Here is a 144,179-nt window from a genome sequence, read left to right on the forward strand (position 1 = left end):
ACCCTCGGAGCTGACTGCTTTGCCTGAGGCTGCATATGTTCTTTCCCTCTGTCAGCCCATCTACTGGTGCTACTATTTCATGTTTTTAACTCACCTGTCCTGTATTTTCCTTCTGCAGGAAGGCAGTGCTCAGATTGGCCTCCCTGTGCCTAAATACTTGTCTACAGTGAGTTCAGGGGCAGAGCAAAGTGGAGCTGTGGCGCCCATGACAGGCACAGTAGAAAAGGTAATTATAACAACATGGGTGGGATCTGAATTTTCCAATATATTCAAATTTATTCTGCCAGAAATAGTGCTTCTGTACTGCCAGGAAAGTACTGCCATGCTTCTGTACTGGGGCCAGAAATGTCAGCTGTGTGACTTCTGATTGGAGAAAGCTTTGTTTACTCTGAATTTTCAGCAGTCACCCAGGGCTTTTTAAGGCTTCCATTCTTTCTCTAGAGCTCTGAAAGATCTGAACTACTGCTACTGCTTAACTAATTTTTTCTTCATCTTAATTACTTCCCAAGTCAAAGCTCCCTCAAGCATTACAGACTGTTTGATTCATTTCATCAAACAAAAGAGTGAGATGCACTTGAAAGAAAAGAAATACTCAGAAATGCCTCTTCTGTTGAGCTGTGAATTTATTTTTCTTTAGCTCAGCAGGTCTTGTGTATTTTCTGTACAGTGACAAAGTTTCAACAGAAAGAGATTTTCTGGAGAGTTCAGTGGTTGAAGGATTCAACCACTAATAAAAAGGCATGAGAGATCGAGTTCATGGAATATGGATCTCTGACATCCTGAATGAACACTCCTAATCAGAGTAATTGTTGAAAAAGGTGATGGCTCCTGCTGTCTTCTTTCTGGATGTTGTTTTAAAGATGTTAGGGACTAGCTCCAGAAAGAGGTTGTGCACTTTTCTCAAAATAGAATTGCTGAAGCCCAGAAAGGGTAGAATATACATGATCTCTTCTAGTGTTTCTTCTTTGATAAGTGAATGGCTTCCTGGTCATCCTGTCATCTGCTACTGACCCTCTTTCTTTAGGCTCTGCCTTCCCCTGAAGAGATCTATCTAGAACTGTTCCCTGTCTAGACAACTCAAATACCCAGACCAACAACAATAAAGATTCATATGAGGCTGTTTTGCAAAACCTTTCTCCCTCTGTGCATTGTGTTAGTCAAGATCCAGTTGATTTTGAATGGTACAGACATAAATTACTTTTCCCCCCCAATTTTCTCCTGAATTGCAGGTGTTTGTGAAGGCAGGGGATAAGGTTCAAATTGGAGACCCTCTAATGGTTATGATAGCTATGAAAATGGAGGTAAGTGACATATAAACTTTTAATTACTGAGAAAATAAAAATCTGCTCAAAATATAATATTTTTTTGTTTCATTATTGAAGTTGAGTGTAGAGTGCAGCTTGCAGATGTCAGTATCACTTTATCTGCTGTCACATCAGTGTTGTGTCTGACTAGATTTCAGAGGATTATATTTGCTGTTATTTTACTAACAAATTAATGATTATATAATCCATGTTATTCTGCAGCTGTTTTAACATGCATTTGGGTGGTGGTGTCAGGCCTTCTGTCCCCTCGTCTCCTTTGATTTTTCCAGCACAAACTTTTCCTGTCTTGGATCCAGTTTCCCTGGTTGTGATCCAGGCACATGAATGTCTGCTGGTAGTTCAGGCAGAGATTTAGCTAATGGGGACTTTGTAAATATGCACAGGATTCTTCTTGTGTATAATTCTTTCACTACTATTATTATTGTTATTATTATTATTATTATTATTATTATTATTATTATTTACATCAAGTTTTATGAGGAGCACACTAAAGATTCTGTGTAATTATTCACACAGCATTCAGAAGACTGGAATTTTGGCCATTTTACCTTGTCACAGTGCTTGACTGTGGCTCAGACTACTTGAATTACAGTTTCTGTAGCCTGGTTTGATTTGACTATTGGTTTAAAATAAACCTCAGTTTGTGGCAGCAAAACTAACACTTTTGAGAAAATCTGCCTTTCTCTTATCATGTTCTTTTTTAATTACACTCAAATAATATTAAATAAAACTGTGTGCACTAAAAAAAAACCTACACACAAAATTCTTCTCATTTGGATGCTAAATGTGTTTGTACCTCTCCACCTGATATCCAGACTGACATTATCTGAGTTACCTTTTTTAAGTGCTATTTAAATATAAAATGTAAAAATTAAAAAGCAAATTATTATTTAAAGAGTCCTTAGATGTGAGGATTTAATATCTGATCTGAAATGTTTTGATGCTAGACTAACCCTATGTAAAAAACCACCAAGAAACAAAGCCACAATATTGAACTAACCTGGTACAATGACTGGCAGACCAGTTGGGGGTTGGTGTGTAAGCATGCTGTTCCTTTACTGTCATTAGCTGTATTTGTGTTTCATCTGCATTTTGCCAAATATCTGCCCACTAAAGACCCCTCCTGGCCAGAAAACAGAAATATCTAGTAAATCTGCACATTTCTTTTAAGGGAACAAATCTGCTCTCTGATTAACATTTTGGATTAAAACTGTATTATTTCTGTTTGGTATTTATTACAACAACAGAAAGTATTAGTAAAGTAAAATAATAGTCAGCTGTTCATACTGATTATAATGCATATGATGATGATGATAATTCATATAAATGCATTATACAGCATTTTTCTCCCCAGTATACTTATCAAATATCCATGAGAGAATAAAACTTGAAAATGGACTAGGATAATGTTTAAAAGGTTTAAAATAAAAGATGTCAGAGGAAGGAATTAAGTGTGTTCAGTTCTAATTGGACCAAGAAGTAATACTAGCATTTGCTGGAGAGAGAGACAGGGGAGGGAACCCCTGAGTTGTCTGCTGTTCACTCTGACTTTGTTTCTGTGCAGCACACCATAAGGGCTCCCAAGGCAGGAGTGATTAAAAAGGTCAATTTCCAAGAAGGTGCCCAGGCTAACAGACATGCTCCACTCGTTGAATTCATGGATGAAGAGGCAGAGTCAAAATAAAATTTAAGGAAGGTGCATTTTATTATTTCTACTTCGCTGATTTTCTCCCAGAAGAAGATTTCTTCATGTTTTCAGCAAACTGTTTTGTATAAATGGGGGATTGTTTTCCTCTGCACTTCCTGCATAGTTTGACTGTAAATTATGCTGACTTCACTGAAATTTGGGTATCACTATACTGTAATTGTATTTATAACCTGTGGACCTATATGATTGTTGTCCAGGGGTGGTTTTCCTGTGGAAAGGCATTAGACTGGAAGAAAATGTGGAACTCTGAAAGGATCAGAGAGGACTGTAAGGTACAGAGAGGTTGGGTTCTTCTGCCTACTTATTCACAGCTGCCTTTTTTCCCTTAAATATGCGGGGATTGATTTAAAGGAAGTCTGAAAGACAGTTGTTCTATTTTCTGGCAAAATTCCTGTTTGTGGCTTATGTTTTTGCCTTAATAGGGAATTTAGGATTGTTGCTTAGCCCAGAATCCCTCTCAGTCATTTCTGGTGCATCTATTTTTCTTGTTTACCTCAATGAGTTGTGAAAATTTGCATTTCAAAATTATTTTAATATACCTCAAAATATCTGATACAAAGCATTTTTCAAATACATTTGCTACAGTAATCAAAGTTAAAATGTAACTGCTTTCCAAAAAATACCATTTGAACTTTAAACATGAAGAAGTAGCATAGAAATATAAGCTTATTTAATACTTAATTTGCCAAAATACAATACTGACTTCAAAATCTTCATTACTGTTACCATATTGTTAATGTATTTCTTATTTGCTGTAATGAAGTACACCACAGTCTTTATAACAACATGAAGTGTAGCTAAGAATAATAGATTTTTTTGTATTTTCAGGGTTCAGAAGGGAGAATTGGATATTTCAGATATTCAAAGAATTTGAATTGGAATTTTGGATATTCAAAGAAAAAGAATTCTCAGACTAAACATCCTGATCATTTGCCATAAATTTACTTTAACTTATTTAACCAGCACCTTAGAGAAGAAAGGGAAAGAAAAAATGTTTTAATTGTTGCAAACTTTGAAAGTCTTTTCATCTTTCAGTTAATGGGAAGTTCTGTTACCATATGAAGTTTTGATATGCTAATTTAATTCAATAATCTTTTATGCAGAAAGGAACAATCAGATGCTGCAGTGATCCCAAACCTGTAGTTAAATCTGTGCAAATTAACCCTTACCTGAAATCTCATTTCTGAATCAATATACAGTATCACGGGGAATTCTCTGATCTGCTTTTATAATTGTGCAGCCTTGTCTGCAATGCAGAAAAGATGTGGTAAAAAAGCAATGGCTCTGGATGATCGGTGTATTTAAAGCATATTTTAATACTTTTCAATTTTCCTTCCAGTCCTATGGTCACCTAGCAAAACTCCAGTGATCATCTTGTAGAATATTGCCACAGTCATTTTTCTTTACTGCCAAATAAAAATTAAGCGTAACTTTGAATGTTTGTTTTGATTTTTCTCCATTTTGTTCTTTCCTTGGTTGCTTCTGTTCATGCACTGGATTAGAGGGTTTAAGCAGCTGTTTCTGTATCAGATGATGATGATGATGAGCACAATCTGCAGATCACATTTAGAAGGAAGCAATCCAGACACTCGTGATAGGTTTCACTGCAGGTAAGGTTAGGCACTTGTTTTATCCAGAATTGAATCTCCATATAGAAACATGATCTCAGCCCTGAGGAGACTCAGCAGCTTGGCATTTATTTTTTTCTCTCTCTGTGACACGGCTGTGCTGCACTGAATCTGTACCAAAACATTCAAACTCCCGGCAGGAGGTTCTCTGCCCGCTCTCTCTGCACAGCTTGGCTGCACACAGCCAGTGCAGCAAAACATTCCCTGGGAGCTGACAAAATGTCCTCCCTTAGGGGCCAGGGGAGACAGATAATCTCACCAGTCTTCATTTTCCCTCACTTCTCAAAAATTAGCTGTTAGGTTTTTATCTCTGTAGGTTTCTACTGAGATAGATGTTTCAGATAGTGATGGTTTTGTTTATTTAAGAAAAATCTGTTGCAGAAGTCACTGTCACAGTTGGCACACTTTAAATGTTTTACTGCAGTGTGATTTAATTGAACTTGGAGATGCTCAAAGAATGATTAAAGGTAGGTTGTTCCTATACCAGTATCTTAGTTAAAAAAATATTCATGAACCTTCAGTTTATTACAAATAATTTTTTTATGTTAGGAATGTAAATTGGTAAGAGCCCTAGCATAGTAACATAGCTGTTACTGTTGTTGTCTCTAAAACACTTAATGGCAGACTAAGAGAAAAACTTTAATTTTTTAAAATGCAGTATTTTAGCATTTGAGCTAAAGGGATAATCTCTGCTACTAATTTACTATCAATGTAAATTTTCAGATAGTGCTGTAGTTCTGAAATGACAGTCACAGATGTTACAGGAACAATGAATCTGAACTGATTCTAGTTGTAATGATTTTCTCTTGCTGCCAGAGGAGAGAGGGGGCTGCATTGTGGGATATTTAATTCAGCCACACTTGATGGCCTGCAGGAAAGAATGAAGGTGTTGGTGTTCCTGACTCGGGCTTCTCTGAGACAGGGTCAGGGAGTGACACTGAGCACTGATCAGCTTGGATCAGGAATGGATCACCCTGCCCAGCAGTGTGAGTGGTGCCAGACCACAATGAGAGCCCTGCATAACCTTCAGTGATCTCACTGTGGGTCTCTCCATCTCTCCTGCACTCTCCAGCTGCTGCCACTTCCTGTGGCTTATACCCAGGGAAGCTGTGTGGTGTGGAGTCTCAGTCCATGCTGGACTGGGAATGGGACACAGGGAGCAGGAGAGCAGGACTGTTCTTGTTTCAGCCACTGATTCACTGTGACTTCAGGCAAGTCACTTGGTAGATATTTGCCTGTTTCCTCCTATTTAACGAGGTTGATGGCAATCAAAACACTGCAAAATTTGTGGACACACTGATTTATAAATAATTTTCTCTGCTTGTTGGGAAAGTTGTAATTTCAGATGTAGACTAACTCTACTTGTAAGGGTTTTTTTTTACCCTTTTAAACATCAAATCTCAATACCATAGAGTTACAAAATTTCCAGTGTGTATTGTATGCTTTGTTGTAATGATTGTACCAGCTAATTACCAGGAAACCCAAGCTTCAAGACTTCATGCTGCTTAAAAAAAGAGTACTCAAGTGGTTTTTGGCAGGACCTTTAAAATTAGTCAATGGTAGAGGAAAAAGAAGTTCATCTGGGCACACAACTCTTTTATTAAAGTAACTTGTTGATATGTGCCTTGAAATAGGTACCAGTGAACTGTCGTAGGTATATTCATTGCTATTAATAATGCTTTTCAAGCAGATCAGGAATTATCTGTGTTCTGTTTGTAAAAAGCTCAGCTGTGTTGAGTAAAATGTGTTTACTGAACAATCAATGGCAATTGATTAAGTTCTGAACTACCAGCTTCTTATACATAGTATATTCTCAACACATAGTTCAACTTCTTGTACAGTTATGTTCCAAACAGATTTTTAGACACAAACACCTTGCAGGTAAGTATCACCTAGTACCTCTATAACATTGGGGCATATCCTTCTGCATAAGAATTCTATTTGGAAAGTAATATACAGTACTGAAAGCTGTATTAAAAAAATCAATATTGCAGAAATTGATAATTGAAACCTTGGTATTTATTTTTATGTAATCCAACTGAATTTCTTGGAAGAGAGCCTGGATGCTGAAAGCAATTTTGAAACATTTGATGTTATCTTAAAACCTGTTGATTATACAATGAATTCATAATAAAACAAACATGGATGTTCTGGTTGAATACACCATTTTTTTATTATAGCAGTAATTAATAAAACACATCTGGAGCCCTGCTGGGTTTTAAAATCATAATGGTTTCAGGATTTTAGCTTTAATCTGTGTCCTGGTTTCAGCTGGGAGTTAACTTTCTTCCTAATAGCTGGTCCAGGGCTGTGTTTTGGAGGCAGTGAGAGAATATTGTTGGTAACAAACTGATGTTTTAGTTGTTGCTGAGTCCTGCTTGCTCTGAGTTAAAAGTTTTCCAGTTTCCCATGCTCTGGCAGCAGGCAGGTGTACAAGGAGCTGGGAGGGAGCAGGGCTGGGACAGCTGACCCAACCTGGCCTAAGGGACATTCCATGCCACAGAACACTGTGCCAAGCACAGACTTGGGGGAAGCTGGCTAGGAGCCACTGATTGCTGCTTGGGGACATTCTGGGCATCAGTCAGGCTGCATTGAGCACCTGTAGTGCACATCACCTGAGGGTTTTATTTCTCACTCCCTTTGTTGTCTTTTCATTACAGTTGTAGTATTATTATTTATTATATTTTATTTCAATTATTAAATTGTTCTTACTTCAACCCATGAGTTTTGCCCTTTTATTCCCATCCTCTTCCCCATCCCAGCAGGAAGTGAGGATGAATGAGCAGTTGCCTGGTACCTAATTGCTGGTGGAGTTAAACTGTGACAGACCTTTTAGGAGCCCAATGTGGGGCATGAAGGGTGGAGATAACAACAGATCTGACCAGAGTGTGTAAAACAGATTTGTTACAAGCATTCATTATATTAATGAATTAATTAATTTAATAGTCAGTGGTCACAGTGTTGTTCTCAGAGTTGTTGTGCTTGTTGTCACGTTTGTGTCATGTGATGATGTCCTTGGTGTCCAAGTTGCCTTTGTGCTGTTTATCACCTCTGAGGGCTGGACTAAGCTTGATTCTGTTGTACTTTATTACACTGGCTTATGATATAATAGAATTGGTGGTTGTAAAAGAAAGAAAAAACAATCACAAATGGGTTCTTCCAGGAAAACTGCTTCTCCAGTGGGTAGTTCTCCAGAGGGAAGAGCTGATCTTACTCCCAATCTTATGGAAGAAAAATCCATTTTTACAAGTAGGGCCCAGTACTAGAGGGGCCCTGTCTCCAGCCAGGTGGAGGAGAGGGACAGTCAGGTCAGGTTTGTGGGACTGTGGCACAGCACAATAGACCCACAGGAGTGTAGGCTCTAGCAGATACCTGTGCACAGTGCATCCTAATGCCATCAAGCTATAAAGGGGCAGATCCCATTTTCCTTTGTTCTCCATCCCACTGGATGTGAGCAGCTGTGTGGTACTTAGCTGCCAGTTGGGGTTAAACCATGACAGGCTGTTTTCCTTTGAAGAGTTCTGGTGCCACAGCAAAGCTCCAAAGAGTGGTAAAAAAGGCTGCTGCTGAGAGCTGCATCCCTCTTTGGCCTCTCTGGAAAGGAAGGTGACATCTCCTGGGCTGTCCTGTTCTGCTCACTCACACACAGGGACACTCAGTGATCGATACTGGATGGGATCTGCCACCAAAGACCCCACGCCTGTTCAGTGTCCTGGATGAAGCATCCCAGAAACATCAGACACAGCTCTGCACTACAGAGTTGTAAAATGAGGTAAAATATGAGAATAAACCCATTTAAACCTAGCACTGTTACATATAGATGTGGTTAATGCACGTTTTCCTTGAGGCCTGCCCCACTGTATTGATGCAGGCAGCCAGTCATGTGCATGGAGGTTACAATCAGGACAATATTGATCAATTGACAATAAATCACGAGCCCAAGAATCAGTTTGCTATTACAAGGAGTGGAAAAGGCTGAATGTGTGTAATGTGACAGGAGGCAAAAGCCATCTTACTGCTCCTGCTTTGTACAGCTGCAGTGTGCCTGCCTTCAAGGCAAAAGGCTCTGCCTCCAATATAAGTAACTTATTTTTTTGTATACTAATATCAAAATATGTGCTTTGCATTGGGATGGCTCATTTTTATTATGTTGAACTATTACAGATGGCACATACAGAAAATCACTGGGATAGGAAAATAATTGTGTCTCAGTTTTCTGGATTCTTGAAACCACCTGTAATTCTCTGTAGTGAGAATGGAAAGCTGCTTACAGTTCAAAAGTGTAGGATTTAATCATGAAGCTGTGATGGCACTATGTGGATTACAGCTTGGGAAAGTTTCAAATAATTCTGGTTACAAACATCATACCTTGTATTACAGAAGTTCTGTACTCAAAAAATTTCCATATAAAAAACAACTAGCAATGTCAATTCTTACTGCCCTCCCATTTGCTAACTCATATTACTTAAAATGCCTTGCTTTTAGTATAAGTGTCTCAGTACTTATTGTTTAAAAAAAAAATACAGAAGCCTAGCAGTCTGTTTCCTTTTAGGTGTGCTGGAAAGTCTCAGTTTATTCAGGCCTGCCAGGGTATGGTGGAGTACATGAGAAATTTTCAGATTTTCTTAGGCTCTCTGACCTGATTTTGCTTTGTCACATAAAGCTGTCCTGCTCCCTCCCAGAGATGCTGTCATATCAAAAACTGCTCCTAAGAGTGCCTTGGTCCGAGTGTAGTAACTTGTTGATCTTTTGTGTAATGCAGGAAGGATGAAAAACTTCAAAGAAGCTGAACACCCTTCCCTACAACCCATCAACAACAATCTTCTGATATTGGTGCTGTGTCACTGCAGGTTAAATTGCTCAGACACCTACAGGAGGACTCACACTGTTTACTTCCTCTCTGCTTCTCTGTGCAGAAAAAAACCCGTAATGGGCTGAAAGAGACATTCCAACTGTATCAGCTGAACAGCACAACAGGAGGAGACCATTGGGTCTGCACCTCTGGATGCCTACAGAGTGGCATTAAATCTCCTGGTGCAGGATAGTTCATGGGACTTTGTTCTCTCTTAACCATGGGGTCAGTTTGCAGGCAAAGGGCCATAGCTGTAATCACCCTATGGCTGTTCCACCAGCATATGATGATTTGGTGGTTTCATTTTCTACAGCACAAAGTAGCTGCCAAAAAGATGTGGTTAGAAAGAAATGTCCAGTCCAAGCTGCCCTAGGTTATCGCTACCCTTCATAAAGCTTTGGGCCTCTTCCTCAGAAAGTGCTCTAGGTGGAAGTTCTCAGCTGTGGGATTACACTAAATGGATTCTGCTTTGACCGAACATGAGACTTATTTGTCTGCTCAAGAAGAGAGCTCAGGTCAGTGTAAACAAGCTCAGTGTTATATTCAGTTATGCACTTGACACAGTTGATTTTAAAAAAATAACATCACTGCCTCACTTTCTTCCAGTTCACAGGAGAAGATTAAACATCATTTGCTCACACAACAAAACAAGGCAAGTGTGTCAGCCTTAAAATAAATTAAACAAGTCATCATGTTAAGCTGGTCACAGTGATTATGCTGCATTGCACAATGAAATTTCCTTCTCATCTGTGTCGCTGAGTGCACGTGTCAGGTTCCCAAGCAGCAGAACTGGGTATCCCTGCTCTGACCTGGGGCTCTATCCTGCAGGGAGCTGTACGAAAGGCAACACGTAACAAGCCGAGTTCAGATAACTTACACTTTTAGGTGGCCTCATGCTGCCTCTTGCTTTATAAAGCATCTGGTTTTGTTCAGAAAGGGTGAGGATGAGATTCAGACAGCACACACTTCATGCAAGTGCCCGTCTCCATCTGTAGGCAGGCTCAAACATGAGGATATGGAATTGGAGTGATCTGGCTATGTCCTGAGGAGTGTGCCTGCCTACTGCAGTGAGCTGTGTTTGGAGAAGTAACTCAGTCTAGTCAGACCATGGTGGCCAAGAGCTCTGAGTAAGGTAACCTCAGATTCAGAAATTCAGCCGTATCCCCACAGAAGCACCCTGGAAACAAACACAGAACACTGCAGCTCCCACTAAAATCAGTAACACTAGACTTAAATGGCAGCAGCAAGCCACTCCTTTTCTCAGGTGAAGTTTCACCTTAGGAGTGATCTTGAATTGGAAAAAACCCCACAAGAATGTAGCATGCATGCTGTAAATAGCAGCAATATGCATTTCACATTTTTTAATATATTTCATTATCATATCACTGGATTACCTTTTATCTGCCCTGCTGAGAAGCAGCTAAGTATGATTTTCCATACCTTATACAACAGGAATTCATAATGCAGAGCAATTTAGTAGGTTAAGGAGATCAAACACAAGCCAGTCAAAAAACTAAATACAAATACAGTGTTCCCCCATACACTCAAAAAACCCAGTAAGACCCTGCATTACAAGAAACCTGAAAGATCTATGAGTTTTCAAGAAAAACAATCCACTTAAAAAATCCTCTTTCTCTCCTGAGGAATCTCCTGCATGCACAGCTCATCTCTCAGATTATTGTTACATGTCGCAATAATTTGCTAGGTCTAAACTGTGTCTTCAGCCGGCAGGAGGGCTGTCACAGCACGTTACTGTGATGGCAATTAGCTAACTCAATCAAAGAGATTTCCAGGTTTGGCTTTGCTTCCCCTGCCGTGGTTACATGGACTGGGCTGGTGTGCAGTGTTCATGGCTGTTCACTGGCAAATTTGCATCCATCCCCAATTTCAAAATTATGCTTTTTGGTAGGATTCAAGGTATCCAGGCAACTACTGTCTCCAAGGATAGCTGAACTCAGCTGTATATTCCCACATACTTGATATCAAGTTCTTAATTTTACTGTTTCATACACTGGCAAAACTGGACACTTCACAGGATAGGCCTGATTTTCCTCACCAAATACAACTCCTGACACTCCCACCTAAGCTTTGCTCTGATTTTCTGCAAAGTAAGGAAAAAAAAATTCAGACCCTTTTCTATACAAACACTTACATAAACTGTGGACATCCATGATGAGGAATGGCTTTTTGCAGTCTTAATTTCTGTGGTGTGTGCAATCCTACCAGTCATGTAATGTAAATACAGAAGCTTACTTTAATAGCTCCAAGCTCAGCAGGAGATGAGAGAACAAGATCAGATCTCAAACCTTTGTCCTTCACAACAGCAGTTTGCCACCACTGTGAGTTTTATCAGCAAATATTCTGCTTCCCCAAACTCCCTCGGCTGCCAAAAGCCTGCAGTAGGTAGAATAAGCTTTCCTGGGGAAAAAACAACTGTCTGGAATAGTGGTACAAACCGCGATCTACCCACTGCGGCCCCATTTGCTAGTACAGCTATGCTACTGCAGGAAGAGCTGCATCTGTCCACAGCTACCCGAAGGGGATCACAGCCTGGAGCCGGGAAATCAGGGAAATCTTACAGGTGTGGAGGTGCTCCTCTGTAAAGCTGCTACCCCGAGACTTCAACTTCCCCAGGTCTCCGTAGCTGCTCAGCAAAGGATTTTGCCTCTTTGCGAGTCCGTCCTGGAAAGCCCGGGGGATTTTCCCACCTCGCCGTTCCCCCCGTTCAGGCCCCCGGCCACGGCGGCCGCACCACCCTGGCGCTCACACCGGGCGCTCCAAGTGTCTGACCTTTACATATTGACGAAACAGGAACACACAGAACAGCGGGTCCCGGGGTGAGGAGCCACTGCTACCCCGCACCCCCGCCTGCCCCGCCGCAACCCCTCCGAGCCCACCTCGTAACAGCCTCCAGGAGGCTGGGGGGGACTTTCCCCTCCCTTCCCTGCTCGGGCCGAGCCCCCCTCCCGGTGCTCGCCGCGCCCTCAGCGCCGATCGAGAGGCGCTCGCCGCGGCCTCTCCCGGGGACCGCGGGCCGGGGCCGCCCCCCGTGAGGGCTCCCGGCTCCCCGCACTGCGCATGAGCGGGGGAAGGCGGCGGAAGGGCCCGTGAGGAGCCGGGAGCCGCCGCCGCCGCCGGAGGAAGCGCCACCGCCGCCGCCCTCAGTGTCCGCCCGAGCCGGGAGGGGAGAGGCCCGCACAGCCCCCACCATGGTGAGCGGCCGCCCGGGGCCCCTCTGGGCCCAGCGCGGCGCCTCGGGGCCGGACAGGGGCAGCGCGGCCTGGTCGTGGCGCGCTGGGTGTCCGGGAGCGGCCGAAGGGCCGGTGTCGGGGGCTCCGCAGCCGGGCACGATGTGCTGGCCCGGGAACTGCTTGTCCTCCTGCCGGGCACGGCAGGGCCGGCGTGTGGGGCCCGGGCCGGGGCCGCAGGGCGGGCTGCAGGGGCTGCTCCGGGCAGGGGCCTAAGCGGGGGGCGCGGGGATCCCGCCCAGGCCTCCGACCCGCGGGGCCCCGCCAGGCCCCGCACGGCGGGGAGGGGCTCGCTGGCACCTGGTGTGGGGGTTCAGGCACCTCTGCGAGACAGCGGCGGTGTTGTGGGCAGCTCCGTGCGGTCTGTGCCCTGTGCCTGCAGCAGCACTGAGAGGGAGTGCAAGCGGCTGCCAGGAACCAGTGGCTTCTCGGAGTTTTTCCTCAGGATTTCAGGCATCTCAGGGCCCATTAAGTGCTGTCAGTTCACAGGGAAACTTGGGGGTGTTGATGCTTCTTGAGCTGCAATTATGTTGAAGAATTTGTGGATAATTGTTCTGGGGTCTTGGTCGGTTCTATTCATAGAAGTGTTGTAAAGGAGGGCCTTGCAAAGGTCCTCCTAGTAAAGGTCTTGTAAAGGTTTATCTTGCGTTTTCTCTGTAATCCTGTTCTTATAGCTGAGGATTTGCTGTGGACTCCCAAATCGACTGACTTTCTCCCTTGCTTCTTGTAGGGAGAAACTGCAGTGTTTCGAACAACATTTGCTGGTTTTGCTTGCCTAAACAAAAGAAAAATATATTCCTTCAATTTAATCAAGGGGGCCCTCATTGGTTTCTTGCAGTGTCTTAATGCACTGGAGGGAAGAGTTTATAGTAGTACTTCCAGGCTTTCTCTGTATTCAAATGTTGTAACAGCTTTAGCTACTACACCTGTACAATTTAAAGCAGTACTTTTCTGTAGCAGTGATACAGTGTTAGGCAGGGTGTAGGAGGGAGTCTTAAGATCTACTGGTGTATGCTTATTGGTATAAAGATATTTTATACTTACTGTTAATACTATTCTGACAAGCAGTGTTAAAAACATATTAAAAAATTACAATGTCACCTTTAATTGATGGAGTTATGTTGGCGTAAAAATTTGGTTAGCGAGCATTTAAATTAAGTGGTGTGCAGACCTCTAATAAACTTGTCACTGTGTAACTAATATAATTTTTAATTGAATAGCTTGATGTAGATCTTCGTTTGTATTTTTTTTATGAGAGCTTAAGACTGAAGTCTGAGTAAAGTTCAGACTGTAAAGGTGTCTTACTAATCTGTAATTCTGCAGGTCTGGGACTGTCTCAAATAGTGCTTACACAGTAATGTTACACAACTTTTTATGAAAACTTTTCCATAAAAATCACCTAGAGCTGTCTCACCGTATATCCAATGTAGGCAGGCAAAATAAATACACAGTTGATGAGATAGACAGTTGATGTTTTCCATGTACATATATTAATGGCTGGCTGTGAGATTAGAAATTTAAATTGAACAGTCCTGTAGAAAGTGACATTATAACAGAAATGGTGTGGCCCATTATTCTGTGAATAACTTTTCGTGAAAAACAGCAGAGTTCTGTCTTCTTGGAAACACTTAACTGAAGAACCAGCAGACATATTCTGTGTAGCAATTCTGTACTGCTAGATTGGCATTTATCAGATTGGAGGGAGTATGTGAATACTCCACTTATGGCCCCAAGCAGAGCTGTTAGGCCCTGTGCAGACAACCGTGTTCCAGGTTGTGCTTGTTGACTCCAGCACACAGGTGAAAGGATGACATAGCACTGAAGTGGGACTGAATGACAGGCTGCAGCTTTTAGAAGTAGTAAATACAGGTATGAATGGTTTCCAGTGCCTGGGTGTAGGATTCTGTACCTGTACTTGTGGTATGTTAAAATCCTCTGTTTGGTTAGGGGAAAGGTAGGGAGACTTCACGGAGATCAGAGGATGCCCATCCAGAAACAGGAGATTCGATGTCCTGTTTTTCTGCCCACGTACACAACTGCTCTGGCTCATCCTCCCAGTGGCTGTGGCCAGGTAGCTTGTCCATCACAACAAATGCCATGGCACGGGTTCCTGCAGCTGGGGCCTGGCTCCTAACTGTCCATCCAGCACTGCCAGATTGAGCACTGCTGGCTCTGCCTTAGTCCCACCAGTGTCCATATGCCCAGAGCCTTGTGCCTTCAGGACAGAGGTTTCCTGCCAGTGAACCATCTTTGTGCTATATCTGGAAGGGACACCACCCTGCCAATATTCCTTGGACTGCTGAGGGCACTCAGCCTCTCTTAGTCACTCTTCATTTGAGCTGGCTGAGCAGCACCTGTAGAAGAGCTGTCCTTCACCTTCCTTGTTAGTATTACTGCTTCATCTCATCTGAGGACAAAGGTATGCCCAGGAGTCAAGGCAGAGCAGTAAGCAGCTCCATTTCACTCTGAGCCATCTTCACTATCTGTACAATTCTGAATGATTTAATGAATTAAGAACTGTGTGTGGTAATCGAGGCAAGTGTGTGATTATCTACATCTTTATCCAGAGCCAAGTGCTAGCCTTGTCTCTATTTACATTATCTAATACATTGTCCAGTTTGTGTTCTCTGAAAAATATTTCTGTGCTGATAAATACATAATTTCTTACTGCAAACCTCAGCTGACAGGAAGTTGTAAAATTTAATACTACAAGAATTTCATGTCTGACGCTGACTCCTGTAATGTTAGTGTACTTCATGACATTGTTATGTGGTGTTTAACTCAACAAGCTATCCTGCAAGGCCAGCTGTTTATATGTGTAATCTGTGGTGCATATGCATGTCTGTAGAAGTTTGTTGATATTAAATATCTGAGGTTTGATTGTCCCAGAGTACAACTTTAGATCCTTGGCATTATGCTTTGGACGAAGTAGTCAGAATGCTAGACAAGATGGTGCATGATTTTGTTTCCTTTCCTAGCTTACCAGAGATCCCTTTGAACTAATACTTTAAATCACTTTTAACTACAGCCATGAAAAAAAATATTCAAGATTATGAACTACTCTGAGAACAAGGTGTGAAATTTATTATGTAACTCTTGATATTTTACTCATGTTTTATGGGGCCAATGCAAATATACAGTACGAATAGAGCTTTTGCCCCAGACCAGACTTAAGAATGCTAAACAACTGGCTGCTCTATGTTGTCCTTTTTTATTTGGAAAAGCCCTGATTTTTTGTGTTTCCTTCACCTCCCAGGTTAGCATGAATTACCATTATATCTACAGCAATCTTCTGGGTAGCTGTATATTGACCTTCTGCCTGCATGCAAATTCTGAAATTATTCTATCCACTAAAAGAACATTATAGAGGGTGGAAAGCACCTTTAATTTTATGTTGTGATTTTTCCTTTGGATTTTAGATCTCAGCAGACTTTTGTAAGTATTTTTGTTCTGTTCCACTGCAGCTAAGTGGATTTCACATCCGTTTGAAACAGAAGCTTACAAATGTCCTGACTTTCTTACTTGGTGTGCCCTCTCTTAGAGAAACTGCTGTGGAAAATAAAATGTGGTTGAGGGACTCGTTTGTTTACATTATGTAGAAACTGTGGCTACTTATTTTCATTGTTTTTGTCTTTTTTGTGATTTTTTTTGGTAGTATACCTGTGTGCCATCACTGTTTGTGGGTTAAGATGTAGTTCTGTGTATTTGTAGATTTTTGTTGTAATTAATGCTTTTTTATCAAACAAAATACTCATGATTTTGTCTTTAAGCTTTAGCCATGTGTTTGTTGAATACAGGCAGTAAAGCAGAAATTTTTAGGTGTCTTGTGGTTCCTTTCATGGTCCAAGGTGGGATGATTCAGAAGCAGAACTCCCCTGGCCATTCCTGTGGCATTAAGGGACAGAAGTGGCAGTCGGAACCTCTGTGCATTTCCGAACCTCTGGGATTGAGGTGACATCCCCGGGGTCCTTGGGAAGAGAAGGGATGCTTCCCACAGTCACAGCTCTTGCTGAAGTCTGAATGCTGTCAGTGTAAAGGCCTAGACTTTGTGGAGGTTGATACTATTTTAGAAAAGGCTTTTACCTGTCACATGCATGAGAACTTAACAGGCTTTTCTTTGAGTCCTGCTTGAAACAAAAACACAGATGTCACATCGTTCAAATTCCTTTACTTAGCAGTGAAACTCGCAGGAAACTATCATCTGTAGCAGTATCTGGGAAGGGAAAGGTGCAGAGCAGTTGCTCACTGAGGAGTGGCTGGGTGAATGCCGTCCTTGGGGGCCACAAGGAAATTTGGGCAGCAAAACTCATCGTGTCCTGCTTGTTTCACTGGTGGCTGGATGGAACCTTTGAGCCAAGTCCAAGAACAGGGCTCCAGTAGGGATCCTCAGCTCTCCAGTGAGGCAGTGTGGGACAAAGGTTGGTGCTTTTTCCCTTGAACATTATCCAGGAGAGTGGAGCCCTCATTCGGCTATTAGCTGTCTGCAAAATGCTGATGACCAGTGTGCAGAACTTGTCTTTGAATCTGGGGTGACTAAAAACAGTGCAGAAGGAAAAACAGTGCTGTAGTCAGAGTTGGTAGAGAAGTTATAGCATTTTTTGTTCCTGAGACTAGGAGAAAAAAATATTTGGGAAAATAAAAGTCCAGGTATTTTATTTTTCATTTGTAGTTTTTCACTGAAATATCTGATCAAGGAAAGGATATTGAATTAGAAAATTCAAATTTGATACTTCATCATAAGAGGCAAATCTTCATTTTAAAATCAAAGTTATAGAACCAGATGTTAATTAGAATGAATGTAGTTGCATGCATCTACACAATGTAGCTTTTCATTTGGAGAAGTTATTCTGTGTTTTAAAAATAAGGTTATCTGTCTTGTGACATCCTTATTATGAAAGGTAGCTTGGATACCACACAAACTTGATCAAGGGCTTGCAGAACTGAATTTTTCCTTTTCCTCTTAACCCAAGAAATAAGTGTACAAATTTGTTTCATTTGCTTTCCATTGTTTTTCATTTGTATGTATAGGCAAGACATGTATCTGTTTAATAATCTTCCTTTTTAACCTGTGTTAAAGTTGAGATGTTTTAAGTGGATTGTGTTGCATTACAATGAGTGCAAGTTCAGTGTCAGGTATTCGTTGCCTTATGACTGTGGGATTAAAGGTTATGTGCTGCTCTGTATTGCACTTAAAACAATAATACAATATTAGTGCTCAGTGTCTAGAAATAGCCCTTAAAAGTGCAGAAGGTTTGGAACCTGCTTGAAGATCCTGCTTGAAGCGTGGGTTTTTAATGTGCTGGAAGAAGAGCTATAATAGGATAATAAAAACTCAGCAGTAATTCCATCTTTTGCTGTCCTGTCGTAGACCTGCAAAGAGTGTCCAGTCACTCAGGATGTGGAGTGTCTTATCCACATTGGCAAGGTTCTGCAGAAGTATTCATCAAGTAGAAAAAAAGGCTTTGGCCCTTCACTAAAAATAAACTCCTGTTTTACCAAGAAAAGTATGATTATTCAAGAAAAAGGTTGTGGCTGAACAGTGTGATTTATTGCATCTTATACCTTACTGAATATTGTACTGAGTAACGTAATTAGCTGCTTGATTCTTTGCAATTTTGATCTTCTTTTAAAAAGGTTTTATGGTTTTACTATCAGGGAGCCCCAAGGATAGGAAAATCTCATGTATATATGTAGAATTTAAATTTTATCATAAGAGGCATTTAAGCTGCAAGTTTTTGATCTAACAAATTGCACTCTTACGTGAAAAGATGCAGAACACGCCACCTTTTGTGGTCCTGGGCATCCATGGTAAAGCCTAGTTAAACCTGTTCCTTGACTTTTTGTGGAATGTCACTGCTTTTGGAGTTTACCCTTGCAGGAGCAGGGCAGAACAAAGCCTCCTGAGGTTTTACAGAGTACTCACGATTAAATGGGCTATGCACACTTATGTGTACATGTTTTAAAAAAATCAAAATACTGAAGATTAAAGGCACCAGCTCTGTAAAGGAAAAAAAAGAAAAAAGAAAGGAAAAGCTAAAGTAATTAAGTATGGCTGCCCTATAGTGCAGCTGAGTCTGTGGTGATGCAGCAGTCTGGCTGTGTGGAACTGATTAGAAGCAGCTGGTAATTGATAGAGAAAATTAAATTTGGGATTGTTTCATCTTCATTTGGGATTGTTTCATCTTCATTTGGGATTGTTTCATCTTCATTTGGGATTGTTTCATCTTCATTTGGGATTTCATTCACTGGTTTGTTTTCATATATCTGAGTTTACAATACATTTTAAAATGCTGCAACTAAAATCCATTAGTCATTCCTGAAAGTCATTGCACATGGCTTTGTCAATGTAATTGATTTTTGTGGAAGTGTGAGCTCAGTAGTGCAAGGTGTTGGATGTCTGCTGTGGAGCCAAGCATGGACAGGTGGGTGCACAGGAGCTGCTCTGGTGGCTTTGCCTTTACCTGGAACTGCGTCTGAAAATCTCAGTTTCAGGAATGTGTTTGTAGGTCCAGTGTGACAAACTTGGTCAAGAGATTGAGATAAAGCAGCAACACATAATAGATTTTAAAATGGTATAGCCTAACTAATGTCACTGTTAGAAGTCTGCAGCCTGAGCTAAAAGTTTGGCTTCAGTTAAGTGTTGTAGATACCGAGTGGTTTTGCTTTGGGGGGATTATTTTAAAGGATACTTATGGTAAGGGTATTGTTCTATTTAGTATATTATGTGGGTATCAGTTTAAACCAAATGTGATGCTCTTGTATTTTTTTTTTCAATGGTGTAACAATGAAGCTGGTAACTTAACTATTCTTACAAATAAAAGCATTCACACTCATCAAGCCACAGAAGACTGATCCTGACTTTTAGGACAGATGAATTTGTGTTCTGAAGCATTAGTTCTTTTTTCTAATGATAATGTGATTGAGTGCTAATTATCCTTTGGAATTAAGAGCTCGAGCATGTACTGCTCCTAAATCATTCATGCTTTGGCTGAATTTTATCACATTTTGGGATTTTTTTTGCCCTTCTTCTCCATATTCCCTGAGAAGGAGCTGTTGAAATTACGGTTACAATAATGAACAGAATATACAAGTTTTGGTTTGAATACAAAGTAAACTAAAAATTAAATATTTGTGCCATATAAGAAATCCAGCTCTGACTTAAAATTTTGTCAGAACTTTAATTTATCAAGTTGTAACATTGGGAGTCTTTGCTTTGTCTGTATTTAGTGAACTGTAGAACTATAACTGAATTTGGGTGTAGTGCAGGAGCTGTGATTGCTTTCTCCTGATGAGCAATCAGTTTTGGGTAACTCATACCCTTGAAATCCCGAGTGTGCTTCTCCTCATCAGAAATATCCTTGGGAATCCCTCTCTGCTGATAAGCATCAAGTTTGTGTTCAGTTCTGGGCTAGGCCAGGGCGGATGGCTGGGTCTGGGCAGGAGGCCTGGAATTCCAGAGCTCTCACCTTGGCTGCTCACTCCCCCGCCTGCCTCAGGCACAATTACCTTTTTTTTTTCTTAGCTTTGGTTGCTGCACCTGTGAAATGGAGACAATGCCTCCTCGCAGAAATGTTTTGCAAATTATGTAGGTGGAGCTGAGAACCTTCAAAGTGAAAATTCTCTTTAAAGAAAAAGAAATCTTTAAGGTATTTCAGTGTGTAGGTCCCTGAAATGGATGACCCAGCCTAGTCCCTTGCTGCCATCAAGAGGCACCTCAGGAGATCCTGTTCCAGGTGTGGCCCTGGTCCTGCAGTTCTGGACACCAGGACACCAGCCTGCAGCTCAGTGGTGCTGAACTGTTCAGTGCCTGCTCTGCCCCACCTCTGGAGGGACTCGATCAGATACTTTGATATCCTGATTGTTTGGGAAGATTACAAAGAGAATGATTTAAAAAACATTCAGAGACTGGTTTTTATTTACTCATGTTTTTTTTGTCCAGTAGGCATTTCTAGTTACAGTATTGTCTGTTTTCACTAGAACAAGTTGAAATCATCACAGAAGGATAAAGTGCGTCAGTTTATGGTCTTCACACAATCTAGTGAAAAGACAGCAGTGAGTTGTCTGTCTCAAAATGACTGGAAGTTAGATGTTGCAACAGACAACTTTTTCCAAAATCCTGAACTTTATATACGAGAGAGTGTTAAAGGATCACTGGACAGAAAGAAGTTAGAACAACTATATAACAGATACAAAGGTGAGTACCCTGAATTTTAAGGCTTATTTCCTACTTGTATAATTCTTATTTACAATGTATTGGTGATGCTGTGCTCTTGTGCTCGGAAATCTTAACTGACTCTTCCAGCTTTGTTTTTCTGTACTAACAAGACAAATTAGAAGGGAAATAAGGTAAGTTTATGCTTCACAAGGATTACATGCAGTTACTTTATGTGCTGTGAATGTATCTACATTTATGGGACATTAAGGTCTGAGCTGGAATTGTGTGTATAGTGCGTAATTGTAGTGGTTAACGAGGATTTTAGGTAACTCTCCTGGGGAAGGCACATCACACAGGACTTGATCCTGACAAAGGAAGAGGTTGCATACTAGGGATGGATTCTACCTTGGTTTTTATTCAGCTTGTTCTTATTATCATGTAGTTACAAACAGACTGTAAAAGAAAACAAAGTCTCTGTATCTGTTAGGTAGCCAGTGTTCAACTGATATCCTACCACATAAAGTGGATTCAGTAGAGCAGAACAAATCCTGTGTTTTAGCACTTAATGTAAAAATGAATGCTCTGTTTTCTGTCTGTTTTCCTGTGTTTTATATGTATAATCCAAATACCGTTTTTGTGAAGTCTGTGTTGGCTTGTGTTAGTGGATCTTTGTTAGCGCAGTTGAAATGTGAGCATCTCACTTCCAGACCAGATGTTAATTCCTTTGTGAAAAGAGGAGTTGGCCTGGCTGACTTGGAATCTAAGGGGGCAGCGTAATTTCCCCCTGGAGGTTACTGTATCCAACCTCCTGCATGCTGGAAACCTCATGTGTGCCAGGAAATGCCTAAACCTGCTCTTGGGGTAGCCATGGATGGGCACATTTGGGTGTTGGTACAGCTTGGAAATGAACACTGCAGAATGGCTCCTAATGGAACACAGCTCATCAGTCTGACCAAAGAGGCCAATATTTGAGTGTGCTGGGGGGAGAGAACCACTGTGCTCTGTAGGGAATGAGTCAGAAGATCCTGCATATTATTAGGCAAAAAACAAATGTTTGTGGTGCTTTTGTCTCTCAATGAAAATAACATGAGCTTCATTGTATGGGAGGCTGTATTGCAATAACTGCCTCAATTGTTAAAGCTTAACCATTGGGAGCACTCATTGAACTTTGTTTTGAAAATACTCTTATAAGGGCTGATCCCAAAAATGGCTTCTTGAAAATGTTTCCTTGTCTTAGATATACTTGTTGAACAAATTAGCTCTTTCAAATACCTGTTTTTCTTGATACTTACTTTTATGTCCCAAAGATCCTCAAGATGAAAATAAGATTGGTATAGATGGAATTCAGCAGTTCTGTGATGACCTAGCTCTTGACCCAGCCAGCATCACTGTACTCATCATTGCATGGAAATTCCGGGCTGCAACACAGTGTGAATTTTCAAAGCTGGAATTCATGGATGGAATGACTGAGCTGGGGTAAGTGCTCACTGAGTGTTAGACAGTGTGATCCAGGGTCCTGTTTTGGGGCATTCTCATTCTTGGTGTCCTTTCTGAGACATTTCAGAGCCCAGCATCACTTGTCTGCCTCTGGAATAACGAAGCCCTGCTTGGCTGTGTGAGCATTGTGTGGTGGTTGGCACAAAGCTGCTCTGGCAGGTAGCTCAGGGATGTTGGGCACACCTGGGATTTCTCTGCCTTGTGAGAGTGCAGGAGTCTTTATCACATTTTCCTAAAAAAATTGTGGATTGTAGAAGCTGGTATATCAGGTGTATGTGCAAATGCAATGTGAAGAAATAACAAATAAATGAAATTCTTGTAGAGTTGCAGACTCATTAAAGTGATTTGATGAATTCTGTTTTGATAGTCGTATTGTATTCTACAAATAGTTTATGGATTGTTGATTAACTCATGTTTTTATGGCAAAATGAATAATCAAACAAACAAACAAACGTGCTTTTTAAAATGCAGATGTGACAGCATAGAAAAACTGAAGGCCCAGATTCCTAAAATGGAACAAGAATTAAAAGAGCCAGGAAGATTTAAGGATTTTTATCAATTTACTTTCAACTTTGCAAAGAACCCGGGACAGAAAGGTTTAGGTATGTATTCTAATTCAAAAGCATTTTTCCATAAATATTGGAAATGACTAATTAAAGCAGTAAATGAATGTATTATTGTGATCCAATGAATCTGAAAGATAATTACCCTTGGGATGAAATACATCTCTGTGTTTTGAAAGATAGTTGTCAATTTAAGGTATTCAAATTGATTATTAATAAAGGCTACAGAATTTTATGAGAGAGTTTATTCTTTCACTCAGAGTGAATCCAGTTCTCAGTAAGCACAATGGATTATGGTCATACATTAAAGACATAATTACACCACTTAGAATTTGCAGCACTGAACAGATTAATTGAATTTTTACTTTTAGGATAAATTGAAGCTGTAAAACCATTTTTTGTGTGAGCACATTTGTAAAGTCCCTTGTTACACCATGCTTGCAAATGCCTTAGCAGGATAGAATTGGAATGGTAGACATGGATTCCTTTGTTCTGGGCCTGCTGCCTGCTGGTGCCTACCTACAGAGATTTTCCTCCCTTACCTCACTGAAGGCTTTTTTGTCATTATTTCAGAGTTTACACGCTGAATGTGGCTTTGGTTGGTGTAACAGGTGGAGTAGAAGAATAACTTTAAAAATAATTTCAGCGCACTGCAGTTTGGATGGAATTAAAGGAACAAACTGTATCTCTGTCTATTCAAAACAACAAAAATGAGGGAATAAAAATTTATTTTGAGTGGTGATGTTCAACAGCCCAAATGTACATTCATTTCTCTGTAGTCTGATTTGGCTATTAGCCATAAGTAGCATTTCATGATCCTGTAACTTAAGTTAATTCTGTTTTTTGTAACTTAAGTTACTTCTGGTTTTGAGGAGTAATAAAATATGGGAAGGCTGGTAGGTTCTTCCATGGCAGCTTGTGAATTTGTTTTTCTCAGTAATGAAAATGCTCTAGACTGGACAGCTTTGCATTCCCAGGGTGTGTAAAGATGAGCTTTCTGCTTTAGTTTTACTGGCTTTTATGTACTGACCAACTTTTGGCTTAAAATGAGTGTTGAAAAATAAGTAAATAAGCAAAAACTGTCCTCCTTCAACATCTTGCAGTATCTTGTTTGTTGTTTTCAGTGGATTGTGAATTTTATTGTATCCAAAGGAGCTAAAAGTGCTGCTATACTGTCTGAAAATACTTGTGCATGCTTGTAGACATTTCTGAATCATGCAAATAAATGAATAGGCTGATTCGTATTTCTTGTGGAAAGTCATAGTAAATTTTTTAGGCTGCTACAACAAAGAAAATGTGAACAGCAACTGAATTTTGGGATTAATTTCCCAGGAAAACTGATTCACTTGCTTTATTTCTCATTCATCATAAAGCTTCTTCGTGCAGGTTAAGCTCTAGCAGTGGCAGATAAGTGTAGTTTTCTGATATCCATATAGCATATACATAGATAGGTTTTTTAATTGTTTTTGTTTTTAAGTCTGGATCTGGAAGTGATGTAGAACTGAGCTTAAAGTCTGGATTCTTACCAGCCCTTTTGGTGCTCATAAATACACAGTTCTAGGCATGAATTTAGAACAGGGAAGAATAATTCTGGAAACCCTGGAGCAAAAGAACACTTGGAGAAGTACAGAGCTGCAAAGTAAGTGCTGCTAGTTAGGCAATTAATTTTGGTGTGTCTAAATAACTGCTTGTAGGAACTTGCAAATTGATTTTAATGTATATTGGCCTCTAATCTTGCAAACATTGTGCAGTAGTTCAGGCACAGTTCTGGAAATATATTTCTTCTGCATAATTTCTTACTACTGTGTAAGTACTGTGGGTGTCTGAAAAGTTCTTGTGATATTTGCATCTCATTGGAGAATACCCTGTAGATGGTGTTCATCTCAAACATTGCTTGCTTCTCTTGCTTCTCTCTGGATAAAATTCAAAATGGAGGATGTATTTTGAGGCTCATATATTTGATCCAGGAGGATTTCATTCTCACAGTTACAGAAACCTAAAATTATATCTTTACTTTGCAGTTTTGTTATTTCATATAATTTCTTTTTAAAAATGTAGTTTGTCCCAAGGCATTATGTCATCATGCTTTACATGTTTGGACTTGTACATTGAGCTTGAGGTTGCAGCATCCTGAGATTTAGCTTTTAACAGCCTTTGCTTACCCACAAGAATTAGCTTAAAATTGTATAAAAATGTCAGAATGCACAGTTGGTTTATAGTGATTGTTTACAAACCACTGTAAAATGCAGTGACTTGATGACCTTGCCTTTTTGAATGCACACCATTAATGCAGCACAAGGAAATAAAACTTAGTTTTTTGAGGAAAAAAACTGTTTCCTTGAGGAACTGATCAGCTTCTTCTGAAGTTTGTATCTGTTAAATTTTAGAAAGGCAGTAGTTTAGTTGAAAGGTAAAATACCTGTTTTTGTGCCTGAATCTCCTGTTAAAGAGAGATTTTGAGTCTCTACAGTCTTGAATGAGTTGCCATTTTCAGATACAGCTTCATTTACTGAGGAGTAGTGACTTCTGTCTAATTTGTCTCTGCTTCTTGAGATTCAAACTCACACTTTTGTCTGAAATCAAACCTCTTTGCAGCTGCTGGAAAATCCTTCACAAATTTTATTCTCTACTTTGGTCAGGAGGTATTATAATGTGACTCTGCTGTTTGAGAACTTTTAATATCAGATGCTAAACAATTCAGAACCCCCCATCAGCTCTTACTTTCCCTCCAGCAACGCAGATTTCATACTTGGTGTTGTTTGCTGTTGGTTTCACCTCCAAGATCTACTTCCCTGGGTTCTTTTAAATATTTGGAAATCCTGGGGGAAGGGAGGGAGTGGAGTTCTTGGGTTATTGGTGTGGGGTTTTTTTGTTATTTCCTGAGGTGTGCAGTTGATCCTGTGCCTTCTCCCTGTTCCACAAGGGAATTATTTATAGAAGAAATTTTCTAGACTGCCAAATATATAAGAGCATTTGTTAAAAAGAGGCCACTTACATAGGCAGCCTTTTGGGGTCACTGTGTGATATCCTGTGGCTGAGGACACTGAATTTGGTAATTCACAGTGAGTGGTGTTTGGTGCTGCAGCACTGAGCAGTTCCCTGGTAATTCCTGGAGATCCTGGGCAGAGTTGTCTGTTCCAAATGTCTTTTATGTGCTCACAAGCTCCTGTGTGCCCCTCCTGGTGGTTCAGCCTTTGGCACTCCCAGGGATGGGGGCGCTGGCTCTGTCCTTCCCCTCTGTCCAGACCAGCTGGGGTTTTTTGGGAGCTGCTGCACTCCAGCAGCTCTGACAAGCAGGGGGACACTCTCCAATGTGTCAGGTCAGGCTTCACTCATTCCAAACAAACAGGAATTTAACAGGAATCTTCTTTGGAAGAACAAAAAACCAAAAAAAGCCAGCCCACCACAAAAAGCACCCGATGAACAAAAGGAAAAAAATCCCAAACCAAAATAGCCAAAAACTATCCCAAACCACCAACAAAAAAAAACAAAAACCCAAACAAAAGCAAAAACTCAACCAAAACAACACCACAAACAGATGAACCAGCTATCTTCTGTCTGCTTAGGGACACTACCCAAAGATTCTTTTTCAAAAGGAAATCTTGACTGCAGAAATGAGCACTTGACAAAAGCCTTGTTACAAGGGCAGCACCTGTAATAAAGTTGCTCTAAAAATGAAATCATTAAAAGTTGGTTTTATCTAAATTGTATTTTATATATTAAAAAAAAAAAAAGTCTTAGTACCAAATACTACAAATTTTCTTTTCAAGCCAATAGCATCTTTAACTGAAAATGTTTTGCTGACTTTTTACTATTGTTAGATAGCAAAAGGCATATGAAATGTCCTGGGGGGTTCTGGCTATGTTGGATATTAATATGTGCAATTTTCAGTTCTGTAAAATATAAAATATGTGTGTAACACTTTATTTATGATTGCCTTTTTGTAAAGGATCTGTGAGTATATTTGCTTTAGTTTAATCTTTTCAGACTTATGGGTACATGGTTCATCCTGGTGTTAGATACTTGTAGAGATTATATATTTGATATGTATATCTCTAAAAGTAATATATTTTAATATTACAGATTTAGAAATGGCCATTGCCTACTGGAATTTAGTACTTAATGGAAGATTTAAATTTCTAGACTTGTGGAACAAATTTTTGTTGGTAAGTTTAAACCTTTACATAATCTGGACTGCAGTATTTTCAGAACTTGGAAGATAAACATGTTTAAGTTATTGAGTAGATGAAGTAGACTGTCTTGACCTAAATCCCAGATATTCATAGTGTGTACAAGATAAATATGTTTTGGGAATATGGATGTATTTGAGGCAGTAAAAATGAACATATAATAGGGTTTATTTTTTTTAAATATAAATTTTCCACCTCTCCAAACAGGAACATCATAAAAGATCAATTCCTAAGGATACCTGGAACCTTCTTCTAGACTTTAGTACAATGATAGCAGATGATATGTCTAACTATGACGAGGAAGGTAAACATTGCCATTTTCTCTCATTAATTTTTATGTTTTATATTACATTTATTACTGTGTGTCTGCTTTGGCACGATCTCAGCTCCATTAGAATATTACTGGTGATCTGAAGTCCAATTGGAGCTGCTTTAATGCATGTTATAATCATCTCTGTTACCAATGTTTTAAAAGGAAAGTGCTGAAGCTTCCTTGGAATCCATTTTCTTTTTTTGTTCTGTCTAAGCTCAAACACAAATTCTTTCTTACTGAGACAACCCCAAATTCTTTCTTACTGAGACAAGCTCTGCTATATGTCCATTTAAAACCCACAGATTCTCTGCTGGTGCAGTTCTTGGCTCCTTCATCCAAGTAACTGATCCATGGTTTGTGCAGCTCTATGTAGGGTCCTCTGGTTATTGCATTTCGTAGCTGAGAATGTTTTTAAGTCTGGTTGCTTCAGTTTATGTGAGGCTTGGACGTGTTTTGACATAGAAGTGAAGCTGGCAGCACTCAGAGGCTGCTGAACAGAACTCACTTCCTACCAAATGTATCTCTTGTAAAGCTTTGTATCGATCTTTCCTCTTCCAGTCCCTGTGCAGCCAGGAACAGCTGATTACCCTCAGCCCTTGGCAGCACATCAGTTCAGTCAGGGGGGAAACTAAACTTGTGATACCTCCAGAGCAGAGGGCAGCAAACTTCAACTTTATTTAGTAATTATGGACTGTCCTCATTCATTCCCTTGTCGGTTTTGAGTTAGATTTTGGTCAGTGTTTTGTTTTTGTCTGGAAGATAACCCTTAAAAGTGATGTGTATTAACTGGCTTTAAAGGAAGCAGAAATCTTTATTTGGCTCTTGAATTTCAAGCAGGAAAAGAAATTTTTTTTTTTTTTTTTGCTTCAAACTCTGTCTAGTTGAATACCAGAAAGGAAATAGCTTGTTTGGATATGAAGCTTGTGAAAGAATGCCTTGTTGAACCAAGTTTTTACATTCTGGTGTTTTCCTCTTTTAGGGGCATGGCCAGTTCTTATTGATGACTTTGTGGAATTTGCACGCCCTCAAATTGCTGGGACAAAAAGTACGACAGTGTAGCATTAAAGGACCCTTCTAGAGTGTACATAGTCTGTACAAATACCTGAAATGGAAAATTGCACAGTCAATTTCTGCTGGCTGGACTGAACTGAAGATCAATCCTCACAATATGGCTGAGGGTTGAGACAAACCTTTAAGGATACATCTTGGACCATATCATATTTCATTCTTCTACTGGTGGTTTGGGCTTTTCTTCTAGTCTGGACCACTCTTGCCCGTTAAAATTCCAACACTGTGGATTTCATCATGGATTTATTTTTTGTTGGTGGATCACCCTAGTTTCATCTCCCATAAGTCCTAGAAGCTTTATAATTATTTTGAGGTTTCTGATTTCACATAAAGCACAACGCTGGTCATCATCAGACAACTGTTGTATGGCATCTGAATTATACAGATCAACATCAAAACAATTTTTAAGAGAATCCTTAAATATACACTTGGGGCTAGTTGCAAAGACTGTACTGATAGCACTTCCTGCAAGAGTGATATATTTAAGTGTACTGGGTCCGAGTTTTTTCTTTTCTGGAAAAGTGCAGGTGTCGTCTGAGTTTGAGTCTCTGGTCACAGCAGTGCCAGGAATGGCCAAGGAGCCCCAGGGCTGTTGACTGGGGGTCCCTGGCTGAGGTTTCCTGGTGGCTCAGCTGCTCTGGGGACAGCTGGGGGACGACACAACTCGAGCACTTCCCCCCCGTGGGCCGAGCTGTGTCCTCACAGAACCCAGCGTTCTCTAGGCTACTCTCTGAGAAATCAGATTTCATTACAGTTTTGAAATGCTTGTCTGTCTGTCAAAGAAAGGTTTTTCATTTCTGTGGAAATCAAACACTTGAATATACTGAATTTGTGTCTTAACTGTTTGCTACACAATACAGTATTTTAAATTGAGATATGTGACTTTTATGGCTGAGGTGTGACAAAGGAAATGGCCCTGTTGTACAAGAAGCTGGTGAGATTGTTGTGAATCTGGGTTTTGAAACCATTATCCTGGTAAGTTAAATCTTCATCACTTAGAGGTACTGCCATTATGGATGACACCCTTTTCTAAATTATTTTGCTGAGTTTTCCTTAAATTGACATATCACTGTGGTAGCCAAACACAGAAATTAAGAATAAAGCTTTCCCAAACAAGCACAGATCAGATAGAAAATACTTCACTGGCTTTGTTGTTTAAATTATTTTGTGGATTATCACTACTTCTGTCTTGTTGCATTTGACTAAATCGCTTCCTTTGGATCAAAGCAGGTTTTATCAGATGCAATTCTTTAATAATACAAGAGCTGTTTAGCTGCTTTTATGGTCTTTTACTCCTCACTGAGTTAGTTGTGAAGGGGTTTGATAAATCCTGCTCTGGAAAACAAGCTGGCAAGAACAAGCTGCAGGAGAGGAGACAGACCATACTTACAGGTGAGAAGAGGGGGTTTAAGCCCACACTCTGAATACTGCCCTGTTAAGGCCAGAGTTATTTTTGAGATGAGTCATTGGTACTTGCACTAAACTGTGGCACAATTTTATGCAGATGCTGAAAGTATTTTAGGGAAAAATTGACTATTAAACAGCTAAAATTTTTATTTGTACTCTGTGCAGTTGACCTTAAGGCTGGCTCCCCTTACAGCAGTGCCCTTTTGGCAAATCCAGTTGTGCATTTATTCCAAAAATACAGTTCCTCAAAAACGTTGCAGACTTTCTCCAGCTACTGGAATTGGCTATGCCAAAAACTGTGTGTCTTGCTGCTTTCAGTATTTCCTTTCTCAGTTTTGTGTAAATAAAAATGGGGACTTGAAATTATGGGGGTGGGTGGGGTGGAAAAAAAAAGCTCGACAAGGTTATCTCTGCGTGCTGTTTTCTGTCTTGAGGGTTTTGGTACTGTTTCAGATTGATTAGTTCAAGTATGCTGTGTTTGGAGAGGAGAACTGACTTGCTTTTCATCCCAATGCAGACTTGTCCCTCAAAAAAGTCTGGCATTGGGCAGTGGCAAAATGCCGTGGTGTTTTAGAGACTCTTCCTTTTGAATGCGAGATCTTTCCAACAAAATAGTGTTGTCATCAGTTTGGTACTACATGCTTATAATTACTGTGTAATTATAAAGAAATACATAAAAACTTAGACTAATTATGTTGCAGAAAAGGGTTATTTGTGCTATCATGGCATCTTTAAAGTTTTTCAAAATGACTGAAGTTGAAAGAAATATTAACAGGGTGTTGTTGCAAGGACAAAATGCCTGGTTACAGGGAATATTTTGTACTGAAATGTGCTCGGATGTGGCCATGTGGTTTTTTCCTTCATATATGTGTGGGGTTTTTTTGTTTTTCTGTTTTTGTTTTTTTTTTTTTAAGAATGCAGCCAGTTGCTTACAAGGATTGCTTTAATTCGTAAGTGCTTATGTCTTCAATTTGATGATCTCCCTGCAAATGGATCAATTTAATTTTGCCAAATGTCAAGAAAAAAAAATGAAGGCAAACGTCAAGTTTGTAAACTGTTTTTATACATTAAAATATGTACAAAATTAGAAGTGCCCTGATATAAAACACTTAATCTTGAGATTATATTTAGTAAAAACCCATCATTTGCATATCTCTGTAAGTTCAAAATGTAACTTCTTACAATCCCTCTCATTACCAACAGAGGCAATAAAGCTCCAGTGAAATTGCCATGACTGAGGTTTGTACTGCATTGTTTCAGTGTATTATTTGTAAAGCCTGTTTCTGGAATGTGCTTTTAGGGAGTGGGGAGGGGAGAAGAAAAAGCATGGAATAATATGTGTGTTCTGCATAAAATACAGTTCAGGACAAGTCTTTCTTTTGGGCTGGAAAAAAAAAACCCAAACTAAAACCTGCTCCTGCACCTTGCCTGTTGTTTGTTCCCAATGTTTCCAAGTCCCAGCCCTTGGCACAGCCATGGCCCAGCATGTGAAGGAAGACACCACACACACTGCAGTGCTTCAGATATGCCTCAAGTACAGCAGTAAAGCCACTTTTTTATTATCAACCTGTTAATAAGTAACTTATGACTTGCCTCAAAATTGTTTTACAATGAAATCCGTACTGGGACATCCTTATTTAAGAAAGATATAATTTTTTAAAGAATGCATTTAATAAACTTTTGTCATTCACACTTTTATTTAAACAATGTTGCCCAAAGTCTCTGTAGATTTTATTTGAGGATGGTTAATTGACTGGGTTGGCTTTTAAACAGAAACCAGTGATGCCCTTCAGGTCTCTGAGCTCTCCAGCAGTTAACCACACCATTAAATACTTGATGTAATTAAAATTTCATCTATGAAAAATAGGCCTTACCTTTGTAACTATGGAGCTGGTTTAGTACCAACGTGTAGAAGTATCTGCAGAAATAAACACCAAGAGGTTTTTTTCCTAAAAAATAGGCACCTGTACCTCAGGCCCAAGTCTGACCATTTAAACTGGTAGAGAACTCAACACCCAGCTTCTGAAAGTTCTGGGCCAGCAAAAGCTGCCCAAATGCAATTTGAATGTTTGCATGAAACTGCAACCATTTCTTTTTTACACTCAATTCCGTGGTTTTGGAATGTAACAGTTCAAGCCTTTTACAGTGTTCAAAGGACAACTGGCAGGAGTCTGAGGGATAAATAAAGTTAAGGCGAGGAACCTGAGAGGGTGAGAGACAAGAGGGCTGTAAAAATTGTGTGGGGACAGGCCCAGGTTTGTTTTCTTTATCTTGCTGGTGGCTTCTCTCCAGCCCTGCTCATGACTTCCTGGGCCAGAGTGCAGCAAGCTTGGCTTTGCTGCCTTTTTCTCTATCACTTATATAATTAAAACAATGACTCAGCTAGAAGTGAAAGTTTTATTTAATAAATATAATTTTCATAAACCATTTTCAAAACAACTACTGACCAAGCTGTACAGGGAACAAGCACATGGCCTCGCTGTCAGAGGAGCAAAAATAACATCAGGCAGCCACAGTGTCAGAGGTCCAAAATTCTTTGTATTACTTATTGCTCATTTCCAGTGGGCAATGCCCCTAAGCTCCCTAAAATTAAGGATCAACATCTTTTAAAAGGTACTTCTTGCAGAGATGAGACCGTTACAGTTTTTTTCTTCAAAGAAACAAGCTCAATCCCATTTCAGTGAAAAAACAGGAGTCTAGATTATGATTTGTTATTTTTGTATGCATAAAACCCGAAATCTGTCACAGGGACTGCAAATAGGAATTGTAAAAATATATTCTTTGAGATACAAGTAAGATCCTCCTGCAGCAAGGTGTGCCTCATTTATAACCATTTTCAACTTCGTGCTCCACAGCTCATCTTTTGTCCTGTTGTCAAAATGTAAAAAGGGTCAGAACCTGCTGCTGTTTGATTTCCGTGAAAACTGCTGAGGAGAGACAGATAAAGCCCCAGGCCATGGCGGTGCCTGCCGGGGTCTCTTTCAGGCAAGCCTCGCTCGGTGCCTCCCGGAGCAGCGCGTTCCTGTCCCCGCTGTGCCGAGCGCTCTTCACCCCTCGGGCCCCGGAGGGGCTCAGCCGGAGCCGGGCGGTGACAACAACAACGTCCCCTAAGGAGCAGCAGGCGGCCGGGGCAGCACACACGGCTCCGAGCGAGTCCTGACGGGCCTGGAGCAGCACTGAGCTGAGGGGAGAGAGAAATCCATGGGGAGCAGGAGCCTGGCACGTCCCGCTGCAAAGGCGCCACAGGAGCGGACAGAGCCGCGAGCATCCCCGGCCCTGCTCCTGCTCCAAACAGAGGCGTTCCCAGAGCAGAAACCGAACCGTGCCACTGGAAACAAACTACAGCAGCAAGGGACGTGCAAAACAATCAACAATAAAAATATCTGCAGGAAAAAAATCCCAGCCCAGAGCTGCAAAGGAGAGAGTCTGGCTGGGAAATAATTTAGGAACAGGATAAAGGCTGAAGTAAAGTCCCTGGTGAAAGGTTTGCCCAGCTCTAGGAACGGCTCCTTTAAGCAGTGACATCTGTGTAACAATCTGTGTAAAAAAGCAGTGGCAGTGACAAGGGTGAGTTATTAGAGATTCTACACACACACACACAAAAACCCCAAAAAATGAGAACCTTGAAATAAGGGGTTCAAAAGCACCTTTTGCTTGAGCACTTTTGGACACTTTCACCAAAATCACAAATATTTAGAAGTATAGCAATACCAGATAGAACTATGCAAAATTATTTAGGCTGCAGCTTTGAGACACTTCTAGCACTAGAAAATGGTATTTTATTCCAATATAGGAGTTACACTATAATAATAATAAAAAAAAAAATGTTTGAAAGTATTACCAAATATTTTCAGTAAGAAATTATAGGTGCTTAATATGCATTCTAAATTGCATATGCTTTTCTCAAATCATTTTGAAAACAAAAAAAGTTTTTGGCATTCCTTCCTTTGAAGCTTCTGTTTCCCCTTACCTGCAGTAATCTTAAAAAATACAGAGTATTTTTAAGCAGAATATTTACATTTTAGTTTTTGAAACAATTCAGAACATCCCAAGTTTTTTTTCCACTGCATCCTCTTAAAAGCATGAGTTTGGCAACTACAATTATTTTCCTAAGTAAGAAAACCAAACCCTGTTTTTCCCAGAGGCAGAACTGACCTGCAGAGAACACGATCCCATTCGAGAGTGGCTGTGGAGAAGGTGCTTCCTCAGGGACACTGCACAGTAAAGTGAGTGTACACCACTCTTGCTTTGAACTACAAACATCTACTGCAGGCTTTCATGGATTTCAAAGCTAAAAGGTAAATAATAGAACATTTCCTCCCCATGGCAAAGCCTCCCCCACCCGTTCCCACTTACACTGGGAGGTGAATGCCTGCATTACACTCAATTAGCTGTATTTCTCAGTTTCCCTAATGAAGGACTCTGCATTGTGCTCAGGGCACAGTAAACTGGCTCCTACACTTCAGCTATCAAAGAAATACACAAAGTCTTTCTTCCTTGAACAGGAGCATTTAAAGATTTGTGACATCAACACATAACCTCAATGACTTCCACACAAAGTATTGGTCACACCAAAAAACCTGCCCTTAAGCACACCACATCTATGCTCTTACTCAATGAGACATTACTGACTTAGATTTACTGCAAATAGAAAAATATACCTTGGCCGAGGGATGGATTCTTAAGTCCTTCCTGAATTGTTTAAATGCAAGTTTCTTCGGTAACCTTACAAACACTGGGAAAAGGGAAAGTAGGGGGAAAGGGAGGAGAGGAGATGGAAGGTTTTAAAGAAACACATAATGAGTGCAAATTATTCTTCAAATACACGACTGTGCTGCTTTTGTGCAAATCTACTCAACGCACTGGTGTGGTAAAAGCCAAAATACATCACCTACAGAGCTGGGCCAGTGGAAATGCTTGGAGCAGGGTTTATGGCAAAGGCTCTGCTTCCCCTCACACAATGAACTGGGTCTCAGGGCAGGACACACGAAGCACGTGGATGGATGAGGGCACACGGTCACACACACTGACAGGACAATGCTGAGCCTGACACGGACAAACAAGCACTGCTGAAAAGTGAAACACTGGTTGAGGTATAAAATACAGCTAAACAGCAGATATCTGATTAGAGTAGTAAAATAATTCTGTATTTCCTAGGTATCCATGGCAGCATGAAAACTCCTAGGAGGAGAAACTACTAGGAAGAAAATTACTATTTTAAACCCAGGTTTAATATAGATATGAAATATAAAGGAAGTTAGAGGAGTCAGTGAAATCTAAGTGTATTTTGCTACTAGTGCAGATCTGGAGGGAACTGGATGGATGACAATCAGGTTATTGCCTCTCCAGCTGGATCTAGGTTTTTAGCTCTATGCAGTGGGATTAGTTACATGTTCATACCTGCTGCATGAGAAGACAAAGGCTCAATTTTAGTGTTTCTTCATCCCCTGGGCACTTGCTGGGGGAGTGCACTCTGACATCCTGATAGAGAAATGTGCTAGGAATGCTGAATGAAATACTTATTTAAAAGGAAAGTTTGTTGTATTTTGTTTCTTCTTGTCTTGCAATTTATTTTTAAAGCTTCTTAATGCCCAAACTGATCTTCACCTATAACAGTATGAAAAACCTTACGAATTTAACAACGAAGTTGCAATGACAATTTCTTTCCTAAAGGGATGTTGCCTTGAGCACCGAGATCCTGTAAACTCCACATACCTGCAACCTTCAGGTCTGAGTGATGCTGCCAGGCACTAATGCAAAAAGAAAGCTCCAAGAGGAGAGCTGAAGTAATCCCAGTTAAAGTCATGGGCACGAAAATGAACAGCAGAGCTGTTATACAGTAAGGAACATGTGAAGGATCTGATCCCAGGAAAGCAGGACATGTTCCTTTGCTCACTGAACTTGGGAGAATTTGGGATGACAAGAGAGATAACACTCCCCTGGCAGCAGCCCAGTTACACTCAGCCAGGTTTGCAGCAGCCCAGATTTACAGTTTTTACCCAGAGCTAATTTTAAGATGGATCTTTACACTTTTAACTGTCCGACAGGGCGAATATTCCAGTTATTGATGGGATGTCACTGTTAGAGATGACAAAAGGGGATGTTTGGGAGCAGCAGCACTTTTCCAGTCCCCAGCAATGAACAGCACCATCCTAAGGCACCCTTGCCCACATCCCAGGACAAGCAGGGGGTTCAGCCACCCTGGCTGAGGGAACAGTGAAATGTTGCTGCTCCTCAGCCCCCACCGTGCAGACACGTCTGGGACAGGAGAGGCACCTGCAGGATGCACCACCCAGAGCTCCAACTGTGCAATTTGTTTTTATTGGCATTCTTAGGTATCAAAACATTGCCATCAAGGTCTCAGATCCTTCTGATAGACGAAGATAATTAAGCATTAATTATATCTTCAAAGTACAACATGACCGAATATAAATACATGAAAAAGAACAAAACATGCAAAAATTCCCCAACTTTAAAAGGATTAATAATTCAAAAAATTTATGCTAGTGAGACTTCTCCTCAATCCACAAATTCTTAACAAATTTTTCCATGTCAGGATCCAGAACTGTTAACAAAACACACAGGATATAATAAAAGATGACTAGTTTCTGAATTGTACCTTAGGAGAACAGTGAACTGTTATATCCCTTATTCCAAATTACTGATTTGTCACATTTAAGTGTTTTTCAAAGCAATGGCTAATATGTTGCCACTCATACACCAGCATAAATATTTGAATTGCATTTAACTCTCAAAAATTACTAAACTGATTGCTCATAGAATACAGTAACTGTCCACAGAAGTAACAAAATTGATTTGCAAACTGCAAAGACAGCATCTGCAAAACAGCTCAAAATGAATGTGTGTTTAAAGGGAAGTGTCATCATGAAAAACACAAATTTTAAAAGTTTCACTGTGGAGATTCAAATTGGATCACTCAAATTTGGGAGGAGAAAGATTTCTGTCATTGCCCTAGAGGGACATCTCAAGTATTAAATGTAGGATTCCAATCTGCTCATACAGCAAGAAAAAGGATAAAATGGACAGAGGTAAAAGCATTCCTTAAAAAAAACCCAAAAAACCAACTTATTTAGCAATTTGTAGATATAATTAAAAAAATCCTGGAAGTGACTGCTGTGCAGATTATGGCAGGCCAGACAAGCCCTGCCTGGACTCAGGAGTCCTCTGGGCTTTCCTAGGGCAGCGCTGGACACTGAGCTCGCCTCAGCACCTGCTACAGCTGTGTGAGCACCACAAGGCTTCCACAAGGCATTCAAAAATGTCCCTGTCAGCAAGAGGCTGAGTCCATTGTGGAGAGAGTCAAGATGCTCCTGTCGTTGGCATAGAAGGGATCCGATGAACTCCATGATCTAAAGTAACAATAAAAGAAAAGTTTGGCTGACTGGGAACTTGTACTCTAGAGGTGAGGAGAAAGTCTATGAGAGCAAAAGATAAAAGTGTTACGAGAGCAGGCAAATGTTCCTCTTTAAAGGACTAATCTACTCATTTCATGTAGGTACCTGCAGTTCATTCAGACCTTTGGAAACAGAGGCCAATTCATGCCTGCTCTGTAATTAGCACACAGCTATGGCTATTTCCATCACTGTGAATTAAAACAAGCAGAGGTTTTTATGCCTATTTTGCAGCTGAAGTTTTAACCTCAGGAGGCTGTGAATGCTGCCTGTGTACAGAGGCACCGTGAGGCTGCTCCTGCAGAGCCCTGTGGAGCACACAGCCAACCCTGGAAACCCAGCACAGCCGTGTGCCAGTGGGAAGCTTCCATACTGCCTGAACCTGGGGGAGGCAAAACTACAGCCAGGAACCTATTTCTGTTCTATTTCCCTATTTCCCTTCTGTTACACTTCAGAATGTCAGGGAACCACCCCAGACATCAGAGCTGCTGACTCAAAGGGGTCTCACAATGTCTTTCACTTGAGGACAAATTACTGCTTGGGAAGAAATGCTGTTCTTGGCTGGACAGCATTATAGGGCCATATGGGAAAGCTGAAGAAGTTTAGAAGGCAGGAAACCAAAACACAACGAGCTTATCTTCCAAATTAGGCTCTGTCAGAAATCTGCTGTTTCTTTAGAACTGTTCCATGCAGTGCCTTGACACAAGAACCACTAATGGGAGACCCAACAATTCAGCAATGACTCCTACTGTACAAGTCATGTATGTGATCCAGCATTCTTAATATTTTAGTGACTGACAAGTAGACAGACAATTTAATGGAACATACAGACAAAAATGCATTTTAACATACCACACCACACATTTTATATTCTAACTGGTGAAGGAAGCTATAGAAAATACTTCTCAAATACATTTTACAAGCAGTAAATTAAGCACAAAGAGACTATATTCCTGTGGCCCACTACTCCAAGCATTTGTACGACTTTGATTCATCAAAGTTTTTATCAAAATTTGATACAATGTTTGATTTCATGTTATCATATTTGACAGAATATCATATTTGACAGAATATCAGGAGCAGAGAATACAACACAAGCTGGCTACAGCAACATTATTTAAAACAGTGCTCTTCATTCTACAGCACTTGCACAAACAACATATTCATCAGCATCATTTCAATCAATGAAAATAATTTGCAGCTACCTCCTGGTTGAATACTTAGCTGTTTTATAGAGTACAAATACTCAAAAGATCATCCTGTTGGGGACTGCACAATCTTCTGGAGATTTCAATAAATAACAAAGCAGCTCAAGCTCATGAGCAAAGCCTGAACAATTTTAAAATCACCCAACAGTTTTCTTAATTGTACCTTCAGCATTTCACAACTTGTAACTGGGTCATGTGATTTAAGCAATTAGTAATTTAAAACATGATTACAGACTTTTTCATATTAGCAAAAAAGTGTAAGAGAGAAAATGGTTCCTTGACTTTTAGATCAGGTTTTAAGTGTCAATACTGAGTGGAAGGAGCCGAAATCATTGGAGAAAAGAAATATGACTGACTTTAAAATCTCTTTTCTATTTGTACTGTACATAAATTTAAGTGAAACTAGAAGATTGTTCAGAGCAATTTCAACCAGAGGCAGAAGCAAAACCCACAGAACTTCAAGCCCTTAGTGTAGCACCAAGATAGTTTTGCATATTCATTGAACTTAATCCTAATGTCTGTGTTTTAAGAACTCTAAAATTATTTGGCTAGATGAAACTTCTTCTGAGAACTACATGAGGTAAGCAGAAAAGAAACCTGAGAAAAAGCAGTCTTGAAAAAAGTGTTTAATATTCTGTCAAATACGAGTTAGCTTCAGTAAGTATTTTTAAGTTCTTAAGGAAAAAAAATTTGAATGGAACAAAGAGAAAATTGTAAAACTGCAAATACATTGCAGAAAACAAAACCCAAAATACCTACCTTATAAGACTACAGGTTACTAAGGCAATTGTTAACTAACAATCTGCCCTAATTAGATAACAATAAGTGAAAAGAAGTAGCATGAGAAATTCCTCATTTGGAAAGCACAACTTTACAGAGAAGTGAAAAAAAAAACCCCAAAAAAGTTAGAGCAACCGCTACCAAAATGTTGATTTTTAGATCAATTAAATGCTCACCTTGTAGATTAAAAATTCTATTAAACTGTTTATTTTACACATCATGCCCGCTTTCTACACAGCAAGTTTGAATTAAAAATGTACTTAATTGTAACAGTTCATTTTTCATATGGAATGAAACTTCTTGCATACTCATACCCTAGATTTGTAGAAACATTGAATAAATTTCATAAGCAAGCCAGAAGAGAGAGACTGACTGAAAGCACAGACACCATGTTCAACACAAGAGTTCCAACAGAGATGAGCTACAGACCAGGCAGTACCTAAAGGCAGAACCAGAGCTGACAAAGCTGTCAGGGAAAATTACTCACATGAGATTTGATACCCAGTGAATGATATCACAACCTTTAACTGAAAGAGACAAAGTTCTTCAAATACAAAATGAGTTTCCTTAAAAATGTGTGAAGTTCAGTGTTTTCAGGTTTGCCTTTTGACCAATGAAGGACCGTGATATCATTCAGGGCCAGAGATTACGATGTACAAAAGACTATTTTTATTTCTACCCCCAAATATTTCCATATTTGTTTGCTATCCCGCTTTGTTAAGGAAATGGGGAGATGGCAAATGAGAGGATTCAGTGAGAGCTCCTCTCCCAGTTGGGCTGAGTGCAAGAACCATGCTGCTCCTCAGACATAATCAATTACTCAACGTGCTTCTACCCCACTGACGTTTGTTTCACACGTGGCTTGTGAAGGAAAGATTTATTTTAGCACATACTTTGGAATGGCACACATGATTTTGACAATATACCTTCTGGAACCCAAAAAACATTGAAAATTCTTAGAACCTGAAGACTCTGTTCTGTCAATCACTCTGATTTTAGAAATAGATTATAAAAGTTATACTACAAAAATATTTCATCTTCATATCAATCAATGGCTGAAAGATTTAAAGGCTCTCCTCCTAACAGTGAAACAGATTTAAGGGGTGGGGGGAATGTGAGCCTTTTGTATACCTTCAGGAGTAATGCAAGCTCCAAGGTAAATATTTGGAGGTTGTACATCAAGAACCAAAGGGAAAAGTCTTTCGACTTTACAAACAACTCCTGATTCATGAAGGCAAAATGTAATCATAAAAAGGAGAACAAAAACAGCAGCAAGGCTTGATTTTCTAAAGAGAAGAACGTACAAATCAAGAGAAATTACGATAGATACAACACAAGAGCTTGTAAAGCCAAACTAAACACTTTAACAGAAATCTTTCGAAAATCGTTTTTCCCTTCCCCATCCCAAAAGAAACCACTCAAAAAGAAACAAGAAGCTAATCTTTTAGGATGAAAAAAGTACAATAAAGAGGTGCATTTTCTACTTAGATAAGCAAAACCTGCAGCTGGTTTCTAGACATCTATTGCTGCAGGCTCATCGGGTTCCAGTTTATAGGAGAATCGTCTGCAGCAAAGGCTATTGAGAGAAATGCCACACCTGTTGACCCGGCTTGGGCTACACCTTCCCATTAGTCGTTCCAGCATTCTTCTAACAGATGTGCATGCTGTTTCCCCATCTGAGAAGCAGCACATGGAGTCCAAGCAGTTGATACCTGAACCTGCCTCAGTAAGCTGGAAAGAAAAAAATAGAAAGAAAAAAGAAAAATCAGTATTCACAAATTCTAGCAATGAAGATGCTACCAAAAAACACTTAGGAAAAGCAAGTTTTCTTAAAGCTAGAATGTTGAATATTTTTCAATTTCATAGGTGAACCACAATAATAATATTATTACTCCCTCAGGTCTACATACTCTAAAATTTATTCTTCCTGAGGTTTGAGTGCAGCCTTGTTGAGCGCATGGAAATTGTCTGGCACCACGTCTGCCTAACACTGGAAATGAACTGGTCAGGAATTCCCACCAACAAACCCCACAGCAGAGCACATGCACTTCCAGCTGGGATGCCTTCATTCACCTCTGTGGCCCTGTAACAATTTATACATCTATTTTAAGGGAAATTTATCAAGACAAAACTTTGGGCTGCAGAATACAACACAGCCACCCGATCCCAAGTAATTCTTCCTCAAGTGCACAATGCAATTTCCTAGAATAATTTACATTATATCACTACCACAGATACCCTTGGCTTGGTATGGAACAAAAGCACATTCCTGATTGTGTGACATGGCTTATCCAAAAGCAAACAAGATGTCAGAAAGGTTCAGTCATGTTCATGCCAGCATGAAGAATAATTCAACATTAGCATAATAAACTCCTTCAACAGCTCATGTTTTATAGGTGAGAAAAAAAACGAATTAAAGAAATAAAATGAAAAGAAAGCAGTAACAGATATATGGGTGTAAGTGCCACCAACCAGTGTGCTCCTCCACAGCACTGCTGCATCAACTGCAGCATAACTGGAATCTCCTACTTCTGCAGAGAGACCATCCTAAAATGACTTCAGTAACCATTCCAAAGAGAAATAAAAATGTGAAGTGTGGGGATGCTTTTTAATTTAATTTTAAACTCTCCAGGAGAGCATCCTGTCAAACAAATACTGAACACAGAGGCTGAACTTAAGCATCCATTACCCTCTCCTCACACCAGTGAAAGAAGAATTCTGGGAGGAGGCATCTTAGTCCATGACGGGACACAGCTCACTTAAGACCTTCCCACAACTTTTCACTGCAACATCAAAGGTCAGTGACTGTTGTCTGAAGATTCTGTTTTTGAGCCCCAATTTCTTCCACGCCATCCACAGTTGCCAAACACTGCAAGGAAAGCAAAGAACCTCAAGAGTTCCCTATGGGAATGGTTTACTGTGAGTGGACACCCTCTCTTTCCTAATTCTCCCCAACAGGACACGTTTACAGCGTCACAACAGAAGAACAGCCTACACAACAAAGAAGAGGCAGCTAACAGAGACAAGAGGCTTTTGGAAATAAAAGAGAAAAATCTCAACTGGTAGGACAAGGAGGAACACACGCGGAACTGGTGTTTGTTCCCATGCACCTTTTCCTGTGCCTGCCCCTTCCTCAGCCCTGTGCCACATCCCCCACAGCCCCTCCAGACCTTCCCATCACACCACTCATTGTGATGCTCACAGAACTGCTGCTCAGCAGCTGTTGGAACACACAGGATTCTCTAAAAACTGAGCCCCCTGATCCTGTGGATGCTGCACCTCAGAGGCTGTGGCTGAGTACAGGCAGTAAATGCTTTAACTCACACATCTGGGGGGTCTTTGGGACACAAAAGGAACATTTACTGTGACAATGAACTTCTGTACCTGAAAGGCAGGAGCAGAAGATTTACAGGTGACAGGTCTGGAAGGGGTTCTGGTTTAAAGACAAACAAAACAAAACACACTTCAACAGAGCCTGAGTCCCTGAACACCATGTGATGACTACCACTACTGCAGTGCCACAGAAGATACCAGAATCAGAACTGCACACTTTGCAGCACTGCAGTACCAGCAAATATGACCTTCAGAGCCAGCTCAGACTGTTGTCTCAGAGTTGTGACACAAGAGATTACACAGAGCAGAAGGAATTCCCATGTGGAGGTCAGCAGGCAAACCCCCTGCTGCAGATGGAGTGACCTTCACAGGTGTGGTCACAGCAGTACAAAACTTTAACATTCCTACACTCAGGATTTCAAAGAGAGTATTTAGTTCATCCATTATTCTCAAGCAGACCTTTAAAGTTTCTGCAGAAAGTCACATTACAATGGCTGTATGCTGGATCAGATGAACCAGAGCATTTTTTTCCTTAGAATCTGTTACCCTGAGAGCCAGCAGTCCTGGATATTATCCAAAGAGTGTCAGAAAGAGGAACCAAGAGGAACCCAAAAAGCTTCCAAGGAGCAAATCCTCAGCTCTGGATTTTGGAGGTGTAATGTCTCTTTTTCTGGAGAATCTCCTTTATTCTTCACCAGTAAGATACAAAAAGCTAGGATCATGCTTGAATCACAACTTATGAAAAAATTAGTATCACTTTTTTAAAAAATGGCAAGTGAGACCTTATGTAAGCCTGGAAACAACAATTCTGTTCTGTCAAACAGTTAAGTGTAAAGAAATACTGTAAGAACAATAAGAACAAAAAAAGCCAACTATATTTTATATATAGATATGTTGTTTATCATTGACTGGTGAACATGGATTTTTTTGTATTTACACCCACTACCTGGAAGGAATATGCTAAAGAGTCCCTTTTCTCACTTTTTCTCTGTGGAGGACAATTATGGTCATAGTTTTATAGCAAAGAAAAACCTGGCATGGCAAGGCAGGAAGGCATAATGTTCCCTGGAGACCTGAAACAAACCCTCAGGAAACACAAGGCAGGAGAGACAATGCTTTAAAAAAAATAATGATTATGGAGAAATACCAGATATTATTAATATTTGGGCAGCAAATAAAGTATGTTCATAAGGTAAGATCTGGAATCTCAAGAAACATAATACTTCATATGAGAATGGCCCACTGGATGTAATAAATCAAAAAGCAATTGAGGTGCAGAACTAAAGAATGATTCAGCTTGATAAAGAAAAAAAAAATCAGCATTCTGTGATGCAATTTTTCTTGTAGATACCAAAAATATGGGTATTTTGGAGATGGTTCAATGACTGTCTCTGTATAATATATGTAAATAAATACACACACATTAGGGTACAGTGGGAGTACTACCTAGTGGAGGTAAGAACTGTCGGGCAGGCAAGATGGGTCTAGCAGCTGCCTATTGTCCTCCCCTCTGTGCCTGCTTTCAGCAAAGTCACATGCTGAGCTGACTGAACCCTTATCTTCTTCCATCTGGAAGGACAGAAAAGCAACAGATCTTATAAAGCACCATGCTTGCATTGCTTTAAAACAGTTATCATTGTTACAAGAACTTTCACAGGTCTGGTCTTGAGAGAACAAGGAATATTTACAAGGTCAAGAGGCAATTTTTATTTTTGATAGATCAAATGTGGCTTCTCAGCACCCAACTGTTAAAAGTGTCTGGCTGTTTTGTTCTCTACAGATTACAACAAGAAAACCCCCAAAATTTGGAATCTATCTAAAATTCTTAGTTTTTGGAGTTTTGTTCTTCCCCTTCTAACAGAAAGGATCATTTCAGTCTGTTTGTTGCAGGTAAATAATTGCTGGTTATTCCATATGCCACAAGACAGACATTTCAACCCAAGATTTAATCACACTGAAAAGCTGGGACTTTGAGGAATGGGGAATGCATGTTTAATCCTGTACACCAAGTTAAGAGCACTGCGGGGTATTTTCCTGACTGCAGGTCGCAGCTGCCAACATTCTGATGCCACAGAGATGTTTCAGAAAATTGATATGAGATGGTTATTACTATTGTACAATTAAGTTAAAACTTGTTCCCTACTGTAAATCTCACAATCTTTAACCCTTAATATTCCGTATACCAATCTACAATTAGATTTAAAATTTTTAAATAAAATATATAGGAATATTGACATCTAACAACTTCACTGCCATGATGTTTTCATCATGTCTTTTTCTATTCTTTGTATCAAATGAACCTACAAGTGCCAAATTATTTCATTATTTCCAAATCATTAGACAAAAGTTTCTTCAGGTAAGTAGTATGTGCACTTTTGTGACTGAAGTCAAATCCAAAATGGTACATTCTTCCCTCATTTCCTCATCTTCCTGTGATAGCTTCTGTGGATTAGCCAACAGATCCACACCGAGCTATGCTAACACAATGAACAGGTCTGTAAAGGAAGAGATTACCCTTGACCAAAGTGCAGCACATCAGGGTGTTCTAGCACACCTCACTAGTGGAATTCCTACTTCCACTTGGGCAACTTTCTTGGAAATTACACACTCCTTACAGAAAACATAGGTGGCAAAAGGAACAGAGGCCTGTCTGCTCTCACACACAGCTGGGCTGGGTCAGAGCTGAAAGCTGTAGGGGGGGAATCCTATGGAACAGGAGCTAGAGTTAAAAATACAGACAAGGAATGAAGGCCATAAAGCCAGGGCCTGAAGCCTGGAGACAGCTGAAGAGCAGATCTGGACTGAGATGAAGGGAAAACCAGGCAATAACAGACTCATAGGGCTGGAGGAAGAACAGGGTTTGGCTGTGACAAGGTAAATGCTCCAGAGCCCCAGATACAACACTGTGCACTGACAGCCTTCACAGTAAATAAAACTCTTTCTGTGTCTTACATTTCTCCAGTTCTGGGTACAGTTCATAACACACTGTGCAAAGGTAGAAACTCTGTAAACATAGCTAATCAGTAAGTAGAATTAAAACATCTGTCCAAGCAACTCTTCTGAAACATGGCTTAAAATTTCTGACAGTTCTTAAAAAACACAAGACATGTAGACATACATGCACACAGAACACTTTCTTTACAGATAAAAACATGGAATGACATAAGACTGGGACCCAGTTAGTACCCTAAGATACTTATTTCACACATTCCAAGAGCAGGAGAGGCAGCTGTGGAAGAAAGCAGTGCTCAGCCAGACTCCAGCTAAGCACAACACCTGCACCTGCTGGCACCACCTGATTTCCTCTTCATCCCATGTTCCAAAAGGGACAGTAAAGTTCACAGGCAAGGCTCCAACACGCACACACGAGACTGCAATTCTGACTTACAGGAATCACCTGGACACTTAGGAGATCCCCTCAAAGATCTTAACTGTACATCACCAATGTACTCAATATAAACTTGAACATTTTTTGCACACTGTGAAGCCTACAGAAATAAAAAATTATTGCAATATCACACTTCTCTTTTAATTTGCATTCATAAAGGAAGTCTTCTTTTGATCTCAAGAGAAGAGTAAGCATTTTGGCAGAACAAGGCATAACTCAGTTTAACCTGCAGTTATGCTCCTTTTGAGACATTTAATACATATTTACAAACAACAAAAACCTGCTGAAGTCTGTTCATCAACCTCCATGCATTCTGCAGTCACAAAGGATGCAATCCCTGGGTGGGCATGTACAAATGAGGTGTGACAGGTCAGCTGCTTTACAGCTACATATTCACCAGGCAGCTGTTTTGTTTCATGCTCCTACAGTTTTCCTTGGCTTCTTTGCCTTATTGCTTTGGGAAAACCACAGAAAGCAACTCAAGCTCTATACTCCAAATTAGATTTTATTTAGTATAATGAAGTGAGTGGCTTCTGTCTATCAATTGATTTTCCTTTTCACTGTTTTAGGCAAGGATCCACAGGATAACTTTTGAACTTTATCCAAAGATAGAATAAAGAACTAGAGAAACCTGAATCCTTGTTTGCTGCTTGTTGCACTTTACAAGCTCAACTGCACATTAGAAAGCAGCCAGTGCTTGTACTTCAGGTACTGTCAGATATTCAAGTGTGAAATCTGATTTACAAGAGAATTGGATTTACATAATCATTTTTTACTCATGGACAAAACAGATTTCCCTTTTTTTTTCCCTACTCTTCCCTAAGTTTAATATGAAGAAAACTGCCTCACATTAGCAGGGATTTTCCTGGTTTTAGTATTTTAATGGCTATAGTGCTGCATTCCTTGACAGCTTTATTTTTCTTTGATTATCCAGCTGTTTAACCATTAGGATGTGTTTAGTTTTTGAAATTTTAACAGAATCTTCTGTTCTAAAATCTTTGGTGTAGATATGATGTGACATAACTCACTTTAATAATTCATTCAGAAAACAGAGACTTACATACATTTAGCCAAAGTTTTTAAAAGGTAACTTGATAAACTAAGGTATCTGATAAACTAAGAATTTGAAAAGCTAACTTGTAAAGGCTTTTGCAGAGGAACCTCCCCAGTATGCTGATAAGTTTAACAGCTTTCAAAAGCTATACTGTACTTTGCCTGTTTTAAAGGTATTAAATGCTGAATTCAAAACAAAACAAAATAAAACCAGCCCACCACTATCCCCCTGGGTGTTTGGAAATCCAAGGTGTTGTGTTTCACACTGGGGTCACTAACTCCACAACACAATGACTGCTTCAAGTTTTGCCTTGTAAAGTTGTAGTGGACTCTCAGAGGAAATACAAAACTTTACTCTTTTGGTTAAACAGACAGCAATTAAGTCCCTAAAATATAGGTTGGTTGGTTCTCCTAGGCACCTATTTAAACATTTTTAACAACAAAGTCACCTTGAAAAATATTTAAAAGGAATCAGATCTTTGCATTAATTCTTGCTGTAGGATGTAGAAGTAGGTATTGGTGGAATTGAAAAGATTGAGACATATGAATGCTTAAATCTTACAAAAGAGAACCAGCATTTGACAGCATTTAATGTGCTGAACACAGTATGTTTGAAGAGCTGCAGAATCATGTTTTACCTACACAGACACATGTATGCTTTGATCTTGTTTTGAATAATTTTCTGGGACTTTGTAGCCAAATGCCTTTAAGAATATGTATCTATACACATTGAAAACAAACAACAATCACTTTATAGCTGCACAAAACAGACACAAAAAAGCCTCAGCTGCACAAGGGTATGGATGCACCCAAGCTTCAAACATTTTCTGCTCTTTTGACACAATTGAAAGCAAATTAAAATGGGCAAATAACTTGCAAGAAATTGCTGCCTGAAGTACATGGATCTTCCTGTCACAGCCTTATAAAGCTGAAATTATCCAGCATGCAAAATGCACTGTTAATTTTTATCATAAAGAAACTAAAAGCATTATAACCATGCTAGAAACTATGATTATTTAAAAATGGATGCAAGAACAGCTGATCTTTATTCTGGAAATTGAGCATCATGCTAGGGATGTTTTTTTCCTATTAAAAAAAATAAATAAAAAGCACGTCCAACACATGCTACTTAGGAGAAGCATTTGGCTCAGAAACACAGAGCAAAGGCAAGAAATGACCAAACTGAATGTTTCTGCGCTACAGGTATTGCCCTCTCACCCCACTAATATATATTCATGCCTCTTCCAATCTCTCTCAGCACTGGTTAGTTCACCTTGAGCATGCATAAGAGTTGATGAGGAACTGTCCCTCCTACTCTACCTAATTTTGCTCAGCTGATTCCTTGCCCTGGACAATGGCTGCAGTGCGATGAACTCGTCACTTAAAGCAACTCTGTTGGAGTACATCTACAATTGGACAGAGAAGGGATGGAACATACATGTCAGTAAGTAGCAGCAGTAATTTTCTAAGAGAAAGACACAGGACAACACATTGTTATTTAAGTGGAATACACATCATATACAGAACACAAGCCTCGTACCTTCAAGACAGCTCCTGGGACCATCACAGCCAGTCACTGTTTGGCAGGACCATTCTTAAAGTACCTTTGCTTTCATACTGAGAGAAAAGGCCTACACACTTTTATACCTGTGCTTTACCAGACACCTTTATTCTGTATTGCTTTCTCCCTTCAGTAGTGCTGTGATTTATCTTTACCCAAAGATTTATATTTTGATTCACATTTACCTTACTGTCCAATTCTTCCTGTATGATTCTTTAACAGACCTGTATTGAGAAATTGCCCACAGGCTACATCAGGGCACCTGACCTCAGTGAAACATAAGATGGCTTTTCATTAGGCCAGCAAAAACCCCTTGAAACACAGCAAAACTAAAATAAAATACAGTAACACACATTCACCTTAAGTGCATTAAGGAACATAAAATTAAGCAAGCTCATCCTCTGTAAAAATCAACCCATGCTTGCCTGTCAATTTCTTAATTTTTATTTTCACAAAATAAGATGCTGTATTAGATTTAAATTGCTGTAACAGAACAATATTTACATTTAAAAGCCTATCAAATTTCTCTCTCATATCAGTTAAATTTCTCTGCTCTCTTATGAATAACTTAGCTACATGTAACATCTAACAGATCAGAGGCAAACTCACACTTGATGCTTAAAATCAAGGTTAGGCAGATTCCTACAGATAGAGTGAATTCAGAGCACTAAGTCAGGTAAGTCACACACAAAAAAAATCTGCAAAATTAACACAGTAGAGACAAGCACTTTCAGCTGAGAAATGTGTGTTTTGCTCACTGCTCCTGGGATTAGTTTAGAATTTAAATGATGGCAGACAGAAACAAATAACCTAAATAGCTGCAATTTAAAAACAAGGAACTAGGTCATGTAGCAATTTATCTTGCCATGATAAAAACACAGTAACTATAAACCAAGCCTTTTCTTTCCCCCAATATGAAAATATGCTAATGTTGTCCTACAATTAAAAATGAATAATTAAACATGTTCAGTTTTACAGAGGGTGCACCTACACTATGAAAAATAATTTAAAAGGACAATATACAAAGTTCCATATTTACTCCTTCAATGGCTTCCACAGAATGCATTAGCATCACTCATCACCCTCAGCACTTAGGACTAAGATTTTCTCCAAACACTTCCTATCTGAAAGTTGGTCTCTTCCTCTGCTTGGAAACAGAAAGAAAAATATTTACTAGGAATTTTAAGCACAAATTATGAGGTATGATCATAAAAGAAACATTCTGTCACTTCTTGACAACAAATGTGCTAAGCTGATCATCTGCTCCTCTTCAGTTATATCCACTTCCTCATTGCAAGATCAGGGAATGAAATCCAGTGGAGCTGACTGTCCCATTAAAGCAAGAGTTGGAAAATCTCAACAGATTAAACCGCAAGAAGGGAACAAAGAGGTGCCTTCTTTTTCCAAGAACATTTGTAGCTATGATTTCAGTATCAGACACACAAAGAGAAACCACTGGATGGCCTGAAGAATTTTTGGTCAAATCCCATTTCAGATATCTTGACTTTGCTACATCAGGAATTAAGAATTTGTGGAGAGAAAGAATATTTTGGTAAACAGAGACCTTAGTGCTGACTCTGTCAAGTGCAAAGTAGAAAGCAAATAAGGAAAAAGAAAAATGATAACTAATAGAGATACACAAAGCAAAATCCCCAGTCAGGAATTAAGCTATAGCCACAGGAAAGGTGTTAGATACTCATCAAGATTCCTTCTTAGAAATAAAAAGTCCTTCTCTATCCTTGACTGCACAGCTGTAATGGCATTAAAGTGAACTCAAAAATTCTTTAGAAAGGACTCCTAAAGCAAGAGAATGCAGCAGAAGTGTAATACAGGATGAAGGCAAGAAAATCCGTGTGGCTTTTTAAGTTTTAATTCAAATACTTCAAGAACATGAAAACCCTCAAGAACCACACCAATACTGTGCCAGACAGCAACAGGTGATGTACAGCAAGGAAGGAAAGAGAGTGTTTGATAAATATTGCTACTAGTTTTTGAGGGGAGAAAAAAAGACAGGTAAGTATCATTACCTACAGACACTCTAATCAAAGAAATGCAGTAATGGTGCAACCCAGAGCCTTACCAGGTCTATCTGAAAACTCTTATGAAAGCCAGTGGTTATTCACTTCAGATTTTAGCTATTAAATTTAAAGACAGGAAAAAGCAGCCAATATTCCAGTTTTGGAAAGGGACTAGTGGGATATTTTGGCTAGCAGTAAGCTTGTCAGCATGATGCTGGTCCTAGGCAAATTAAGAGAACGTCTGACACAGATTTTTTTTTTAACACACAAATTAGAAGGATAATATAATTTAAGTAAATCCACGTGCACTTACATCAAAGTAATTACAAGGCTAGATGCTAAAGATACCAGCACTGATGCAGTGCAGTCAGGATTTCTGCAGGCACAGAGCTCAGTGCCACCTGCATTAAGCAATTAGGGAACCACAAAATCGATCTGGCACACAGGTGGACAGAAAGCTGCTAAGAGGTTTCAGACCATTAAGTGTGCATGGGATGTCTCTGTCAGCTGGGTTCTTCATTCACTTTAAATATTTTTGGCCCTATGCTAATTGAGCTCTCATCAATGACCTGAAAGAAACCAACATCACCACCTGCAGATGTGTAGAAAGAAGATGCAGAAGATAACAGGTTACTGATGTATGTTATTCTGTAATCTGAATGTAGCTGGGGACTCATTATTTCCATAGTTGGCATAGAAGTCTGCTGTGCTGTAATATTGTGTCCTCTGGTGAAATCCAAAATTCAAGATGAGGTTGAAGAAGGGTGAAAATTACAGGAGAAACACAAGAATGATGAGAAGATTCTAAAACAACCTTCTTGACTAAGATGCAACTCCAATCTACCTATCAGTGCTAAAATTAACTTGATCACAAAGCTAACTGTGAATAAACAAAAACTGTAATAGAAACCTAGTTTAGCAGAAGGAGTATAAAAAGACAAAATGCTGAAAACTGAAACCAGAGAGACAGTCACTATTAGAACAATAGGTCAGGATAATTTCTCCGTAACTGTCTCTAAAAAGAAGAAAACACTCAGAGATGAGATATTTACCTTAAAAGACAGTCTAATCTCACCAGAATGATTTAAAGGGTTTTTTTTGTAGCCTGTATCAGGCAGAAAGGAGATTCCATTACCACAGCATAACTTTAGACCTTGTCTATCAATCTGTGAAACTGCCACATGGGTAATTAGCTTGAATATAGAATCAACAATTGAATGCATAGCATCAGAAATGACTGAGATTTAAAAAATACTAATTTAAACAATTTTTACTGAAGTAATTTTTAAAATTATTGTTTCCATCATGTTTTACAAACTATTCAGTGCCAATCAGAGCAGTAGCTTCTAATACCTAGACAAAAAGTAAGTTACCATCTATAAAACAGTTTAAAAATGCACAGTATGATCCTTTCATACAGCTGCAAGGTGAGATGCAAAAGACTGAGTGATCCCTTCATAAATAATTCTATTCTTTTTATTACCAATTACTAAACATAAACATTACTGCCTTGTAAAATGGTGTCCTCACTTTTGTTATTTAAAATTAACAAGTGTATTTCAAAATGAGAACACTTTTCTACATTAAACATGACAGCAATGTAAGAGGGTAACGACTGGTCAAGATGGATACAAAAACATAACATTACCTGAGCTTTTTCAGTACTTGTTGGTTGCAGATGTCTGTACAGCACTTTCTTCACAACATCAATAAACAAACAAGCAACTACTATGAGGATTATGGCAAACCAAGCAGAACCACTTGACAACAGTTGAACAAATACAAAGTACATGTCCTGGGTATGTAAAAATGGCCTGAAAAGTTAAAAGAAGTGCAAATTACTAAAAAGAACTTTTAGGATCAAAAGCACTGCACAGGCTGTCTCAAGTGTATCTTATTTTACATCAAGCAGAGAGACTCAGGATGCAGAGTCACAACTGCACCATGTGCATGTGAAGTCCAGCAACCTGTTAGACCTGACCTGCAAGTGAGCTCCAGGGAAAGAGGGTCCTGAACTTTGGAGGAAAAGGTTATGATTTAGTTTTAAATTGTGTTGCAGAGAATCAAACCCTATCTCTCCAGACTCCAAACTACAGGCAAAAATACTTCAGCAGTTTACTGAAGTATCCAAATTTCTGTTGCAATCATTTATCTATTACATAGCACCTCTGGGAACCTATTTACTTCTTAAAAATGCCTTTATAGTTACAGGCTGCCAGAGACAGGTACTGTGTGTCCTTGAGCACAGACCAGCATAGCAGCACTTCTGAAATTTTTCAAAGAATCACCAAAAGCAAGTGGCCAGTCTAGATTTAAAACTTTTTTTTTTTCGCAAACCTGTCACAAAATTCAGAGCTAGACAGTAGAACATAATATTTCAGTGTTTTTTTAGCTTCATTGATATTACATGTGATAAAGGAGGGGGAAGCACTTACCAGATAATTCCCCCATAAAACAAGGAGAATATGAAATAAAAGACAATGGATCCCCAAGTAACAAAATGGTTTATCCATGTCCAGAAGTGAGTTTCTAGTGCCATCTAAAACAGAAATAACTTCAGTGAGCTTCTGTTTTCCACCCACTTCACAGAAAATGATAAATACCAATCAGAACACACTTATGAACTTCCAGCCCAAACACTAAATACTGTTGTAACACACAAAAACTAAAGAAAAATTTTAACCACTCTTGAAACTAAACATAGAAGTCACTTATCTGGAACCTTCAAGAATCAGTAACATTGGAGTAAGTTTTAAATTACTGCTTTATTACACATTTGCCTATACATCCAAACCCAGAGAGTAGACAGTGTGATATCATACCTTCATCGTAACAGTTATAACCATAACGGTGAAGACCAAAGTACCAAATGTCCAGTTCCCAAACATCTAAGAAAATGGCAAGGCAAAAATCATGGAAGAAAAAAAACATCAGTTAAGAGCATTCACAGTAAGTTAGATTCTTCTCAAGTCAGCTACACTAAAGAAATAAGACATAAGCTTGTGACAAGTAATCATCATGGAAAAAAGCAAGGAGGATACAACACAAACTACTAGAAATAATACAGCTTATGATAAGAGCAAAATTAACAACCCACAAATTATCTTTCTTCTTGGTTCAAAACAAATCACCACAAAGGCTAAATGAAATATGAAAAAAAAGGCCAAAACAGTATTATGAAATGATAGGAAAATGAAGATACCAGTTTGATCAATTCATTCTAAGCGTCCAATAGAAAGGAAATACTGGGTGGAAGGTATTCACTTTAAGTGCAAAACCCTTTTGAGTTTAAACACTTCCAGATAATTTTAAACATGCAGCATCAGATGAAGGTTCACTTTTAACCCCAAGCACAATTCTACAATTCAAAAATAATGGTGCCGTTGTATTTTACAAAGAAAATTCTAAGGAAAAGACACTTTGTTTCACGGCTAATAAACACAAAGTTTAGCTCTAATTCTGAAACACTGAAATCTGTTAGTTTTGTATTCTCTTGTGCACAAAAATTTAACTATCAAAACTCTGAACAAGGTCTACAACAATAAAATCTCAGCTCTGACAACCAAGCAGGGATGCTGAGGTTGTATCTATCTACACACATGCTACTCAGGACTGCCATTCTACACCAGGTCCAGCCTGGAATTGGCTGGGGGATCACAGGGAAGATGTTGCTGTTTCACAGCTGTTTTTGCCACTGACAAACTGAACAATGACCAAATCCTCAACTCTGCATTTACTGGTAGCAGACTAAGCAAGCAAGGAAGAAGGTACCACATGCAGACAGGCAACCAGGGTCACCCTAGAGCTGATGTGTCAGTATGGCACAGGGGCACGGAACTGGGATTCACACAGTTGTAGTTCTTGTTGCAGAGCTCTGACAAAAACATCCCAACAGCCTGAGGACAGATCTCACAACTGCTTCTCTCATCTATACACAAGGTAAAAAACTGAAGCAGCCATGAGTCTGGATTTACTGGTAATTTTAATGATCTTTGTGATAACATGTCTTCTTGAAGCCTGAGATTTACTTGCCCACCAACTGTAATGGTTAACAAGTAACGTGCTTCTTGTTAACTGCTGCAATGTTCATCTTCAAAGTAAAATTAAACAACTTCTCCTGAGTGACCTGTGAAAGAAAGTGTCTTTGCTAACACTGCCCTCAATGGTCACAGAGTTAGAATGCAAAACACGAACAGGTTCTTGCCACCATTTTATTTTTGAACACATTTACACTGTGGATGCTGCATCCCTTAATCCTATGAAGTAACAGATACAATATTTTGTATCTCCTCCTCTTCTAAACTCTTACCATTTGCCTGTTAGGTTTCAATATCTGACGACATGCACAGCATGAAAAAGGGGGGAGAAAAAAGAACTAAAAGATCAAGTAGTTGCACAATGTGTTGAGGTAAGCCTAACAAAGCACGAGTATTAACAAAATTATTTACAATCTCCTCTATTCTGCTGTGCTCTGAACTGAGAACTTGGAATGGAAACATGAGGCCTTGCACTAACGCTACCCTGTTCACAGATCTGTACAGGTGATCACTTCTTGAGGACTTAGTAAGAAAGCACTTCAGCAGTGCACAAAATCCTTTTGCCCTTAATCTTGGCTTTTCCAGGCACACATTAAATTTTGCAAGAAACTATGCAATGCAGTTATTTCACTGCAACACAGTTCTACCAGTTCTAATCATCATCTTTTATCAAGCAAAAAGAGGCAGAGTAACTAAAACCCAGAAAAGTCTTAGAATTTATTTGAAGCCATGTCATGTAAGAAGCTAAAGGGCAGCTGTCAATTTTCCAAACCAAACAGTTGTTACTAAATACAAAGGAAGTTTTTTCCTGCCCTGTGGACATTTACTAAGCAATTTTGAAGCGAGGTGCTTTGACAACTGAAGATGGATGCACCACACACACTGATTCATAGTCTAAAATTACCTCATTACAAGAGTCCTGAAGGACTTATACCAGCTCACAAGAATTTCAAATCCCACAGCTTGTAACAAACAACAAGAGAGGACACACTCATGCCTCAGCTGGAAAAAGACATTTTAATCTAAAGCACAACTATTTTAACATTCTTATCAAACACCTGATGATGGAATGGGCACTCCAGGTGGCTGCACCACTCTCTTCACTGCTCCTCATCCGCAGGGACAGACGCTGCCAGCCACCAGCTCTGCCTCTTCTGTTCACTGTCTGTACATCACTGCACTCCTGACTAAACTTCCTGAGCTCACGCCCACTCCCTGGCACCAGGTGACACTGAGAATTCAGCAGGATGCTGCTTTTGTCCCTTGTGCCACAGCTTGCAACTCTGCCAAGCACTATGAGAATTGGCAAGTCCTTCATGCCAGTATTAAGAATGGCGTAATGAGAAGGAAATGTATTTTTCCATTACTACCCACGTTTAACTAGGGAAAAATCAGTATCTAATTGCTCTAAACCAAGTTAACTAACTCAGAACCTGGGGGAATAAGGAAACAGACTTGTAATGGTTTCATTCAAGCTTTAGAGTTTTTTTTGTAAATGGCTCTTCCCGTGAACTTTAACATCTTTAAAACAGAAAGTGTCAAATTAGTGTACAATGATTTCATTAAGTTATGGCCTTAAAAACATTTATTGAATATAAAGCATAATTTAAAAGCAGCTTGCACCACCAAATATAAAAAAATTTAGAGTAATTAAAATAAAATATTTTCAGAAGAAGCTTTAAGACTTTTGTCAACTTTCAGCCTAGCTTTGTAACAGTTACTGAAGAGAAGCCATTGCTTGACATTGCAATTAAGTCCAATTCAAAATGACTTTTCAATGAATAAATATAAATTCTCATTTGCTGACATTATGAAATAGGATTTTGACCAAAAAAAGTTTACAAAATACAACAAAGTTCAAGACAAGCACGATACATTTATTATCTTGAAAGATATGTTCTCCAGGGACATATGCTTTCCCTGCTAATACAATTTCCATGCTAAGAAATGTTACTCTTGAGAGCACACACAAATCCCGACAAAGAATCTTTGATAATTGTAGTTCATAAAAACAACATTCTTTGGACACAGAAGGATTTTTCAAAAAAAGCATTAAGAAAAAATGCCAAAATTACAGTGATAGAATAATACTTATGATATTGTACCTGGCCATTTCCCAGCAGAGAAGTGTCTTCTCCCATTAGAAGATACGAGCCATAAAAGAAAACAAATGCATGAAAGAAGCCCAAGATGGTCCAGTAAAGAAATGGTTTAAACCCCAGATGGGCATTTTTGCTGATGTCTCTGCAGAAATAAAACAGATTTTGTATTTCATACTATCCATAACCATCAGTTGTCCACACTGCAGGACTGCTACTGCTTTGAATAAATGAAACTTTCTAGTGCACCAACACACATTTAACAAATGCTGACATATGAAAAAGATACATAAATCATGGGCAAAAAAAGAACTCTGAGCTCTCATGATTTGGTTCTGCTTTAAGAAGTGGTCACCAATGGCCAGGGTCTTGGGTCAAATTCAGATTTGCACAAACTAGAATTCTGATCCCTGGAGGTGGAACTGCAAGAGGAAGTAAAAGCCAGATCTCCTGAAACTTATCCCTTGCTCTGTTTAAAAGACCTTTACAAAAAGAGAAACATCTGAGACACATCTCTTTTTACAAAAATACCTATTTTTTTCTCCAAAAAGTAGTATGCAGTGCAACATGCTACCACTGGGAGGACATCTAATTCTACAGGAAATCACCCCTCCTCTTAGTAAAAGATTTTTTTGGTGATTCCCCTAACCATGGTGTCCTAGTTTTTCATTCTCTCATTCTCCTGTCTGAGTGGTTTTCACCTCCTACATGTAATGGAGAAGAAGGCTGCCAATCATATAAGCTGACCAAGTGCTCAATGCTCTTCACTTGTAACATGGCTGACATAAAAGGACACTTCTTTTAAAATACTTCTTTCAATTAACTTTTAGGATGAGAACTATGTAGCTTCAACTCTTCCTCATCGAGATAGTTACTAAAAATGCCTAAATTGAAATTAATTATTGTACGAATGCCTAACAGCAAGTTCAGAGTTGTGCAGATGTGCCCCTGTGGGGATTGATGCAGGACATACATACCTGTAGAGCACAGGTTTACTCTGCAATACATGCGGGTGCACATGCTGCTCAAAAAGACTGTAGATGAGGACAGGCAGGGAAGTGAAACAAATATTGTACAAAGTCAGGTATACACTGTCATAGAGCGTCTGCAAAGGAAAGCAAAAAGCATTTTATGCCTTGGAATTTATGAAGATTTATTAGCACACTTAGAGCAGCAATGATTGATGAGTTACGTGAATTTGCTAATTAGGAAAACAACTGCACTCACACAAGAATCCAATAACATCAGCTATCAAATACAGAAAATGAAGCTGGGTATTTGCTAAGTGCAACATCTCTGCCACTCCTTGAGTCACCCTTTCCAGTTTTCTTAATTCTGGACCTCAACTGTTTCACCGACAAGATGTCAGGCATGCAATACTTACTTGTTGTGAAAACAAACAGAAGAACTGATATAAAAATTGTGGTGTAATAAAGCACACATTCTGAAATAGAGAGAAGTGAAGGAAATAGTTAATCCTTAGTACATGTCTCATAGCCCTAGCAGAAATTGCTAACTCTTACAAGCTGGTAAAAATACACAGGGAGATCACAAAGCATTTCATCATTTTACTTGGCAAAATAAAGCAAGATGCTTTGCCTGAGAGGGTATTTTGCTTGTCCTTTGGGACAATGAACCTAAAAAGTATGAACTTAACTGTATGTGCTTGATGAGCACATCTTAACTACAGTAGTCTAAGTACTATTTAAGTAGAAGAAACCTATTCACGTTCCCCTTCAGTTTCTTCTTAAGAATCTCTTTGCAGACTAGATTCCACATTTTATTCGAGAAAGCTGTGCCCTGCTCATGTGAGTTTGCTGCATAGAAGCAAACAAAGCAGAACCCAAAATATAACACAATGCTATTGCCTTTAAATGAAAGAAAACAATTTCAAAAGGAATTTGGGAGCCAAAGCTGAAATCCCAGATAAAATTCAACGAAAGTGAGTTGTGAAAACATGTAAAGTATGTCAAAAACATGAACAAGTAAAAAAAAACCACCAAAAGCACCCCAAACAAACAAACAAAAACCCTGCCTTGAGAAAACAAACACATCAGCCTCTCAGCCTAGAGAAACTCACTGCAGTGAGTATTCAAAGCCTATTTCTAGGTGTAAAGACCAAACAAATTTCACAATTAAACTACTGCATTTGGTTGTAAAATATAAAATAAAAAAGCCCAGAAAACATGTTTAAACAGAGATATTTAACCTGATCCCAACAAAGATCTCAGATCTGAAACAAATTTCTTGCTGGAAAAAAAAAACTCACCTTATAAAAAAAGTACTGTACAAGGGTTGCTATTCTAATATAGTAAAAGTGCCCATGAACAAAAAGCAACTTGGAGAGGAATTTAAACCGTGCTATTGCATAGTCACTGTTTCTTACAGCTTGCCTTCCTTCCTTGCCCATGATTCCTGTAATGTTTGAGAAACAAAATACAAAACAGGTTAAGTATAACAAAACAGAAGTTTAAAAACCCAACAACATTCATCAGAAGCTACAGTTCTGTTTTCCTGCACCTCAACACAGTAAGGACTTCAGCAGCTTTCTGTTGCAAAGGAAGATATTATTCCTCACACTTACAACTAAAAGAAGCTGCTCATCTGCTGCTGATTGAAATAAAGAGGCCCCAATTGCTCGAGACAGAAGGAAGTTACCTATGCCAACATGTGCCTCCTGGATCATGCTCACATCATTAGCACCATCTCCGATTGCCAGCGTTATGGGCTTCTCTGGAGAGGTTTTTAACAGTCGAACCACCTGGAAAAAGAAAATTAAACACTTTTAGATTAGGCAGTCTACCTACAAACCATGTCACCAATTCCCAACTGTCTCGGTTAGCTGCCTAGATACTAGATACTAACTGCTGTAGATATAATTAATATATCCATGAATATCCATGTTTGGGTAAAAAACAGCTATGGAAAATCACATACATACATTAATTCCTTCTTTAGAAAAGCTGCGGGTTTTGGATCACAACCCTGATTTAAATATTATATCTGCCTTGAGCCTATTTTCCTGTTCTTATTTCAGTCTTTTTCAGCCCTTAGTTTGGTGCTTTATCATACAAAACAAAGTCAAGTCAAATAAAATTTAGAACTGAAAATTTACTTATGGAGTAATACAGATTTAGTGCCCTTTAATAACCCAGATTCTTCTTTGTATTCATAATTAATGGAACTAATCCAGGTGAAAGAAGAATTTGAAAAAGCAGATGCATTAGCTAAAAGAGCATATGCTGTTATTAAGGAAAATAGTTTCTTTCTAAAGCAACTTCATTATCACTGAAGGGTATTCTCAACTGACAAAGAAACAAAAGAAGATATGACAGAATAGGGGAAAAAATTATTGATATGCAAGGCCCTAAAATACTCAAAAGAGGAGCAGTGATATCAGATCTTCAATGTAAGTGTCAATAATACTCTAAATACAGAGGAGTTAGTTAGATGAGACTTTTGGTTAAGGAGAATTAGTGATTCATTAACCTCCCACAGACCTCTAGCTTAAGGTAGAACTTCACTAATTCAGTTATAAATGGGCTGCAGGTAAAGATATGAACGCAAATCTCAAGAGGTTTTCCAAAACCAAGAAAGTAAGTATGTATGAAAAAACATTTTCCCCCTCAAGTTCCAGAAACCCCAAAGTGCAAATATCAACAGAGCAACAGCATGAGGTTAAGTAGACACAAAAAAACTGTACTGGAGTAATTGGGTTGTAGCTGGCAGTGTCTGGGCATTGATTCACAGGAGTGGGAATTCACTTCACATGAGGAACACAACAGTGATTAAGCACAGTCCACAGCTCAGAGAAATCCACCTGGTTGTGGGAATACATTCCCTAATTGCAAGCATTAATATTCAAGTTTAAAGGTTCCCCATTCCTAAGGGGTAATTATTTCAAGTACATTTAGCATTAGATCCTAGGAAGCAGCCTTAGAGAGGTAACAAGGCTGCAGGATGTCACCCAGATCAGTCCTCTTGAGATGCCCAAGGCCTGTGTAATTTGGACAGACATACATCTATGTGAAAAGGTCAAGACAAATCCTCTGGCAAATTTTAACAGCAGCCATCAGCAGCAGCTCCAAATGACTGACATGATGATGTTTAAAAAAAGTTTTGAGTCATAAAACATACCAAAATTAGTAGTGAGACAGCTAACCATACATTAACATGTATTATAATTAAAGATGCAGAGATATTAAGCTGAATTCCAGCTTAATCTTGGAATAAGCCTCACAAAACGTTGCCTACAGCAAAAAATAACGTGCAAAACTAGACTAAACTGCCCTGCACTTCCTTCCCTACCCCTCATGTTTTATGGCATTTATCTTGGTGATTTATATACTTCAATGTTTGAAATTAAAAATTCACTGTAATCAAAATTCCATTTTACTGTACATCATGACTCAAGACAGAAAATAATCTCCATTATCTGCTGGTGAGGAGAGGAATTAAGGAAAGCAGTACAAAACATTATAAATCAAGTTAAATGACAAAATAAGAACAAGGACACGACACTGATAAATAACTGTACCTTAAACAGAGAGGATGGCAAAAATTCCAGCTAAAAGAATGTAAAGAGTGGACATATCCAATAGACTGGTTTACTCAGTTTAGCTACAACTGCCTTTCATTTTACTAAAACTACTATACCAGGTGAGCAGTTCTATACTGAAGTGATTCTAAAGACTGCATGAGAACTCTGGAAGGAAGAGTGACCTCCAAACAGGTTACAGTAAAACAGCCTGCCTCTTGAACATGTAATACCTCACAGAGGGGTTTCCTAGTGCTTTAAGATAAAGAGGTATCTTTACATGAAGAGAAAATTTTAAAAGGAAAGAATATAATCCTTCAGAACTTTGCTTTCCGGAGTAAAAAAACAAACCAGAACACAAAATCTGAATGTGAATCTTATCCAACATGTATTTGAGTAGAATTCAGTACATGTGAAGGAAAAATGATATTAGAAGAGAGTATTAAGGCAAACCTTTCCTGGAGACTAGGCCTTAGCTTTCCTTCTCTTTTACTTCTTCCTCAAACTTGGATATTTTTAAAGTATTTCTTCTTACAGGTTCATGAATTTTCAATTTAGTTTTTTTGGTTTGGAGAAGTGACAGAGAAGCCAAGGCAAAAGTGTACAGGAGATGGGAAGAGCTGCTGCCTTACTGAGCACTCGAGGCAGAATAAAGATGAGCTTGGTGGTAGTATTCTGATTTCCCCATCCACTTGCAAACTTTTAAACACACACGTAGAAACTTCTGAGCAAACTACTCTAGATCTGAATTTAACAAGGATTTGGAGGTCACAAAAAGGGTCAGACAAACAAACAAAGCAATTTCAGAAATCCTTGCCTCCACAAAGCATGGTAAAAATACTGCAAAGGAAATCCTGACTATATTCTCACTTACCTTTGCTTTCTGAAGGGGTGCCATGCGACAGCACAACACTGCAGAACAGTTTTTGCAAACTTCCATGAACAGTTTTTCATGTTCCCTGAGTGCAAGAGAGAGGCTGGTCCCATCCACAACCAGTCCATGCTGGATAACATGGTCTTCCTTTATTCTATTAGGAGACAAAAATGCTGACTTTGTACCAGTGTTAACAGTAAAATTCCAATTTTGCTATAAACCATATTGTTTGTTTGTTGACCAGACAATAAACAAAGGAGTTAATCTGCCAGACAGACTACTTCTTCCAGCCTGCTATGATATTAATAAATTTTTTTTTAAAAAAGACAACTTCTTTGTTTGGCATGTGCTTCGAAGAGCCTGCCATAAAATCAAAAAATGAAAACAATCCAAGCTAAGATCATTACTGAGATAGTAACATCTCAGGTATTTTACCTCTTGGCTAGCTGCCTCAGCTGTTCTGCACAGGTACTGTCTGACTTGTGCTGCACAAGCTCAAGGATGTTCATGGTTCTGTGAAAGTGTCCACAAGATAAACTGACACTAACAGCTGTTTCGTGCTTGTCTCCAGTGAGCACCCACACTTTGATACCAGCCAGCCTGAGGGCTTCTATAGTTTCTTGGACTTTCTCCTGCAGTCTAGAGAAACAAGAAAAATCTTAAATAACCAACTGAACACTTAACAAACAAGAGCTCATACTGTAACTTCATGTTACCACTATAACCCCACTGTCATGGTGAGTTAAGTCTGACTTTCCATTTTTACATATATTTTCAGATAATCGTAGTCTGGCAACAAAACAAAGGCCTTGATAACACAAAAAACAAACCTCAATCCTGCTAAGGGATCAAAAATTTGTAATAAGCATATCTTGATTTAAAACAGGCACCATCACTGCATCTGAGAAGCTTTAAAACAGTCTGCAATAATTCCTGGCTACTGTGGTGCATGAAAAGCTTCTTGTGCCCCATGTGCTCACTTCAGTGTACAACACACCCTGTGACCTACAGAGCACAAGCAGAAGCAGAATGCTTTCCAAAGGAGTTGTGTGTAGAAGCTTTCCCAAGGAATTTGCTGTTGCATTAAATATTTGCTGCAACTATTCCACTTCACATACATGAAATCTCTTCTGATGAAACACACTGTACATCAATGTTATTAAGACAGAATCAGTTGGTACAAGTTTTGTTTTGAACGTGCCTCAACCCAAAGGAAAATGTACTAAACAAGAATAGCACAGAACTTTTGGGCATAGTGGGAGAGCTTTTCACACTTCATATTTCAAGCATAAATCCTAAACTCGCTGGGTTTGAGCATAGATAGCAGAACTCCATGGCATACTTGTCTTCTACTCCTGTAGCCCCAAGTAATTCCAGATCCCTTTCTATGAAGTTGAACACATCTGCTAATCTCTCTTCCCGCTGCTGTAAGGCAGTCCTGGCCTCATGAAGGCGTTTGCCAATTTCTTGGTACTCCTCAGGTGTGAATCTTCTGTAGGCCACACACAAAGTTCTTAGGCCTTTCTGTGAGAAAATAAAAGACTATATTCAGAGTAGATACAATTCTGATCCAACAAGAAGGTGTCACCAGTAATTTTTTCACTTCAAGTCACAATGTATACTGCATGAATTTTCTTCTGATCAGCTGAGACTGGGAGCTGGGCAAGCATATACACTTACCAAAGCAAATTCATCCACATGTATCCTTGTTTTATCTATTTCTCCACTCTTACTACGAGGAAGAATGGAAGATTCTGCTCCCTTTGTGAATAAAAGCTTCTCCCCTGGAAAGTCAAATAGAACTGAAATGAAAAATAATGCAGTTTAAGAAGTTCCCAAGTGCTGCTAGTGCAATTTCTGATCACCCACCTGAGGGACTCTCTACAATGACACTCATTCGTCTGCGATTTGGATCAAACTCCAAAACATGAAGCAATTTATACCTGCATTTTGTGTTTTAAAAGGGGACAGGAAGAAAACATTTTTAGAAATAAATTTCCAAAGACAATTACTTATAAATAGACTCTTACACCACAGACCTTTCCTCAAAGTGTCATTTTTGTATAGAAACTCCAAAAGCAATGCTACTACTGCTGAACAACAATCACTCTTCATTGTTTTTTATCAGTTTATATATGCTTAATTCCATTCTGTAAGAATAAAAGGGTCTTCTACCAACAGAAATAGCTTTCTGAATACTAACTTGACATTTGGCAATTACAAGCAGCTCCTATCTATTTTTTCATCCTTCTGTCATTACTTTAAGTATAACTTTGAAAAGTATGTTTCTTTTCTGACAAATTTGTAAAAAATCTAGACTGTCAAACAAGTGTGTGTTCCCTGGTAAGTGGATAAGTTTTTGTTATGTTATCACTAGCTTACAAAATTAATTTTAGACATTTAAATTCAAACTACTGCCAACTAGCTGACACAGATGAAATGAGTAAAAGGAGCTATGGCATACTGCAGATGTACAGTTATTAATAATTTGTACTCATTTTGGGAAAGTTTAAAATATCTAATTAGATTATGCACAGATGAGACTGATTCTGGGAATTTCTAGAGCTGAAACAAGACTTGAATATGAAATTCTGTTTTCCAACTGCTACAGTCTCTACCTTTGAGGAATGGGAAAAGATACAAACTGTTACAACACACACCTACACAGAGTAACTCACACAAAATTCTTGCATCTCAGCTACAATTGGTAAGGAATAAGATGCAAGCTGTCTTGAAGACATCAAGGGAAAAGCATTAAACAGAGCACGCTGTGGAAAGGCAAGGTTTGCTTATGAACAGAGAGGATTAAGAGAAGAACATTTCATTAATCTTCACTACTGTTCTGTCCTTCAAAATAAACATGGAAAAAAAACAAATACCTCTCTGGTTTTCCAAGACTTTTTACTTCCATACTGTCTCCACTAATTCCAGTAAATACTACTCCAACCCTAAAAATAAAGAAAATGTACATTTAATTATCACTTTAGACAAAATGCCTATTAATGGAGGGAAGAGAAGATGGCAGGGAAGAAAAGGAGAGATTTACACCCCATTACTTTACTCTGCTTCTAGGGAAAATTAAGAATGCCATTTCTGCAGCAATTTATTCACATCATACTCTGACCACTGTAATTTCTCAAGTATTTTCATAACTATTTTAAATCATCACTTTGTAATACACCTAGGGGGTTGTGTATTTTACATCTGAATGTTTTCCCAGTAAGGTGACAGTGCCAGGCCCTGGGCTTCATCAGTGTTCTGAGCCATTTCTAAGGCTGCCCTCGCAGGCAATTCCTGTGTCAGACAGTCCTGGCAGTGCTCACCGGCTCGCAGCTTCCACTAAAGCCTTCTCATCTGGAGAAGAAGCATAATATTCCAGTGGGGATGTTATTCCATTGGCATGCCAGGGACCATCAGCACCATCTGTCTGATCTGCATTGATCTGCACTGTATGACACAGACAAACTGCTTTCAAGAAGAGCTCTTCCTCTTTCACCTAGAAGAAAGAAAATTGTGATTTTTAACATTTACATATCAACCCAGTTTTGAACACACTTAAGGAAAAAGTGTTTTTACTTACAAATCTGCCAAGCATTTCATGTTAAATAATCACATCTCAACATGTTTAATAAATATTATTTGTTCAGTGACACTTGAAAGCTTCAAACTATTCAGAAATTCTGATTTATGTATGGGTTGGGGTTTTCTTTATGCTAACGGTGCAAGAATATTTCTCTGAAATAAAACACTTTCCATCTAGGATGACTAATGCTGGGAAAACCAAAGAGCCTTACCAAACCATGCCTATTTCCATCTGGAGAATCTTCAGAAAATCCCTCTGGAGTTAGTTTACCATTGACCTCTTGGTACTTTATGCCATTAATGGAGCACTCCCGAAACTGCATCTCATTTTCAGTTAATGTACCAGTTTTGTCTGTAAAAACATACTCTACCTTTTGTAAAATAAAACAAAAAAACAAACTTGGAATTGCATGTACTTGTTAGAAGAAAAAAGATACAACAGTCTTCACTCACACTTTCTATTACACATGCTTTTTTAATCATGTAAGAATTATAACTTCTGCCATCAGATCTTTATACCTTATTTTAAAATTAATCAGAAACCATATCACAAGTAACAAAAAGCCTGCAGTAACAAATTTTAATATTAAAAACAAAGCAGAAAATAGGTTAGAAAAACCCAACAGACAACAGATTTTTTACCTGTCCCAGTTCCTCATTGAGGTCTGAAGTATTTACTTGTGCTCTCTGGTTTGTTTCTTCATGATAGAGGTCAAGATCCCAGCCAATAAAAAAAGATCCAAGAAATTTCTGCATCTCAACAGTCACATAGAGTGAAATGGGTATGATAAAATTGTAAAGTACCAGAAAAGCAAGAAAATCTGAAATAAATCTCAGGATCTACAAGAGAAAAAAAGAAAACATGAAGATTACCACAGTGGTCAGGTCAAATATGGTGACTTAATTATGCTTCAATATGCATGAAGAATGACAAACTGGAAGAGCCAGAGAAGCCCAAGTCCCACGTACACAGGAGAGAGACACCAGTGACAATGCAAGCATTTGCAGGTTGCCCCAGTAACACGCCTTCACACTGATGCAAAAAGTCTACCTTAAGCTGTGACTGGAGGTTTCAATTCACAAGTTCATTAATTTTTGTCTCTCTACTGAATCTGTCAGGAGAGCTGCCAATTAATATTAACTGTCGTGGTGATTCTGTTTTCAACTCTGAAAGAATTTGGTCTAAGAAAACAAATGTGTTCCCCATTCCATCAAACATCATTCATATAAGCTTCTCTAAGGAACCTTAAATTGTGAAGGCAAACAAGTGTTTTTCCATGCTGCCAGAGGAATCTGCAAGCACTCTGCTGTTTCAGGACAGCAAAGTGTCAAGAGGGTTCCTGTGTGCTGGCATTCCCCACTGATTTGGGTGATCCAGACTACAGGAAAAGAAAGCAACCACATGGATTTCTTTTATGCCTCTTCAAGTCATTGTGTTCTGCACACACATTTCAGGCAAATACCTATGTGACAGGAGAGAAACTTCTTTTTACTAGGTATGAAACCCTGAAATGGAACACCACAGTCACTTTTTCATCTGCACAACAAACTCAGTATATAAATTGTACTTTGGAAAGACTCTTACCGACACCTGAATATTGTGCAAAGGAGATTAGAGATGACAAAAACCAGGCCACCTCTTTTAACGCCACCAGATATTGGTGCAGGAGAACATTTTAAATAAAGGAAGCATAAAAGTTTGCAAAGCTAAATAATGTCTGTTCTTCCTCTTTAGGGAGCATTGCTATAAGTATTTAATAAATAATTAAACTAACTGACAAAAACTCAGCAAGTTCTGTGCCTAAATATATCTTCCAAACTAAACAGAAAAGAAAGACAGAAAGTGAGAGCAGTAATTCATCTAATAGAAGTAGTGACAATTTAAATTAGAGAGCTTCTTCAAGCAATGGCAATGAAATAACAATCTGCACACACAGGAGGAGATGGACAGCGAAAGCACTCCGAGTAAGGATGTCAGCATGCTGAGAAATGCAAAACAGATTGTGGAAGTCAACATGGGAGACAGAAAAACAGAGGCATGACAGAAGGAGAATGACGCTGCAGAAACACACACAGCTCTCTACATTCCTGATGGCAAAGGAATGGAAAGATTGAGGAAATACTTATCCCTGCTCTATTCAGAACTGAAAGGCTCCACAGGCTAGACTAACTTGCATAGCAATTATTTCAAATTAAGCTCCTGAACCGCTTTGGACAAAGGCAGACTCATACAGAAATCAAAAATTAAACAGAACACAGAAAAATACAGACTAATTGAAAAAAGAGAGATACTTTTCAGAACCATAGATTTCAGGGACACTTTAAAGTATCCCTTCAATCTCCAAAGAGAACTGAGCAGGCAAGCAGGAGCTTGAGCAAAATTACAGCCTTACAAAATTGCCCAAACCATCTCAACATCAGAATGTCCAAAATTCCTGAACTGTGAAATTGCTGCAATAGAACATACACAAGAACAGCCATCCTCCACCTCTTTTCCTTTATGGAATGACAAAAGACAACCTAAAGAACAATAATTACAACATAGACTATCAGAAATATGTCCTAACAAAGCCTTTTCAAAAGTTTTCAAAAAGTCTGGTCTTTTCATAAAGGAAGAGAAAGTCCAACCAGTAACAGAGGTAGAACTATTTCTACACAATGGTGAGGCTACATGGGACTAACCTAAAAATCACTGAGACAACAGCAGAGACTTGCAAGTGGATCCTTTGGTGGTAACACATAGAATAGAGACACAATATATATGACATTGAGTGTATATTGGTTGAGTGTTCCTCCGATATGCAACTGGGCAGAACTAGGTTACCTTACTGCTGTTTCTTTCATGCTCTGTTTTCTCATTATACCAAGGCTCATCCCATTTCTCTTCAGCTTGCCAGGCATACTTTAAAATAGTGCTCAGAATGGCTTCAAAAAGGAGGATTATTAGATAAATAATCAAAAAGGAATTCATGGACCTATAAAGAGGCAAAAAAAAGAAAGCAAGAAACTTCAGTTTATTTTACTTCATCTGTTGACACTGTGGTTACATGAATTGATCAAAATCGTGTTGGACCTTTTTTAAGAAGTGTATCCTGTGCTTGATACAGATATAAAGTTTCTATGTGACAAGCAGGAAACAGAATGGGAAAGAAATTCTACATCTCACTAAGATAAATTCTCTATATAGCAATATGAAGACTAGATTAAGATGCAGGAACACCCCAAGAGCAGACTTGTGTCACACCTTGGAGTCCCACATTGGTCCTCTTTTTCCCCAAGGAGCTTGCAAGGCTGTACAGACAGTACAAACAAGCACAGCAGAAACCCATGGCTGCACCTTTTCCTCAGTTAGAAGAGCACTGTCATGTGCAGCTGAGTATTTAACCCAGGCCAGGCTATGGCAGGACAGTCACACCTGCTTCTTGTTCTGTAACCAGCCAGATCATCCTTCCTGCCCTCTCTTCGATGACTCAGCTTCTCTTGTGCTACATACAGTTGTTCCTATGTACTTTGTTTGTGTACTGTGGAGCTATATATTTGCACAAGAACAAAGGGGGGCTCTGATATTTTTAGTAACTGGAATAAAGGCAACATATCAGAACTCCTTTTCCTTTTAAAATAAATAATGAGATTCAATATAAATATCTATATATAACACCTATCCTGCAACCAGGAGCAAGCTTGGGTATTTCCACTTTGCACTAAAGGATGAAAGATCAAGAAATGGATTTTTTCTTTATAACTTCCTACTGTTGGCAAGGCAATTAACACTCTCTTCTCTCTGCCTATAACTCAATGATTAGAGCACCAGGATTTTAAGGTTACATAGGAAAAACTAAGTTAAAGCTCTACAAATAAGAACGATATTAGAAAATAAACATACTTTTCTACTGCTGACCGTTTCTGAGATTTACTCTTGTAATTTAATGCCATCTTTGTCTCCATACCTGTATACACAGCAACACCTGGGAAGGAAGGGGGGAAGAGTCAGACTTCATTTTCTGCATAAATACAGTTTGCAGAATTTTTAAGTTGAGAGATAAAGGATAAAAGCAAAGCTGGTACTACTTCTGTGTTTACTATGAGACAGTATTTTGTACTATTGGCAAGACTCTTCTATAGTAAAAAGAGTACTACCAAAGTAATTTTAACACCTACTTTAACATTGTTCATTATTATGACTGTACTGCTCTTCAATATGTATTTTATGGAAATCAGCATGGTAAATCTCAGGAGAAAGCCTTGAACAATAGGTAACAGTAAGAACAGTCATTTATCCATTGAAGTTAAGTTATTCCTTTATCAAACCACTTCAAATATTTTCACAGAGCAGAGCTGGAACTTTATATCCTTAGAGGTTCTTCAGCATAATATCATTACTTTCATCTATAATCATATCCCCTCAGGTAACAGCCAGAAAGATTATTACAATTTCTTCAGTGCAAGTAGAATTAAAACACAGTTCATCAACATGCTTTAAGAAGAGAATACTCTTTAAATATTTAGATGTCTACAAACCAAATATTTCTTTAGTGTTTTTTAATCTTGCTCCACGAAGTAAGAGACTTTCAGGCCCAAGAGGTCTAAAAAGAAATAGACATATCAGCATGTAAACATCAGCTGTTCTGTATTCTGGAGAAGTACTGAAATCCCATTTCCTATGCAAAACTGTCCTATATCCCCCATAAATTCCCAATGTAGTAACTCAATCAGCAATCTTACCCCTTTCACCACACCTCCCACATGTCTCCACAGAGCTCTCTGTTTCCTTTCATGTCTCCTTTGGTCACTGCCATGCTCCCCCACCACTGTTCCATATCCCCTAACTACTGACTGAACTAAATATTCCAAATGGCAGGTTCAGAGAGACCCACAAGGTACTTGGGAAGGAAGCAGACATGAAACCAGTCGAGCTCACAGTGGACCCAAAGTGCTGTTTTAGGTTTGGTTAACTTATCACCCCTCTACCCCTCTATCAGGCTGAAACGATCTAGAAAGCTCAAAAGTTACTCATAGCAAAGAAAAAAAGTTATTCATAGTAAAGAAACAATTAGATGGACACCATCACAGCAAAGCCAATTTTGTTTCCTAACACAGGAAATAAAATGTATTTTCCTCACACCTATCACAATACAATAACATTCATTTCTTTGGCTACATTTACCACAAGCAGTGCTGTGAAAATAAGGGTCCAGTTAGAAACAAGGTTAATATAAGGTTAGAACCATATGTTCTACTGCAGCAGCTGTATCATCTTTAGAAACTGCCAGCAGGGTTGGTTTGAAATTTTTTAAAAGGTACTTCTCCCACTATTTCAAATGAAAGCACAAATCTAACAACTGCAGTGGCCAGATTGACATATTGGGTAGAAACAGAAGAATTAAAAGTTCAGATACTAAGTACTTTGGCATGCAAGCCCTTGGGTTTACCCTACTTTTCCTTTAGCTGTGCCACATGCAGGCCATGATCACTATTATATAAACAAAGCTCTTGAACTTGAAGTCCCTTTGAAAGTATAAGGTGAAGCCACTCAAAAACCACACCATGCACCTCCCCACAGTCAAAAATTTAATTTGAATGTTACTGCAAATGTAGCAGTTACCATCACAAATACCATGTGTATCAATTACACACACAGATGATGATGGATTCTTTAAATTAAACATACTTTTGTTAATATTTTAGACTCAGACTTTGACTGAAAATTTGAACGATAATTGACAAAATGCTTGAGCATTTAAAAATTTCATATAAGAAACATAATTTATATTTCTGGATTCAATTTTGTAAAACCAGCCTGACAAACCCAAAATACCAAACTTGAGTCAGTGCAACACAGACCAAACAAGTTTATCTTTGACAGAAGATATAACTCCACTAGTAGTGGAGCTAGAACATGCAATTATTTTTTTTCACCTCCCTTTAAACCAGCTCTGTTTTACATTGTCAACTGAATTATTTTGATAGATTATCCTAATGTTGTGTCTGTCAAGCTTGCCAGCAATGAATTCTGAAAAGCTCTCAATGAAGTAGCAGAAGTGACCTTAGAAAACAGTTCATTGTTTTTTTTGGAGGTGCCATGGGTGGGGGCTTTTTGGTGAGGGTGACTAAGCCACCGAGCTTGAGGCCAAGTAACCTGGCTGCTACACTTCCATGTTTCTTGCAAAACCACTGAAAACTCCTTGGTTCACTCTGAACTCCATGTCACTCCCATCCAAATCTGACAGATGTTTGCCAGCCTCAGACTAAGACATTCAGTATTCAGTTCCTCATACTGAAGGCAGATATTACATGGAAAACAGTACTCTTTTAATATTCATGTAGAAATTTCACTAAAAAAAAGTGTAAAATAAAACATTTTGGACATTAGAGGAGTCAAAGAACTGCAACAGATTTACCTGTTTCTGTGACAAATTTACACACAGCACTTCACCTTTTCAGAAGAGGTGGCAAAGTTTTTTTTGAAAGCTGGACAATCAACAACTCTCAAGACAAAATAACTAAACTTGAATGCTAAATATTTCTGAAAATTTGGCAATTTCTTGTGAGTGATTTCTATGTCTTTATTTCAAACCCTGATCCTTCTCACTCCTGTCCTTCCTGGTTTATCTCCTATCCTGTTGTGGTGGGGGAAATTGAGTGAGCACCTGTTTGGATGCCTTGCTGGTAGCTGGGAACAACACACAGCAATTAGAAATCTTCTCAGGAAGTCGAGACGGAAGTCTGTAAATGGCTTCACATCTTTATTTTTATATTTGCACATGTGTTTGTTACTTGCTGTGACTGCACAAGGAAAGGTGGTGAGCACATGATTATGTGCACACAGTTGTGTTGCCTGTGACAGATGTAAGCCCTTATCTGCACAGTCCAGCTGTAGTTTGAAATAGATACTAAAAATTACAAATTTGTAGCAGAAGCTTTGTTAAACCATCAGTTTCTAAGGATTTCAACTGCAAAAACTCCTTCACAGTGCCTCTAATGACAGGGGATCTGTTGTAGCATAGATAATACGTCAGTGGAAATTGTTTCAGATCAATAAATGCTTTAATTAACAAATAACAACAAAGTTACCAGCTGATTACCACTGCCAAAAAATTACCCACTTCACAACAGCCAAGATTTTTCCAGAACCCTTGTATTAAATCTGTAAAACTGTGTAGTAATGAACTTCTTTCACTCCTTTTTTATCATGTCCATCTGAGGTATGCAGCTGCAGTTGATACTTTTAGTAAAAATACCTCCCCTTTTCATATATTCAACAGTAACTCTTGTAATGGCAAGATTTAAACCACCTCCACGTGTTCTAAATAATCATCTTATACAAATTTACTCACCGTACTATTTCTTCAGCTTGTTGACTTACAGTTATTCTTCCAACAAATCTATGAAAGACGGATACATCTTAGAAGTATCTACATAAAGACTCAAAAATATATAAACCTCTGTATTTACAAAAAAGTCATTAATGGCTCAGAAGTAAACTTTTAATAACAACCAAACTGAACCAATATGGCAAAACTGGCAATAATTTTACAAGAGACATTTAACAAGAGAAACATTTATCCCTCAAAGGAATAGGCATTTGAGAAAGCTTATTAACTCTGATTAGTTACCACAAAAGATTATATTTATATTAATTTAAAACAGATTGTGACTTCTCCATGATTCAGTAAGAAATAATTTCTCAACAAATGTTAGTTTGTGCATTATCCACCAGAAATAGTAACTTATCATTCAATAAAGCCAATCTACTGCACATTTAAAAATCTGACACACACATATTTAGCATGACTCCAGACACAAAAAGGGACACAAACTTCTATAGTGATTGTACTTTAATTTGCTAAATATCAAATATTTGAAGACCTGTTCAAACTGAATATCTTAGTTTTAAAAAAACTTAATATTTCTAGAACATCTCCAAGTTTACTTAAGAACAGCTGCAATAATATACTTGGATTTGAAAAACTACTACTTCATAGCTACCATTTTCCATTGTACAATTCAGAAGAAACTTGGATGGGAACATAACTTTTGCTACCCATGATGCTGCTTTACAGAGTCTACAACCTTGCTCACTGATGGTAAAGCAAAAATTTGGATATCCCCATTTTTAATAAGGTTTTGCTGCTGAAGAATGGAGTTCAAATCTCTGGAGCATATGTGAAATAAATATGAGCAACACATCCTTAGAATTAGATGAGTCAATTCCATTTCCTATATACTATCTGAGACTGAAACATATACTATATAATAATGAAATCTCCTGGCAGAACCTTACAGAACTTTCTTCAACCTGATCAGACTGTAGGCCATTTAATTCTTTAAAATCTAAAAACAAATTTTCTGATTATAACTGAAATGTACATAATTAAAATAAAAAAGATAAATATCATAATGTCTGATTTACTACTCAAGTACTCAAATTTAATTTGTCACTTGCAACTGTCAGTAAGTACATATGTACAAACACAAGCTGATTATTAAAACCTAAAATTCAAGCAGATGTCTGAAGCTATTTTAATCCTTGCAAGGCCTGCAACATTCTGAGCATTAAACACCTCCTTCTGACTTAATTTCAAAATATTTACTAATAAAATGATACCTGTATAGATCTGCTTCTGGCTGCTGACATTCTATAACAGCTACCAGTTTGTCCAGGTTGGCAACAGACTGCAGCACTGCTGTTTCTGGGACTGCAACGTGTGTCTGTAAAACAGTGCCCGTTGTGTTATACAGGACTACCAGGCAGCAGGACAGGTATTTCAACAGGCTGAACAAAAAACAGCACCACAAATTAACTGCATTCTATTGTACAGAAGTAACCCAGACCTTAAGATTGGTCTCTCCATCCAAACTCGCAGTGGTAACGTGGCATGAACCGTCCACTCGGTCAGACGACAGGAGCACCAGATCAACAGGGAAAGTCTCATCTTTGGCTACTCTGACAATGTCCCCCACCTAACAAAGTCAACATAGATCAGAAAGGTGCAAAGAGGTTTAAAGGGCAGATTTCAGCATTGTTACCAAACCACAATGATTAGCAATAAAATGAGAGTTTTAGCTGTGTAATAGAAACACAGTTTTCAGTTTGTCCTTTACCCAAATGTTTTTAGATCTGGTTTTCACAAGGCCACCACTTCGAACAACATAAACTGGAGCACCGTTGACTTCATTGTCTGCTTTATGTCGTAGCCAGTCCTCATAGCCCTGTGCAAAACACATAAAAATCTACTTTTTAAGCATGAAACTTAAAAAATAGACTAAATTTAATCTACTAAGTAAATGTGTTCAACTTCCTGCATTGTCTGAATACAGTTACTAACTTCTCTTGAGTTTCTGCTCCAGCTGTTACTCAAGAACCTGTGAACCTCTTAATTTTGTCACAAACCTACACAAACAAGTAAAGGCAAATAAAGTAGCAGAAGTGGTGAAAAAACAGGCAGTGACATTATCTGCAGATCAGATGACCAAGCACTCAATAAATCTTTGATCTATATGGATTAATACACCACAAAACTGGGAACAGTCAGTCCTCAGGCTCCTTTCTGGATTCCTTTTTTTTTTTTTTTAGAAGTAAGAGACTGAAATTGCTTTCTCGAGTCATACCATATAGCACTTCTTATAGTTACTCCCATAGTACAAAATCCCAAGATTTAATTCTGTGTGACACGCTGTTGACACATCAGCTCTGTCCAGCAACAGAAGATGACTGAGAAGATTTTTGCTCTTTTTTGAGTCCTAATGGAACAGTCTGTAACAAATGAGCTTTTAATTGATAAACTAAGCAGCTTTCCTTTACTTGATACTTCACACCTGTTTAGGCACCCTTTATCCCATGTACACACACATGTGCAAACATGCAAGACTGTGAATCCAAGTATACTATTCCCCTCTTATTTTCCTAAAGTATGAATTCACAGCTTGTTTAATCTAATAGCATTAGATCATAACAGCATAATAATCTCTGATCCCCAAGTCTAGGGACTGCTTGGAAAGCCCCACTAGCATGCACAGGAAATGGATCAATCATACAGGAAGTTCAACTTTCTGTAACAACCTGGTAAGACTCCTGCAACTAATCTGCAATAGAGACTTCCTAAAATGCTTTTCTGGTAGGTATAAGAACTGTGAAAGAGTTAAAAACATTTCCTTGGAAGTCTGCAGACAGAAGAAAGCAGATGTGTGAAACAGTAGGCATAATCCCAGCTCATTCTACAATTACATGACATTACATGAAGGTCATAGTACAAACAGTACTAATGTAGATGCAGTTTAGAGAGTTTTGTGGTTGACTGGAGCTTGTAGGAAAAGTTATATCACAAATTTTGCATGTTTAAAGTAGTTTTGTAGTTCTATCTTCACTTATCTCCACTCTTACTAGCACAAATGAATAAGGACAGCACAACTGCACTACCTGTGTTTGAAAAGAAAGGGGGAATGTGGAGAAGAGATTTATATGCCAAATGTTTCAAAATCAGCAATTAAGAAGTGTGCAGTAATAGCAGCCATACAGAGAGATACTGGGACATCAGAATCCTAAAGTCCCTAAAGGACTCTTTTAAGAATCCTTCCTAAGCAGTATGAAAAAGCAAGAGTCAATACCTACAGCTCCTTGTTAAAGGTGACTGACAGAAGAAAACAAGGATTTAACTAACATCCAGTAACCTTGGGGCATTTGTCTCACGAACCTGAACAGCTGAGCAACGTGGGCATTTGGCAAAGAACTGAAATTTACCTTCTTTAGAAAGTACAGATTTCAGCGCTTTCTCCATCTGACACCTCCTGCCTCCAACACAAGGGTGACACCTCACACCAGGGAATTCTTAAGAGCCAACTTAGTGTGGTCAGTTCAAATTCCCCCCAAATTTACCTACTGTGCCGTTTTTCAGAGGTCCTTATCCTCACTTGAAAACATTGGAAAAATACAGTGAAAAAGGAAGATGCAAGAGGAATACAGGGAATGATGCCTACTTGCAAGAAAAGAAACTAAAGATTAGAATCCCTCAAATTATATTCTTAAATCCTGCTTAAGTAACTTGATTTAATTGATGTAATTGAGAAAAAAATCCGCATTTTATACTACCAGGTTTTTCATTCTCAGTTTAGGTCTACAGTTAATCAAAACCTGCAAAGTAGTTGTTTATAATTTACCTGGTAGTCAAATAAACATCTGTGTTCCATCAGCTAGATACCTATGAACTTATTAAAATGCACTGTTTCCTAAAGTTCCTTAGGAAATACCTTTATTTTGTTGTATTTTGGTTTGGGTTTTTTTCCAACTTTTTGTGTTGTTTTTATTTATTTGCTAATTTTGAACTCCTTGGAGGACTGCATACAGATCTTCAGAGGCATAAGGAGGAAAGCGCTCTGGCTAACAAGACAGACAAAATGACACAGCATGAGCTGCATCACTTTGCAGTGTTGTATGTCCTTCTTCTGACCTAGGTGCAATTACACTTCCAAGTAGAAAAAGTTCTGTCTCCTTGGCTGAGATTAAAACAAGGCTGAGTTCTGTGGTTTGCAAGGGGTGATACATTCACCAGTCTTCTGGAAGGCAGGGGACTTTTTCCATCCACTGCTAAGCTTCTCAAACATTCATATGAGTAATGCTTCTGTTTTCCCCTTCATCTTTTGAGAGAATACTAAATTATAGTTTAACATTTATTCTGATGTAACTTTGTGTAGAATCAGCACCCCACAGCTTTCAAAAGGGGGTTCTTTCTTTAAAATCTTCTTCCTATATTTCACATCTGGTTTAGAGAAAATGGAAACTGATTTTGAGACAATACTGGGGATTTTTCCCCCTGCACTCCAACTTCCTCCCTTGTCTGAGGGTAGCCTGTTGGAACTAGCACAATTCATTTTCCTTTCAAGATAACAGCTTGTGAATATTGCTTGCCTCCTTTGCAGCAGGTAGGAGAAACATGAGAGTCCATTAGATCAATTTAGGTGGTTCCAATAGTTCTTGCAGAGATATTGAGACTGACAGAAAATCTCTTGATGCCTGGCAAGTCATGAATGATTCGAAGCTTCCAGAAGAGTTGATAGAAACTCTGTTCTTTGAAATTGATAAGAGAGTTAAATTTCCCAATATAACATTGGAGATCTGGAAGCAAGGTGGTGTTAAGATTATTTTGGACTATTTTAGACTTACACGAGTCCAACTTTCTGGAAAAAGTGATCTAATATAACTCTATTTCATAATCTCTTTTAGTTCACATGGTTTTATTATCCATTGCCTACTTATGGTTACAGCTTTTGAACACGTGATTTTTTTTGGGGGGGGTGATGGTACCAACTGCAATTGAATAGGAATAGGGCATTCTACAGATACAAATTGCACAGCAACAAGATGAAATATTAGTCCAAATATTATTCCAGCATTAAGAACCACTCTGTCCCAAACACCTTTCTATCTGCTTGAAAGGCAGAACTATTTTTACTTTCGCCCTATTTCTGGGTGGCTTTGGGTCTTTCTGGCACAGAAGGCAAATTGAAATTCCAGTTACAGCTCTGAAACAGTCTCCTGCTTATTTTTCAATTGCAAGGCTGCATTTATTCCCAACAGCACTGTCAAACCCCTTGAAGAGGACAGTTCCTGAAAATTACCTCCCTGCAGAAGAGATTATAATTTTTATCCACATCACTTCTTTATTTATAAGCTTGTTTCTTTCTCCTCTTGCTTTAAAAGCATAAGAAAACAGACTTTTTTCCCTTTCTTTTTCTTTTATTTTTACATTCTGATTTCAGAGGCTCTAGGTCTCAGTAGGGTGTAATATGGTGCTTGAACAAGATTTCTATTAGTCAGAGGATTTTTCTTATTTCAAGTGCTATGAAATACTCCAAAATGTTTTATGCAACCAAAGAAGACCAGGACCACACTTAATATACATTTTACACCATAAAACATACCCCCTGGGGCAAAATTTGCCTTCTAACTACTGACAAACACATCCTGCACCACTGCTTCTTCTGCCCAAGCTCCTTTCTCAGGGTGTGACGTGGGAGGACTGGTTCTAACAGGAAGCGAGGTGTGCCAAAGGAATAAGTGAGGAGCTTTCAGAAAAGGTCTGATAACAAGTGACATGTAATGTTTAGACAAAAATGTTGCCTGACAGTCATCCACTGTCCATTTTAGGGTACTGCAGTGAGTCACTGAGTGCTTGACAACCAACCAAATGCTGAAGCTCAGGCGTCTAACTAGAAATATTAAATCCAAAATAGCTTCTAAAAATTACACCATTTTCATGTATTTTCAGAATCTAAGCACTGTCCTAGTCAGACTCTGTTAAGTAACTTTACTTCAGTAGGACTTCATGCTGCAAGATTTTTCCCCTTTACCTGTTTTATGGCTGTCACAGTTATGACAAAGAATAATGGCAATCCACTGGTAATAGGACTGGTAGGGGTATCTATCATGAGCTAAAAGAAAAGAAAATATGAAAATTAGTCCAAATTTTCATTTTACAATTGCACTTTCAAAAAAAAACCAGACAAATGAAGCAAGATGACAACTATTTTCCAAACTCTTTATTATAATCTGTGATTATTTTTAGTGCATTTCCTGCAGAGTTTCTCAAGCCAAACTCGGTTTCTGACAACTAAATAATACATCAATAATGATGCAAACAAATGTTTTAGGGCATAGAACAGCCTTAGTCACATTTGTTAAGCATGTGACAATTTTAAGGGTCCTTACTAAAAGGAAGGTATAATTTCATCCTACAACAATGAATTCAAAAGCATATTAACAAAGGAAGGAAATCTACATTTCATGAAGCTGTTTCAACACTCTATATGATCTACTGCTTACCAGCAATGTAGAGTACAACATCACCCACTTTAGAAGTGAAAATAAAGTTAAGAACAGTAATTTCCAATTGTTTAGATATTAGCACTTTTTTTAGACTGCACCCTTCTTGTTGCCCCAAGTTAACATGCAGTTTTTACAATTTGTGCTATTATTTCTGACATGCCAAAAGTGCAGTGTACACACTAAGGTTCTGTATGTGGGGGGATGTTAGTGGTTCTCCTCTGCTCCAGGAAAAAATCAACATGGTCAAGTGCTGTAAAGGAAATATACACAAGAACTACTCAAAACCACAGACACCGATTTGATCCACTTTACCTGAGACTTATGGCATTGCTTTGGGAATCATTAAAGAAGAAAACAAAGTCATACATGAAGTTTACTCTATATGGGGGAAGAACCTCACAGAGAAAACAGATCATGCTACTTTACAATGCACACATGAGGTTTTTAGTGGTTTTTTTTGTTTTTTTTTCACTGAAACAGACAATTTATAGAACACAATAAAAATGAGACCTAGCCTGCAATACCATGTGTTCTTTAACTGTAGCACTACAATTTCAGCTTAGCAGCATTTTGGCCAAGAAAAACCCTACCAAAAGCATCTGATTTTTGGCTGGATAGGATTAATCATGGCATTTCTGCCATCCATATTCTCTCATTCTTTCTGAAGAGAGGCTCATATATGAAAATGAAGCAGGTTTTGTGCTGGTGGAATTGTCATGTTTCACCAGGACACCATGGTCCTCTGCCTGCCACGCAACAGGATACATATCCATGACACATCTTGTGTCACCAAAATGCAGTCTGTCACCTTGTTTTGGGCATGCACATGTGCAGTGAACAACGTGGACTGGACTGTGCTTCAAGTTGAAATCACACAATGAGACCCTGCCCCAGTTCTGCCATCCCCAGTGGAAAAGGTGGAAATGACAGACTGCATCTTGGCCACACGAGATTCATAGGACAGGGAGGGTACCATGGTGGTCAGCTTTAAAGGGCAGCTTTGCCTCATAAAAAGAAAAAATATTAGATATTAATAAACTTCCAAAAGGGATTTAAATAAAAACAGAATTCTATTCTAACAAATAAACAAAAATTACTCCAATGCTGTTCTGCTTCCAAGAACACAGACACACAGACAAGACATTTCCCATACACGTGAGGGCATCCACCTGACACAAATTGAGAGAACAGAATTACACTCAGAGAAGAATTCCTGCCCTTAGATCCTTATTTGTCCATGAACAACACACTTAGATACTACTGAAAGGCAACAGTTTGAAACAACTGTGACACAACATTGAACTGAAGAGATAAATCTGCATTAAAAAAATAAATAAAAGCCACGCTGTCTGTGGTTACTTTAATAACATTTATGTTCCATCTTCAGCACATTCCCATCTTACTCATGCTACAATACGTTAAACAGCATGAAACACTGCAACAGGAATAACACAGCCAATATTCTTAACTAGCAAGGTGTGATGGACAACACATTTTTTTAGCCTAAGTTAGAACTGTATGACTTTTGTCCAGTACAGGAATTTTCAGCCTAGAAATGTCCTTCTTTATAAAAGTGAAAGAACAAGATAAAGGGACACAGGAGGAAATGGATTTAAAGCTGCAGACCTGGCCCTGATACTGACACCTTACACAACCACAGACAAGTTTTATGAACTCTTCACTATCCCCTTTCTTTGTCAAATGTGGTGCCATCCTTTTCAGATATACATTGTAAATATTGGTTAATCACTGTGAGGCTGTACATGTTCAAATGATTCCATTTTATAACGAAAGAAAAGTTTGTCTACCCCAAAATCTTGTCTCTGCCTCAGATATTAATTAGTCTTTCAAAAGTTACTCTCTCTCCTCTGAGCCCTTCTCCCACTTATCCTTCACCTACTAAGCCTGCAATAGCTCGACAGAATTCAGGTACATTATAGAGCTGGAGAGGCAAAGATCATAGAAAATGTACAGACTGTCCTAATCTACTTGTGGGTGTCCTTAATTAAAAGAAATACAGTCTACTACAAAAGCCACAGCCATATTTCTGACATAAACTACAAAACAGTAACTGAGGTCTTCAAAACTGGCAAACTATTGATTTTAACTGTAGCATCTGTGTGTTCATTTTATCTGAACAAATTGAATTTGAGGATCTTAGAATGAAATCACAACAGTCTGTTGATTTACAACCACCAATGTACAAATATTCAAACATCACCAATGCTCACAAAAACAAGAAGTGCATCTGGAATTTCATTAGTCCCTTAAGAGATTTAAAGTTGTATTTGAGGCAGACATTTGAATCCCTGTGCTGACTGTGCAATAGACTTTGAAGCTGCACACTTAAATACATTAGTATTCATGAAGATAAAACCTAAGAATAATACCTAAATTGGGACATATTTATTTTCAAAGTTAAGTTCTTTTCCTAGAGAAAGTGGAAATGTGTCCTTTATATAGACAAAATATATAGGTAGAGAAGTTAAATTCATAGAACAAAAAACAGTGGCAGAATTCACAACAAAAATTGCAATTTCCTGAGTATTATTCAACTTACCTGAACCAAAAATATAATGAGAAAATAAAAATTGGCTACTCTTCTGAACTGCTCAAATAAGTTTTTTGGAACAAAATTCCACACTGTATACTGAAGGGAAAAAAAAGAAGAGAGACAAATAATTACAACACAATGCAGAATTTTTCAGTGAAGTTCAGTTCTCCTCCCACTGAACTCTCCTAACCTAAATCTTCTCATTCCCCAGATCCCCTCCCCCAGACCTTGCTCTTCTCCCACACAGAACTGCTGTATCCAAATTTTCTTCCTTTTCTTTTATCCCTTCTGTTTTAAGTACAGCTAGCAGGGAAGCAAAGTTACAACTCCATTTCCTCTGCAGGCCAAGTTTACAATGTTTTCCTCCAACTGGGACAGGGGCAGCTGGACTCATTTGGCTGCTTGTGTCCCGGGTAGGAGGAAAGAAATTAATTCCTGCAGCTGTAACATTCCCTCCAACGCCACAGCGACAAGGCACATCCCCACCATCAGCTCTATTGATTTCAATCCAAGGACACACCAGGAGGGAATCCGCAACTGCAGTCCACTGCTGATTTATTTTATGCAGATTACGGACTTTCAATTTGGCTATTTTAAAAATCCTCATAACCAGCTTCATCCTGTCTTTTAAGTAGTTTGGGCAACATTAGTTGAAAACCTACTTTTCTTCAGAAAGCCTGCTTGCTTAATTGCTCTGTCCTTGAGTTTTGAGGAAAGAAGTGTGAGAGAACAAGACAAACTACACATGAAGCAACCCAGCTTTCCCCTCAAAGCAGTTCAGTTTGTTTCATTTTGAACTGTATTAGGCACCACTAGACATAATACAGATGTGCACATCTGCCACATAACTTCTTAAGTAACATATCAAGTGGTTTTGCCGTGACAAATCGATTCCTTACCTTGGATGATATGATTCTGTTGTCTGCAAACTTCTGAGGAACGTAATGGCCATGCTGGGGAAAACGATTTGCTATATAAATAGTTCTTGTGTCGCTTTGATGCGGTGGGTCAAAACCCTAGAACATAAAATAAGAGGTAATCAAGAAAGTTGACTTTATTAATTGCTGTTTTGTAAAATTCTGTGGAAAATTACATTCAGATATCAAGCAACAGTTTTCAAAGGGTAAAGAAAATTGCTGTATAAAATTAAAGTCTGCTGTGTCCAGAAAATTTTCAAAAACTATGGGAAAAAAACCCCAAAATCTCAATTTTGAGGTTGTATACTCATTCTGAAAAAATGAAAGAAAAAAGTGTTCCTGTCTCAAGGATAGAGAACACTTGCTACTATGCAAACTTCAAGCCCTGCAAAACTTAAAAAGGAAGAAAAAGAAATGGAGATAAAAACATAAATAATTTACAAAACCTCACAGCCATGCTTGTGATAATCCTGAAAAACCAGATTATTGAGAAATATAAAAGATCAAAACATACAAGCTATCCTAATATGCAGAGGAATTGGATTTTGAAAAGATTCTCACCAGAGAAAAGCCAAAAACAGCTGACCAGACAGCAGTATTTTTCCAAATAAGTTCTATCTCTAAGAACTAACATTTTGTCCCATTTCAAATGTGATTTTCTGCCATTACCACCAATTCATACATCAATGGTGCAACAGTGAAAGCAAACTCATGGGAAAAAAAAAAGCAAGCATACTCAGAAATACTTATCAATAATTTCCTGCCAAAACAGATGATCTGAGTGAGGTCCCTGGGAATTAAAGCCCTGTTTAAGGTCTAATGGTCAGTGTTTTCATCATCTGATTCTTCAAGAGGAAGTGCAACCCAAGTGTTAAACCTGCAGATGATACCACCCTGGGATTGCAAGAACACCAAGTAAGAGAAAATTTCTGACCAACCAGATGCACAGAACACAAAGATCCAGCACAAAGAAACTGCATCTAGAAAAAGAGACTAAAAGCCCATAAAGGAATTTTGAAGAAAAATGTCAAAGGCTATAGCAGATCACAGGCTAGACATGAATCATCCACGTCATCCTGCTGAGAAAAAGGCCTTCAGTGCAGAGGAGGCTGGAGGAGGAGTGGGAGCCACAGCTGAAGCACTGTGAAGCAACTGGACAGCACCCAGAGGAATGCAACATGAGCCCCAAGAGATCCTGAAAACATGACATATAACGCAAGGCTGAACAATCTAAAAAGCAAAGAGCAAACAAATTAGAGTCATTTAGCCTGGAGGAGAGGAAACTTGGGATATCCTAGTAAATCTCCTGGTACACAGAAGACTGTTCCATTGAGAAAATGGGTGCTTTGAAGGCCAAAGAAGAACAGAAGTAAGCAGGCTTAAGTTGCAGGTAAGAAAACTTATGTCTGGGTATTGGAAAGCAAACAAATTCCATTGTTGCAGAAAGCAATAATTAAACACCAAAATAAGTCATGAGGAAAGGTTGCAATATCTGTAACACAAGGGCTTATATCTAGGTCATTCAAGTCTATCTTTAATTGAGCCTTTCCTGGGGCTACATGACTCACCAGAACCCTTCCTAGCAATGATGTTCTGACCCAGAGAAGCCGGTGATGGCAGAAGACAACAAAACAGCAGTATTTTGGATTACAGGCCAAGAAAACTACTAAAGAAAAAGTCAAAAAGCTTTTACACATGAAATAAACCAGTGAAATTAAATTTGGAACCCTTGCTTGATTGGAATCAATGGCTGTCTGCAAATCAGTGAATTCCAGCATCAGCATCACACACTCCTAATCTTAGAACCAACTTGCAGAGTTTACACAATCTCCTTTTTCTTTGTTGCCAAGTGCAAGGACAACTGGTGGTGTCCTTTGCTAGAAAGGGAACATTATCAATCCCAGTACTGCGTTTGCAGTTGTGTTGCTCCACTTGTGAATGAGGCTCAGAGCTTTGTTCATGTCAGATAAAATGTGACACTTCACAGAAGTCCAGAAGATGATACCTCTGTATCAGTTAACTACAGAAGGTGAACAGTGAGCACAATGACTGACATAAAAAATGGCTGGTATAATCACACATTAATTTTTTTAATCCATTAATATCTCTAACGCAGGTCATTAGGTATGTTCACACCCAGGATGGTGTCATTTTAAAGTAAAGGAATAATTAAAAAGTCCACTCAAACATACAAATGTTTGCGTGTGGTATCATTGCTACAGAAACATTCTGCTTTAGAAAGAAAGATGTCCAGAATAATGAAGGGACAAAGAAAGGAAAGGGGATTTTTCAAAAAGATTTGAAGGAGAATAAACTTTAGATGACAAGCAGTGAAAGGCTGGTCTAGTCACATGCTCCAGGGTGAAAACTTGTTTAAAGATAAGAGTGGAGCAGGGAGACAAAAAGTAGATAGAGGAAAGCATGGAAAAAAAATACACAGGATACCAAAAGTAAAATGCAAGAAACTGTTCACAGCTTTAAGAAAATAAATACAAGCATGAAAGGAAGATGAAAAAAATGTACCTGTTAACTGCTGACACAAAATTTAAAGAGAAGAGTGTTTGTGGCAGAAGCATTTTGGATATCTGACATTAGTGACACAGTATTTTTAAATCAATCCAGAAGATGCCACAAATAAAAGTGTTTTGCAAGCAAGAAAAAAGGCACCTAATTTAGTAAGATTTCGTACACAGCTCTCTTCTATATTTCAGAAAATGTCTGGCACTCACAAAATGCCAGACTCCCTCACTTTGGAAAGTCAGACTTAACAGCCTGAAAAAATCCTACTCTAAATCAAACAGATGTAAAGCAAGGAAAAAACCACAAAGAGCAAAGAAAACAAGTTGCAGTCTTCTTTCTGACAGTGATAAATGCTAACCTGCATGCCACTTGCTGAATGCTATTAAAAGATAAAACAAAGATTACTGAGTGACTAGGATAGGATATCACTGAATTTTTTATATGCCCTTTTTGGGCCACTGCCTGAGCACCTGAAGGTTGATGAGTTTGATGACATTTTATGATGAAGAGTAAATACCTCTGTACAGCTCCAGTCTCACTGCACAAGCACTTTTATCAGAACAAATACCTCTGCTGAAGCAGGCTCAGATGATTAAGAGCAAGAACTTTATTTTCTGAATAAATCAGGGTCTCAGGCCATACAAGTTTACAGGTGCAGAGCTGAAACAGTTTAAATTTGCAGTCTATAGAGATTTAATTCTGTTTTGTTGACATTTGCCACGGAGAAAGCACAGAAGCTGTGCTGTCAGCAGATCACAATGCGCACGCAAGGCAGGCTGGAGACAAAAAACCCTCAGTTGTCAGAGCTGTGGTTGGAAAAGGACACATCCCTGACAACCTCAGTGACTTGACTGTAGTCACAGCAGGAAGTGAGTGTCAGAGCTGGGAACAAAAGCCAGATTTCCTAAGTTTTATGACTATAACTACTAAAAATCACTTGAAATTAGCCAACCATTCTGCCGTCTCATAATTAGCTGATGAGACCACAACTAAGCAGATTTCCCAGAGAAATTTTAATTACACATCTCTCCAAGGAAAATTCTGCACAGGCACTGAACTTCATTGTTCAAGAGCTGAAATGTCTTTAACATTTCTCTAACTATGGGGCTGGTCACAGAGCCTGCTCCTGACACTAAACTGATTCGTAGCCCAAATTTCTGCCCAGCAAGGGATTTTCCACAGTAACTCTGTGCAGCCAGCAAAGCAGTGCAGAAAGCACACTGTTTCCTAATTTCACTTAATAGACAGTTCTCTCTTTCTAACGTCATTCTCCAACTCAGCTGCAAAAGTAGGGTAACATGCCCTTGTCAAAGGATTTCTGCAGCTAAACAGCATGAGCAGAGAAACCCTAAATTAAGAGTCTTGCAAAATTATTAAGCTGTCACCAATTTCTTTCAAAAAACAGTTAGTTTTCCTGCAGTTATCTAGTGAAGTGATTTTTATCCAAGTCCACAGATCACTGACTTCATAAAAAATAATGCTGAATATATTACAAGAGTTGATATTTAAGGCTTCTTGACCAGGTATACATATATATATTACATGAATCACCTTTAAATAAAATTTGACCCTAAGATGAAGTGACCTGATTTTCTCCCTTTCATGTTGCAAATTAAATCTAGATTTATTGGCTAAAGTTCAGTCCTTCAGGTGATTTATCAACACATACCAGTTGTTATCTACCCTTGGAATACAGCTCTCATTTAATCTTTGATACACACTTCCCCAACAGAAGTTCTGCACCTAGGTGAACTCAATACTTTCATTTTGAAAACAACCTGAAAGCATCCCACTTATATACAGTACACAGATGCCCTAGTCAAGCTGATTTATAAAGCCCAAATGAAAATAACATTTAAAAAAAGAAAAAGAAAGAAGTGATTAGTAGTTTTCATTTCTTATAAATCTGAATGACTCTAAGCAAAGTCCAAGTAATTTTTACTGAACTTTGTCAGCAGTGATTTCATTACCGTTCTAAAAGTTAGAATCTTCCTCTGTGCAGTAAATAAGGCCCTGTAAAACAGCACAAAAAACATATCCTGGGGAATTGAAGAGAAATATTTGACTGCAATTTTATGCAATTTATTTCATGAAAGCCATGGGATTCAACAGCCACTCCCAAACAACTCTTTCCTACATTTTTTCTGCATCTCAACCACTGTACTTGTAGAAAGGCCCATTGGCCATCGGGTAAGGAAAACTGATCCATCCATTTTCCCACTTTGCTTTGTGTTTTTGATTTTGGCTTGGGGTTTTTTTTTCCTGTTTTTTTAATATGTCATGCCAGTTGTCTGGTCAAAATCTTCCCTGTGAAAGAACAGTTTTACACTGCTGCTGAAGAAGTCTTCATAACACACATAACAAGCTAGGCAACCACACAGGAAGCGAATGAGGATCAGCATGACAGAAAAGACCCTCCCAACACCTGCAAGTATAAAGGAAGAAAAGAAAAAAATGCTTTTTTACTCAACTTGTTGCTGTTACATCCACATCTGCTGCAAGACTCTTAACACTTCAATACCACTATTAATGTATGGCAGTGTGCACCAACGCCCTCCCCACACACTTTACAGCGCTATTACATGAGACAGCAGAAATCCACAGATTTCAGCAAGGATTACTGACATGAGACTGGCAAACAACACATCCATTTCATTATCAAGCTTTGCAATAAGTGCATTGATAATAGCAAATAATCTGACAGGTGATTTGCATAAGCTTAGTATACTTTAATATTCATTACTTACAGCTTTTACAGAGGGGGAGGAAGAACCAAACTTATACTTGCCAAAAGAACTTCTGCTATGTGACCACTGAACAGTGAAAGGGGTCTGAAAGAAGGAAGACTCATTCAGAGCCTCTTCCTCCTTTCAAAACCCACACTGAACATGACAGACAAAAGCAGCAGTTCCCCCAAAACCTTGCTGAATATCACATACTACTTAATAAAGCTAATGAACAGAAGAAAACCTGCTCTCAGAAACCCTTTCTCCTAGGGAAGTGAATTGACTGATTGTGGCTGCAGAAGCAGAACACCACATTTCCTGGCAGACAGCCCAAAAGTCTGCTATTACACTGCTGTCAAGATATATTTTGATTAAAGGTGTTTTGAGGAAATGGATTTTCTTGCTTGGGATTTTCTTCTGAATATACATAGAATACTTTTCCCTCTGTCAGATAAGATGATCTATTCACACTCCATGCCCATTTTCAGAAGTCTGTATAAATTTGTACTCCATACAGTCAGCCAATAATTCTTTCAGTCATGTAACTGGGCCGTAGTCAAACTGAATTTGCTTTATCAAAGGTTAGCATGAAGGAAGAAACAGCCTCTCACAGCAATTTTAAACACTGCTCTAACAACTAAAATAGTGAATCAGCTGAAGCACCCTGATGTGTACACAGTGCCATGCAATTTGTACCTCCCCTTTTAAATATCACTGCAGTAAAGAAATAAAACTACTTAAAGTCATGCACTATTCGTGCAACTTCCTCTTCCCTCTTTCTGTATCTACAGCTGTTCAAAATATCTGATAATAAATCATGTTGTAACCTCCTAAAAGACCTATAACCAGATTACTTTATTTTGTGAACACATACCCTCTAGGCAAGAAGGCCTGTGAAATCATGAGGCAATAACCCCTCCCTTTCACAAAGTTAAAATATGCCTAGTACTGAATTAAGAAAAGTTGTACTGGTGCTCACCACAAAGTCCTGCTCACACAGAGTTCAAGTTGTTCTTGCTTGACATACTATTTTGTCAAGATACCCACCAAAATAACTCAAAATAACTCAAAATAACTACTTAAAATTGTAAAAAATCAGCTATCTTTTCATTACTTATCTGCAAACACAACAAGCAAGGTAAGCTGACTTCATTCACAGCTAACATACTGCCCTGCACTGGTTTCTCTGCTCAGGTCACCAATGCCAAACATACTGCTCTTGTAACATTAATAAAATCAGAAAAGAAAAATGAGCTGAACAGGCAAGTTAAGCTTTCTAATGCAGTATACACAAAGGCTGTTAATGGCATGTCCAGTTAGCAGCAAAGGATTTGAATGGAGATTCAGGTAAACTGCTTAATTCAAAAATACTCCAACTTGCAGCAATGAAGGAAATGGCTTTCTTAGCCTCCCCTACAATCCAAATCACAGTATTTATAAAGCATCATTCATTTTGGACTTCATATGATAATACAAACCTAAGACCTTGTAACAGCTGCTCTTTCATGAGTGTCTTCAACAGAATGCCAAGATTCACTTTTTTCCTACAGGATTATTACTCCAGTACCCAAAGAGGGCCTACAAGAAAGCCAGGGAGGCACTGTTTGCAAGTTCATGTAGTGATATGACAAAGGGGAATGGCTTTAAACTGAGAGAAGGCAGATTTGGTTTAGATACAAGGATGAAATTCTTCCTTGTGAGGGTGCAGAGGCCCTGACACAGGTTGCTCAGAGAAGTTATGGCTGCTCCATTCCTGGAAGTGTTCAAGGCCAGGTTGGATGGGGCTTATCCTCCTGCCTCAATGTGCTTAACCAACCAAATGCCTGTAATACATTCCTTGTCCATTGCTTTATTTCAGTATGCTCCGTCAGACACAATAGATCATCAGTAACTTTTGCTCAGATGCTTTTTGGTGTCTTCAGCTTCAAAGAAAGAAGAAACCTAATTAGTGTTCAGGTTCTAAGGTGCAAGCCTCAATCCCAAAGGCAGGGCTAGTGGCTCCCAAGTTACATTTCAAGGCCAGTCAGTGTGCTCTAATTTCTTTTTCTTTGAGAAAAAAAGCTTCATGTAAAGTCCAAGAAGCTGAAGAGAATTGAGGTTTGACAGTGTCTGTAGTCCAAAAGTTGTGGTCTTTTGCCACATGCTCCCAAAGCAGCCCATTGCTCTAAAGTGGAAATGAAGATGCCTCTGACGTTCCAACCACACAGTTCTAATTTCAGAACTGCAAGTTTTCCTCTGTGGGCTCCAGCAATTCTTTATCTGCAATATCATCTTCCTGTCAGACATGTACAAAAGGAGACTAAGCAAGATTTTTGAAGCTGAAGGGTGACTTCAGACCCATCAGGAGACAACTACAGGGCATCACATTTTATAAAATAAGAATTGAGAGCTCAAAAAATCACAAGCAACTTTTGCAGAAGACTTCTCAAACTATATAAACAACACTGACCATAGGAAGTACTACAATTCTGCAATAATCAATCACAGAAATAGTACCTGCTAAGCAGGCCACACTAAGAAATACAGAATCAATGCAAGAGATGAAACATTTAAAACACAAATCCTTCACATTCCTCAAATGACCATAGGATCTCAGAAAAAAAACCCCCCCAAGCGCATCCTTTACATACCTTCCCTGCATTTGTTAAGTAGGCTTACAGCAGATCCTCAATATTAAATAAAGCATTGAAATCTGGGACAGGCTACAAATTTTCCCTTAAGACTAGAAAGCAGTTCAAATTTTGTAGATAGCAATTTCACCATAAAAAATGACATCTGTCAAGTCTGTGACAGGAAAAATACAGAGGAAAAATACATTCCTTCACGTACTGGCATACTATGTACACTATTATCTTAAAATGAAACGCTGTTTACCCTCTGCTTTGGAGAATAATTTATAAAAGTATTTTACACAAGCATGAAGGGCCCCTGCTCTGGACTACTCATACAACCCCTTGTTTTCAGTATCTGGATTTGTTCTAGTAGGCAATAGCTATTCATGCCAATCAGCTCCTGCACTGTGAGTCTAATTCATATTTTCTTTCAGCATGGAAAAAAAACAACAAACCCTTTCCAAAAGCATCCTCCCCCAAAATCACCATTAAATAATAAATCTTAAGGCTTTTTCAAAACATTTGCCAAAATTATACTGACAATTGCTGACAGTGGCTGCTCAACAAATTTCACAGGAGGAGGATTCAGTTCATAGCTGGAACTGTCTAGCTCTTCCTTTTAACCTGCTTTGAGAAAGCCTGCTCTGTAAAGCATTACAGTTTTGAGTCTGCTGCATCCACCCAATAGCATTTTTAGTTCTAATTCCATTTTGAACATGGTTTATGATTTAAGTGTCAGTTTAATGCCCTGCTTTCAGACATGTGTACAGACTAGTCTATCCTTAAAGCTTGCTAAATCTTAAGCTTCCTTTCCATTTTGTTGCAATTCTCTTTCCAGAGAGAAATATAAATATCTACAAAAATATGCACAGCCACACAAAGTAGCGCAAAAACATGCAAAGGAGTAACAAAATGCAACAACAGATGACAACATGTATTTTGGGGGATAAACCATTTAAAACCTCTTCCTCTAGAAAAACATTTCAGGATTAAAACAAACAATTTGCCTTTTGTCTACATCATTATCTCTCCTTCCCATTTACAGGAAAGTTCTCCTTTCCCAAACTTATTTTTACTCAAAGTTAACAAGGAAAAAAATCCTCTTAAGTCACTGCATGTGGGAGGCCAAGGAATTGTAGGGGTTTGTTTTTTAAATCATAGTGTAGTTCTCAGTCCTACTTTCTGCCTTTTCTACCATGGTCTGTACTAGTACTAAGTGGTTTTCTCAACAGCAGGTGAAAAGAGGTTTGTATTAAAAAAAAAAGTCTAGTTGCAAATATGTCACCTGTATTTTGCTAGAAGATATGACCTTGCATTTACAGAGACACTTTGTCACATCTGTTTTGCTGCAGTTCTTATCTGCTTGCTTAACAAACAGATTTTGTTCTAGAAATTGAAGGATATTTTTGATAGGTAAGCTTTTTCCCGGTGACATAATTACAAAAACAGTCATAACTACTGAGCACATCACAATATAGTCAAGAAAAAACAAGAGCAGATTGTCAGTGAAAGTCACAAGTCATGACGCTTTTAATAAAATTTAAACACATTGTTATATTTTGCTTTTATAAGTTCTGTCTCTCCATCCCAGAGGAAAGCAAATGTCAGTTTTAATGAAATCAACCAACCCATTTAAAACCAGAAAAACAAATACCAATGATATTCAAAACACATGTTGAATGTTACTAAATCCAGCACATATTTACTTGCCTTACATTACAAATTTTACCTTCCACTGAGAGTACAGAAACAATCTCTTGGCAGTAAACAGAGCCTTTCACCCATCCCACCAGATACTCCCTACTGACCAGAATAGAAATAGGTTTTGCTCATTGTCAACAAAATTCTATTTTTCTCCCTCTTCTCCCTTAGTCACATAAACACACAAGTTATTAAGGGAGTAAGACCCCATTAATGGAGGAAAATCATAGAAGTAAATTAAATAATTCTATTATTGAGTGATAAGTGGTAATGTGTCACAACAAAAATTTGCTGCTTAAAAAGCTCATGGATAGGAAAAAGAAGAAAAGAGGATGGGACAAGATACAGGTCAAATATCCAAGTCTCACAGCAAGGCAGCACATCAGACAACACCGATCTTCCCATTTTTAAAACAGTCTTTGAAAGAATCAGTGTCAGGACTGATTTGATTATGTTTTGGAATGCAATTCTTAGATTTAGAGTTTAATTTTCATGAGGTAAGACTTATGAATTACACACAGGACACAACGGATGTCTCCATTTGGAGCAGACAGCTGGCTGAAGGCAGGGCCAGGTTCTGCACACTTTGGAACACATTGTGCTGCAAATGTATCAGCCCTCAGCACTCACAGAATACAAAGAGAAAATAAGGTTAAAAGACCCAAACACAAGGGAGCACTAGTCCAGCAGATCAAAGAATATCTCTAGCAAAAAAAGAAGGCCACATTTTCTCCTGTGCTAAGTTACAGGAGGGGAGTCCTTGACCTCCAACTCTCAAACTACTCTAGCAAAGCAACACAACCTTTGGGCTGTTCCAACATGCACCTCACTGATCCCTTAGAGATAATTCAGAGGGTATGAACTGGGCAGTTTGAACCACAGGAACTCTTCTGAGCAAATATGCATTTATTTTTCTAGCATAAAATAACAAGCAGTTAGTTAGTTTTAGCCAGAAAGGGGAAGAGGTTTCACTGACAAATAAGAGGGGGGAAATTGTACTCTAGAACAGCAAGGTGATTTCAGAAGCTAGATTCTCAGTCACTGAACTAGTTTAACATGCTTTTGGCATTCAGAAAGTAGAGGGAATTCTAGGAGGGCGGGAAAGGCAGTAACTTCATTCAGTAAAATGATTAAGTGAAAATAATACACATTTGTCAGTACAAACAATGATATAAATGCTGTCCACCTTGTTCAGAATGACAGTAACTGCAAGGTATTACAAAATACCATCTGTCCTCTCAAAACATCTTAACAGTAACCAGCATCTGAAAGGAAAAAAAAACCACATCCCAGACATACAATCCCTTAGTGTTAAACTACTTGAGGACATTCTCTTATTAGTAGAAATTTTTCATTAGAACACATCTAGAAGATGAACCCTCCTACAGACACTGTGCTGGCTGTGGAGGGTGTGAGGTGTGACAGGCACTACCTACACAGCACAGTCAAAAACATTCCCTGTGATCACCCCTCAATGCAGCCAATGCAGAACCTCTGGACTAGATAAACTTACATCCCTCCCAGTCTGAACCTTCTTATAACCACAAAATAAATAACGTAGTCTGGTAACTAGGTTTTACAGTCAATCTATAGATTTTATCTTTGATTTACAGTTAAATAAGAAAGCTGCATTTGCCCAAATACGCAGCTCTCCACAGTATTAAAGCTGTTGTGCACTACAACATTCAGGTCCTTAAACGGCAAAGACACTCTGCCAAATCCAACACAACACTCATCTTGAACTGTCATTTATAAAAGAGAGGCCAGGCAGACAGCTCTTAGGTTTTCTTCATGTATCCTTTGTACTTCACTGAGCTGCTAGACAACACATCAAAAGCTCAAACTCCTCATAACAGCAGTAGAAGAGAAATCCTGAGACCCTTCTCCAATTGACAGAACTAATCATTTAAAATTAGGCAGCTGAAATCATACATACAAGGGCATTCTACCACAATTTTAAGAGACCTTCTTGCCAGACAACTGAAGGTGTCAGTACATTCTGTTAATAGCACTGCAACAGCTTCTGCACTCCATGTGCACCATCGGAGAGCAGCACAGCCCAAATGCTGTCAGAAACCCACCAAAAGAGATGTGGAACAGAAAGTCCCTGGGTGTTACAAATGTCACTGTACTCTCATTTTGTGTTGGTACTGCACAAACTCAACCACGGGAGCCACAACAGCTCTTTGTAGACTGATTTGCCATGAGGTCTAACCCATCATATCTGGAAATGCAAATAAAACATACTATGCTATTCCTGAATAGTAATGATGCTTCCTATCAACTGTTTATCTGGTTGCTTTTTTCAAGCAGAGTTGGCTGTGCCTGTGGCGTTATGCAACCCTCCAAATCCACATGCCTACTGCTCTCGGAGATCTAAAGGTAACAGAGCTGGAACCCAAAATCTCTCCCGCCCAAAGCTAGTCTTTGTCACGGCATTTTACTCAAAGCCATGAACTGTAACTCCATTTAGCTCTGTATTTTTTCATTACTAAGACCTAAGTACTTCCAACTATTAACTACATACTATAACATCACATTAACTAGAAAGTTAATGACTTACTATGCAGCTTATTTAGCATGAGGTAGCATTAGATGGAAAAAAACTGATAAACTGTCTCTGCAGGGTGGTGTCAATTGTTTCGGAGCGAGAAAAACAGACTGAAGGCCAAGATACCAAACCTGATGATTTGTGCCACATAGGCACTGAAGGCTGAACTATTGTCACCAATTTCTTAGATACAATAAATCACTAAAAAAACATCTAACACCTCAGTTTAAAAGCTGTTATGGACTTGTAAGACAATAATAAGGATGAACGAGGTCCTACATTCCCAGCATGTCACCTCAAACAACTGTTCATGACTTTCTATCCCTTTCTATAGCTTCACAGGCATGCACAGGTCTCCACAGAGAAAACACAGCAAAGTCACCACTTTCAAAACTTAGCTGAAAGAGTCTGGATTCCATACCAGGTCCTCTCACTACTTTTAAGTTCACAGAATTCATTCTCCCCCCATCTTAACAATGCAAGATCTCAAAGCCACACACTCATGAGCACTCAGTATTTGAAATACTGTTCTCTTAAGCAAACAAGAAGTTGCAAAACAATTCATTGGTCTCATACAGAGAGTACTTAATAACTACCTAAAAGCACCTGCAGCAAAGTACCAGTCCCTCCCCCTTTCCCCAATCCCTTACTACTTTTCCAGCATTTCTGCACACCAACGTTTTTCTTTTGTATTACTACAACATCCTACTTGCATCACTCCCACACACTTGCCTGATTCCAACCCTCCTGTACAGATGAGGACCCTTTTCTAAAACCCGTTGCCACATCAAGCACAGGTACAAACGCACGCTCCAAAGGCATCCAAACCCACACATTCCTCTCTTCTCCTCTCAGACACAGATTTTGGCACCTTTTGATTTGAATATTTCTGTCACCCCACTCTTCCCACTCATTCTGGTTATTTTGTCAGCACCTTTTCCTGTGTTTTTAGCCCTCTGACATTCTTTCAGAACCTAAACATCACAGCCATGTGAAGAAGCAAACATATGGCGGGATCTATGTTAAACCAGCCATTACACACATGGATGAGTTGTCTGAGTGTCTTCAGGAAGAAACATGCAGTGTGATACCTATCTTAGGCTATTTTTCATCTTTATGAGCTGTGAAACAACCAAGCCATTGACATCTGTGATGTCTATAGGAAAAAAACCCACAAAACACGTATCATTGCAATAATTTTTTCTCATCAGTACCATATTTAGACATCTGCCGAGAGACATCTTGACTTTTTATTGTCCTGCTTTTCTATTGCATTAATTCTTCCCTGTCAAAACTAGTGCAAGTTTTAAACAGTCATTTTCCACCAGTTTCCTTTAAGAAGCACTAAAACCTCCAAGTGCCAAGTTTATTGCTCATCCTGTTACACTAATCTTTTACTTTCTATTAAGGGCAAACAGATTTCTGGAAAGCTGGTCAGCATACTACTGGCAGTGATTAAGGCAACCATGTTTGATACATGAGTTGCTAGCACTGATACACTTCTAATCTAAACTCTAAGGAAGGCAGCACAGTTCTGCTTAAAAAACCACAGGCACAAACCTCAAGCCACCTTCAAGTGGAAAAAATGACAGCTATGTTACACCAAACAGTTTTTTTTTTCCCTAAAAAACGTGTGTATGACTGTAACAGAACAGAAGAGCGCAGTCAGAGCTCAAACAGAGCAATTAATTTCCAGGTCAGTAACTCTTGGTGTCAGACCAAACTACTGAGCACCGTCAAGCTGGCACTGAGACCATCACCACAAGCTCTCTGCCTCAGACAGAACTGAGAAAATCTATGGGCCATGGGAAACGAGGACAGAGAAGAACAGGAGGAAAAAAGAAAAAACAAAATATTTTACCTTTTTTTAGTTAAAAGTGATGGAACAAATTAGATCATTAGTGAGACAAAAATTTAACAATGAAAATCTGAAAACCTAACTAATGCAAGCTCTTCCACTAACCTGGACAACATCCGTGATGAAACTAACTCCAATGAATGGAAGAAGTTATTTTACAAATACATCATTTAGAAATAATTTCTCCCTTAGAGAAAATGCAAGTAGGATAATGCTGGTCGGGGCAAAAGCCGGCCAATACTTCAAATTAAAATAGTGAAACTCGATGTACTTCCCTGCTACAGCAGAACAGACGTGACAGCCACGGCCGCCTCTGGTTTCCCCTGCTCGCTCTAACCCAGCACATCAAGCAGCGCCTGTGGGGGGACAGGCACCCTCACTGCTGCCTTTTCCAAGCGGTTTCCCCCGCCAAAAGCATTTCACGGATGCTTTCCTTCCATTTCTTTCACTTTCAAATCCTCAGCACGTAGCGGCTGCAAAGCGCTCAGGTACGGGGAAATATTTGAGAGAGACGCACGTCGGGTGTAAAAGCCTTAAAACATTTCGCAACGGGAAGGAGGAAGAAGCTGCGGATCTCTGAAGTGTCGGTCCAGGGAAAAAGGCACCGTCATTTCTCCGGGAAGTTTGGGGAGCCCTTCCCAACGGGGGCCACACGTAAGGGAACGTGCTGTCCTCTGTGCCAAGGGGTTTCGAGGGAAAAAAACCCACAAAAAAAACCAACCAAAAGCCAAAAAACCGAAACACCCCAAACCCTCGGATACGGGTTAAAAATAAAATTTAAAAACCCATCAATAACGATCCCAGTGCAGCCTGCGGGTCTCCCCAGCCCCTGAGGGGTGAAGGACTCTCCACCCTCCCGCACCCCGGCCTTGCTCTCCTGCTTCCTCCGCGGACCCGCGGCCCGGGCAGCGCCGTCGGGACGGGGCCGAGCCGAGAGCCCGCCCGGCCCGGGGGCTGCAGGGAGGCACCTACCAGCTGCTGCCGGACCCAGCGCAGCATCCCCGGCGGCGCGGGTCGCGGCCCCCGCAGCGGGGCTCCCTCGGCAGTGCCGCGCCCTCCCTCCGCTGTCGCCGCCTCAGGCGAGCCGCCCGCCGCGGCTGCTCCCCATGGCGCGGGGCCCACGCCGAGTCAGGAGCGGCACAGCCCCGCCGGCGCCCCGAGCCGCGGCTGCCGCCGCCATCACAGCGCGGCCGCTGACACTCGGCGGCTGCGGCCGCCCCGGGAAGTGACGTGGCGGGGCGGGGAGAGGGCCCGGTGTGAGCGGAGCGGCCGTGAGGGGGGAGCTGCCGTGACCTGCCCCGGGCCTGGGCTGCCGTGCTCCGGCCGCTCCGCCGCCCCGAGGTGCGGCTTCCCGGGCACAAGAGCCGTGCGTGCGCTCGGGTGACCCTCGGGCAAAATTCCAGCTCCCCACACAGGCTCCGGCTGCAGCCCGGCGGGGCTCAGCGCCCTCAGCCAGGGCGTCAGCCTACCAGGGCCCCCTGTTCTACCCAAGGGAAGCTACTTCCCAACTCGATTGTTTGATCTTGGTTTTCTTTGCAAAAAGCGCAAAGCGTACATATGTTGGAATAAAGACTTTGAAAAGACAGCAGATAAGCACTGATCTAAAGTTAAATCCCAAGCGCACGGCGTGTGGGTCTCCCAAACCCGTGAACAGGTGCTGGAGGATCTAGTGCCCTGCTGGCAGCATTGTCATGAGCTGCTGTTTGTTAAAATCGGGTGTAGAAACGCGCTGATGCCAGGCAGTGATCTCTGAAATCTTCCACTGGAAGAAATCTTCCCACCTGGCCGCGTTCCTGTGTCACCTGCTCTGGGTGACCCTGCCTTGGCAGGGAGGCTGGGCGGGGTGATCTCCACAGGTCCCGCCCAACCTTGACAAATCTCATTTTGCTCTGAAAACAGCTTCTGCTTCTGGAAACAAAACAGCGTTCAGCGCCAAACACTGGACACACCTATACAAGTCTGCAGCTTCTGCGCCTGTGTGACTAAGAACTAAAGGAGATTATTTTAAGCAGTAAATGCCCAAGTAAATGCCCAAAGACCTGGGCATTTGTGACCAAACACAGTTGTCACTGAAGTCAGTGACAATTTTGACACTGAATTAAAGAGAAGCGTTTCTGTGAGTGAGAAGCACTGTTCCTGCTGCTCACATTTGTTCCCAGGGAATTAGGATTTTAGCAATGAATCATAATCATATCTGCTATAGTTTTTAGTGTTCATACAGAAATTTAGAACATAATTCAGGATTTAAGATGGATGATCTAATGTCTGAGCAGTGGAATCTTGTGGTGAATGCTGATGGTTTAAGCATCTGCATTTAATTAGAAAAATAACGTTTAAACAGCAGGGAATAAAACTATTTTTATCAGGCACTTAGGAAAGCTAATGTTAGGAAAACTCAGTATTAAATGCTAGGCATTATTTCAAAACATTTAAATACATCAAAGCTGAGTTTCAAACAGCTTGCACTACCCTATTCATCTAATGTGAAGTTGAAAATAACAGAGTGATTTCATAGCTATGGCACGTTGCCTGGAGAGTGGCCTTAAGCCAGAAGCTGAGCTGATACACTCAATATCTGTGCTCCTCTTTTATCATCAGATGTAGAACAGGGTCCTGACCACTACATACTAAAATTCATATGCCATTACTCTGAAGTGCAAGAATATTTGTCACTCTGTCTCTGCCAAATTCCAGTATGAGTTGCACTTTCTGCAAGCCTCTGTTTCCATGGCTTGCAGTTGTGTTACATAAAGCTGCTTGGCACTGTCTGTTCCACATTTGCTGTAATGATACTGTTTCACCAGACAAAACTTGGAAGCAATTTGCAAGTGATTTTGAGCCCTGTAGTTTGTATTTTTTACTTTAAAATGTTTGTATTTTAGTGGATGAAATATATTGCTGGATGGAATTATTTTGCTCTGTGCAGCAAAGGCTCTGACTGCACCTTTTCAAATGTACAGAAAAATTGCACTAAAAAAAACATCCTTTCCTAGCATCCTGCCTAGTAAAACTTGACACCTTTTAAATTGCTCAAAAGCCCGCACTAGACACTTATGAAGTTTCATCTCACCCTTGAGAGATAAATAGTTTTCAGAAGAGAAAATTGAAGCAGAGCAGCAAAGCCAGATATTGATTAGCCAGTAACACTCCAGCACTTCTCAAATCAGAGGTCAACTGTATTAAGAATTAAGATTCCCACATCAGAGACCCCACTTTAAAATAGTGCCCTGGAGTCTCACCTGAATTCACACAGCAGGCTTATACAGAAAAAAAAGCACCTGCCGAAGGAAAAAAGTCACCTTCTGAAAGATTAGGTTTAACCCATTGCCCAGGCTCTCTTGATTAGATTCCAAGCTTTCCACTTAAGTTTATATGAGAGTAATGATTTCAGATGTTTGTTTAACAAGATCAGGATACAAATGCTGTCTGATGAAAAAATATTTACATAAACATAAAAACACACACTTAAATGTTAGGTCCAGCAAGCTTTTATTTATGTGTGCATGAGTAATTCTTATATAATCAATGGTGCTACTTTTAGGTTTATAAAATTAAACACTGGTAACCACAGAATCACTGCCTGAACGTTCAACCATCAAACTGATGCTGGGGCTGCTGATGCTGCTCCCTGAGCTTGTTCCTGTGCGAGACACTCACACATTTCCATTAGTTTTGAACGGTGTTTTGGGGCCCTTTTCCAGCAGGAGCTGGTGAGATTCTGTCAGGCTGTATGGCTACATCCAGTGCATGATGAGAGGAGATGGAAGTGCAGCACTGATGCCAGAGGCTGAGCTGCCTGCAGCATTCCTGCCTTGGAGAACTCTTAAGTGCTTGGCATCTGAGCCCTTTCACGTGCCCCATCCCCAGATGTACCAGCCCCATTGCAGGCTCCCAGGGTGCTGCTGCAATGCAGGCAAGGCACGTGGTAGCAAAGGGGATGGTCTCACCTGGTGCACTGGCTTTGGGGCAGCTCAATTCTTGTGTTGCATCTAGAAAACACCTCAGTCCTTTGGGACAGGAAAACCAGCAAAGCCAAAGAGATGCAGAGTAGGGATGTAGGTTCAGAGGTAGGTTTGTATAGCAAAAAACAGTAATATTCCTTACAGTATCATTTTCCTGGTGCAAAAGTCCTCTCAGTCATTACTTTGGTTTTAATTAAATATTTTGTAATTTCTCTGAGTATTTTAATCTATGCATTATTTACTTGCTAATTAGGGTTGTAATTAAAAATGTACTCTATAAAAATATCTGTTTTGTTTCTAATCCATAGAGAGAAGGGCTGCCTGAGAGACACAGGGTTTCTTCAAGGCATCTTTATTCCTCAAGCACTCACTGGCTGAAGCATCAATTATACAGAGACAATCAGTGGCTGATTTTCAGTCACAAGGCTTTTCATCTAAAGACACATGTGTATTCTTCCCTAGAGCAACCAGTCTTCAGGGAAAAAGTAAAACAGTTAGAAAACGAACTGAATATTTTTAAAGGGAAAAGTTGCATGCAGTTTGCCTCTCATTTTTTGTGCCCTGAAAGAAATAAGATTAGATTAAATGACAGGATGCACAAGGTGACATTTCCAAGACACTAGATCTCCACAATAATGCAGTATTTTTTTATTTCCTCTAACCCTTTCTCTCAGTTTTTAAAACCTTGATCTTGACATAAAACCTCGCCCTTCCATTGTTTTGTTTTTTGTTCTTTTCACTTGAGACCTTTGCTGAGAGTGTAGAACTTCAACTTCTACCCAACACATTAAGTTTAAGAGAGCTGGATCCAAAGTTCCAGCTGAGGGGCTCCATGTGACACACAGAAGGTCAAACCTGTCAGTCCCCTGACTGACAGGCACAGAGAACTTTGTACTGCACCACACTTCACCAAAAGATGCTCTGCACTTACCTCATCCCTGGCTGTGTGGAATGGCCTGGCCTGCTAAGTGCAAGTCAAGTGAGCTTACAATCAGTGCTACTCAGTTTGCAAGGCCCCAGGATAACAGGAAGCTGTGGAAAACATTAAAATTCATCTTCCCTTTCAGCCTCACTGTTAACTTTTTAATTAAGTGTTGCCTGTAGACTGTGATGTTCAGCTTGTGGCTTTCTCTAAAGTGGTTTTGTTTTGTTTTTCCCTGGGGAAGCTGTTCAAGATTAGAAGAAACAGGAAAACCTGAAAAGCCATCCCTTATCTTCATGAAGCTATGATCAGGATGTATAAAATGCTAATTGTTCATGCTCTTCTGTTTGTTTGTTTGGTTTTTAAGGGAAGACATACATTTTTTTAACCCAGGGCTCATAAAATCTGGAATATTTCCAATTGCTCTGTCTTGATGGAAAGTGGAGGACTCATAATCTTGCAAAACAATGGTTTTGTTAGAAAATGTGTTCAGGTAAGTCAGTTAGTTTCTAGTATATCCTTTACAGTGACATAATTTTGCGATTCTGTATTACAAACAAGGATAACCTTTTAAAATGTGAATTTTTCTCCACACTCTTTCTTCAACGACTTATAAAAATACACTTTTCCAACTAATTTGTTCTTATTCTCATCTTTTTATAACAATGTCCTTTTCTAATTTATAAACCCTAGTGGTTATTGGCATTCATACATCACCTCATGGTTAACCTTTGTAAAAAATTGCCAGGCAGAAAACAATGCATCTCAATAAAAATCTCATAATATTCTATGGGGAATTTTTTTTCCTGCTTTGTAGCACCTCTGTTAAGACCACTGAGTGGATAAAGAAAGATTGAATTCTCAAGAATAAACACAAGGCCTGGTATCCAGATCTCTTGACCCTGGTCACCTGACATTACCGTGACAACTGTAATACAAACAGTTACACACCTAGGGATGTTACCTTGGAAAGGAGTTTGAGGTCTTTGTGGGGAAGGAACATGGGGATTCTGTTTATGGTTGTACACTCTCTCTTGGTTAAATAGCTTGCTTCAAAATAGTGTAACATCTACTATATGCAATGTTCTCCAGGTAGTGGGAAGTAGCATTTCAAGCACCCTCACATAGAACTTCAGTTTCCCATGTCTTGGAGGGCAAACTGCTGAACTGGATTGAGGTTTTCTGAGAGCACCTTCTGGTTCAAACTTTACAAGTCACATAAATCTCTGTGGGATTTAGATATGAAGTAAGCTTGTCATAACTAACATATTTTTTGTTGTCCAGGATTCAGATTTTTAGTATTTGAGTTAGCTCATATAACACCAGCTAACATGTTCCTATACTGCATTCAAATAATGAAGCAGATATTTCTGAATGTGTTCCTCGCTGTGCTATTGGCTGGATTGTAGCCAGCTTCAATGCTGAAAACATATCTTGGATGCCTGTGGATCTTACCTGTCCCAGCAGCAAGGAGCTGTGATTATACAGGTTCCTTTTCAAGGGTCTTCCTTTGTCTCAACTCATCTAAGGGAAAAGGAAAAACAATTTAACAGAGCCTTATAATTCAGTGCTTTCCATCAATTCCCCATTATTTAAGCCTATGCCTCAATGGTAAGTGGCAGGATATTAGCCAGTATTGGTGAGTTCCTCCCTTTCTAAAGGTTGAGAGATTAAATTTGTGTCCATTGACCCCTGTACCTGCTTTGTACAGGTGTCTTAAACTTCCTGTGTGGTTACTTCCTTGCACAGGCGTGTCCATGACAAAGCCCAGAGCTCCAGCTTGTCTGGGTTACACAAATGCCTCAGGAAACAAGACAGAGGCTTGGAGAGGCAAGACAGACGCCTTGGGGAGGTGAAGAAAATTTCAGTGCCTCATCTAAAGCTGACAGAGCCACCTTGGGTGACAAAGCACAAAACAGAAGAGTTCTGCCAACATTGGCCATGAACACAGGTTTCAGATATATCAGTGGGTAGGTGAGGGTCTCACAGATGAAGATAAAATCACTTGTACTTGCTCAGCACTGGAGAGGCTGTTCATTAGTGCAGCTGTAAATCAATTTTTGCTAACAGAGATGCATTTTATACAGCAAAAGGGTTTTACAAAAGTATCTACCAAACAGAATAAGCTGGCAAAAACACTTCTTCCTTCCAACACAGTGTTTACCATAAAGTTTTTGGCTCTCCAGAAACTGAAAATGAATCACATCTCCAGCTGGTATTTGTGATGGGACCTGTCTTTCCACCAGCTTTCCTTTCACTACCATCCTTCCCACCCAAACCAAATGTGTTCACATGTGTGCTAATAACACCCTGCATACCTCTGGGCAGATCTCCCATGTAGGTGTGTCCACCAGGAATACCAGGCTGGCTCCTGACTATCGCTGACCTCCCTCCCACCAGAGCCCTGGCTGGGCTGTGCACGTCAGTCAGGCTTCCCTCACACAGACACAGCACATTGGTGTTTGGTTCACACTCATGGCTTTGAACAGCAGTCACAAAAAAGGCTTTTGGTTGGGCTTTTTTCCTCCCCTCTTTATTTTTGGTATAAGTATAGTAAGATGGGTTGATTTACACTGCTCTTGGGGAATGAGACTTTCCTGGTCTTTAGCTTGGGGATTACATTCAGGACAAGTTATGTATCATATAGGAAAAGTATATATAAAGTCTAGCGACAGGTCATGGTACCACTGATCACACAACACTGTCACAATTAATTTCCAGCTAAACTTTAAGAAAAGGCACACAGGCTCAGAGTTTCAAAAACCTGTCTACCATTTCAGTCAAGTTTCTGAAGTATCTGCAGAATAAATAAACCCATAGGAAGTGTTTAGCACTTAAGCTTTATAAATCTAAAGCTGGATACTCAAAATTTGAGAGGGTGTGAGCATCTATTTATTATTTTTTAAAAATCCCCTCATGGCCTAGTATTCTAGAAGTAGGGTGCAACAATCTGCCATGCAGGGATAACTGGGGACTCTGCAGACAAAAAAAAAAATTGCTGTGAACATGACAGATGATGTTCCTACAGCCATATGAGGCAAACAAACATATGGTTGCTCTGTCTGAAGTTCCTACAATCTTTTATGTCTTCAAAGTGTAGCAAAACATTGTCTGATTAACATAATTAAAGCATTTTACAAATGATTCCTAATTATTTTTTGCAAATGTAAATGAAGATGCTGACATGAAGTTTTTTGCTGTGCATGATGAATACTGAGTTCTCATTTTACTGAGTACTGTAATCAAATTTAGAACAAATGTTATATAAGTACATAAGTAATCCTAATCCTAATCTCTTTTCTGCTGTCTCACTTTCTCCATCTAGGCCTGCTGCAACTGTAAATCTATAAATCTCCCACATTTAGTAATTTCCTCACAGATTTTTTATTTTTGTTTCCCAATCTCCTGCCTTTCTGAAAGGAGACATTTTTAGTTGCTAGTGGTTCTGATGGAATGAAAAGTTTGGTTTTTAGCCTTCTGCCAGTTTTCATACAGTACTGTGTTTGATCACAGCAAATGGACAGCACTGATCCTTTTGCTATAAGATATTAAGCCTCACCCTGTTGAAACAAATCTAGAGGTCTTCAAACATTTTTTACTCTGTCCTTAGTTGAATATCTGTTGTTTTCAATGTTTTATTAATATCAGTAGAGGTTGGCTGAGGATATGTCAACAATGCATAATTCAAAGTAGCCAGAAGATATCAAAGAAAACTATAAACAAACTAGTTGTTAATAAATCAGTTCTAGCATTGGAACACTGAATTCCCTGTGAGCAACCTGACCCTGTTTCTGATTTTACCCTAGGATTTGTGCCACAGCTATAATCTGAAATTATTTCACTGGCTCAATGAAAAACAGCCAGGAGGGACAGCATCCAGTGCAGATTTAAATGCTGGACTCAGAAAAACAAGAGAGACTGTGCTAGTGATTGTGTTTTGTGATACATTTTCCATGTGATTCTTTGAAATTTATTTACTAATTTCACAAAAAAAATTATAAAATAATCCACATATCAATTAAAAAATCTTGTAACAATTATATATTTTAAATCACTTTTGTTAAACTGTATTTTTTTTTGGAATATTTCTAAGGGTACACAGTAGCAAAAGATAAGTATTACAGATGAGTGGTTCACAGCATATCATTTATCCAGTTAATTTAATTTCTTTGTATTTGTCTACAAATTGCTTATAATTTTATGTAATTTATTCATTATGTGAACAGAATTGCTAAAATAACTCTGAGATTGTCCAGATGAAAAAAACCAGAAGGCTTTTCATTGACTTGAGTCAGAACAATGCTGGACCACGGGAGGTTTATCCCAACTCTGTAGACCCTATGGAAGTCGTTCCCTGGAAGTACACGTCTGATATACTATTCCTCCTACTTTTTGTTTTCTAAAACAAAAATTGTTCTTAAGCAGAGAAAATTCACATTTATATAGTGATGAATGGACCCAAATATTCTCTGATTTTATTTTTTTAATATAATACTGCTATGAATCTATTTGTTAAAATATATCTGGAAGAAAACACTAGATGATCAGCCATGGCAAGCAAAATAGTCTTCCATGTTTTTTCAGTTACTGTAGTTCCTTCTCTTCTGCTTATCCTTAGTTTTGCTTGTAGCTGGGACTTAAGCAATTGTTTTCTAGAAAATAAAATGGGCAGAAGTTTTCCAGTCCCACACACCTGCCCAACGCCTGCTACACCAGCTAAATCCATCCTAAAAATCAATCATGAAAGCTCAATATCCCCCAAAGCATCAAGTTTTTCTGAGCCTCTAACCTCAATCTTCTTCACCAATACATAAATTTTTTGTTTCTTATCCTGGCCCAAATATGAAGTGTAATACTGAGCAATACCTGTGTACTATATGAAAATAATCCTACTTCTTTAACCTGAAGATCAGGATCCAGTTTCCTTAAGTTCTCTGATAAAATATGTTGTTCTTTTTCTTGTTCTCATCTGGACATTATCCTGGCCACTTCTTTTCCAAATTTACAAGTATCAAACAGAGCTGGTACTTTAATTGAGGGCTTATCTGTGCTGCACGAAATGGAAAAATAATTTCACTTATCTCACATGTATTTGTATAACCCATAACAAGATAGGGTTTTTTTTCCCCTATAGCTATTACACCTTTGACTACTGCAAATGTATGCTCTGTAACATTCAAAACCTTTTTCTGGCAGGCCAAATTGGTCGCTTTATATTCAATGTTCATGCAATTCATTATTCTTAAATAATTCCTATTTTTTTTTAAATGACCATTTTTATTTTAACACCACCTAGACTATTTACCTGCTTTACCAAGATTTTTTTGAATTTACCTTTTCTCCTGCAAAATGCCTCCCATTTAGTATCATCTGCAAATATAATAACACAGTATTCCCTAATCCCAATGTTTAATGAAAATACTGATTAGTATTGGAACAAGAACAGGCTTGTATAAGAACCACTCTGATTTACACAATGAAAATGGATTTGATCCGCACTAGCTCTTATTATTAACATGGAATTGAGTTATCCTTAGACAACAGATAGATTCCAGTCTGGGCAGCCGACTTGCCTGGCTGCTGTGGAGCCTTTCTTGAGCCAAACAGGATTCAGGGTTAGTCAAAGAATTCATTCCAGAGCCCACAGATGGCTTAAAACCACTGTTACTGAGCTGCATCCCTTTGGAGGAATGCCACCCCAAGGTACCTGAAAGTGATACGGACAAAGTGCACTGTCCAACTTGTACATTTTTAATGATATTCTGCAAGGTAAATGTGTGTGGTGCCAGCTGAGATTGACCTTCTGCATTTTGCCAAAAAGATATTCAGGTGACCCAGAAAGTACCGCAGTGAAGAGCTGAGGTTGGATCATCTACACCACTGCTACACATCCTTATGTTCCTTTCTCACTTCTCATTTTCTTGAAACTCCAGCTCTGGTGCTGGGCTGATGGCACGCTCAGGAGTGCAGATTCTGGCTGTAAGAATACCATGAAAGCCACCCCAAAGAAATGCATTCCTGTCTATCTGTCACACAGTTCAGTATTTCTCATTGTATTTTGGGAGAAAGAACAGATAAATTGAGAGACTCACGGATATATTCAAAATTTATCCATGCCAATTCAGATGGGATTTACTTATTTTTAATATATTCCTCTTTTGTGAATTTACCCATCTTCTTATTTGAATGCATGTATCTTTGAGCTGAACAAGGAACTGGGGATTTGCCTGTGTAAGGGCACACATAAATTAAGGAAATGAGCACCTTCTTTTGATAGAAAAGGCTGTTCCTCAAAGAACTATTTGTAAGGGAAGGTTATTAACTTTTTTATTTCAGATTTGAGGGCCTGATTTCCATTCTGAGATTGAAGCACACAACTAACAGTATAATTTAGATATCATATTTACCTGTTCCCTACGGGTGCCAGCTTGTATTTGGTTTCAGGGTTCCTATGTTGACTATTAACCTATTTAAATATTCATCAACAGCCTTCTGCCAAGGTGGATTAATTCACCATCTCGGGTCTCTGTCAAGTTGTCAATTTGTCAGATATTTTTCATTTACCAGTGTCCTTTAGAGTGACAATGATGGCACACTTACAGCTGAGCAACAATTTTACTGTTGGAATCTCCTGCTATAGAAAAGCTCTCCAATACTTGAACGGGTAAAGCTTGCTGTTGTGGCAGGTCTGAAAAAATAGTCTTTTAACCAAAAGCAAGAAGTGTATATGGAAAGGAGCTGATAAACCATCGTGTTTGATTTGTGACAGTGAGGGCCTGTAACACCAATATGAAAATTGCCTCTGAAGCTAAAGAAACACTGTCAGTTTTTATACCCACTTCATTTTTCATCCAGAACCATGAATAAAATACATTAATATTAATCATGGAAGAATCCTGTCTCTCCCCTCCAGTGGTGATCAGAATAACCTATGTCAGCCTTTGATAGAATATGGAATCATTAACTGAACCAATAATTAAACATTAATTAATTATTATTAATGAAATATTTAGTATCACATTATTTAAATTATCATTTATACCAGTGCCTTAAAAAAAAATAATCACACATTAACTAACTAGATTTCTTGTGTTTACCTCAACTTATAGATCACCTTTGTGGAGGATGCTGTCAGAAACATTCAAGACATACTCCTGCAGCTGATTCATGTATTTTTCGTGATGGAAATCAAATCTGCTACATCCACTGCACAAAACTTCTTTTATAAATCAAGTACTTCCAGCTTCCAAGTGAGTATTGAAAACACAAATTAAATATAACAGTTTCCAAAAGCAAGGAAATTCTGTCAAAATGTATATAGACAAATGATTTTTTTTGTATTTTGGGGGCACTGAGGAGTGATAGTCCTCCAGGAAGAAGTCTAGGTAAGCCAGTGGTGTTACAATAGGGATGTAAATGGGATGGGAGCAAGACCCTTGGGCTCCCACAGATTTCTCCTCCCCAGGAGCTGCTTTAGGTCAGCATACCACAGGGGAAAAGGATTTTCCCTCTCTCAGGCATATCTGATGTGGAGGGTGAACAGAATGCAAGCCAGTGACAGCAGGTCAGAGCCCAAGAGAACTTCACTGCAGCCACAAGCATCCCAGAAAAGTACCTCTATAAAGTGGTAGCCCAAATACAGCCTTTTCAGGCTCAAACATCTCTAAATGCATCACCCAGGACATGCACACAAAGAAGAAACTCAAGCTTTAGAGAGAGATCTAGGCTGGAAACTGAATTTTCTCCCTAATTATGCAGAGGCCCTGACTCCTGACACCCACTGACTTCCAGCAGTTTGGTTCCAAGTCAAGAGAGGACACCAGTCTTCATTCAGTTAAACACAATAGAAACAGAAAACATCTAATATGTGTCTGAAAAGTCTGACAGTCCAGATTAATAGCAGTGTTAAAAAGGATGACCAAACACACAGAGATCTGCACAGTTCAGCTGGGCAGATATCCTACCCCATTTGCTAGAAGCAGCTTGCATACAGCGATTGATTTCAATGTAGTCTGCAATTCTGTTGAGCAGGTGCTGTATTAGCAAATCTATCATTAAATAAATATGACACGTAATTCTACACATGGGGATGCTTTCACAAGGCTTTGGACGTGTTACAAATTGGTACATGGGTAGATTGTGCTTTATAAGATCAGATAGCTGAGGCTGCAACCTGTACTGTATACATTTCCACTCTGATAGCAATGCAGTGATGCTGCTAGGTTAAGAAAAATATGAAAAAGAAAAAAAAGCAACTCCCTCAGGATATCCCCATTTCCTGCAGAAAAATTTATAATTTCTTTTCAATTTTAACAAAACTGAACAATAGTGGATTGAAAGAAGAAAGGAAGAAAATGATGTGTGGCTAGGGAGAGTCAATCATCTGGGAGATCAATTCCAACAGATCCATGGGAATGAACCTCTTTCATCATCATCAGGTTCCCGTGGTGCTCCTGCAGGCACTCAGCTACACTAACAAGGACTGGGAAAAGCAGGAGCAGGAGCTGAAGTTAATGGGATGCACATTATTTTAGTGCCCAAACTGAGTTCCAGAAGAAAGCTGGTATGGTCAAATAATGATTAATGTTTGTTTGCAATTTCTGCTCCTAATTAGTCCATAGGGCTGTGAGGTGGCTGTGCCAACAGTGCATTTTCTGAGGGACAATTAATCCCCATCCTTCCAAAGCTGCCTTAAGGGGGTGGGGGAAGGCGGTTCTGAAAAATGTTAACAACACTTGACATAGACAATACAGAGTGCATTTTTAAGTCACTGGTGTTTTATTTGGCAGATGTGAGCAGATCTGCTACATAGAGGTGCTCTTCTGAGGTACTTCTCACTCACCAGGAAGGCATTCTGGCTTCTTTTCAGGGTCTTCAATGGTTTGGTGAGTTGGGAGATTAAGACTCTGAGTCTTGTCATGGTGTTGCTTTAATTACATTTCCACAATTCACTTTTTATCGCTCTCTTCAAGAGCTGCTAATTTTAGTTAATTTTACAACATTTATTCTAGTAGTTAATGATAGTGTAGTTTCACAGGCTATTATATAAACTTTCTCCTCCTACAGGCCAGGGAGTTTCACTTGGTATGTCCCATATGCAGACTTTACTTTTTAGTGAAATCAGGTATTTTTAGTCCTTAATTTAAAAAAACTCCAAACAAGCAGTTATTTACTTAATGACTTCAAATGACAAGCAGCCTAGCCCTCCCTTATGAAGCTGTTGCAGTACTCAATCCCAAATGGAGACAAGACTTTATCCTTAACCTAATTTAAGGTATCCACTGAATTTCAGAGTCCAATATTATCAGATATCTTAGTTATGTAAGTATTTACAAACCACTGTCTAGTCACCACTTCACTTTTGTGTTAATCCATTAAATGGATAAAGCTTTCTACAGTTTTCACTGGGAGCTTGTTCATTTTCCAGTTCGCACACAAGCAGTGCTTTGTGGGGAATCAGATGGCCAAAACTGCAATGAATGAAGTATTGCAGATCAAAACCAGAAAGACAGAAGCACCTGTGAAGGCCAAACATCACTTAAATGCTTGGTGTGGGAAAACAGTGTTACCTGTCCTGGCAAAACTAGGGTTGGAAGAGGACTCAAACACCCATCAGGATCATACCTGACTAATTAATCTGTTTTTTACTGCCCAGGCCAGCTTCCCCATTGAGTTTTGTGTTAGCTGGGCCATGGAGAGCACAGAGCAGGCCCACGACTGCACCTGTTTCACATCCTGCTGTCAGGAGCTGGGGAACCCTCCCCCTGCAGCTTCCTCACAGGAACCACAGAAAGGATGTCACACCCTACACCAGCCCTGTCCCACAGTCTCCTGACACTGACAGAAGTGCAGCCTTTCCCAGGGAGGGGCAATAGGTTGCTCCCACATCTCTGCAGCCCTGGATGCACCTCAGTGAATCCAGCTCCTCCTCCCACTCCCTGTGAGCTCATTAGAAAGGTCTAATTGCTGCTGGGCAGCAGCAATTCCCAGTGGGGAGGTTTGCAGGCAGGACTGTGAGTCTGGACCTGTCCTGTCATGTCCAGGAACGGGGCTCTCTGTCCCAGTCTTGCTCCAGTGCAATCCTGAGTTTCAAAAGGGAATAGAGTAGCAACATAATTTTTAAGGGGCAGAAAACTAATTGGGTAATTGCCTTCAGTTACATGCTCAGCTTTCTACTGTTTGCACAAATGAATCACAAACAGAAAGATTGATACCACTGGAAACCTTGGGCTACCTCTTGAGGCAGAGATAATTGTTCATCTCATGCTTAGGCAGTCAGTAAACAAACAATAGCACCTTATACTTCATTTGTCAGCCTACAAGGCACAGGTTGTATTCATGTTTTATCTCTACACTCATCTTACACAATGCTGTCATGCAATTCACAGTGATTTTTTTTGAATTAGCAATAATTATAAGGAGAAACACACCACTGAGTAAATTACAGAGTCACTTGCCATTTCCCCAAGCACCACACTGCTGTTCTCTGCTTTAGTTTTCATGCTCATCTGCACCTGCTACAGGGAAAAACTCAACATGACACAAATTCAAAATATAATCAAAAGCAAGCTGAACCAGTCCAGAGAGGAGTGGTCAGTATTTGTAAAGCACAAATATTTCTGTATTATAAACTGGACTAATCAGCTTTATCAGCATTTCTCAAGCTACAGTTTCAGATCCTTGCTGCAAATATCTGAAGGATATTACAAGACTTTTTTTTCAAAGGCACTCTGGGAATTTCTTAGAACTCAGAATGCCATGGAAGGACAAACCACTCCCTGAATACTGCAGAGACCATTGCTTAGTGCCATTCAGCATCTAAATAGAAGAGGATGACACAACATTCAGGTTTGGGGGGATGCAAAACCCAAAGAGACACTGGCTGTAAGTTTGGCATTCAGAGGTCCTTCTCTGACGACCATTGTCACTAGCACTGAGCGATTCCTGGCAGCCCAAAAAGCTAATTTACTGGCATTAACCAATACCTCAGAACTGAGGTGATGAATCTCTGTTCTTATCATTGTAGATTGCACAAATGAGGCTGAACATTTACTCTGCAGTGCCTGAAATAACTCAGGAGTGTCTCCCAGCCATTTTTGAATTGCTTTAAACTTCTACCCATTATGCTCATAAAAAACTGTGTTTGCTCAGTCTGTTCTTTTTTTCTGTTCCCTGAGCACCATTTCCACTCAAATATGATCTTAGTTTCAAAGCCTAAGGAGAACACAGTTCCTCAAAAATCTCCATAGAGCATCTGTAAGCTGCACAATATCTATAAACTTCAGTATGTAGCCTGGAAGCCAAACACAGGTGATGTAAACAAGGACATTTTTATAGGTATGAGCTTATAATAATTTAAAACTTGAATACAGAACAGAAGGATGGAACAACTAAAACTCTCTGATTTACACCATCTTCTTTCAACACAGCTATAAGTAAGCACAGTCAAAAATTATAGGAAACTGAGACAAGAATGAAAAGTAGTTATAGTGTCCTGCACCATTGCTGGCAGCAAATACACTGGGAAAATGTTTAATATTGGCTAAGGAAGAGCTCACGTGGGGATAGCAGGGATTTGTTTTTACTGACACATCTTCAGCTCACCCTATACAAATAGAAGTCCTGGATATATCCACACTTTGGCAGGATTTGTGCAAAGAAGAAGCTCTCTTAAAGATATCCATAAAGCAGTTCTGAAAGCTGAGGTAGTAGAAACAGTTCTCTGTCCAGCAATATGTCTGTAAAGGACTTGGCACTATAAAATGTGATCCACTCATTTTCTTCAAATAATTGATGGTAATCCCTAAAGTGTCATGCTCATCTCTTATTGCACCTTAGTGTCATTTCCAGGGCCTATGCCTATATATTTCCTGTATTGTGATGCTCCAAAGTCTGTTGTACATACACATATCAAATTCATCATATGGGATCATCAGTGAGACCAGATTCCCCTCCCCTTCTACTGGAACTCAAGAGAACCAGATCCTGCTAACACTGTTACCCTGTTATCAGCAATACAGAGCTACAAGCAGGCTCCAGCCCAGGACCTTTGCTTATAAGGCTCTTTATTAAATAATCACTCTGCTGAAAGACCCAGTCTCCTCTTACAATGGACTCTCTTACAGCCTCCCTCGCTTCTGGCCATTCCTTATTTATACCACTCAAATTACTCGGCTCATTAGTCTACCATTATAATAGAAGTCCAGTTTAGTTTATTTACTGTTTGCTAACAGTCTTTGCTTTTACAGAATGACGTATGTATTTCTGCATTTGCAGAAATCTGGAATGCAACAGGAGCAAGAGAGTAAAAAAATTCCATCAGAGCTTATAATCATTCACATAAACAGCCAGATGAGTGCAGTCATTCAGAATAAAAATAAAATCAAAACATACAGACTTCCCTAAGCAAGTAGATAGCTCTTTAAATGACTAACCAGATAAAGGAACAAGCTAGTTAAAACAGTATTGACTAAACCATACTGCTTTTGGGAACTCTGATAATGAGAGAGAGCACAGAATAAAATAGAAAGATCTTCCAAGTATTCTGGCTACACTGAAACACAACAAAGCAGATTGCTTCCACTTAAGGAGGATTCAGCTCTTACTGTTCTTCTTAAAGGGGTTGTGTCACCAGGATTTATTATTAATGTAGCCATAAGCTTGCCAAGACACTCAGCTTTATGTTAAGAGGCCTGAGTGCAGATTTAAGGTGCCAGTTTGGCATTACGCACAACTTCAAGTAGATGCATAACTTCGAGCTCTGTTGTTCCCACTGCTGATCAGAAAGAAATCATCAATTTAGATTACCTATGGTGATATGACAGCAGGAACTGGAGCTTCAGGATTAGGGGCTGATGCCCCTCTTGATGTGTGGTGAATGTTGTCAGAAAGACCACATCAAGGTGTAGAAAATTGCTTCTTAAATCCTAGCAGGTGGCTTCAAAGGACACATGTTAAAGAGCTGTGTCTAGGCAGATGGATTTGAAAATTGTGGCTTAACAAATTGTTTGAAGAATTGAGGCCAACTTTTCCACACTGAAATTTTTGCTGTGACTTTTTGTACTGGGATCAGCAACAGGCCAAGTTCTTTGGGGAAAAAAAATGGAAAAAAAAAAGCTATCTCTAAACTATTGCAGCCAATTACCAGAATGGAGCTGGAGAAAGAGAAGACTGTTTACCTCATGGTAAGAAATTCAGGCAGCCATGGCTTTGCAAAGCTCCTGGTGCAGAGGCTTGGAAAGTGTTACAAGGTTCACCTAGACAAAGATGTACTCTTACACCAGAGACAGCTAAAAGCAAGAGTTAAGGTTTACTATCCTTAGTGAGTGTTTAGTTTCACATTGATGGATTGTTTCAACTTGTAAACCATGATTGTCTAATGTTGCACAGAATCTCATACCATGAGCTGATGGAAATGTTAACTCCTACCTGATAACTCCTGTTACATCTCTCTTGTAACATAAGACGTTGCTTTATGGATTCGTGTGTGTAGGAGCACATCCAATTGAATTACGTTTCCAACGTGCTCTTAACAAAATGACAATGCAGCTAGGTCAGGATAAACTAAAAATAACTTCTAGAACAAGCTATTGGAAAATTAATTAGTTTTGGGTCTAACCCAATATTCACTGCACTCCATGGAAAACCATCTGGAATGGCAAACCAAGCCTTCACAGGATTCTTTATCCCTGGGCAAATTATTTCATAAATGCAAGTCCAGAAAAGCACCTCTAAGTGAAGAACTGAGGATATAAACTGGCTGAATCCCAAGTATCCCATTTCAGGCATTTGTTCACCCATACTGTTTGTCAACGGAAACCAAGTTATTTAAGTTTTTTTACATTTGTACTGTACATTGCCAGAGGTGAAATATTAGTTTAGTTTGATGCTGTATCAGAGTATTAGAGTTCTCTGCTGTATCATAAAGGCTCTTTTCCTGTTCTGGTTAAGGACAATGTCACCATGAACTGTGAACTGTCTTGGTTTTACTACTTTGGTTTTTGACCTCAATGTTACTTAAACTAGAAAGGAGCCAGTATTAAAATACATATCCGAGTAATCCAAGGAAAGAGTGTGAATGACTTCCTAAGCTTTAATCAACTCTCAATCCTTTTAATTCTTCCTGAATATTCTCCTTCTATACTTGTGCTAAGCAGCCCTAGACCTCATAGCCATGGACTACTTGCCTCCAGTTTTAAGCATTTAGATGTCAGTTGTGGCATCCAATTCAAGGGCTGAGTTGTAGTGCCTTACCTTTGTGTAACTCTACTGGGCAAGAGCCTCAGTTACTACAAACTATGACCCGTGGCTATGAACTGGCAGTGCTGTGCTGACCTCTGTCCCCTCTCACCAAACCAGTGTGAATGAAAGGAGAACCAAACCATCAGCATGACAGCTGAACATGCACAGAAGTTTCTAAACTTCTAAGGCAAAAGTTCTTATAATATGATGAATACGTAAAAATACTGAAGTTGCATTCCCCGGAAATCAGCCTAAGTAGGAATTAGTAGCTCAGTAGTTAACAGGGTGCAGTTATTCTAGAGTTGCTGACATACTCTGATTTCTTTCTTAGACATTTCAAGCATCAACACAAGACCTTTCTTCTAAGCATGTTAAGGCATTTCACAGGAGATATCCTTAGGAACCAAGTGAAGAGAGCAACCTGAGCCAGGAGAGAAATGCAGACGCAAATCTGCATCACTTCTCTTCTAGGAGAAAGCTCTATCAACAGTGTCCTGTGGGATGCAGCCTGCCAACCAAAACAGTTTTGTAGGGAATGAAGAAAGTAATTACTGGTTAACATCACATTATGGTCAGGACATGTACTTGAGATGTGTGTTCAAGTCCTTTTTCAAAAAACCTGTTGGACCATCTCTGCATTACATAAACAAAGGAGAGATTTAGACAGATTCCCTCTTAATAGCCCACAGCCCAATGACCACATGCCTCTAAGCACCTCTGCAATGTAAAACAGTAATTTGTGGTTAAAATAACAATATCACAGCAATGAAAAATTACATGAAAGCTCCAATGCTTTTTACAACTGAAACAATTCAGATGTTGTGTTACTGGATCCATTTAGTTTTCTGTCCTTCTATCAGCTTGAGTGTTTATGCAATTGGGACTGGTGACTGACTTCCTAAGAATCAAAATGTAATTATTCCCTTACTTTACATCATGGAACTGTAACTTTTTATTTCATCAGTATAAATGTTTAAGCAGTAACATCAATGAGGAACAGCTACGTATCAGCTGAGCTGTAAGTGACCTACATCACTGGTTGATCATGCTTCTTGATTAGTGTAAGCTTTAAAGCTCATAAGCTGTATTCTGCACTAAGACAGACATTTAATAACAGTGATAATTAGCTACTAGCTTGCACTTTTCTAGTACTAACGTCTACCTAAGAACATAAAAAAATCTTAACTTATCTCTATATTTGGTATTAAGAACAAATCTTGAGCTACTCTGAAATTACATGTCTTCGTTCATGACTCTTGGTTGCAATTCTCTCCTCATCAATACATACTATAACAACGTTTATGTAATCTAAACCGAATCACTAATTAAAAACCTTTAATAAACATTTTCTGAAGCTGATAGCTTTCTTGAATCTAACAGGCATAGCCATAAAGCAATCACAGATGAAAATATTTCTGTGTATAAATACATACATATGAACAGCTGGACTGAATCAGTCTTCCAAAATAGTCAGCAGCAGATTAGGGAAAGACTAAGAACGAGGGACACATTCAGGGAGCCTTCCTTGTAATCCGGTGTTGGTTTCAGGCAGTGAATTTGGACATTGTAGTTGTCAGTATTCTGCGGGTCAGTGATTCTGAAAATGATCTTGGCTATGTGGCATCAATGCAACCTCAGGGCTTTCAATTTCCTAAGTTTCTCCACCACCACTTGCAGTGCAGCTAGCCTCCCTATTTTGCTGCCACGTATTTCTCTAGCTCATGGCTAGTGTCAATCTGTCTGCAATGGGAGGAGTGAGAATGCAGATGTAATGGGAGGAGAAAGAAACCCCAAGGCTGCAGGAGAGACTCCTTTCCTTAAAGGCAGATCTCGCTGCACCATGTCACTCACTTGCCTTTGCAACCAGGGTACTGGCTGGGTGCCCAAGGAGAAGGAAGTTGCTCTATGAAACAGGGTCAAGTACTAAGGGGATAGATTTTTTTTAAACTATTTAAATGGCTAATGGTGTAGACAGGCAATTAGTGTAACTTTCAAATTGCATTTCCTAATTGCATTGTTAAATACTCAAACACACTTCATAAAATTTAGTCTTTGTTCCTTCTAAGATCAAAATGAAGGAAGAACAGGATAATTTACAATCCAGCATGTAAGCAGCCTATTTTTGTGCACCTAAATAAGGTGCCTATGTGAGAAGTGCAGTTTCTCATATTTTCCCTGGTATTATCAGTTCTGCCTGGTATTATCAGTTCTTATTGCAGTGCTGAGCTGGAGGCTGAAGATGGGCTGGAGCTCAGCCACAACCATCCCAGCTTCCAGGGAGTATGGACAGGCACGAGCAGTAACCCCACCAGCCATCCTGGGCTCAACTAGCCCTAAAATCAAATCCTTAACTCTATCCCTGAGTGTGAAGTGGAGCCACTAAGCAGGACTGTGTGTAGTAATTATGGGGAGGCTTGTTTTGGGGCAGTTGTGTTTTTTTTCTCAATCTTTCACAGATTCAATTTATATTCCAGGTTGGACATGAGGGCAATGCAAAGGCTGCCTCCAAACTGGAGGGTGGGGTGGGAGAGGAGCGGGACCTTGAGGGTGAGACAAGATGGGCACTAAAGACTCAGACCTACAACACATTCAAAAATCAAAGCCCTTCTGTGACTCAGAGAAGTTTCTCTGGCTAGTTTGAATATCTGTGCCAGACACTGGCAGTTACATGATGTGAACACCCTGTCAGAGACAATTATTTTGCTGATTTGCTCTTGTGACAGCTCAGTTATACACCAGCAGTTACAGAGAGTAACAGAACAAAAAAACAACTTAGAGCATAGCCTGAAGTGCAGTGACAAGAGACATTCATCTCAGGGGAAAATAATAAGGAAATACATTTGAGCACAGGAGCATCAGAGGGTTCAGAAAGTCACCGCAGAGCGTGGGAGGGCTGGGTGTGAAGGCAGCTGACAAACGAACGCACCGACTGCGAGATGAAGAGCTCCCCTCCGGAGGAGATGGCAGCCTTTGAAGAAACACAGCCTGGTGCCCAAGAACCTGTTACGTGGCTTTGGCTACTCTCTCTGACTTCTACGTTCATCCTTAGCACTGCTGTTGCCCTGTAGCTGGATCCTTAATCCCCACAGGTAAATTGCTCCCCTCCTTCTAACTCTTCAAATCTGTGTCTCTGATCTGGGCTCCCCTGAGCCTGGCAGTTTTATTTCTGGTGTTTTCTGAAAGGGTGAACCTCCCCCTCCTCCCTGGGCTCCGAGGACTGCTCCAGCTGAGAGGTGCAAGTCCCTGTGGGCATTATCATTACTGCAGGCAGGCAGGTGGAAAGATGGCAGATAAAAAGGAGCACTAGGCACACTCTTCTCTCCTGCTCTAGCCTCATTTGAAAGCAGAAGCACCCTTCTCTGTCCCTTTCTGTGAATACAAATAAAAAAGCCTGGAGTGTGAGAATGCTGTAAATAGTCAGATCGGAGATGTGTGTCTGACAGCTCCTGAGCACTGCGGGGAGGACGTGTTCTGGGTATGTGACAGACTTCTTACCTCCCTTTGAACACATCTTGGACTATTTCTGATTTCAGCCCTAAAAGTGCTTGTCTCCCCAACTTTCAGACAGGACTTACAGAGGCTTAACTCTTACAGTCAGCCTCAGTCTTGACCTGGCACCCAACCCACTGAGATGTCTTTGAGAGCTCCAAAGTCAAGCAGTATCATCCAAGTGCTTTCCCTTCAGAAATGAGTCTTGGAAATGCAAAGCAACACTGCAGGGATGACCCTGAAATGGTGATAAATTCATTTCTGAGTGCTCACAGACTAACTTTCCATTGCTTTTCCAGTGCAATAGCTGACTCTTCAGGTGCCCTTGACAAACCAGCTAAAACAGCATCATCCAAACATCAGCTGGATCTTTACATTACCAGCTGCCAGTCAACATTTTTGCCCCACTGCAGCCATGGCCCATTTTGCAAGCAGCCCTCCTGCAATAGTGAGTGACATTGCTCTCTGCCACTGAGTCCAGTTGTAAAGTTACATTTTTTCCAGAACAGTTAGAGAGCATTAGTTTAAATCCCTCTGATTTAAAAGTACAATGGCCAATCAGCTGACTGGCAAGCAAACAATGTCACCATTAGCTCTGGAAACCAAACACACTTTCAAAATAGCTATGGAACAAGAGGAGAAAAAAAGGCAATGCCTTTTGTTCTGAATCGTGCAACAGAGGCAGGCTCTAAAAAGCTCACCCATCACTTTGGGTAGTTCCCAGCGTATGCTGTTTATCCCTGTAATCAGTATTTTGGGGAGCTAGTGCAGCAGGAGCCAGTCACAGGGACACCCTTTGCTGGGGCAGACAGTGCACAACTGACTGATCATTTGGGTCTGGAGCACAATAAAGCAAGGGGAGTCAGAAAACTGACACCCACATCAAGCTGTGCCAATGCCTCAGGAAGGCTCAGAGCTGAGCAGCTTGTCATGCCCCAAACCTGCCTGGGCTTTCAAGGACGACTCATAATTTTGGCCAAAATCTTCAGTTGTAGCAGAATAACTGCTATTTCAAGAGCAAGCTTCCAACTTTCATGTTCAGGAGAAGGGAAAACAGCTCTTCAACAGAGGTTAATGATGATCAGAAAATTTGAGTTTAAGGAGTATCTTGAATTTTTCAGTTGATAAACTGTCTGGCAGCTAAAGTCTTAATTTAAACAAAATAGCCTGGAAATAATATTGCTATTTGATGTTTTCCCAAAGAATCCTGCTTGCTCAGTGCATCCTGTGTTTTCATGCACTTCCTATTGATATTGCTGTGATTTCCAAGACATTTCATACTACATTCTGCACAGCCTCACATGAACCACCAAGGTGATGCCAGCCCTGCTCCAGGTGTTGAGTCAGAATTGTTGAAAATTACAGACACATCTCTTGCCCTCAGTTTTATATCACAGATTTAATACAGATATGGATTAGTAAGTTGGTCCCTAACTGTCTAGGGAAGCAATACTTAGGAGAGGAGCATTTTTCGCCTATGTGGGCTGGTTTAAAAGACTGATTTCTATAATCCTCTCAGAGATGTAGAGTCCCAGGTCTGAGCAACTTCTCTTTAAGCTTTACTCCCCTTAGCACTGAATTCTTTCTGCAGCTGGTAGTTCCCTCCTCCCTCGATAACAGAATCTCCTTTCCCATTCAAAGACTGCTCATGGAATACACAGTATAAAAGCAGTGGAAATTAGCATATGCGTGGGTTGAGAAGGGCACATACACAGCATTAAAACCTCAGAAAATTACCCAGTAGGCTTACTGCTGATTTTCAGAAGATATAAGGAAAGGGATGTTTTTTATTTTTCTTTGTTGAGTGGGAAATCATATTTTTTTTCAGGAAACACTATTAAACTTCTCATTCCTATCAGGCTTCAGTGAAATACCAGTGATTATCTGGTCTTCACAGAGCTCCTCACAGAACAGTTTTCATATCTGTCTAGAACCATTTGCAGTGAATTTTAGTAGTGACATGAACCCTACTGTGACTGACCTTCAGAGCCAATATACAGCACATCCTGACCAGCCCACGTGGCTCCTTCTGCCCACATCATCATCACTACAGCTCTGTGGATTCAGACAATTCTGCCTTCAAATGGCACTGAACCAGAACAGAGTCCAGCCAGATTTAGGAAGTTACTTTCCCAAGCCATAAACCCCAAAGCTTATGATGAAACACAGCTACACTGAAGACTTCCAAAATAAAAGCACTCAGATTGTCTGCAGCACCATGCTGCTCTGCAAACAAGTGTGTGACTTCAGGAATCCTCCCACAACAAATTAGCTTGTGGGGTGTCAGGCTTTCCACTAAGAAATAATTCATGCTTTTTGGCAGAGGAAAAGAAATGTATTATTACTGATAAGGTGTGGCAAGAATGATACCAATAGTGCAGGCCAGGAGCCATAACTGCACTGCTGGATGCTGCTGTTCCTGAGCAGAGGATGGATGCAGGGAGCAGCAGAGATGTGTGGTGAGGAAATACTCAGGCTCCATCTAGTGGAAAATAAATCCCTGTAAGGTCAGATTTGGACACATGGTTGTTGGGAGTGATAAGCACTGAGGAAAAAAAAAAAAGTCAGGGTATGGAATCAAATCCCTGGGAAGGAATGGTCTCTTTTCTCTTTCAAAGGGAGTTAGGGTGCAAACATTACCGAGAAAATAAGCCTAGAAAGAAAGGGGAAAAAACCCCGTATACTTACTGGGACTTCAGGATTTAGGCATCCTGCACATATATTTTACTCTCCCTTGCTCCTGCCATATCTACCTTGAGCTTCTCACATGCTTTTGCTGCTGTTTACAGCCTCCCTGTGCTGGCTGGCACGGGCTGACCATGGCAGTGTGACCAGGGAGAGTTAAGGAAAAGCTGTTGTTCATTTGGCTCCATATCAGAACAGGGCAGAGCCACTTTCACATGCAGTGACACAGTGTTACTTCTACAGTAAGAAGAGTAAATGGCCTCAATGTTCTACTTGTGCATAAAGAGAAATGTGTGTGCTGGATCCAGCCTACCTTGTCATTTGAAGGAGCCAGAACAGAACAGTGACCCTGTCCCTGCACCCTGGACTTGCGTGCTGAGAAGAAATGCTAAGTTTGAGCCTGACTTGTCTCAAGATGCCTGAAGTTTCTGCTTGACTTCAGGGTTTCATTAACAGATGATGCATGTGTATAAATCCTCCCTATGCCTCCAAAAAACCTTGATGCAGAGCTTTAGAAAAATGGAGATAAAAACTTAATACCTTAGGTTATTAAAATCTCAGCACCTCTTTTACTGAAGAAGCTTTTTGCAATATCTACTAATCCTTTTCCTCCATAAAACTCCATATCCTATCTCACAATATACTTAGCTGTGTTACTGCTAATCTTTTAAATTTGTGCATGTTCTTCGGTAGGTGGACATTAACACAAGCACTGTGAGAGCACTGCACTTAGGGGATGCTGGATGTTCTGCCTTCAGCTGCAAAGTCAGGGTAAGAAAAGTCTCCCCCACCCATTCCCACCCCAGCAGCACCATCAGCACCACAGGGCTGGGGCTGGAACTGCAGCAGGGGCACAAGGAGATGCAGCAAGTTGTATAGGGGAGAGGAATTTCCAACAGGGCTTTCTTACCAAAACCAGGATGATATGTATGCAGAAACCAGCATCTCTTAGAAACCACCTCATTCTGCAAATGGTCAATGCTCTCTGCATATTGAAACTGCTCCTTCATCTCTGCTTTGCAAAAATGAAATGAGCAGAAAGAAAACTGTAAAGGCCGGTGCTAAAAAGCCACAGGTTGTGTTGACAACACTTACAGTTTCACAGTGTCACCTTTAGTTTTGTTCAGGTCTCTACCAGCAAAGATAAAGAGACTCTTGCCATTCCTTTCCTGAGTTAGCCCCCACCATCATATTTTTCCATTCAAGGATTTATTTAAAGAGAGAAAATGGTAATGTTTGAATTAAACGGTATATGGGCATGGAAATAATTTTTAGAAGCCTTGTGGCAGGCCAAATACAAGTACCAATACTCTAAGTAAGGTCCTTCTCTGTGTAGAACAGAACATTGTTCTGCTTATTCACCTAGAGAACCTCTGATGCATTTTCCTGTACTTTTATTTTAAATAAAAGTAAAATGCTTGCAATAGTAAACATGCAGTGGTTGATGATGTTCTAAACTCAAAGAACTGTTTCTAGAGATGAGACTTTTCTGCAGAGAAGGATTACCTCAAACTCCAATTTATGTGTTAAAAAAGCAGTTAACTGTAAAGAATATAGGAGAAAGTAGGAAAAAAACCAAAGCCTGGAATTTGTGTGGGATAAGATATGAAATCACAAAAAGTCTTAATATGCCAGTGCATGCAAATAGACAGGCTGAGGCATGGCCAGATACATAGGCCAGTTTAGGTCTGCTCTTATCTTTAAATCATCTGCATCTCTCCTCTTCTCTGCCTGTGCTCATTATGGCTCCTGCTGAAATAAGAAGCAAAGGAGATACAGGTACAGCCAGGACAGTGTCCTTCAGTGTTTGGGTGCTGCTCTTTTCTGCTTCAAACACAGCTGCAATCTTCTCTGCATTTGTTTCACTTTATCAGTAGCAGAGGAGCTCACGTCCTCCAGCCCACTTAGTAAGAAGAGAGTTTGTCCCTCTCTTGGGCCCCTGCTTTACTATCAGAACTGTGAGAGAAGGCCTTGAAATGCTTGTCCAGCACTTTCATTTGTTGTGCTGTAATGTGGCTGCTGTAGTCGCTGAATATGTAGATTTAGAAGTAAGTTTCTAAAGCAGAGCTCGGGAGGTATTTGTGTTAATCCCATTATCTGATAAACGGATTTTTGAACACACCTCCCACCATCCTGCATTAATAACTATCCCTCAGTCACAGTAGGAAATGAAATTTAAATGCTTCTGAGAAGATGATGGACCATATGTTCAAAATCATGGAATTAAACAAAACAAGTTTATGGAAAGTTGCAATGTTGTCAAGATCTTATCCCTCGCTCTCTCCTGCCAGCTCCCCATCTTTCAAAGTCACCAATTAGACCTGCTGCTGATTTCCTGCCCATTTGTTGAAAGTGCTACCCCATGCAGCTTGTCTATCCCAAAGTGTGCTGGAAGCCAAGCAACATGAGATCTGACCACTCCTGGAATTTAGGAAATTTAGATTCTGCTCCAAAGCTGGACACTGGCTCCTGCTCCTAAGGAAGCCATTAATTCTTTATCTTCTTCTGAAACACACCAAATCCTATAATATAGGGGGTTCAAATGTGTGGTTTTACTCTAATATCTCTCCATGTTGTCGGGACTTTTCCTTCACAGTGATGGCAAAGAAAAGCTTTTGCAGCCCAAACAACTAGTTGACACTGGTTGAAATCAAACCTTTTACATCCAGGCCATCAGTCTAAATTCAGTATAGGCTGCCAGCAATGCACAGCACTGGTTATTGTTTGTCTGTACTGGATGGATATGGAGATTGGACTTAGAGTCTCCTTATAAAGATATATTTTCAGGGAAGAAACTTATTAGACCCTTCTGAATATTTATTATCAGAGCTATAGATTACTTCCTTGAAAATCTACGATGCCATAGATTGCAGTGCTACAGCAAAAGGAGCCTACATCATCAAGGATTGAGGACAACATGCACAAGTTGCTGGAACAGGCTGAGTTCAAACCTGTTATCTGTCCCATCTCAGCACCCTGACAGGCATGGGGCACAGGAGAGGCTTGGTAGCACCCACTCCCAAAGCAGGGAGCTCACAGGCCAGAGAAAACCACCATAACCTGCTTTTCCAGAGAAGCCAGCACAGTCTGCCCATCGGGTCAAAAGAGGAAAAGGGACCATAGGATGCAGTGCTCCAAATGGCCAAGGTGCAGCCACCTAAGCTGGGGGGAGTGGGAAGGTGGAACCAGCAAGTGACACACTCAGCACGTGAGGTGTGAGAGTCCTACAGGGTGTCCCTGTAGTGACAGGCTACACTCTGTGGAGAGAGGAGTCTATTCCTTCCCTGTCACCCATCTTTTGCTTTTGATGGCAAAAGAGGTCATTTGGCCTCTTTTACTCTGCACAGATAGATCCTTGGGTCCTGAGGCTTTCCATTGCTCTTGGCTGGAGCCCACAGTTAACAACAGCATACTTGTTTTTGTAACCCACTCGACCAAAGAAGGAAAAAATCATTCCAAGTCCCAGCAGTCCCAGCTTTAAGAGAGTGGCAATAAAGAGGCGATCGCTTTCCAAACCAAGCAGGAGAACCAGCTCAGCCGGGGGGGTTCAAGTCCAGACTTGCAGCCTGTGCAGGAGTCCAGCCTTTTGCCTCGCCAGGGCATTTTAAACGAGGGCTGGCCTTCTGTTAGCAGGTGGGAATTGGGAGCGCTGGCATGTATTCCCGTCTCAAAGTGGGGTTCCCTTGCAGGTGGGTGTCAGCAGAGCCGGGTTTGCGGCATCAGCTCCCCGGCTGGAGCCGGGCTGGGTGCGGGAGCCGTGCGCTGCCCGCCGCGGTCGCTAAAGGGAGCTCCAGGCTCAGAGCTCGGCTCTGCCTCCCACTTCAAATGTCACCAAACCCTTTCTCTTCCCTCCTCCGCTCACCAGGTACATGGAATTAATGGGGCATTTACAGGGTCATTACAGAACGTAAATCTGCTCCCTCGCTTCAGGTTTGCGACACAGCAGCTACAAACTCTTTGGGGAACTGGGCGCACCGTGAGTAAACGTGAGATATGCACCATTTCACCGGGTATTTCCCGGGAATGTCTTCAAGATATATTGTATTTTCGAGCCGAATTCTGTAATTGGTATAAAAAGTATTTGCAGCCTAAGCTTGAAAAGTGAGGCTCAATAAACCCCCAGTACTGCACATAGCTACGCATCACATTCAGCTTACAACACACGTCTGAAATAAAGTGCCTCCACTGATTTAATGTGATTTGCCTTGAATCAGCTGTATAACACCAGAATATTTCAGTCACAAAGGCAGTGTTTGCCGAAGCACACATCACCCTTTCACAGACAAACACACGGCAATCAGTTCCCAAAACACTGCAACAGGTAAGCAGGGTAGTTCAGCAGAAACACCCTGGACTCTTGAGACCAGGAAAACATTACACCACCACCAAGAAAAAAAAAATAAAATAAAAAGACCTAATTGTTTTGCAATGGCAGCGTGATTTGAACACCAAGCAGCAAAACCCCCTCAGGGAACAGCACCTGCGGTGTTGCAAGCACAGCCTCCAAATTCAAGAATTCAAGTGTCCCTAAGGCAAAAAAATCAAAACGTGTAAACCTGTAAGGACCTCCAAAGGCAGCGATGGTTGGGAAGGGCTGCTTGTGGGGCTGGGAACCAGGCAGGAAAATATTTTTTTCACTTGAAGTGTTTCTAGCAGATGATGAAGCTATAAAAGCTACTCTTCTGGTATGAGCAGTGGTACCTTTCCCAGTTTTGCTGGCCCTCCTGAGGGAGCTCTGATTAGTCAGTTTTGTTCAGTCACTGCTGGAGTTAACTGTTTATGAAGACGTGAAATACCTTGTTTTCTACAGTCTCTTCCTACAAAAAAAAAAAGAAAAAAAAAAGAAAAAAAAATACAAACCCCTGGACTTCTTTGGGGGACTGCTTAGAAACAGGTGACCTTGAGGTACTTTCTGCATGTTATTTGTCTTAAGAAGATTCACAAGTCAATAATATATTCATTATCATTAATCAGTTAATGCAAAGCAGTACATATGGTGCAGAAGGCATCAGTGGCAAGCAGGCAGTCTCAGAAAGAGCTGAGAAATGTGTGAGAGGAAGGAAATTCCCACCACTAGCCTATCTGCAATGCCAAGCTTGTGCCTGTATAGATGCAAAGCTATGGGTATTCCAGACAACTCATGATTCACTTGTTTGTAATTACTACCAGCATTTACAGGAAAAAAGGGGGTGGCTTTCTTGAGGGCTGTATACTCCAGCTCTGGCTCCTCACCTGAGCAGCTGCAGCTACAATGAAGATAAGGGCCAGATTCTATCCCAACCCTGGCAAAACCCCAGCCAGCTCCCAAGCTGATGGACTGAACATTACTTAGCCACCCCTTAGGGACAATAAAATCCTCCAATCAGATCCAATAAGAAAACCCTAAAATCAGACCCTGCACTTAATAAGACAGGGTTATCTACTGCTAACCCTGGCTGACTGCTCTCCACAGGGCATGAGTAGATGTGCCATCAGGAGGGAGGTGGGAAAGAACAACCTCCCTTAGTTCACACAAGTGCAGCAGAGCTCATTATGTGCCCTGCTGCCTATTGCTGTGAGAGGTTAGAAATGCTTCTTTATTTCCCCTGCCCTAATGCACTTGCTGCCTTCCCCATTCTGTTTATTTTGTGCTACCAAAGCAATGACAATCAGCCATGTGAAGCATTATTCCCTTATTCCCCAGCCTCCTTTCTGAGGTGAGCATAGTCCTGAAAACAGAGCAACTTCCAAAATTAAAAAAGAAAAAAAAAAAAGAAAAAAGAGAAGAAAAAAAGAAAAAAAAATTACTACCACATCAATTTCTATTCAAATCACTTGGCACATTTCTCCAGTTCTTTTGCTGGAGACCAGGGTTCACTTCCAGCTCCCCAGCCTTCAATACCTCGGGACAGTGAGTGCTGGCACAAACTGAAACCTGGTGACCTTCCTTTGAGAATATTAAGTCTTGCTGGAGTTTCTGTGAGGTTAATCGATTCCACTCAGTCCTCTCTTGTGAAATCCTCGGACAGGAAAGAATAAGGCGATAAAAAGCCAAGGGAGATTTTCATGCAATCCTTATAGCCTCGAGATTGCTTCAGTTTTTAGTGGTGTTTGTCTCAGTCTCACCATCTTTGGAAAGTATGCTGCTAGATACTCAAATTACTCTTTAAATAAAAACCTCCAGACACTGAGCTGCACTTTTAATTTGCCAAGACCACCCAGTCTGTGCCATATTTGAAGTACTACACAGCAAATTACAGAGCAACACCATGTGAGTTACCAGAACCGCTCGAGATCCCAAAACTTTGTGAAGAGATTTACCTTGTCCAGCCTGGCATGCAAAGAACATTGAGTGCAAGGAAATTTGAGTGGTTATAGACACATGGAAATTGGCATGTTAAACACTGGTCTATGGAGCCATCCAGGCAACACTGAGCCAAATCAAATTGCTAAACCCTTTTCCCTCTTTGCCACAATTTCTGTTGGCTGGGCACTCACAAATGCAGTTTTGTTACTGAAAGGTCCAACCTCATTGCTTTGCAGCAGCTGGAGCTCAGTGCTGCCTTTATACTTTCCTGTTGCTGATGGGAAACACGGACTGGCCTCCAGACTTTCCTCTTGCTCCCTCACATTGTGAATTGCACCATGACTGGGGCAGTGGTGGAGCTTTGTCTAATGTGGGCATTTCACATGTGGCAAAAGCAAGTGCTACATCAGTGAAATATTGAAGGAAGCAAAGCGCTAAAATCCCTTTTGCTCTTCCCTGAGTAAACTGGTCTCCAAAAGGCTGTCCTGTCAAGGCACTGTTCTTGTACTAAGGTTTGGCCACACTTGGGCTTGTGTACAATACTGGACACAGGAGTGGCTTGAGTTGTGTGCATGATTGGGCTGAACTGGCCACTGTCCTGCTCTGGGCCAGCAAGGAGCACCAGTGCCCTCAGGGGCCCAGCATTTGTGAAGATGTGGAACACACAAGGCATCCTTGAAAACAGCAGATCTGACCTAAAGGATTTTTCTGCTGCTAAAGCATCCCCATTCTGATGCCTGCACCTCACTTTCTGTGATCAGTGCTGCTTTGATTTGATCAGGATCACTTTACCCTGCAGGTCCCCAGCCATCCCAGCCAGCAGCAGCAGCAGGAGGATCCACATGGAATAGCTGGGCAAGGACTGCTGGTGCAGTCCAGCTCTGCACAGCACTCAAATCCCTAAATAGCAGCATGAACAGAAATATTTCAGTTTGGACATCTGAAAACCAAAATGGGGTGGAAATATATTTAAATCAAGAGGTAGTTTCTGAAATGCAGAGTGATTCCTAATTATTTGCCACTGTTCATGAGGTTGTACTGAGAGATGCTACTTCATTTCATCACTTTTAAAATGCTACACAAACATCACACAAATAACTGACATTTTGAGCTGCATTTTGCTTTTGAAATAATTTTAAATCGTTCCATTTCTCATCTTAAAAAAAAAGAATTCATTTTTCTTCTAGGTTACAGACACTGATTAAGAGTGCTATATAATCTTTGGATTCATCTGTCCAACAATCATCTAATTAATTAATCATTGGTAATTAAAATGACCTCCTTTTGACTGATACCTGATCTCAGAAGGGTTCAAAAGAAACTTGACACATGTCGTGTCATGTTCCAGCATAACCCACTACAGGTATTTTATCATGTTATGCCACATCTGGTTTCCAGAGAACAAAATCAACTGAGGAATAAATTAAAGGAGGAACCAGTTGTACACGTATCAGATCTAACCAGTTCAAGTACCTGGTAACATACAGGAGCAGGTGAACTTCCAGAGTACTTGTAGGACCATTGTTAACCCCAGAAACAGCACTGGTTTTGGATATGTTTAGACAGGGACATCTGATAATAGCATATTTTCTGTGCAATTCCTGTCGTACTTAGATGCTACAAGAATCCTCTTTAGAGAAAATCTGACTAAAATCTCAGCTAAACTAACAAGAGAGAAAAGCATCCCTCACGTTTTGCCTGTACAAGTACTGAAAGCCCAGAGACATTGAATCTGAGATGTGCAAACTGTGAGGAAAATGAATGGTCTGGCCATCCTATGGCTCCTGTGATTTTTCTTATCTCACATGGAATCTGCAGACTGACCCAGACCCCTCTGTTGTACTTCTTGGTCACTGCAGTCATGAGGAAAAAAGTCTCCCAGGTGGTTCAGATGAAACACCACCATGCAAATCTCAGTTCTCTAACCACACTAAATAATGCTGTTCAGGGAAAGCTGCTGCCCCCACCCCATGGACAGTCCAAAGCTCAGGGAAATCCATGTGCTTCAAAGATTCAGGGCACTTGGCTCTCATTTGCCTTTTCTAGGTGTTTTGTTCTCATAGATCCACCAATGCACAGCTCTAACTTTACTTTTAAAATTAATTAAAATGTGGCAATAACATTTATTTCTTTCTTCATGCATATTTTGTCAATTTGAGGAGGAAAAGCATTTTTGGGGAATGGTAGTTCAGCTACAGAGTTGGAGTCCTGCCCTCTTCACAGCAGCAGAATTGAACATTGAGTAACTTGACGGGCGAAAACAGAAATAAATATTTACTTGTTTGTTTTTTTCCCCGAGGCTAAATAGGATCTTTTTAAAACAAACATGAAACAAGTGAACCAAGGGGTTTTGGGGCAGAAAATCTATAGAATATAAGTTGTAGTTCTTCTTCCAATGGGATATTGGATAATTAATAACAAGAAAACTGTATCCTGACTTTGGGGTCTGCATCAGCATCCTGGAACCAAAATGACCATAAATTAGCATCAATTATGTATTAAAGTTCCAATTAACCTGGCTGACACTGATATACTTTAACAAGGTACACTTAGATAAAAGAAGCAACTCTCTAATTACTTGGAACAGGACCTCCTGACCCATTCTGCTCTTTTATCCCAATGCCAACCTAATGAGGAAGGAAGTGTGAGACAGTAAACTGTGCAAAGCTGTAGCACCACAAGATGCCCCTTGGGAAATGATTTTACCTTCTTACTAATGGCTAATACTTTATTGCTCTCAGTGCCTTTTAACTGTTTTCAGAAGAAGTGCTTTGGAGGCTGAAATTGCTAATGTTCATTTTAATGTGGAAATCTGCCATCTAATGAAGGCCCTGGTCACATGTTCCTTCTCTGTGACATACCACATGCACATAATTTGTGATGGTGGTACCCAGGGTTGCTGTACACAGATTTAAAGTGTGCTCCTTGAAGTAATGTATCTTGGCCTGAGTGATGATCACAGTTAATTTCACACCTTAACCAGAACAGTTGGTTTAAATGTATTTTTCAGCACTGAAATTTTGTGCAAAGACTGGGGGCAGAAGGTAGACCTGTGTAAAACCTGTGCTGCCTGTAGGGAGAGCAATATCAAGGTGAGGGATGAGGGTGGAATCAGGATGTTTTTTATAGAGCATCTAATAATGCACAACTTCCTTCTTCCCCTCCATGTTCATTGAAACCAGATTACTGCAGATACTATACCCAGGGGAATAAATCCACAGGCATCTCTGCTCCCTTACAAAACAGGTGGTTGTAGAGTGTTCAATCCAGCAGTCTGCTCTTGTTCAGTTCTGTTCAAAGCTCAATTCTTCTACCCTAGACTGACCCAGACTTGAACATATGCAGTTATGCAAAAGACCAAGAGAGCTGTTTTTTTATTCAGGTGTTGTGGTTTTTTAAACCTCTCAAAAATGTTGTACTCTACCAGTGAAGAACAGTTTCCCTAAGCAAGGCAACTCCTGTAATGAAAACTGCAGAAGAACTAATTTGTCTTTGAAGAATAATTTTTTGTCAGTGCCAATTCTTCTGTGTCTTGTTACCAGCACTTTAAATAGTTGGAAATTAATGATGATGCTGACCCCTTCATAGTGGTTTTCCAGTGCAATAGAATTGGAGTCTTGGCTTTCACACTTGATCTCCCACTAGCCACACAAGTCTGACTTCTGTCCTTTTGGAGAAGAGGTGTTGGAGGAATCCATCAGAGGCACCTCCTAATTATAGTCACAGTCTTCAAAAGTCAGAGGGAAGCAAACTCGTCACTGAGATTTCAGCTGGATGGTTCCTGCAGTGAGTGCGTTCCTGGACCCTTGCAGTCAAAGGTTATCTTCCACGTAAGGCATGTCAAAATTTAAACTTAAACACATTGGGTCATGCTCTTTCCTACATGGAATTTTACTGCAGAGGGAGGGAGATTTTCCTCTAGTGCTGCTGAAACACACAACATTGGAAGAGAATTTCAGCAGCTCCAAGCCTGGAATCATAACTCCTTTCTCAAATTATTACCTCAAAATATTGCTCCATTTGCAAAAGCGGCCAGCAGACAATTCCCCAAATTACAGCTTCTCCAGCAAGACTTTCAGAATTCCTTTGCTTTAGTTGGGAATTTCATCTCTATCATTTTCCTCCTAACTTTGAGCAATTCTTCCAAAGCCAGCAGAGAATGAAGACAAACCTAAAAGAAATTCTTTAGTTGCTAAAAGGGTCAGAGTCAGGTCATCTGAAAGATTTGAACAGTTCATCGATGCCCCAAGCTAACACTGCCATGTGCATTATTCTCCTCCCCTGTATTTTCTGCAGGAATATATCTGGATCATTCAAGTAGTTTGTGAAGATTGAAAAAAGTTATACAATCAATTTTGGCCTTTTGTGACATCCCCAGCGACTTCAGTAAGCCCTTGTGGAAAAAGGCCCATCCACAGTTGATACGTGGTGCACACCCCTTGATCCAGCCCCATTTAAACCAAGGTCTAGTTGAAACATCAGTGGCAATTGAATCAGACTGACAGACTATTATATGTGCACCATAGGGGACTTGCTCATAAGTCTCTTGTGGCAAACATGCTACTTATACAGTATCCCATTCAGATAAGTGACCTACTTATTGGTTGCATGTTGTAAGCTATTTTGGTGAGAGCAACGCGATCCTTGCTGTTCTTTGCTTTGAGTAAACTTTAGCCTTTGGGTATAAGAAGAGGGAAGTTTGACATCCATGTAATAGAGGACAGCCATGTACATTCAGAGTGGGATTTTCAAAACCGTTCATAGCCGGAGAAAGAATAAACTCACAAAGCTTTGATTCTCACAGGAATACAGTCACTTAGTAAATATCTAGGTGGCTTTATTCTCTATCACACTGGAATGGGCCCAAGTCCTGGGAAAATAGGACAATTATTTGGTATTGCGTGGCTGCAGGTATACAGGAACATTGAGGAGTACTGCCATCTCTATTTCCTACCATTTGAAGGGAAAAGTCCAATTTTATTAGACTATTGGTAGTGTGAAAAGAGGATAAAGGACAGGACTTCAACTTTTGCTAGTTTGTGCTGCTGATTAAACAAGTCCATCATCTTCTCTGCGAGACTTTGCTTAGGAGTGAACAGATGTAAAACCCACCATAGCATATCCAAAGAAAATCGCCCTTTTAAAATGACACAGAGAGGGGGGAAAAAAGTGTTGTTCTTGAGACCTTAGCTCTTTCCCTTCCAGCTTTACCCCTCCATTGTTTTATGCAAAGCAAATTGTCAGCAAACTGCAGGAAGAGCTGTCCTTATCAGCCCGAGCTGCCATGGCCCACGTGCCTCAGCACGGGCCATAAATGAACGCACACCCTGGCTCCCAGTTCAGATGACTCCGTCCACTGGTGAGCAGCTTGTGAAAGCCCTTCAAAGCTCTTCAGTGAGCCAAGGGTGACAGTTTACTCAATCTTTTGTAGCTCCTCTGACCCTGCCTCGTTCAAAGGAAAGCTTTTTTTTTTTTTTTTCTCTTCCTAATTCCTCCCACTCCCTCTTTTAGAGGAATGAGAGAAAATTTAAGTGCCCTGCTTTGACACTCAGCTTGCTGCTTGCGTGCAGTCAGGCCAGCTGCCTCCCCAGATCTCCACTGCATTGTCGATATGCTCCTCTTGTGCCAAGACAAAATTTATAAATAGATTTGCCCAGTCAGTAAGCCCTTTCTTTTTAGAAAGACAGGGATTCAGGCAAAAAGAGGATTATTGATAACATGCAACATCTTTATTATAGCAGAGACTGCTACTGCTACTATAGTTAAGGACCTGTCAGCATTTCCATTGTAAGATTTTTTTTTTTTTGTGCAAGGGTTTAACTTGGCAGTAAAAATTTAAATATACTTGAAGCTGGACTTTTTCTTGCAAGAATTCAGCAAGAGTGTTAGACACAGGGCTCTCTCCTCTCCATAATTAGCAGTGAATTCAATGAGTTTTAGAGCTTCTCTTGTGAATATGCCTCTCCTGTTTTCTGAGCAGTGGCAACACCTGATCCACCATCACGTATTATAGAGCAGAGAGAAGAGCACAAGGCAAACAGAGGGCCAAATCCTGCTCTCATTAGCAATGGTGCTTGAATAGCATTTGGCCATTACAGGAACACAGTTTTGGCTAACTTCCCATATTTTCATCTACCAAAAAAAACAGCAGAGGGAGATGCTAAAAAAAGTCCTTTCAAAATCATCTCATTTAGGTAGTTAATTTTCCTTGCAATGTATGCTGGTAGGACAGCACAATCTGCCAAGTGATGAATGTGTCTTGGGAGTCACCAGCCCCACCCCTCTCCCCTCATAGTCTATGCCTCTCTTCAGCCCCTGGCAAATTGCTTAATTTCGGCTCTGCCTCAGTTTCAGGATTCAGGATGGAAAACAGTAAAACCCACACAAACGGTTTTGCACACAGAATTCATTCTGCTGCAGCTCAAGCACTTTCTGGCAGGAAATAATCCGGCTCCCTCGGACTTCAGCAGTAATTAGCCTGAGTGCAAAGCCAGGGCTTGTTACTGCAGAGTCCCTGGCACCCCCAGACTTGTGTAATTTCAGTAGTCTTGAGGACAGGACTGCTAAAATACTGCAGTGTGTACACAAGAGTTTCATAAAGCCATCTCTGCTTTCAACCAGGCTCACAGACACATGCAAGTAAGCAGCAATGTGTCCTCTGATCAATTTTTTCCTCTTCAAGTTTAAAAGAAGAGGAAGGAAATATTTGTGCATTTCATGGTTTTCACATCTTCTGGGGGAAGAAGAAAAGAAAAATAAAAAAAAAGGGGGGGTGTGTGTTGAAATTCAGCCACTGATTTTTGCTAAGATTTATGAAGAAAGAGTGGTAAATTGACTGGGGGTCTGCATGGAGGAGTGGTAGATGTATTTTCCTCTGCCTTGCTTCTCAGTGGGATGCTGCATGTCTTTTTCTCACAACCAATACAGTAGAATATTTTGCTTTAAGGATCTGAACAACTTTTCTCCCTCTCAGCCAGAAGTGAAACCCTTAATATTAGGAGAATGTGGGCCTTCCTCAGGGTGCTTTAAACCCAGTGTATGTTACATAAAGTCCTTTACACACATGGCAAAAAGATTCTTTGACTTGTGTCTGTCAACATTTGTATTTGTGGTCAGCTGAGTAGTATCTTTCATGTGCTGATTCCTACAAAAGAATAATACTCGTCTGTTTTTTCTGTTGATGAGATCTTCAAATCCTACTGCCCCTCTGACACATTAAAACAGTGCATTTCTGTCTAGTTTTATTTTTATGATATGAGGATTTAGCTAAGACTTTGACACCATGGAAACAAGACACAGGACACGATCCTGTTCTACCTAAATATATCCCCTGACTTTCAATCACACTCTTGTCTTTTATAGTTCATGAAAACTGCTCTTTACCTTCCTCCACATAGGCAAGATTTTTGGTCAGCAGGATCACCTTGGGCCCACCCTTAGCTTTCCTCACTAGCCATTAACACTTCAAGAGAGAATTACGTGCACTGAGTGGAAGGGAGGCAATAGAGGAAAACAGGACCTGAAATGTGGTGTAACATCATGGAGGTAATTCTCAGATAAACTGAATGTTAAATGGAAAGCAACTTTTAACTCTCCTATGTGTTAAATGCAACTTTAAGTAAAGCAGATAATCTTTTTCTTTGTGCTGTAACAAGAAAGGACTGTCTCTTTCTTAAACCACCAGCTCCACTACACATCTTTGGTATTTTCTATTACTGTCTTTGGGCATTAGTTTTTATGGCTAGCTACAGCTCACAGTTGTAACACTCATTTATACTTCTAATTTACAGGGCTACAAACATTACCATTATTATTTTTTCAAACCACCAAATTATCCCTTTGTTATAGTTCACACAGTTTCTGCCTGAGTAAAGGAGGTGGGAAGGACAAGCCTGAAATGCAACTTGATGAAAACAAATTTCCCATTTCAGTGTGGAATCAGATTGCTGCACTTCTGAAGACAAAAAAGCTATACATGCCTGCTAAAATCAGCTTTGTGGGCTAATGTGGGTTTTCCTACCACTGTGAAATCAGGACACAAAATTGAGGCCACAGTCAGGAACTCAGTGTAGTTACTGGGTAACCCTGGTGCAAGTGAGGGCACACAGTCCTCACAATGCAAGATGGAGCTGCCTCTCCATTCCTTTCCACCAGACAGCAAAAAGCCGTAGGAAGGCCAAAAGAAATCTCCCCTCCAAAAAAATTTCAGTATTTCTGGCCACCATGGGCTGTGTGGCTATTTTTGAACAGCTTGTTTTAAGTGTCAATGTATGTTATTTTGCCTGCACAAGACAAGTGAGCTGATAGCAGAATGAAGCAGGCAAGACATGCAGGAGGAGTTGGAACAAATGTCTTAAATTTTTGAGCCTGTCTGTTTTGCCAGTGACCCATAGAGTGGGGAGCTGTGTCAGCTAATCACTCAGCTGGCCACTGCTGACAGACAAATACCTTGTGGTGACATCTGATGGAGTTGTTACACAGCACCAACCTTTCCGGGCTTGGAGCTGAGGCTGAGCCAGTGCCTGGTGTTTGTGCACAGCCCCAACAAGTGCAAAACATCCAAAAGTGTTCAGATGAGTTCCTTAAAGAGCAGGTGTTTGTGTTTACTTGGGCATTTTTATCCTGAAACAGTGATGATTATTAACTGATTAAAGATATAAGAGTCATCAAAAGTGATAGCACATTTTCAAGGAGCATGCAACAATAGCTCACTGCTTCTGTGGCTCTAACTGTAAAAGCAAATAATTACATCCTTTTCAAGGCTTGAAGAGAATTGCTTTCAACTGTAAACAGAAACTGAAAATTCTCTAGCATAATACCGATTTTTAAATGGCCACTTTTCCTAAAAGAAAAAAAAAAAGCTTGCAACAGCTCTGCTTCAGGTGTATATTCAGGGACTAATTACTGACATGGACATTACCCAGATAATCAGATGAGGCTCTGCTCATCATCAGGGTGTCCTGACCCACGGATGGAACTGGCCCACAAAATTTTTTTTTATATCATAGCAGGGCTCCATGTGCAATGCTGGCCACACAGAGAAATGCAGATGACCTCAGGACTGACTCAGTTCCTCTGTCATTACTCTACAAACCACTGCAGTGGCTGGTTCACTTTTCTTCTTTAGAGTTCCCCTCCAGCACCTGATCAATCTCATATTCTTTGTGAACTAAATAGGGACTCATTGAAAATTCTGGATGCAAACCATAGAAGGAAAAGTGTGAATGCAGCTATGTTTTTCTCACGAACCTTTTATATTCTGATGGATTTTGGTGCCTGGGATTGATCTCTGTATAAGCTGCACAAACAAAACACAGGCCAAAAAGGACCATCCAACAAATAAATCTAATTATTGATACCTTCCACCTGACACAGTCATCAGGGTTTTTACACCAGCTTTCTTCTACCCCAACTACTCTGGTGTCTGGCCCAATCTGCCCCAAAGTAGCAACAGAACCAGATTTAACTGGACTAGAGTTGAATGGAGCTTTGCAAACATAAGTTATAACCCATTCAGTAAACGAAGTTGGATATCAAAACTGAAGTGCTTTAAAAGCCCATTTTTAGCTGCTTACACAGGAACAGGCTTGCCAACCTGTGAGGTATGAAGCGTATGTGGACTGTGGAACTACACCAAAAGTCCCTTTCACATCAGCAATCTTAAGCACTCAGCACTGAGCATTGTTGCTTTGAATGTTTCCAGCTCCTGAAGCAATTCCAGGCAGACATGCTGACAAAAGAATAATTTTATCAGCATATGGCTGATCACAGCATCCAATTCCACCAGTATGAAATGGCCCCGTAGCGCACACCAGCATTTCTGCATACAACTGGAACAGATGCTGCAGAAATCAATGTAATAACACTTTAATTAATTTTAGTGTCAAAGTCAAATGCTTCCTTATTTCCAGTTGACACGTCTCTAATTTCATGGTTGGCTCTATAAATTTTGGAAACGGGAGGAGGGTTTGAGGGTTAAATACTGCAGAAAAGCCTTAAAAAATGCAAGAGAAGCACTTCTTCATAGTATTCACAACCTTGAAGCCATGTTCATTGTCCTCACTTTGTTATAAGTGCTCTACAGTCAAAGTTTAATTTTCACAAAACACACTGCTTGCTCCAAGCAGTCCTCTGGCATAAAAGTGCAGTAGCATCCTGGAACTCCAACCCTGCAACAAGATCTCATTGCAGGTGACATACTGGGCTAGGAGTCAAGAGACTTGGCTCCACACCTCACTCTGCAAGCACTATTTTCTGTTTTTCTGACATTCTGAGAATCTATTTACCACTGAAAAACCTCTGGTAAAAGATCTCATCAGAGTGAGATCTTTTACCAGAGTGCTGGTCAATGTTGTAGAGCTCCTATTCCAAAATGGTGTTTAGCAGATGAGCTGGACATGTGGAGGAGAGGAAACCTGTCCTTGGAAAATTTTTTTTCTATTTCAGGTCACCAATAGCACCAAGCATTATCTGTATATTACAACAGTGGAAAGGCTGCATGTCCTGCATCTCCTGTTATTGCCCTACTGTCCAGCTCCACGGAACAGACAGGGGAAAAACAGCATGTTAAATAAAAAGGCATTCAACAAGGAAATATTGCATCCTGATACCTGGTCAAGGAAAGTTATGTAACCTTTTAATAAAACGATTCTAGGAGCTATTGACAAAGTTGTGTTCTGAGTAGCCTTTGGATCGTCACAACACTGAGAAGAGAGAGGGTGGTGAGAGATTGCTTGCTGCACAAAGTATTATTATGCTGAAATGTGTCCAGCAAATGTTTATTCCACAGGCAGGACCTACGAGTGCCTGTTGTGGTCACTTAGGCCTGAAACCCAAGATTTCAGTGATTTTGTCTGAATGCATTTGCCGAGCACTGGGTGACATTCACCAACAGAGGCAGCTTCTCAGGTTTCAGCAGGAACTAATCTACCATCCTCCTGCATCTCTCACTTCCAGTGACCCAAACTAAAGAGCATCATGCACACCCCGCCTGCTCTGACACTCGCTGGGGTATCACCTCACAATTAGGACTCTGCCTCTCAAGGCATTTCATTAACAAGAGGTTGCCAGGACTCTGCACACGTTGTCAAACAAAGAGTGCCCCGATCACAGCAGGCACTGCCACAGAAACCCTCCACCCCTCCAGCAGCCTCCTCCCATCTTGAAACAAAGGCAGGTTGAGGGAGAAGTGATGGGGATGGGAAGAAGGGAAACCTTAGCAATGCTTGAGCAAACACATTTGGAATGAGGCTTAGGTTACTACACATGTCAAGGGTTTTTTTTTTTCCTCCCCCTCATCATGTTGGCAAACTGTTGATGACCACAGGCATGGAGGGCTCTCAACAGGAGACCAACAGATACCGGAGGCAAAAGGACCTGGGGGTTCGTTCTGTAAAGGAGAGCATCTGACCAGGCACATCCTCTGGGTGCTTTTGTTTGAGGGCTATGCTTCACTAACAAATCCTGCTGCACTAAGATTCCAGGCTGCAGATATCCTAACAAAAACAAACCCAGGGTACTTCCTTTACATCCAAATGATTTCAGGGAAGAGCTGTTAACAGCAGGATGACAAACACCACAGTCCTTGAGCTCATGTGTGCAAATCTGGAACAACTGCTTGCGTTAGGATATCACACAGAAAAATCCCACAAATCAAACACAGTAATACCAAGTGCTTGTATAGCGTGTTTTACCTGCAGCTCTTGGAGCGATTACAAAGAGAAATGAAGAAGAAAGGCTCATTACCACCATTTCATAGATAAGGAAACTGTGGCACAGAAAGGAAGTGATTTGTCCTGCAGCCCAGTGGAAGAACAGGGCAGTCAAGTCAAGCCTCTTAAGTCCCAGTCCGATGCCCTCTCCCCTGAACTATTGTAGCCGACTCTGACCCTGCAGGAACTTCACATTTGTCATTATGCTTTATACCTTGATCATGAGGCTGGGTGTCTTCAAAGCACTGCCCTCAGCTCCTTGGCCAGGAGAGGAAAAAGCTCCCATGTACCTAATCAAATATAATTGCCATTCCCAGAGAAAAGAGATTCCTTCTCAACTCCTCTGGATGATAATTCACCCTGTGTTCAGGTGTAAATGTAATGCTATATGTAAGCCAAGATAAAAGTAGCTCCTCTGACCACTTTTAACTCAACATCCCTTATGCAGTAAATTTCATACACAGCTATTGAAATAGTACCAGAAATTGGCTGTAATTTTGTTGTCTATTAATATAATTTCATACAGCAGTTTTAGAGTATTCTTACTAAAACGTAGGCTCCAGGGAAAGCTTGTTTAACAATAAAAGCCTTTCACCTTTAAACACGCAGATAGCAGAGAATTAGTTTAACTATTGAACTGCAACTGGGGGACAAGTTTGCACCAAGGCACTGGCCCAGCATCCTTTGAGGCTCAGGTACAGCACTGGTACCTGCTACAGCTGCAGTTGCAGCACATGGGAACAGAGAAATAGCCAGGACAGGAATATGGGTCAAAATCAGCACTTAAAAGTTAACCTGGAAAACAGTAAATCACCAGTGGGTATTCCAGAATGTGAGCACAGAGTGCTTGAAAAGAGGGACACTGCTTAACAAGTCTTCAGTGTCACTCCCACAATCAGCGGTGTGGGTTTAGGATGCAGCATGAGTACAACCTCACGAGACACGTGAGAGCATCCTGGTGGGTAGACAGCAGGTTTCCTCCCTGTGCTGCTACCAAAAGGTCATTGCTATGACCAAGTCACTCAGTTAAATTATCGGATGTGAACAGTTAACAAATAGGGCCAGAGAGGAAGGGATGTTTTCCCTTAGGTGCCTTGTGTAAACTTAGAGCCTGCTATGCTCTAAAGGTGGCCATAGGTGACTTGTAATCCAGGCCAAAAGCAGAAAATCACAGGATTAAAAGTGGGTGGTCAGATCATTCATTTGACTTGCAGGGGAATAAAACCCCATGATATCTGCTCGTAGACGACAAGCAGTTTTGCAGAGAACAAAGAAATCTCTCTCACAGACAAAATTGGTCTGCCAGGAACTGAGCCCATCTAGCTCCTCACCTCCCCACCACCCTCCCCATATCTTCCCCTCTAAAAGGATCTTTTCTGGGATTCAGGGAATGCGTGTTTATAAAATAGTTCCATTCAATTAGAGCACAGAGTACGGCAGCTTTATATCAGAGGCAACCCAGAGCGAGAGCTCTGTGGAAGTGCAGGTACATGGTAATGATGACAACCCTGCACTGGTTGTAGTGTCATCACCTCTTATTCTTAATCAAAAGGCTTCCAATCCCTTCTCGACGTGTGCACTCGGAAATGAAGGGACTGCTGGAGCATCATTTGAATGTGGCAGCCCTAGATAATGATGAAACGAATAAAAGACTGACTTTTTTGTTTAGGTTTGAGGAAAGATTCAGGATTCCTCTCGTGAAAAGGCAGCAGTTTAATAGCAGTGAGGCAGAAGGGCTTCTCGTTATCCACAGAGGCTGCTGTCAGCACAGCACTAATGGCCACGGCTCGGGCTTCCCCGGAACGCTCCCTGTGCCGTGGTGCCCGAGGAACCCATGTGCCAGGGGCTGAGTGGAGACTGCTTGAGACACTTGGCCTGGGACTGGGGAACAGCATAGGGCTCAGCTGCATAGGCTTTCTCTTGTGGAAGAAGCAGGGACAATGTTCCTGGGCTGCCTCAAGCAATGCAAGGCACACAAACCCACAGCTGGCTGGCCAAGTGTGGGGCCTGGGCACCTCTGCCCGCAGTAGCTTCATCCCCTGCTGGGGAAGCAGCTGCTTCAGAAAATGTGATGCTGCACACAGTGGAAAGGCCATGTAAATCAGCTATGGGGCAGGAGTTACTTCCATGAAGTAGGGGCCTTGGGCAGGCACATAAGACCCCTGGGAAGCAGCCTATTGATAAACTGCATGTTCCCATACACTGCCCTGCAAGGCTGATTTTGATACTGGATTTGGATGAAAGGAATGGAAAGCAGCTAAACACTTTGCTTCTCCCTGTAGTATTTATATAGGTACACATGCCTCTCAACACAACCTTCTTAATACCTCTTGATATATGTTTTTACAGTATCTTTTATATACTCCAGGTAGCAGCCACTGTAAGTCTTAGGATCTTTTGTCTGAGGGAGGTCAGGAACTCTGCTGAGTGACCTACTGGATACCTGCTGGTTCCATTTGGGAAATACCAATTCCATGCTGGGCAAGAGTGGTAACAAAGGCTTTTTTGTTTTGTTGATTTAAAAGAGCATTATTTTAGAAAAGGAAGTTAATTAGCAAATACTTCTTCAGTGACTTAGGAGCCCAGGGAAATAATTTTTGTTTCTATTTCATTACTGGCCTCTTTGTCTACAAGTAAAGTTTTCACAAAAATAAATTTTGACATATACAAAATTGCAACTATCTTTAGGAATTTTCTCACCCTTCTCAGGCATTCACATTTATCTATACCAGAGATAAATACACAAATTGAAATTCAAAACAACTTCTATTTAACATCTGCTAAAGTTACTCTGTTCACTGCAGTAACATTTGTCCCAAATGCAGAGCTGGCAAGGTCAATAGTTTCACTTTTTGTGCTTCAGCTACATTAATATAACAGTTTGCCATTCCTCTCTATTACTATATACGTTCAAAGCTTCATGAGCTATCATGAGCAGCCTGATCTCTGACACACAAGACATGTTAACAACAGCTTTTCCCATTCAGAAAGCCAGCAAGGAAGAGAAGTCAGACCTTTCAATGTATGTTAAGTAACAAATATAAGATCTCCATGATGTCCTACATGATGAAACACCTTACAGCAGGTTAGAAAAGGAGGTATGGGGAATCAATACATTTCTCCTCACAGTTACATAGCTGCATACATCACCACTTTTAACTTCACTGTCTTCAATCCAGCCCACTGTGCCCACAAGTAATATCATAGGGACAAGGCTATAGAAAAGCCAAGGACATTATAAATGAACAATGTGGTTATTCAGTGCATACATCTAGGGTTAGGGCACAGTGACCAGCCACATGAAAAGCCCCGAACACTGTGGTGAGATTTCACTGCATAGCAATACCTGTTAGTTTGAACCTAATAGGAAGAAACAGCTGATAAAACAAGCTTACAGAAGTGTACAAGAACATGTGTTTAGTCAAGAGATTAAATGTAGTCAAGCATAAACACAGAACAGATATGTGCATGATTTCAGGATTTCCTCCCCCTCTCCTCAATCACAAAACCATAGTGAATGAATTAGGATATTTGGTTCATGTGGCATAGTTTGGTAGTGGCAGGTGGTCTGCAGGGGTGACAAGAGGCCAGGAGCTGCCCCAATATCAGACAGAGCCAGCTCCAAAAAGGACCTAACCAAAACTGATCCCAGCAGCAATGCTGGTGGCATCTCTGTGAAAACTCATCTGAGGAGTAACAAACACTGCCCAACAGCTACAAGAGAAAGGAATGAGGAAAAAGTGCAGAAGAAATTGAGATCTGCATTGAAGGAAGGGGAAGAGGTGCTCT

The 144,179-nt window shown here is 39.9% G+C and overlaps 3 protein-coding genes across 14 annotated transcripts in view; 2 read left to right on the plus strand and 1 right to left on the minus strand.

Annotated features, from left to right (window-relative positions):
- The window catches only part of MCCC1 (methylcrotonoyl-CoA carboxylase 1), a 20,106-nt gene extending 15,636 nt beyond the window's left edge, over positions 1 to 4,470 (plus strand). The window contains exons 17-19 of the mRNA XM_015637355.2: positions 119 to 226; positions 1,230 to 1,301; positions 2,890 to 4,470. Coding sequence (XP_015492841.1) covers positions 119 to 226; positions 1,230 to 1,301; positions 2,890 to 3,009 — 300 coding nt within the window. The 3' untranslated portion in view covers positions 3,010 to 4,470. The remainder of the gene's footprint in view (positions 1 to 118; positions 227 to 1,229; positions 1,302 to 2,889) is intronic.
- Positions 4,471 to 12,593: 8,123 nt separating this feature from the next.
- Positions 12,594 to 31,189, plus strand: DCUN1D1 (defective in cullin neddylation 1 domain containing 1). 2 transcript variants are annotated; one of them, XM_033516684.1, is made up of 8 exons: positions 12,594 to 12,725; positions 20,739 to 20,955; positions 22,224 to 22,392; positions 22,885 to 23,015; positions 24,532 to 24,615; positions 27,060 to 27,142; positions 27,374 to 27,470; positions 28,459 to 31,189. In XM_033516684.1, the coding sequence occupies exons 1-8, from the start codon at positions 12,723 to 12,725 to the stop codon at positions 28,536 to 28,538; spliced, it is 864 nt and encodes a 287-aa protein (XP_033372575.1). In that variant the 5' UTR covers positions 12,594 to 12,722; the 3' UTR covers positions 28,539 to 31,189. The 2 variants fall into 2 exon arrangements, with proteins under 2 accessions (XP_033372575.1, XP_015492842.1); XM_015637356.3 differs by lacking the exon at positions 24,532 to 24,615 and having other exon boundaries at positions 12,595 to 12,725.
- A 1,143-nt stretch (positions 31,190 to 32,332) lies between these two features.
- ATP11B (ATPase phospholipid transporting 11B (putative)) lies at positions 32,333 to 98,225 on the minus strand. Of its 11 annotated transcripts, none has more exons than XM_033516678.1 (32): positions 98,067 to 98,224; positions 83,109 to 83,225; positions 82,216 to 82,305; positions 79,181 to 79,261; positions 74,939 to 75,046; positions 74,669 to 74,797; positions 74,442 to 74,545; positions 73,171 to 73,218; positions 70,355 to 70,419; positions 69,720 to 69,801; positions 68,661 to 68,811; positions 66,479 to 66,676; positions 66,049 to 66,207; positions 65,578 to 65,750; positions 65,134 to 65,202; positions 64,124 to 64,197; positions 63,935 to 64,038; positions 63,597 to 63,778; positions 62,690 to 62,893; positions 62,255 to 62,408; positions 59,502 to 59,604; positions 59,113 to 59,258; positions 58,228 to 58,287; positions 57,821 to 57,948; positions 56,850 to 56,988; positions 55,017 to 55,040; positions 53,530 to 53,595; positions 53,143 to 53,246; positions 52,356 to 52,521; positions 48,449 to 48,534; positions 40,952 to 41,085; positions 32,333 to 34,689 (listed from the first exon to the last, which is right to left on the minus strand). In XM_033516678.1, exons 1-31 carry the CDS (start codon positions 98,091 to 98,093, stop codon positions 40,983 to 40,985), a joined length of 3,444 nt encoding a protein of 1,147 aa, XP_033372569.1. In that variant the 5' UTR covers positions 98,094 to 98,224; the 3' UTR covers positions 32,333 to 34,689; positions 40,952 to 40,982. The 11 variants fall into 11 exon arrangements, 10 of the variants coding, with proteins under 10 accessions (XP_033372569.1, XP_033372572.1, XP_033372571.1 ...); XM_033516681.1 differs by lacking the exon at positions 48,449 to 48,534 and having other exon boundaries at positions 32,333 to 33,135; positions 34,616 to 34,689; positions 98,067 to 98,222; XR_004498682.1 differs by lacking the exon at positions 48,449 to 48,534 and having other exon boundaries at positions 32,338 to 33,135; positions 34,616 to 37,324; positions 98,067 to 98,220.
- Between the last annotated feature and the right edge of the window lie 45,954 nt (positions 98,226 to 144,179).

The sequence above is a fragment of the Parus major genome, chromosome 9 (genome assembly GCF_001522545.3).
Source record: "Parus major isolate Abel chromosome 9, Parus_major1.1, whole genome shotgun sequence".
Taxonomy (NCBI): Eukaryota; Metazoa; Chordata; class Aves; order Passeriformes; family Paridae; genus Parus; species Parus major.

Coding starts and splice junctions, on each gene's coding strand:
- DCUN1D1 (XM_033516684.1), top strand. Junction 22,393..22,884: donor GATGGAATGACTGAGCTGGG/GTAAGTGCTCAC, acceptor TTTAAAATGCAG/ATGTGACAGCATAGAAAAAC. Junction 24,616..27,059: donor GAGAAGTACAGAGCTGCAAA/GTAAGTGCTGCT, acceptor TTAATATTACAG/ATTTAGAAATGGCCATTGCC.
- ATP11B (XM_033516675.1), bottom strand. CDS start 98,093: ATGCTGCGCTGGGTCCGGCAGCAGCTG. Junction 59,605..62,254: donor CACCCCTTCAGAAAGCAAAG/GTAAGTGAGAAT, acceptor TTCTTTTTCCAG/GTGGTTCGACTGTTAAAAAC. Junction 41,086..52,355: donor CAAGTACTGAAAAAGCTCAG/GTAATGTTATGT, acceptor TTTTCTTTCCAG/CTTACTGAGGCAGGTTCAGG.